At 40.0% G+C, this 144,179-nt stretch overlaps 1 protein-coding gene across 6 annotated transcripts; it reads right to left on the reverse strand.

Moving 5' to 3' along the window:
- Positions 1–14,965: 14,965 nt before the first annotated feature.
- NR5A2 (nuclear receptor subfamily 5 group A member 2) lies at positions 14,966–104,441 on the reverse strand. Of its 6 annotated transcripts, none has more exons than XM_082765936.1 (8): positions 104,162–104,441; positions 95,229–95,366; positions 93,675–93,793; positions 92,262–92,403; positions 88,939–89,585; positions 53,688–53,807; positions 41,194–41,341; positions 14,966–18,249 (listed from the first exon to the last, which is right to left on the reverse strand). In XM_082765936.1, the coding sequence occupies exons 1-8, from the start codon at positions 104,223–104,225 to the stop codon at positions 18,002–18,004; spliced, it is 1,626 nt and encodes a 541-aa protein (XP_082622062.1). In that variant the 5' UTR covers positions 104,226–104,441; the 3' UTR covers positions 14,966–18,001. The 6 variants fall into 6 exon arrangements, with proteins under 6 accessions (XP_082622062.1, XP_082622065.1, XP_082622064.1 ...); XM_082765939.1 differs by lacking the exon at positions 104,162–104,441 and adding an exon at positions 98,876–98,893; XM_082765938.1 differs by lacking the exon at positions 104,162–104,441 and adding an exon at positions 98,524–98,541.
- Between the last annotated feature and the right edge of the window lie 39,738 nt (positions 104,442–144,179).

Genomic DNA, 144,179 nt, shown 5'->3' on the forward strand with positions numbered 1-144,179 from the left:
GCTGGCTGGGGAGAGGGAGAAAGAGGGATTTGCTTGTTCCTCAAAACAGAGGCAAGCAAGTTGCAGGATATCTGAGGGCTTTTGGGCCTTATCTGACAGAGGGAGCTTCAAATGCAACATTGACTGCTGCTGGTACCTCTGAGAGCTCCCCCTCCATGTTCATGGCCCTGCTTTTGCTCTTGCTGGAGGAGTGGAGGAGAATCCTGGCTCTGAAATTTTGCATTGTTGATGTTGCTTAGATTTAGTTTTTCTGGAAGATTTTTGAGGAAGGCACTTTTTTTCTCAGTTTCTTTCAACTTATTTTTATGTGAAGACTTCTTTTCTTTCTGTTTTTCCCCAGCCCCCCTGTTTCCAGGTGATAATTTTGTTTTCTCCTTATGCTTTAACTTCTTACTTTCTCTTCTGTTATTTTCCAGCGTGTATTCTTTTTTTTTTTTTTTTTTTTTTTTTTTTGTCTTTGAACTTTTGCAAAATATCCCTTCCCAAATTATATATGCATACATAATCTGATTTACTTTGTAGACATACAGACTCATTGGTCAAACTGTTCTTGGTATGTTTTGGCACTAATTCAATAAAACATCCAGGGGACACCTTACGTATTCTGTGTGATCAGTGGAATGCAATCCTTTGCTATCACAGAAGCCAAAGAGTGATTTATTCATACAGACGTTGCCTGTACTGCCAGCTGATCAGTGAGGTGATCAGTGTTATTGCCTGCACTGGCGAAAGTCCCATGATTTCTTGGAAAGATGTGGTGCAGATGAAAGTTTTTTTTTTTTTTTGAAGAAACTGAAACAGGGTGAAAGAGCTCTCTTTTTGAGACATTTTTTTCTGTCTTTCTACAAATAATCTCTATTAGTAATTTAACATATAGACCATACTAGTGAGCTATGTGTTTTATGTCACTGTCATGAAATAAATAAGTAAAATATTATTTTTTTCATTTCATTAAAGTTCTCCATAGATTGCCAGCAGAGGAGAGACTGATGGGTGGCATGATGCATGTAAGTAATATGATGAGAACACATCTCACTGTTTTGGTGGTTTTCTTTGATACATCACTGCAAATGCAAGCAGAGTGTTTAAAAGCAGAGGATTTTAAAAAAAATTAAGTTCCATCTCTTATCTAGAAATCCTTTTTTGAGGAAAATTGTCTTTAAGGAAGCCCTCCTTTTACCGAGCTCGCTGTTTTAAGATGGAGCTGGTTGTGGTGTCGCATTTCCATATGAGTGGATGGTTGATGTTCCTGCCCCAGCACCATGCACGGGGCTCAGGGTGGAAAGCAGGCACACACCAGCCTTTGCTGTGCCAGCTGTGCATACACCAACACAATAATCTAAGATGTGATCTGACTATTTTTTCCTGCAGCTGTGAAGGAATTTTTTTTTTCCCAAGAAAAACTATGCGTTACATATGTGTGAACTTTGTGAGTGAGGTGGGGGGCTGTAAAGCTAACAGAGGGTCACAGTAAAAATCACAACATTTGGGTGAAGTACTGGAAAAGTTATTTTACTAGGTGAAACTGGCTTTGCTAATTTACTCATTGAAGCCCCTTTTTGGTGTGCATGTGTAAGGGTGTGTTAGGTGGTGGACTGTGAAACAGCTTCTTGGGAATATTGACATAAGTAGGTAACTACAGTCTTCTGTCCCTATTGAACACTTATTTCTGAGATAGTAAAAAAATAAAAAAAAGACAAAAACAACAAACAAAACCACAAAAAAACAACCCAAACTCATATGATGTAAATAAGTTGAAAAAACACCAAACTTATCTTGAGAGCTTTCTGGCTATTGCTATGTTTTGGAGTAATACATTGTTCAAGATACGGCACTGCTATGATGAATTAAACTAATATATCATAAGAGTGCCATAGCTTTGATGATGTATTAAGGTAATATATCGTTAAGGTGCCATTGCTCTTATGATGCATTACTCAAAACATTACCAACTGGTTGGGTTAGTGCACAAGCATCTGTGTATATGAAGCAGAAGACAGCAAGTACTTCTGTATCTGAAAGTGAAAGGTGAAACTTTAAAAAAAAAAAAAAAAAAGAAAGAAAAAGAAAAGGAAAAGGAAAAAAAATATCTTGCATGTGCAAGAACAAGCTAAGAAGATCTGAAAACTGGGGCTGGGTGGCACCACAACTGAGGTGGGAGCTATATGCTTGCAAAATCTCTGTTTGACAGATGTACAGAAAATTTGGTGAGGGGAGGAGAAACTGCCTTTAATAGAACAAATAGCAAGTTTTCATCCCCTTTCAAGGAGTAATGTGATACATTCTCTAATACATAAACTTAGCACTTTCCTGAAATATGTTGGCATGATTCTTCGCGTGGTACTTTTTGCAACTTGCCTTACACCTTGTATTTTCTTGTATTTTCTGGAAAAATGAGGCTGGACAAGATTTATGCAGATATAAAAGCTCTTTTACCTTGGATTATAATTAATATTATTTTGTTGTTGTTGCATATGTCAGCCATTTCTTCAACATCTTAATTCTACAACACATTAAATACCAATCATGGTGATGAATAGTGATCTCGCTCGTTCCTTTCTAACTAAAAGGTTTCTTTAGGTGTTAAGTGTGCATTTATCCTTCTGATCTTTCTACTTGTTGCCTCCTGCAAATGCAGTGCAATTCAGTGGATGTTACGAATGTTATTGACTTGGATGTATGCCCTTGAATAGGCAGTACTCATTGCTTGTGTTTTATTGAAAATCCATCTCGCAAATGCTCTGGTCTTGCAATGATAAATTTAAATATTTAATTAAATATTGTGTTTAATTAATTAATGGTGTTTATTTTTGTTTATCTAATTTTTTAATTTAATTAATCTAATCTTTGCCACTCTTAGGTCTGGGTGCAAGATTTTCCCAAGTATTGATTCTATTATTATTATTATTTACCACATGTATAAACAGAATGTTACAGAGACAGCCTTAAAATACTGTTCTTAGCTGAATCTATTAAGAGGGGCTTTCAGGAACATTTCTTGGTACTGAAAAAAGATGTCTCAGGTATAAGTTGCTCTTCTGTTCTCTATGACAAGAGTTATTAAGTATCCAGTATAAAAAGTTGCATTTCTCAGGTTGCACACCAAGAGAAATTTGCCAAGACTGTGTGCAACTGGACCCATTTTTTTACATCCCGCTATCCTGACCACTAGATGGCATTGACATTGCTAAGGTAAGTGGGGAGGAGATGGACGGCGCTAAAACCTCCTCCCTTCAATGGCGCACCATCTTCCTTCCTGCCATTCAAAAAGCACAACCAGACAAGTAAATCCTCCAGTACCATGAGCTAAGGCTGTACCAAGTGCTGAATTTTGAGGAGTTCCTCACTGACAGCAGAGTTGCTGCAGAAAGGTGACCCAGTCGTGTACTCCTATGTGGCAGATTGCACTTTGCAGATCATTTTCAATTGACTGTGCACAGGCAGAAAGCTGAGACTGCAGCCACAGGAACCCCAGATATAAATCGGGGAAGGCACTGGGTTTGGACTTGCTAGTTACTGCACTCTATTGCAGTCACAGTGCTTAGTGGTTTACTTTTTTCTCTTTGGGTATTTTGCTAACAATCTCTATGATAGTCATTGCTGTGGTTAACTTATGGTGATGTTACCTCTTTTGCTTACAACTACCAGAAATGATGAAGTTAGGCGGTATTCCAAGAGCATCTCACTATAAAAGGTATTACAGTTGGTGTTACCAAGCAGGGATGTTAAAAGGAGATCTGTGCATGCAGATTTACATCTTTTTCAGGCCAACAGAAAAGTGTTTTACAGCATGAAAGCTGGGGCTGGAAAGTCATGTTGCTGTCTTTTAATAATGCTGGTATAACCTTGGCTTTTTGTAAAATGTTACTCTTGTTCATTAAAAGCCTTACCAGAGAGCTTGAAGAAAATAATAGGAAGATAGGTACAATCTCAGGAAAAAAAAATGAGGAAAGGTGCATTTAAGGTAGACTTTATTTGTTTTCCTTCCCTCACTATTTTGAATGATTTGAAATTGGGGAGCCAGTGGTGCTCTCCAGTTTCAGGACTGGGATGATGCTCTGGCTGGTACATGGGCCTCGTGACGCCCTCACTTAGACAGAATTTATTTTTAGTTTTCTTAGTAGCAGAAAAGCAGGGCTGTTTGTATTTAGTTTGGGAAGCAATAGGTGTTCTAGCTGTGTAATACTGGGGGAGCATTTCATTTGGTGGAGGCCCCAGGAAAGGTTTTTACTGCTAGGTTTGGCACACTGTTACTGACACAGAAGCGTAAAGCGAGGGAGAAAAAAAATCAAGAATGACACCCAAACCCTTTTCTTCTAATGGTTTCTTCAGTCACTGTGGCTTCTGTCTTGGTTTTGATGGCAACTCAAGTAGTATGGCAAGTGGTAGCTGTGATAGGTCACAGGCAATTTGACAGTTTGGCATGTTGTGTGACAAGAAGCAGTTCCTAGACCTAGCAGATGTTGCCTTGCTGGTCTCTGATTGCTGCACACATGTTTGGGAGGGTCTGCTGCTGTGTGTGTGTCACTTCTGTTTCAGAGCTTGATGTTGACTGGTATCGAGTGACGCCCCTGGGACCCAGCCCACAGCCTGCATGACGTGGGAACTCGCCACCTCGGTGCGTGCCCTAGGCTGAGGAAAGGTTTGCTTCCACCGACTGATCCTGCTTTTTTTCTGGGATGGCTGTGTAAAAAAGGGCTGTGAAAGCCATTTGTGATATGGCAGGAGGAGATAAGAATTTACATGTAATAAATAGTGAATTGTTTAGGAAGCAGCGCTTGTGTTCCTCCAATATAGCAGTGTGTTTCATAGAAGTAGCTGTAGTCTTTGATTAGGGAATCATTTATAGGCTGCTATTAGAGATAATTATTTTAATGATGGTTTAATGACATGACACCAGACTTGGAGCAGATGGGTAAATGGATTCTCAGAAAACTGTATTTTGTGTTCTGTTGTTTTATTGTTATTATCTGGTGGTTGTGTTTTTTTTTTTTTTTTTTCCTTTCTTTTTTTTCTTTTCTTTTTCCTTCTAATTAAAATTAAGTAGGTGGCATAAGAATGAAAGCAGAAGATCCCGAAAAAAACAAGAGGCCAGGTAGCTACTGAACCTTTTCATTCAGGTAGTAGAAGAAAGAGATGAGAGCAGTGCTCTCTCTTATTTGATAATCTTTTATTAAGCAACAAATTTTGTGATATTTAGCCAGGTCACAACTTTGTCATACTGGTATTAAAAATCCAGCTTCCTGCACAATGGACAACATTTGATGCATTTTTTTTAAGCTATCATACAGATATATATTATCAGTGTATTATCAGTGATATTATTAGAAGGCAGTACCTTCCTGTTGCAGACATGTATGCCACATCTCAATCTCTGTGTCCTGAACACAAAAACACTTGCTGCTAAGGAAAGGTGATAGAAAAATTTGAAGAAATGGCTTGCAATTGCATGTTTCTTTTTCACTCTTAATTTCACAGAATTCACAGAATTTTCTAGGTTGGAAGAGACCTCAAGGTCATCGAGTCCAACCTCCAACCTAACGCTAACAGCCCTCCACTAAACCATATCCCTAAGCTCTACATCTAAACGTCTTTTGAAGACTTCCAGGGATGGTGACTCCACCACTTCCCTGGGCAGCCTGTTCCAGTGCCTCACAACCCTTTCAGTGAAGAAGTTCTTCCTAACATCTAACCTAAAACTCCCCTGGCTCAACTTAAGCCCATTCCCCCTCGTCCTGTCACCAGGCACGTGGGAGAACAGACCAACCCCCACCTCGCTACAGCCTCCCTTGAGGTACCTAAAAAGAGCGATAAGGTCGCCCCTGAGCCTCCTCTTCTCCAGGCTGAACAAGCCCAGCTCCCTCAGCCGCTCCTCGTAGGACTTGTTCTCCAGGCCCCTCACCAGCTTCGTCGCCCTTCTCTGCACCCGCTCAAGCACCTCGATGTCCTTCTTGTAGCGAGGGGCCCAAAACTGAACACAGTACTCGAGGTGCGGCCTCACCAGAGCTGAGTACAGGGGGACGATCACCTCCCTAGCCCTGCTGGTCACGCTGTTCCTAATACAAGCCAGGATGCTGTTGGCCTTCTTGGCCACCTGAGCACACTGCTGGCTCATATTCAGCCGACTATCCACCATCACTCCCAGGTCCTTCTCTGCCTGGCAGCTTTCCAACCATTCCTCTCCCAGCCTGTAGCTCTGCTTGGGGTTATTGCGCCCCAGGTGCAGGACCCTGCACTTGGCCTTGTTGAACTTCATGGAGTTGACCTCAGCCCATCGGTGCAGCCTATCCAGATCCTCCTGCAGAGCTTTCCTACCCTCAAGCAGATGGACACACGCACCTAACTTGGTGTCATCTGCGAACTTACTGAGGGTGCACTCGATGCCCTCGTCCAGATCATCGATGAAGATATTAAAGAGGACCGGCCCCAGCACCGAGCCCTGGGGGACGCCACTAGTGACTGGCCTCCAACTGGACTTGGCTCCATTCACCACGACTCTTTGGGCCCGGCTATCCAGCCAGTTTCTAACCCAACGAAGCGTGCGCCAGTCCAAGCCAAGAGCAGCCAGTTTCTTGAGGAGAATGCACATAATGATCTATGTGCTGCATCAACCAGAGCTGGAGTGTGAGCTCACTGTGCTGCATGTTTGAAATCCACTGGTTTTTAAATAAATAGTTTGGAGCTGTAAGAGCCATGCTTTGCTGCTGCATGCTCAGCTAAATTGCACACCACCAGTCACAGGTCAGTGCACTCCATGCTGGTACGTTTGAATTGTCAGGTGTCACCTCTGAAACTCAGCTTCCTCTCTGAGGAAGCCATGAAAGCAAAGCACATGCAATCCCCTCTGTGGGGATCATGTAGTTTGCCCGTCACCCACAGCTCAGTTCCTCAGGCAACCTTCAGCAGAGTCAGAGAAGAAAGAGGACTCTTCCTTTACCTCTAGCTGAACTGAGCTAGGAGGTCTGGAGCAGAGTATTGAGTCTCCTTTTATTTATCAGTCTCCTTTCTCCAAGGAAAGTTGGAAGTTATGTTCCAGGGCTCTGTCTCTTTTCCTACAGCTGGCTTTACTTACCACATTGTGAACACATCTGCTTTCACAGTGTAAGACAGTAAGTGGCCTTTCACCCTGGTTTCACAGGCTTGCTGTTCCCAAAGACCCAGCTGAGATGTTTGTGTGGTGACTTCCTTCCTACCCGTGGCTCCGGGCAGCAGCTCCGGGGCTGTGCCAACCAGCTGGAAGGGACAGCCCGGTGGTGTCCCTGAGGGGATGCCTCAGGGCAGGGGAGATGGCGAAGCGGGAAGAGGCTGGTGGCCTCTGGGCCTGCTTGCTTTTACCTTTTTGTAACTCTGACAGTGGCAGCATGTAGTCTCCTTGAAAATGTCTGAAGTTATGTGCATTACTGGAACCTGCCCTGTGTCCCTCTTTAAAAAGAGAGGCTGGTCTTGGAAATCAGAAGGGCTCATTTTTTTCTCTATTAGCTTCACAAGGAGATCCTTATAACTATAACCACTGACCCAATGAGCCAAGTACCTCCATCAAATGTTTCCCTTAATGATGTCTTTTATTACAGTTCAGCGACCCAATAGACTGAGTATCCGCATGGTGGGCTAAGTGCCTCCCAGAGCTCAGCAGTAAAACTTCCTGCGCATCATGTGCTGCGAAAATGTTCTCCCCTGACTCAAGTAGGCTTTTTTTTTTTTTTTTTTTTTTTTTTTTTTTAGCATAGCATAGAAGAAATTAAGCAGTAGCAAAACAAATTAGCTCTGTTGCTAGTATTCTCCTATCTTTAATAATCAAAGATCATTGTGCTCGAGAGATGTTTTACAGTGTGAATGAAATAAGAATTTCGTGTCTTTCAGTCAGAACTTTGATTCACTGGTGAGAACACCTTTCTCTGGGACCCCTGTTGTTCCCTCTGCATATCCTGTGGTTTGCCTTGTTTTACTGAGCATTTTCCTTGCTGGGCTCTTGTCCCTCTGCTCTCTCCCCGTGGTCTGTGTGTCACACATACCTCTCAAACAGTCTTAGTTTAGAAACTACCATGCTCGGAAAAATCTGACTTACAGGCTTTTTTTTTTTTTTTTTTTTTTTACAGCAATAACGACATCTAAATAAACGAAGTGAAAAGTAAACCTTTTTTTTCTCTTTACTTTTCACATTATATTACTCAGCTGTTATCCATTTATAATGGTTAATGAAGTTTGTAACAAAAGTAGAGCAGACACACTACAACGAGTAACTGAGTATTTCAGAGTCAGTATCTCCCTGAACACATCTCTGTGCTCACAAGTTCAACAGGCAAATGCAGAATGAGACCTCTTTCTAAAAGTAGCTGTGGAGTTTTAGGTTTGGAGAAGAATGAATGTTTTCTTAAACGCAGTTCTACCTGGGCTTTTTTCTTTCCATTTTTAATGACTCCATGCAGTCTTTCTCACTCCTAGCTCTTGCAGAAAAATACACTTGGACTGATGATTTCATGGAGTTTGCATTCTGTGGTGTGTTAGAGTGACTGGAAACCAGATTAACTATGTTATGTGAATAGCTATGGAAATAAGCTCATAGAATAAAGTGACCAATAAATAGAATAAACCAACCTTAGCCATTTTTGGCTTCTCTTACTGTGCTAATTGGCAAAAATTACTTTGATTGCATTTGTATTGTGGCTTTGCATAGCTTCTCATTAATCTTCTAATTTTTCCATTCTCACTTGCCTGTGCACTGGGTGTGTAACCACCTCGTAGTTAGGTGGGGAAGGCTTCCAGCAGCAATGTCTCGGTTGTATCCATTGCACACGTGCCACGTAAATTCTGCTCACGAACCAGCCAGACCGGGACACAGAAGTTGTTTGGTGGTTTCTGAGTTACTCAGTGCCTACGGGAATGAGGTGTGACCAAGATCTAAAACTGCAGACTTTATTTCTGGGGAAGTTCAGATCCTTACGGTCAGTTTTTCAATACAAGCTCAGATTCTTGGAAAAGGCTCCACTTAGCTTTGTGTTAATAAAAGATACGTATTTGGAAATAGGAATTCGCAGAATATATACAAAAAAAAAAATCTTTGAAGACTGTTCTGGCTGCAATTGGTGCATTTTGTCTTGGGTGGAGAATTTGAAAAGTTTATTTCGAGAATATACGCTCTGAAGGGCAGGAACTGTTACTCATCTGTGTTTGGAAAGCAGCACCAACACAATCTGGATAACAATAATACTACAGAAGGCTGAAAGAACAATTAAAGAGTGGAAATAATGACCTAAAGGAGGAACACTTAACTTAGCATGCCGACAAATGCACATCATGCACATCGTGCATTTGGGGAAGCCAGAGTGGAGAGAGGCTGAAAGAGTTGTTGGAGAGGCTCATACTGTCAGAAGGAACGTGTTGCAGCCCCTGCTTATGTTTGATTGAAATGTAGTGCTCCTGAGGTGGCCAGTGACCTCCAGTAACATTTCACATCCTGACAGTATTTATCAACTAGTTCTTGTGTTTGTTACCAGTTTAAAATGTTGTTGTGACAAATAATCACATTTTTGGAACTGCGTAGGTTGTGGGTCAGCCTAGGCTGTGTGTTACAGATGGGAAAATCAAGGCAGCGCATCCTGGGAATTTGCCAGGATTACAGGAGGAGTCCGTGACCGAAGACTGTTAGGGAGCCCAGGGCTGGCTGCTCTAAATCTCTGGGTGGCATCATTCTCACCAGCTCTGCTACAAACCCGGGTCTCATACCTCAGGGCTAGCAGACCTATAGAAATAGTACATTTTTTTTGTAATATATGTTTTTTATTTCTTGAAAAAGATAAAGAGTTGGGTTGATAAATTTTGCTCTCTCATCTCTGTTCTGGAATACATGCGTACATACATTTATTTTCTAAATTAATTCTTTAAACTACAAATTATTGTTTTCTTCTTGGCTACCTTAGTTTGTATTGTATTACTTATGGCTTTCATGACAAGACATTAGAACAAAGCAGAGCAACTACAAAGTAACTACCAGGAAGAAAGCAGAGTTTTTCTAGTGTCCTTGGCCTCAATTTTATCACCCTAAAGTGATCACTTCCCTTCTGGAACTTTTTACATGTTTTGTGTATATTATTTCTTTGTGTTGTTGTTCACATGAAATCAACTTCCAAACAGTGCCAAAATGTAAATATGACAAGTTAGGTGAGAGGTAAGTCAGGGTGAAGCTATGACATCACTAGGGTGATCCTTTAACAAATCAATCACAATCTAAATATTAGAAAAATATTTTGGTAAAATACTCCCATTTTCTTCACAACTCCCAAGCTCAATAAATGAACAACGATTCTGTGTTATTAATTACTTCCAAGTATATACAAATGGGGGAATATAGTTCTAGAGCAGCTGATGGTCTCACAAAATCTTCCTTCTGCTTCTGTTCCCAGGCTGGCACCCATGACACCAGCGTGCTGCATCACCACTTGGGCAGCGGTCAGGCTGTGCTGCCTTCGCCCACAGCATCTCGGCCAGCACCTCTGTTGCCTGCTTGTGGTTGTTGCTCCTTCTTGAACAAAACATTGCCAAGATGCTGTTGATGCTGCTCAGCCAGATTTCCTCAGGGCTCTGGCACACCAGGTGAGGAACCAGCCAGCTTTTCTGACGAGAAAAGGTCTGTCACCCTGGAAAGTACAGCGCTTTTTTGTTTAGTTTTATTTTTTTTCCCTGCAGGATGCTCAAGGGGTAAGGTTATGCCAAAGTTGGATATATAAACAAAGAAAAAAAGGAAAAACGTTGTTCCCTTTACTCTTCTTGGCAAAGGCGGTTTCTTGGTTATGTTGAATATTGCTACATGTGTTGTTGGAGGAAAAAAAAAAGAAAAAAGACTGTCTTAAAATAATTTAATTCTAGCCCCGATAGTGCTCCTCTGTTTTGATTCCACTGCTAATATTTTAGTGCCGTTCTTGAACTAAAATTCTTGTATGTTTCCTATTTTCTTTCTGAAAACAATGTTTGGTAAGAACTGTTGATTTTTTAGGTCTGTAAAGCTGGTCATTGTAAGCCAAGACATAGCAGGCTGACTGGTGACCTTGTCTTGCTTTTGGCTGGGCTTTCTTTAGCCTGGTGTGACCAGGTTCAGCAGTTGTTTTCCTGTTTTGACATTTTTGGTCACTGTGCTGCTTCTAAATATGCAGACACTTACTGCTGAGTCCTTGACACTCCCCTTTTTACTCCTCCCTCCCACCCCCTGAAAAAATATAGATGACTTCTGATAGATGACTTCTGAAAATATGAATGCATTGGGTAAAGTTGGCTTGTGAGTTCTGTTTGTGGTACAAAGAGAAGGAAAATTAAATGAGTGAATCTGAGCAGTACAGAAAAAGTGGAATGGTAGTAAGAGCTTATGTGAAGAATAAGGGCATCATCACTGGGAGGGTAAGTTGGGTTTTGAGTAAGGTAAATGAGCAGAGGAGGGAGACTAGCACAGCAAAACAAAAATCCTGAAACATGTCCATCTCTACCTTGTCGGGGTCAGTGCCTGTCTCAGTTTCAGTGGCTGAAGTTCTGTTTCCAAAGACATGCAAGGCCTGGTGGAGGTTTGCAGCTGCAAATCCAAGTGCTGTGGAACTCACGGGCAGGTCTTCTATAGGAGTATGACTTTGCTGTGGAATATTTTAACTGAATTTGTGAAGTAAAAAAACCATTTTTTAAATAAAAATGTACTCCAATAATAAGCTCCAGTTTTCACAGCAGGAGTTGAATGAATTAATTATACATTTAATTAATTATTCCATGCCTTTTTAAATCTGAAATGTATATAAATTGTAAAATAAAACCACATTTATTAAATGAAAATTAGAAACAATATCACTTACCGTGGCAGGTCTGTAAAATACATATAAAATACATAAATGATAATTTATTCAGACCCTGTTAATACTTCAAAGCAATTATAAAAATCCAGAATATTTTATTTATTTTTTTCCCTTTAGATTAAAAGTGAATCTAGATTAAATATGTATGAAACATAAATATCATGTCTGTTCCACATTTGTGCTTCCTTTTTACTACATTTTCTTTTGGAGGTATGCTTCCCCCCAAGTCTCTTTTATACTTAAGGACTGATCATAATAGGCATCCACAGTACTCGGTATTTCTTAACACAATCCTCTAGACCTTGTAACATAAAGCTGGAACGTGCCTCTGTGCTGTAGGAAGCAGTGCGCTTTGGAGAACGTCCCTTCTTTGATCCATGTAGGTCTAGATCAGATTGGGAAGAGCATCACAGCTGTGATGATGCAGGGCAGGATATGAATCCATGCCATCACACTGCTCGGAAAGGCCGACCTCTCTCTTGTATGATTCTGTGCCACTGTGCTTCTGTGTACACAAGTGGAAAGACAGCACTGCGAAGCTGGACTCGACCTGCATGGATGGCTGAAGCCTGCTGTCCCCCTGGGGAGCAGTGCCTCACAAAAAGTCCTGTGTAGGAATCAGAGAACTGGATTTTTGAGTGTGCTTGAGGAATTCCCGTAGGTGGCACATGTGCATGTCTGTAGGCGTGCCAGCAGCTACTGAATGGCCTTCAGCAGTTTCTGTTGTACATACAGTGACTTGTTCAGGGTTCTTACTGCAAACACACTTTATTCCCTCTGCTGCAGAGTCCCTGTTTTACTATATAATTGCAAGTGACAGGCTGCAGTTGTAGTCTCCAGCAAACATTCAGCAGCAGCAGTGACTGACACAAACGCTGCGCAAGGGGGCTCCTGCTCGGTGAAGGTTTTGGTTGAGGGCACTTGGTGCTACAACGGGGCACGCTCCCAGCTTCATGTAGCTGCAGCTGCACGTGGTAAACAGCTGGTGGTAGGGGAAGTGTCCCTGCATCCTGCACCTCAAACTGAGAAATATTTCCCCATTTTACAGTGAGTTTACTGATCCTGAAGCACAGCAAAAGCAAGATGTGAGAGGAAGAAATTGTGACTCTGCTCTTTGTTTCAGCCTGTGTTTTCAAACCTGGTCTGTACTGATGTAGGGCTCCAGCGACCTGAGCAGGGTGCTACAGCTTGAGCCACCGTTAACTAACGCAGGCACCATCAGGAGTCTGTATTCCACCAACATTTTGCTTTACTTTGAATCTGAATTATCCTCCTGGGTGTGCACTGAACATAGATAGCAGGAGCTGCCATAAGCCTGGTAGTTAATCTAGGACTAAAGGAAGTTACAGTGGTTTCAGGAAATAGGGGTGACGACCTTCTTGGAGCAATGGCAAAAACTCACCTACTGGTGCAAGTCCAAGCTTGCATGCCAGACTCCAATAATTGGAGAGGGTTTTGCCCTGCAGAGGAGAAAAAGTAAGAGGTTTGGAAAATATTTAATGGAGGGAAGCCTTGTCTTGTCCCATTGATGTGGGCTGGACCAGGCTATAACTAATACATGAAGTAGCTTCCAGCAATGCCCTCTTCAGCTTAGGTCTGCTGACATCGGGGTAGGAATGTCTGTCTGCTCCAGCTGAGGGTCAGGCCCTCTCCTGCCTTTATCATTTAGAAAGTTTTTTCATATTGTTGGCAAACTGCCCTTAGAAGATGAATCTTTCCTCAAAAGGCTTATATGCAACTGAGACTGCTGGACCTGCACAGAAATATTTGGGCTCATGCCAGCATCACAGGGTTATGTAGCTGTGAGATCTGCTGCCCCTAAAAATGTATCTCTACCTTTCTTGGCTTGCTGTTAGTTTAATGCTCTGTCTGCCACTTCTAGCTCCAGGGTACAGCAGATCCACCTCCACACAGCTTCCCTGGAAAGTAACAGCAACTGTACCAGAGGAGGCAGCAATGTCATTAGAAACTTCATTACGTATCTAGACTACAGGTTTCGTATTAGGGGTTAATAAGAAGTGTTATTCAGTATTCCAGGAAATTGTCAGGATCGCTAAGTATTGTACTGATGACCTGTGTTACATTGAACTCACTCTTTCCATGTTTCCAATAAAAACATAGAGGAGATTGTTCCAGAACCAGTGTCAAATGCAGTTAAAAATAAATCCCTTCATAATTTAAGTCTGTAATGTATATAGTAAATATATCACCCCAAATTACATGTATTGTAGTTATCCTTAGAGAAAATTTTAACCCTGAAATTTCCCCTGGATATTATATGATATCATGATTTTCAGGTAAGATTCCTAAAAGTTAAAATTATCTGTTTTATGCTGTTTTTATTGCGATACCAACACAGCTCTGTTTCATTCAAGCACAGTATTTGTAAATAACTAATTATAGACTTGTTTCTTCCCCTTGAACCGGTAACATTTGGCACCATGCAGAGCAGCCCCTTTTCAGCTACCAGACAGTTTAGGGGAAGTGGTGGACTTGATCTCAGAACAGTAGGGTGCTGCTGACAAGCTCTTGGACCACTTCACCTCCTGCTCTCGAAATGGCAATCAGAGGAGCCAGAGGGCAACTTCAGGAGAATATTTTTCTCTAGTAGCTGTAACATCTGCCTCCTTGGCAGCCTCCTCTGGCAGTTGTGTTGGAAGCTCTGGAGTAGCCCCTGGCCCTGTGGTGTATTTACATTGCTAAGAGGTTATCCTGAGCTCTGCAGGATCCTGTTACCTGATTTTCTTTTGTTCTGTCATTTTCCCCCTCCAATTCTTTGGCCGCTTAACCCTTTACGAACAATGTTTAAAGTGAAAGTTAAGTGTGCAGAATGAGATGAAATGCATTATTATTATTTTTTTCAACTGATAAATTCCTTTTTGACTAGACACTCAGCTTTTCTGATCTGTTTAGCAGGGTTTATTTTACTTCAGACTATGCAATTTCACCATCACTGAGCTTTTGAAGGTGCAGCTCTCCACATTTGTATCATCCTCTCTGCATCAGATTTCTTAGGAGCTCTCACGTCTCTTATATTTCTTGTATTTTACTCTGTTCTTCTGAGAAACGGATTTTTGACCAGTGCTTTGTTTCAGTGGAATGTTGTTAGCATAAAGACAACCTAAAAGTAGTCAGCATGGGCATATCAATATTTATTGGAATACTGGAGAAAAAAAATCCATTGGTGATGAGAAACTCCTGGCAAGAACTGACGTGACAATATGTATTTCACCGATACAGTAAGAGAACTTCAACTTCAACAAGTAAATCACTGCACATTCTAAAAGTTGCATGGATTTAAATCCAAGGCAGCTGCAGAACATCTGTAATACAAACAGTCAGACTTTACAGATTGTCTGTTTACAAACACAGAACAACTATAATAAACCAGCCAAAGCCAAAACCTTTGAATTTTAGTCTGCTTTTACTGATATGTCCTGTAATCGATAAGGCAGTCAGAAGTAAATGTCTGGTTACAAAGTAGTTAACAATTAACATGAGGGTGTTTTTCTTTTTTTTTTTCTTTTTTTTTTTTTTTGTGCGCAAACTTTGGGCAATCTAGTGGGATTCTTGGAACCATAGATATGGGCAAACACATGTTAATTCATTAGCAATTGTTTCTATTAAACTGTATGAAAAATTCTACTTTTCTCTTACATCCCTATTTTAATTATTTCATCCTGTATGTAGATAATGGTGCTGTGAATATGGTTAGCAACATTTTTTGAGCTTTTTTCTTTAATATGCAGTGAGATTCACTGTAGCATTTCCATAAGAAAAAAAAAATAAAAATACAGAATGAGAACACTTGAAATATGTTTTGTTTTTCTTTTAAAAAGGGAAGGAGTGACTGCACTCATCATTATACCTACTATACATGTGGGTATAAGTATGTCCCAGCCACTGTCAATTGCCACCTGCATCTTACTTTCGGTTAATTTAGTTTGTCTGAGGGAGAATGCTGTTATTTAAATAGTGCTGCCATGCCTGCTGTGTAGGATGACTATGGGAGGTGTATTTGGTTTGCTTTTGGTCAGTATGACAGTGCATGTGTTCTGTGGTACAGGGCAGGCATCTAGGAGTTGCAGACATTAGGCTTTGCTGTGTTTGTACCCTATGCGTGGACAGAATATTATAGCTGATTAATACAGGCGATTAAAATAACATGTTTTGTACTAATGCAGATGTAATAACTAAAGTCTTTGGTATACAATGTATGAATGTTTGGAAAAAATTAAGAGAATGCACCTTTTCAAGTTCACATGAAACAGAAAAAGCTACAACTCACATAATTTACAATAGATTTAAATAAACTACAGTTAGGATTATGAAGATTTACAGACATTTAATCAAGTAAATGATTTTAATTTGTGAAGACCCTTGTGTGTCCCTGAACTATGTTCCACTAACTTGAAGACATGCTACAGTAAACACATATATTTGGCTTCTTCATTCTGGCTATATCTTATATAAAGATGAAACCAAAGAACAATAAATTAGCATCATAATTGTCTACAGTGGAAACTATCATATACAATATAAATAAACTATTCAAAAGCCAGCAATCTTCATGAAAAAAAAAAATCAAAGGATTAGGATTTTATACAGTTTCTACAAGTGATTGTACAGCCGATAATCTCAAAAATTAAAGTCAAACTGAAATCCCCCCCCTATTGATTTTAGTGTCTCACGACATACAGTAATTAAGTACTGGTAAAATAATTACCAATTTGAAAGCAATATTAAGGAAATCACTGCTTTGCAATTTTGTCACAGTTTTTTCCCACAGGACCTAAAGAATGTAAACACTATGTTTTTGTTAATGTTAGAGATTAATACTTTATTTTAAATGTATGTTGATCCACACCTGCACAGTTACCTTTAAGGATAATGAAATAAGGCAAGACTTATAACTGTGGCACTACATGTTAATACTGATATCTTCATTTGGACAGAGAGAGAATTGTTTGTTCTTCTCTAATATTTGTTCTGCAGCAGACTTTGGCCTACATAGACATAGCAGTATCACTCTTCTTTCTTTGCGTAAAAGATGTGTATTACCTAACTTCAAAAAAAAAAAGTTTCATTAGGTACTGGATGTTTGAGTTGATATCTTAATTACTGGCAATTTTTAAAGACCATTTTTAACGAGCTCTGTGGTATCATCAGCTCAGACAATTTACTTGTCTATTCTTGCATTGCTAAATGCATTTTACTTCTTGTCTTTTTTTTTTTTTTTTAACATCAATATTCAGTGTCTTAGAAAGGACTTTTTGTCAAAAAAGCTGTAATTGGTGGTGCTTAAAATATCTTTGTTTCCTTTATTTGAAAATGGCCATGAATATATAGCAGATTCATATTTTAGCCACTGCACTAGTAAAGTGTATAGCTGATTTGGCTAGTATTTTTGGCATGTTTATCTTTGATATTTAGTTGCTAGCCAATGACAGTAGTAGAAGAGGGATACTGCCTGATTTAACAACATGAACACGTGACAAAACAAACTTCAGAACATAGTAAGAATGCCAAGCTCACGTGATAACACTCTTCATATTAGCTATTTGCATGCCTGAGAGACAGTCAAAACTGGCCTCTTAGCATGTGGTGGCCATACTACATTGCATGTGGCCTGTGCCAGCTCTCTCTTACAGGTTGTTGAATGGTTGCCACATCGTTTATCACAGAAGAAGTAAGTGTTGGGTCCTTGGAAGGATGGTAGAAGATGCTATGGATGCAGCTTTGCATCTATTATAACTGTTTTAGAAGTCCTGCTATACAATGAAGGAATTTAGTGCACTCAAATTCCCCACTACCTTAGCTTGATAATACAGATCAGTTTTTTTTTTTTTTTCCTAAATTTCTTCATATTGGCAATCAGCAGAGTTAAATATACAAGAATCATTCTGTCCTTTTTCATGTTGACATTGGTGACAGTATCCACTTGTTAAGTTCGCTTCACTCCAGTCTAAAGTCCCGTAGAGATTCCTTTGGGGATGTGTAGCATATGATTCACAGTTTGCAATACAAATACCCTGATACATCACTTATTTACTATTAGTATTTGATTATTATACCATTTTTCAAAGTCTTAAAACCACGTTTTAATTAGTGTTGCTCGGAGCAGTTCAGAGTATATCTTTTTCCTTGAAAGCAGAAGCTCTAATGGGTATAATTTATGCTCTTTTTGCATGCAGCATCTCAATGAGAAGGTTATTACAAGGAACATCCCCGTTCAGGTGTTTGTAGTAGAGGTATTCTTCAGCCTGCATACTGATGGCCCGGATTTCTGGTAGTCGCAGGAGAAGCTGCCCAAATTTGTCAGTTTGCTGTGGGTAATTACACATTGTGTAGTCCAGCAGAGCAGCATTCACTTGTTCCTGAACACCTTCCACAAGCTGGAAGTTCTCTAGGTTTTTGACATCTGAATGATAATTAGAAAAAACAAAAACAAAAAACAATTGAGTTGCATTTTAATTCTTGTTTACTAAGGCAGTGTTTCACTAAATGGATGTATTTTTTTTTTTTCCTCCTGACAAAAGCATACTTTAGAAGCTGCTGAATATTCAGTGAACCCTTTTGCCAACTTTCCTGGGAAAATGATCACAAAAGAGCTTTAGCGGAATGTCTTGTTGAAATTCTGCATATACCTCAAATCAATTAGACACCAATGGAGTCTGAGCAAGGTCAGCTCTTTTCATATCTTACAAAAAGAAAGGTTGAGGATTCCTAAAGTAGAAGACCATAATATATTGCTAGCAAATGAGTCCCAAGAGGAAGCCCTATCTTTAACCTAGTATGTTACACAATTCATATAATTCTGTATTAATTTTTCTGACCCAAGGTGAAATCTGTGTCCAGGGTATGATGTAGTTAATTCTAATAAAAAGTGACAGGGTTCTTGTTTCTGTTTGACATTTTCTAAATGATTCTGAAAGCCTTTGACTTGTCTAGCCTATGTTAATGAACCATCTGGTACACTCCAGTGACTGCCAAAATAATCTTCCCTACTAGAAACTCTCTAAAATATATATTTCACTGACTAATGATCTTTATGAAATGAAATCATTGTCCTTTGGGTGGAATACCAGATAAGAATGGTGCCCTTTAACCTGACTATGCTTTCTGAAATCCAACATGCTAATTTTCTTTGATATTGGACAACAGGGGCACTTAGATCAGTAGGCAGGCAGGGTTTGCTCATTCTGCCTCTGTTTGATTACCTTCTTCCTATACAGGAAGTTCAAGTGCTGGGAATGGCACTCAGAGATAAATGCCAATATATTAACTCCTTACTACTTGATTCCCTTCATAAAACTAATTCTGATGGCATCTTTTGACATGTCTGAAGAATACAGGAGTTATTCCAAAGCTTGCAAATTAGACTGTTGCTATAATGAAGAAAGGGTGAAGTGATCAAAGTGCTCTTGCTGGGAGAATTTGTTCTTGCTGATGTTTGATCATCTATACCATCAGTAGAGTACTCTAATACAGTTTCTCGTAAGGCTAAAGAGCAGCAATACTGAGCACAAGTACTCAGCTAATTCACTTTGAATAAAGACAAACCTGCTGCTTTATGGGTGTTTGAGCAAGGGAGATGGGGAATTGGGCAGAATTTGGTTCGTTGTAAATCCCAGCCTTTAACTGGAGGGGAAATGAGTGTTTTCCTTTGTAAAACAGGAACATGCACTGGTCCCCAATCCAACAGCGGCCTGGGAGGCTATGTAAATTGGGTCTAACTGCACCTTTTCCTAGAAGTGCTTTAAATAGACCAGTGTTGGTTCCTGCAAGTACTGTGTGCTGGAATATGAGGGACATAGTTGAAGGAGGCAAACATTTTCCTCAGGACACGAGAACAGGAGGGATGCCAAGGATCCCAGTGGCAGGGCAGGGTAGCATGCACAGCCTCCAGGCTTTGAGCAGGAGCCTCTGCAGCGTGCTGTGCTGGCTGCGGGCTGCCCTTCAGGGTTGCTCTCGTATGGGCTGGGGTGAGCGTTTCCTGCCGTGATCATTAATGTCTGCCTCTTTCCTGTCCCACTTTCATTGTGGAAATGAAGCAAGTGCCTCTCCGGATTTGTGCTGCTTGCTTGGGAACCAGGACATGACCTCTGCCTGAATTTTGCTAGCTGGCCTTAAGGAACTTACTAGCAGTACTTAAATGATGATGACTGTCCAACAAGAATCATCTGAAATTTTCAGTATCCAGAGTGAGGAGAACTGGAAATTTCAAAGCTGCCGTGACAGGTTCCTGAGCTACTCATTTATCCAAAGGGCTCTCATCTCACGTATGGTAACAATAAATGCTCTAGTAAAGTGAATACAGGCAGGTTGAATACAAAGAGAGAAGTCTAAGGGTCTGTGCAGACCAGAGAGCACCATGCAAAGCTCCATAGACATGTCTCAAGGTCTTGGGATATTTTTTAACTTTTTAAAGGAGAGGTTTGCCAAGCACACAATTGCAATATAAATTATATAGTTATTTTTGAGAGAGAATCAAAAATGATGGCCGAACTCTAATACAGATGAATTGCAACAAAGGAAAAATCTAAGAGCACTGTGAATATTACGTTACTCGTTACTTCTGGTAGCTCTGAGCTCGGCAGGTACAGCAAGGAATGCTGCACAGTTTTCTCTTCTGGCGCTTTGTCCCTATCAGCTAGTGTTGGATAACGTTAGTTATGTGTTTTTTTTTTTTTTTTTTTTTTTTTTTTTTTCCCTCTAGATGTTTTGTTGTGCTTTGGGTTTGTTTTTTCCCTGACATTTATTAAATGAATTTGGCTATGGGTGCGTGGTTTAGTTTTCCAAGTGTTTCCTGTTCCGTAAGGATCCTTTGAATGCTAACGCGGTAGGCTGGTGAAACACGAGGTAATGCTGGGGTAACTCTGCTGAAGTCAGTGGCGTACAACGAGCGTGAAATCTGCTACTGATGTACAACACAACAGTCTCCTGTGCTTTCATACAAATTTTCATTCCTGTCTGCTTTTTGGAATTGCCATGTCTCTTATCCATCTGTACGTCGGTTAGTAACAATTTGAAGTACACGTTTAAGCTTAATGTAAGAAATAATTTTCCAGGGTTTAGACACTTGTAAGTTAAATGAGTAGGAATAGGTCCCCCCCCTCCCACCCACACACCCTTTAAATCCTAGCAGCTAGAAAAAGTGTTTTGTGTTGCTTACAGTAAGTATAGGTCTCTTATCTCTTCTACTTTATTCACTCAGGGACTAATTACCAACTTTTTACATGAAACAGCCTTACTGCGAGCTCACAGTGGGGCGCACATCTTTTTCTATCCTTATTGGAAAGTAAACCCTTAGGTCTTCTGGAATATATTATATGTTTTACAAGAAATAGCAATTGCTTTTCTGTCAAACAAAGAATTTTTTGTCCTCTATAGCTTACTTTTGACGATTAAGACAAAAACAGTATTATAGTGTGTCAGGATCTGCTCTGCACTCACAGTAAAGATCTGCAAGTATTCCCACAAATCCCAAAATTTTGATTGTTTTATACATCTGCTATAAAGCTGTGCTTTAAGCTGAAACTGCATATAACATTCAGCCTGAGGAGAACACTTTTGCATATTTTTTTCCCAAAAATGGGTCTGGTCTTTAGAGGGGGAAAATATTTAGGTTTCAGAGAGATTTTCTCCCTCTCATATTCCAAACATGAAATACTGAAAATTTGGTGGTGCATTAATCTGTAGAGAGATTCCCTTGGTCTGGGAATTTTGAAAAGCAAAATGAAAGAGAATGAGAGATTTAAATCTGAAAAATAGTAACTGCTTAGAAAAATAGTAACTGCAGCGTAAATATTTCCCAAAGAAAGCTGGTTATATTTTACTGCACGCATCTTTTATCAGACACCCTTTCCATGTAAAGCGATGAACAGGTGCACACAGTTCTGCTTCCTCTGTGGATTTTGCACCTTTGCAAGTCCTGGTACTGCAAGGATGAAATTAGGTTATATTTTGGCTTCTCTGTGTGTAGAAGTTCCTCACTTCTGTAAGGCAGGAAAAATGGGTGTTCCAGGCAATAAGACTCGATATGAGCCCAAGGTCAAGTTTTATCTCCCTGAATGGGTGTGCAAGGCCCGTCTGCAAGGAATATGTGGGATTTTATTAATAGCCAACATCCCCCAATGCCTGGCAGCTCTTAGGAGAATGGCAGTCAAAGGGGCATGGGTAAAATAGGATGGCTTCTAAACTCAAGTGGTGGGGCGAGTGGTTTCAGGTTCATTCAGATTTTGTAGGTAGATTTTGCCATGCGATAAAGGAATCTTGGAAGGCAAGAATAGTTCTGGTTGCTAAACTGCCAGTCTCTGAAAATTGCCAACAGTTCTCTTCCATGGGAACTAATGGGAACAAAAGCAGCCCGGTGTAGCACATCTGCCAGGGCTGTAAGCCCTGCTGTATCTAAGCTTCCTTCACAGGCAGAATGCTACGGAGATGGGAGATTTATGGGAAAGATGAGGTCGTTAGTGCAAAATTCCCCTCAATGTTCTTAGAGTGTGGTTGTACTGAATATTATGTACTTAAAAGGCACAGGAAACAAATTTTAATAGATGCACTTGTTAATCACGTGTAAGGCGCTATCGTCAGCACGTCCCAAAACTTGAGAAACCTTTACATTATAACAGCAGCAGTCACTTTTGTTTTAGTAAGTTGCACAAGTCCATAATGAATATATACATGTAGAAAACTTTTCTCGTCTTCTGAAGGATTCTTTCTCTGGCACTGGTTAAGCTATAACAGTGTAACGACTGATCTCTGACTTTATTAGGGTCATAAAGTAATTTTCACCTTCAGTTGAACGTAACGTCAGATAATGGGCGCGTTGTTTTGAAAATATTGATTAAATTATTCTCTAGCAATGTATTTCATTCATGCACAAGTGTTGGGCAAAATGGTATGCATTTCCACAGCAAGAATAAGATGCTCCCGAGAGAAGCAGCTGTAATTCTCAGTCCGAATCCCATCCCATCCCCTCAGCATTCGGTCTTGGAGGACCTTTGTTTAAGAGCAACTCAGAACTCAACTACAACATATTTTTGTGGTGTTTTATAGTGGCAGGCTTCTTTCTAATGTCTTTAAAATATTGAAGCATATTTTTCTATGCCAAAAAGATTGTAAAATGACAGATTCTTACTGAGAATATCAGTTCCTGACTTCTATTAAGAACTGTGTTATTTACTTATGTTAACAGTTTTATAATTGCTTTTGCCACTGTTAGCCCTACAATGGAAAGGGAGCTAGGGGTTACAAAGCTGAATTCCTCTTCTTGTGCAACTGAGAAATTATTTTACTAAACTTCAGTTTTTTTTTCTGTTCTTGCAGTCCCAGTGAAGATAAAGAGCGAAGCCTAATTTGACCTCTCAAATCTTTGTTACTGGTGTAATTACTGAGTCATCACTTGGGAAAATAAAACAGCTCGACTTTCAACAGCTCAGCCTGAGAGTTTACTGACTTGAAAGTTAAACAAACAAACAAAATCTCCACCCGCTTCTTATCCTGGCACTACAGGAGCCAACATCCTTATACCTTTCAAATGAGGCAGTGACAGGGTGGTCACTGAAACACAATAAAGCAGGATCCTGCCAGGCCTCTTTTGGAAGGAAAGCTGCTCACAAGTCCTGAGCCAAAGTCCACAGCCCTGGCTGCACCTGTAAATGCAAAGTCCGGTGCTTCTCACTGAGGCTTGTGAGGGAAAAGCAGGGCTGGGTACAGGAACAGCTCGGGCTGTGGAGAGCCAGTTGGGAGAGCTGGTTAACGAGACCTGTACATTGCCAGCGGGTGGTGAGGGAACCTGCCTGGGCTGACGTGGGTTTCAGGTTCCTGCTTCCAAGATTCTTTGTGCATTTGATCTGGTGACCACGTAAGGTAACCAGATCAGTCCCAGAAAAAAGGACTCGACCCAAATCTCTCTTTTCCAGGGACAAGTTCTGAAACAACTGTCCTGTGCAGCCATGATTGTATTTGTATGCAGGTACCTGTCAATAAGCTGTGGCAGAAGTGATTTATGGAAGATCTCACAGATAAACTGATAAAGAACGTGAGTTAAAACTCATTTTTCCTAACTCCTCACCAAGTCCCAGGTCCATAGTGTATGCCTGGGCTAGAAATGTTTGTCTTCTAAATATTCAGTTGGAATAAGCACAGATAAGAAAACTAGTATGGTAATTATCGCGGTATCAGCTGGCCTCAATATATACATGTTTAAATGCAGGCAGATCCACAGCCCTAGCATTAGTTTTTATCACACTGTTACCAGAAAAGAAGTATCGCATTTGATAAAAATAGAAAATTAAACTTATGATAAAAGAGTTAACAAAATAAGAATAAACAGGAAATTTAACGAACCACGTGGTTTGCCTAGTTAATTTCTGAAACATCATTTTAATTTTCAATAACACATGAACAATACAGGATTGTTGGTGTTTTAAAGGAATTGGCTGCCAGTGTCTACAATTTGTAGGGTGTGAATAGTTTAAAATACCATAAATATTTATGAAGTTCCTGGGAATGGTGATACGGACATCATGCAAAATCCTTGAAGTTATGAACTGAGGCAGAAAGGGTGTTTGCAGCTTGCAATAATAGGCAGTGCTGTATAATGGTGAGGAGCAGCAAACAGTCTATTATTTGGATGAGAAGCAGCTAAATGTTCAGAAAAAAGGGAATGAAAAATTTAGAAATTCACTTCCTTCTAGAAAATATTTGCTTTGCTTTTGCTTAGACCTTTGCAACTTTTCTGAATTATTGGATTTATATTTATCTTTGCTCTCATGGGGGGTTTGGATGCTAGCTATCCTTTCCCTCTCCTTCTACTCAAGTACTGTTTAAAAGAGGAATAATGGACCAGGTTTATCTCAGAGGTATTTCTACTGCTGTCACTGGAACTGCACCAAGGAGTGACATAGTCCTAAACCAAGAAATATAAATATTTTCTGGAAAAATATCCTATATAAATTTCTACTGAGGTTAAAACACAGAAGTGCAGCTGCCACTGAAACCCTTTTGAGTAGCAGGCTGTATCCTTTTATAAAGCCCATCTGTCTCTGTAGAGTATAAAAAATGCATGATCATAAAAAGCAGTGCTCCTTAGGGGAAAAATCTCTCTGTACTAATCTTGTAGTCACTTTACAAAACAGTTTTTAATCCCAAATTTGCATTTGATTTTCAGTCAGGAACTTTTGTGGTTTTTGCAAAGTTTTCTTATTCCATTAGAATAAGATATGAGGTACAGTTTGTTCAGGTGGCAAGTCCAGACTATGAATAAACCAACGTTATCATATGAAAGAGAATTAAACAGGCAGATCCAAGTGGGGATATATTAAGCCAAATTTAAGCTCCAGTAGTTGAATTTAGCCTGTACTAGATGTCTGGTTTGCCTCAGGATATATTCAGCTTTCCAGCTAATCGACTGAGGAAAACTGCCTCAGGTATGATAAAATTTACAAGACAGCTCAGTCGAATAGTTCTTGTTATAAATACTAGCTTAAAGGCATTCTTCTGGTCTTTGGGATCAGGATTGTATTTGCATTTAATTATTATATTTCAAACTTTTTTGAACTTGGTTAAAAATATTAGACCAGCCAATTATATTGTTGTAGTGGTTTATGGATAAGAGCAGAACTTCATACCACTTTTTTATTACTTGGTGAATTTTCTTTGCGCTTTTCTTTCTGTTTACATCCAATGTCCCACAGGAGCAAAGATTATTACAATGTACTGTCTTTAAAAGAAGGAAATACAGCTAAGCAAAGGTGTTTTAGTGATGTGCTGCTCAAAGGGGTTCGATACTGTACCATGACTGTCAGTGTAATCATCAAATAATTTAGAATTTTAAGTCCTCTGCCTTATTTTGAGACAAGGCTCAGTATGATACAGTCAGCCAATCGTCATTTATGGATGTGTTGATTTTAAAAAATATGTTTTTTCTCTGTTTAGATATTTTTTTAAGACATGATTTCACTAGCTTTATTGCCAATATTTGCACTAGCCTGGAACTGAACAGGTTTTTTTTCACTGAACTATGTTGCATTAGTGGAAGCAGATTCTAGTTTAGAAAGAACATGAAAAAGATGATCACTTATGCCCGTGTAAGATGTGGGAAGTGGAAATTGCTGAAAGAACTGTTTTTAATATACTTTTGTTGAAACAATATAAAGCAAAGGGTTATTCAGTTAATTGCTCAGTGCTGAAAGCACTACAGCAGAGATGCAGTAGAAATGACTCCAATTAGCCAAACGTTTGAATTTTACTATTCAGAAGAGCTAGACTTCACTGTTGACATTTACAGCTATTTACCTTGTAAACACAACTGCAAAAAGCTCACAAGACCATTGAGGGTATGTTGAAGCTGTTTTGTCAGAGATGCTGTTTCAATTCCGTATCAAGCTAGTATGGACAAAAAACTTCCAGGCTTAGATGAAAAGCACGGATGAGCTCAGTCCCATTCTATATTTGCAGGTGGCAGTCATCATCACCAGGCCTGACCACACAGCCTGTGTGCTTGCCTAGATGTGCTCTTTGAAGCAGGGTGTTTCCCCATCTGTAGGTATTTTTGTGGCGGACAGGACTGAATTGCCATTTGGAATGAAGTCTGTTTTATTTTTCATTTTATACTAAAAGTTATATGAGCTGCTTCTGCATTTTTTGTAGTACTAATCTGGATTTCTTACTTTAAAGGTTAATCTTCATGGATGTTATGTCCAGGCAAAGAAACCCGGCTTTCCTATAACCTTGTGTCCGTGACAGACAATGGCTATACATTGGGCGGGACACAATTCATGTAAGTACACATGTGCATCCTCGACTTCTAGTTTCACGGCATTGCAAAGGCTTTCAAATTCTAAGGTATTCAGCAACAAACAGTGCATTCATAGCTGTAAATTACCACAGTCACCAAGTGCCAAGGTAATCACGGACTCCTGCAGCAGAGCCTGCCCGCCTGCCCTGCAGGATCTCCGTGCTGGAGGATGCCAAACAGCCTGAACGTGTTGGGAGCAATGCGCTCACACGTTTACTTTTGTTCTTGGCATTCTTGGTTTACATTTGCTAATTGGAAGTTAATGTCTTCCCACAGGCAAACAAACATATTTAAACCAAAAATTATACCATTTTTTTCCAAACTCTATTGAAAAACTTTTCCTAGTGCACAGTCCGAGGAGCACCTCTGAGTCTGCCATCTTACTGAAGTACCTTTTTCACCTTTACTTTATCTGTGTGATTAACGCAGGGATTATTGGTCTGTTCACCTTAATCTAAGTCAGTTTACTTGATGTAGTCTAGTTCAATGAAGATTAACACAATTCTTACCATTTCTGTCTAACCAAATCTAATGATCTTGCAGTGAAGCGCAGCCCAGCAATACTTTGATATTCATTTCCTAGGTTGGCTTCAGGTTTAAAAAAAAAAAAATAGAGATCCCAGCACAGAAAAGACAAATCAAGCTTGACACCTGGATAAAAAATCACATACTGGAAAAACTTGACATAGAATTCAGCAGTGTCAAAAATACTAGATATTTGATGTTTCAAATTCAGACATTCTTCATTTAGACCAAAATAACAGACATTTATAGTGCACCGTACTGCTGGTGACTATTTAACAGCTAGGTGCTCTCACAGCATGGTACTCTTTATGTGCTCAGTAATGAAAGTTTGCTATTGATTTTTCTGTAGCTGCTTGTAACTATTATAGTTGATACATCAATAGAAAAGGAAAGCACAATGTTTCATAGGAGGCAGAAAATCAGAGAATACATGATGCTGTGACAGTAAATCATGGCATAATCTCAAGAATTGATAGATGGTTACTGCTAACTTGAAACCCATGGCTTTCTCTGAAAAGACTAGCCTATAATCGCCCAATATGTTCTAACAGACTGACTGCCCGTAATAGTGGTAAAGGACACAACACAATGTTTCATCTGCAGAATAATGGTTTCCACAGGCCAGGTTGTTTTGCTGCGGTGGATTTCGTTTTGTGTGCTACTGCAAAAGAAGGGCGAAAGAGTGGTTGGAATGCAATTTAGATTAATAGGTAAAAGTTGTACGAAAAAGTATTTTTTTTTCTTTCTTCCCCCTTCAGGAAAGAGCACAGAAGGTTTATGTTTAAAAAAAAAAAAAAAAAAAAAAAAAAAAAGGAAGAGAAGTTGTCATTAATTTTTAACTGCAAAAGTCTGCAGTTAGTTGAAAAGGAAACGCAAAAGAGCTGATTATTCTTGAGATCAAAATATTGGAGCTGTTTTGTCAAGAAAGGCAAATGCAGAGAAAATAAATTTACCACAGCCATTTCCAGCTCCACAGCATCCTGAAAAGGTGCCAACGGCACGTAAGTAATTGAAAGCTCTTTTAAGTGTCCGCTTCTCTCTGCCATGTTTTTGAGGGGGGAACAGTAATCTCAAAATTTTACAGTATGCCTAGTGAGGTTTTAGCAGGAATGTTCTTAATTGCTCTGTTCCCTCTTTATTCTCTGGCTCATCTCTGGTATTTATCTATGGTTTTAATTAATTGTGAGGGTCTTATTTCCCTCTCTCAAAACAGAAAGGGAAGAAGAACCACAGGTAGGAGTTAGCTGGCCAGCTGGAGCACAGTGGGAAGTTTAAAGGACACTGCTTCCCCAGTAGCCTCTTGGCAATGTTCCTCTCTGAAAGAATATTTTCGGTGAGCAGTGTTGTTTTCCAGCACTACTTTAGGGGATGAAAGTCTGATACCCACCCTTTTCAACCTTGCTGGTGTCCGTTCTCTAAAGCCAAATGTCTCCCAGAAAAGATGGACTTAGACAAGAGGAAACAACTTTCTCAAGCACCACACACTCAGCCTGTCTCAGTCTGGGCTTGAAGATCAGTCTGTGTCATTTATTCTGCCTCGGCTATGGGCTTTCCCCAGTGAAAGACCAGATAGCATCGTGTCTCATCATGAGCAGTTCACGGATCTCTCTTACAGTTTTTGGTGCTGGGAGAGAGGAAAGATGCTGTTGTAGTGTAATTTCCTGTTCTGATGCTGAAATCTATCTCCCTCTTGAGACGACACTTTCCTTCACCTGGCAAGCAGAGGTGTTGTGCAAAATGTTTATAATATGCATCAGCTGGGGAGAACTCTAAATGTAGGATTTTCCTTATTAATCCTGGACTAATCTTATAAAGTGAACTCTTAAAATATCTTTAGGAGGATGGTCATGTGTGGGCTAAACCTTTGCAAGTCATGTGGGCTGTTTTGGGGCTTAAGTATCTATTTCAGTTTGCCCCATGCTCAGTAGCTCTGCAAAGACCCAGAGCAGTACAGGGAACCTCTGCTCTATAGAGTTCATCCAGCCTTAGTAGCAGCCTTGCCAGGGCCTGAGGAGCTGCAATTTTTGCTCCCCACCCCTTTCCTGCCAGCAGAAGTCAGTGGGACGTGCTCCAAGCCGTGAGCTTGGGAACGAGTGTTTCTGCACAGTCCCGTTCTGTCTCCCAATTCATGATCCCAGCTGTGTTCAAGGCTGAGCCGTCAAGTTTGTTTCTGAATTTTCTTTCATTGTTTCTTTCCTGTTTGCCTCTATTTCCTCCCTCTCCATCTCTCACTTGGCTTTGATCACAGTTCCGTGGTTTCTCTTTCCTTCCTGTCCTTTTCCCCCTGTTTTCTTGACCCCTTTCCTATCTCCAACCCCCCGTTCTGTTTCTCTGGTCCAGTTGCTGCTGTCCCTCGTTTTCACCTCCTACTCTTGGTTCCTGCTCTGCACAGGTATCCTCTTCTCTGCCACTCCTCTCCCATCACTCCTGCAATTCCTTCTTTCCCCTGGCCTTTCCCTATTTATTTCTCCTGCTACTTCTTGTCAGCATTTCTTTGCAGTATTTCACCCCTCTATTTTTGCTGCCTGAGAGACAGTCATTATTTTTTCTCTTTCAGTGTCCAAGCTGGCACAAGCATCAGGGGGATAAGAGAGAGAGGGGAACGTGGCCTGTGTCTGCAGTGTGTCTCCAGTGCATGGCTGACAGTCACACGCAGACTTTCAGGTAGGAGCCTCTGCAGTGTGTTTTCAACTAGAAATAAGTGAGGAGCAGGTCCTAGGTTGTAGCCTGTACATTCTGGTATTAAAAATGTAATAAGTAATCTGTTACAGCAGTGGTGAAGTGAATTTAGCCATTGCCTTCCTTTAGCATGTTCCTCTCTCAGTGAAGCATATAAGTGTATGTCCAAATTAAAAATACAGGGTGGCTTGACTGGCTTCAAGATTAAGTATATTCACTGATTTATTTATATGTTTATATGTAACCACGTATTCCCAAATTATGCTAGGAAACTTGCCTAACAAAAGCAGCCACCGATGTTAAACACTGCTACCAATAGCAGCAAAAACAAAACAAAACAAAAAACCACCTCTATAATCCTTTGTTACATATGAAATACATTCAAACTTGCACCTTGACCGTCTACTATGTATATTAAAAATGGGACAGAAATGCTAAAAGTATTTCCAAAGCAGAGACAAATGTAAATGTGAGTAATTTGAAGGTGATTCCCCCCCCCAAACTATTTAAAATCCATCCTTACTAATATTCTATATACATATTAGAGAGTGAAAAAGTGCAGAGTGCACCAGGTTATTCTGAAATCCCCGCTGTCTGCATACAAAGGCAGCAGTACAGAATACAAATACTGCTTGATACCCATATTTCTAATTACTTATGAGATTTGTATCTAACAAATATATGACCTAATTTTCTCTCAAGCATCTAATCCTATTGTTATTTCAAAACCTTCCAAAATATTCATTTAGAAAAAAAGAAAAGAAAATGTACTTGTTGAAGATGCTTAATGTCTTTTTTTTTTTTTTTTTTTTTTTCTCCATGGCTTGCAGCTATCAGACAAGCAGACAACATAAATCAGCGACGATTAGATTGGATCAAATTCATGCCTCAAATAATACCATTGTATTCAACAGTTACTGGAGAGATGAGTTCGCAACATTCATTGCATTTTGTGAAACAAAATCAGGACAAATCAACAGTGTTTATTAATTTTTCTCTATAATTTAGTGAAGTTTATCTAAAAAACTTCATCAGCCATGAAACAGAAGGCTACCTCTGGAATTCTACAAGAATTTAATCATTTATGGCTCTGACATCCAGGGCGGAGATGAATGTGTATTTATGCATTAAAAATAGTGGTTTAATTCTTAACTATATCATATAACCCCAGTATATATATGTATATTTAGTTATACTTTTTTTTTATAACCTCTGTATGTAATAGTATATAATATATATATGTAATCTGTATTTTATTCACAAAAATAAATGATCGGAAGTTTCATCAGGAAAGGTATCTGTAATATAGACACTCCCGATTTCTTTCAGACTGTCTGCACAATGTATGGAACCTGCATGGGAGGCTGGACTAAAACCTGTCAGCTCAGTGAAAAAGTGTTCTCAGGAGCAAAGGAATGTTTATCAAAGTCTTTGCTCCATACATCATCATTTAGCATCTCTAAGAACTTTCAAGGACTGCTTTTTAATTGTTTGGCTTTGCTACAGGTTTTGATAGATAAAGTGAAGGTAAGATGTCTTTGCTTTTGTTTCTCTATAAAGAGTTCAAAACAACCCACAGATATAAAAGAACAGGGTAAAAGCAAATCCACTTTGTCCTGCATGTTGCACACAGTGCTACAATTTGCTTCTAAAAATCTCTTAAAAGATGAATTTTCACAGTTTTTGCAAAGTTTTAGACACCAACATGAAAATACAGCAAGGATCTCCTGTCATGTTGAATTATTAACAAAGAAAGAGATCAAATTTACTCAAATGCATTATAGGTTATTTTAAATCAGATTCTTTTAACAATGGTCTTTGTTTTGGTATCTGTAGATATTTAAATGGTATCTATAGATATTTAAACAATGATGTTTCAATTTGTTTGTACCTTACACAGTATCTTTAATACTCTGGATTTCACCTCTTTTTACAAAAATAACAATTCTTTTCATTTACCAGATAGAGAAACAGACGTATAAAGACTTCAAAGCTCCATAGTCTGCAATGGAGTCAGAAACAGAGACAAGAGGGTTTTATTTCTGTATTGAGCAATGCTGGCTCCCTGACAGGAAAAGTCCCTTATGAGACAATCCTAAAATTATATTCTTGTCCATATTCATACATTTTCTTTCCCAGAGGATTGAAGTAGAAAAGTGGAACAGCTCTTTTAGCAGCAGAGTGGAGAACCTTGACTGCTTTGCCTGAGAGCCAGAAAAGAGTTAAATGTTTCACGATCAGACTGGCTATTTAACTCTTCTCTTGACCCACATCATCTCAAATGAGAAAATTATCCCTAGTTTCCATAGGCAATGCAGAACATGCAGCAGTGAGGGGCTATATAAATAATCAAGTTCAAATGCAACATATTGATGCACAAATGCAACAAAACTGTGAAATTGGGAGACTCGTGATGAATTTAATCATCTTGCCTATGAAATTTACTGATGTAGGGATAAGAAAGAACCCATACGATCATCATCATTACCTCCTTCATCCTTCTGCCCAATGCCAGCCATAGATCTCCACCTAGCAATTTGTACATCAAGTTTGTAACTTTTGACTGACTTGTATCATAATACTTTAAAGAAGTGGTCATCTTGATTTCAAAAAATGGAGCCTCCATATTATATCTAGAGATGGGCTCTTCCAAAAAACAGTGACCTTCGCCTTGAGATTGGACTACTTCTAATATAATTAATCCCAAATTAATACAGTGATCCTGCAGATGTGTTCTCACATTGACTTCCATGGGATGTACACAGCAGCCATTATCTGCTGAATTAAACTTTTAACAAATACCATGTGGCCCTCATCATAATCACATCTCAGTTACCACAGCATTTCTTCCTTTGCCCTTGGTGTACACCACGGCCAAGACACCCTTACAAGCTCATTAATATGCTGGTTTTTTTTGCATCCTTCCTTTTCTCTGCTATATCAGACATGAATTGCGTTCACTTTCAAGGTCCTATAGCTGTTCCTTCACCACCTATCATCAACTATTCAGTGTCAGAAGGTCACCTCCTGCCTCTGACTTGCCCACAATGCCATCTCCATCATCTGCTCACCAGTTTTCCAGACCATGTGCTTTCTGTATTCTCCACTCTGACTCATGCTCAATAGGAGCTCTCCCCAGCTCTCTTTAACTACTTTCTTCATATCCCCTCACAAAACTTTTTGTTGTGACATTTAAGACAGGTGACCCTGGGCTGTAGGGATTGTGCCTCGCATCCTTTAGCCATCCTCTGCCAGTCAACACCTACCGATCATCATCTATTTAGATTGCTAATTTTAAAGGAGTATAGATGTATTAAAATTCTACCTGCCGTTAAGGATTCTGAATCAGAAAATTAGGAAATGTTACTATTAATAGTCTGAACAACAAGTTTGTCATAGTGAAAGGATCCTCCTAGTTAGAGGTCTCATTTTTGATCTCTGGTGTCATTCCCAGCCTATCTGTGGCTGGGAATTCATTCCAAACAGTCTTCTATTTGAAATCTGTTAGTACAGCAAAAAGTAGTCAAGAATCAAAGGGGGGCAAATATTTTGTCAGACACTAGTACATGGAATAAATGTTCTTAAATAAATCTTATCTTTATCTATTATTCAGCTTTCAGCTAATAAATTATATTCAGTCCCTCCCTTGTTATAAATACATATTGATTAGTTCTAAACTCTGAACTTCAGAATGAGTTATATCTGGTCACTGCTAAACTGCTTTCTTTGCTAAAGGGAAAAAAACCTCAACACCCATTATACTGCATTTAATTAAGACAAGCATCAGCTTTATGTACCATTATTTGCTTCTGCCACCTCTCAATGGCATAAATATTGAACAGCCACATCTTCTGAATACTAATCGATCCTTTCTGAATTCCAAATGATTACATAAAATTTAGGAAATGTTTCTTTGCCAGCATTATCCTCAGATGCTTACTGTAGTTAGAGTTGAGATATGAGCCCGGACTTGACAAGTGTGCAGTACGTATTTGTTTAAATTCAGAAGTAATGTGGAGAAGCCTGAAAGCCCTGACTGAATGTTAATTGTACAGAACCCCTCAGCTGTTCTCCTACTGGTCATCATGTGCAGTCTTAAAAGTGCACTTGGGTAACAGTGTGGATGAACTTAACAAAACTGCCAATGGATTTAATAAAACCACCCTAAAGCAGACCAAGTATACGTATGTGATATCAATAATATATGTATAAATTTGAGGATAAAAATATTTGTATATTTAGAAATTATCAAAAGTAAAAACTGCTAGAGCACCTATTTTGAATAGAACTTCAGTGCTCTCTGAAGACTTAAGACAGTCTTCAAGACTTGAGTGCCGTCTGTCACAGCAAGTAAGAAAACATCTCTGTGGTGACCAGTCTGTCCCTAAGTAAGTGCTTCCTTGTGGACTTACATTGGCTTGTCAAGGGAGGCCTTGCTATGCATTACTGCTCACTTCACATTCATAGCACCTGCCTCACATCCTGCACTGAGGGTGCTACGTGAAGGCAAATTATTGTTTTCTGTGAGTTTTTTGGATACTAAAATATTGGAATTATTTCGGGGTGGGTGGGCAGGTTGATTTTTGGCTAATTCCTTTTCTTAGTGAGTTCACGTGTTTACTGGACTGTCCTTTGATGACCTGGTGCAGACTTTTTAACCAGGAAGTGTAAAAGGCAGATCCATAGTTGTTGAAAGTATTGTGTAATCACTAGGCAGGCTGCAAAAAAGATCCAAATATGCCAAAACTTGTTAGGTTATGCCTTTATATCTGTATCAAATCTAAAGGTCTATAATCCTGTCTTAATTCTAGACCCTTGTTTCCTGTTTCCTACTTCAGGCCGTTTTGGCCTGATAAGACCTCCTGCTGCACTGACTACTTCATTTCTTTCTGTTGCTCTTTTTGTTTGTGTGCCCTTAAGCATCATAAATACTGCCAACACTTAATCAATATCCCTTGTTATTTAATGCCCAATTGATACTTATTATACACTTATTTTTTGATCTGCAGAGATCATACCCCGAATTAAAACCTTAGCAAAAGCTGTAGAAGTGAAAATATGTACAGCCCAGGGTTTCACCATTTTTGCTACTGTTTTTTTTTTTTTTTTCTTTTTTTTCTTTTAAACTTATCTCTTCTGTAGATTTAGATTGCAAGCTCACTGAGGTACAGACTGGCTAGTCTGTAAATCTGATAGACATATATACATAAAATATATTAAAAATACAATAGCAAATTTAATTTAATTTATTTTTTTTATTTTTTTTCCCGCTTCAGAGTTTTTCATAACTGCATTGATGTGAGTTAATGGAATCAGATGAAACAAAGCACAGGCAGACTTTCTGCTGCTTCTTTTGGATGTTCACAGGAAGCTGCTCATAGTCATGTGAATAGAAAGGGTAGAGTCTGTCTCAAAAATGCTTCATTTCAGCCTGTTTCGTTGCTATGAAAAGCTTAATAGGAATGTTTATCTTCCAGAAGCGCCTATAGTGGAGTCCAATACGGGGGCCTACTCCTCTAATCTCAGCTCTGGAGCTTTAGGAAGACTAAAAGCAAGGAAAGATTTGCTAGTATTTCTCCTACCCAACAGAAATGGGTAAAATGGGTATGGATTATTGCCTAGTCAGGGTGGGTCTCTGCTGAACCTGTAAGTAACACTGTGGTTTATTTGAAAACAGTTCATTTTTATTTTTTTTCCCCTTTAATCAAGAGCCCATTGTTTGCCATCCATAGCAATTAAATGTTTACCATTTCTACAGGTCCCTCTTGTCTTATGTTAAGTGAGATGTGAGATCAATAGTGGCTCTGCAATTATTTGCCCATTGATAAAGTCTTCATTTCTTAAATGAAGTACATTTATCTGTGTCCTGACAATGATAAGAGAGCAGTACCAGTCAGCTGCTGCCTACTCTAGCATTTAGCTCCAGGCAGACACGTGCCTGGACATGAGTCAAATGATGTCTAACTTTCTTCCTATTGGCATTTCACTTTATAAACTGCCTTGATGGGAGGTTTGACAAATCATCCTTGCTGAATTTGAATAATAAAAAGTAGCAGGATAAATAGGAAGTTGGGTGAAGAGCAATGGCTGATTTCAGTGACCAGTCTGTAGTGTGACTGACTGGCGACAGTTATATGTTTCGTTAAAAAAAAATAAAAATAATTTAAATGTACTAATTTAGCAAGTGGAATTACTGAAAAATTATCTGAACTTTATTCTGTGATAGGAAGAAGATCAAAGAAACAGTGAGACAAATTTTGACTCCAGTAAAATCAGAGAAATTGTGTTCGATTTTAGTGAGGCCAAGATTTCACTACAATGGAACGTGGCTATCTATTTCTTTCCCAGAATTAGAGAATTCAACATTAAATTTAAAAATTTTTAATTTCTAACTCTTCTAACTCTGACAAAGTAAGAAAGGAGCTCACAAAGTACTGTCAAATTCATGAATGAAAGATGAAAGAAGCTGATAAACTGGCACAATTGCTTTTTCTATCTGTAGTGTATCTTGATTCAAACTAGCAATTATTAATGACAAAGGAAATTTTATTTAGTTTTAGACCTACTTTTTGATAATGTGTACTGTGGACTATACTGTTTGTGTTTTATAGAAAAATTAGTTGTATTTCTTTGGGATTATGGTAAAGAAATTGCATTGTCAGTTGGCTATCTTTCAGAAAGCCAGGTATGTTTGTTATTTAGTAGGAAATTCAGCGAAGACTTACTTATCTGAACATCAGCTTTCTCAGATGTGCTCTTTTTACGTTTTGGATGTGGATTCATACATGTAAAGCCTGCAAAACTAGTGCTAAAAGGTTTAATACTCATGTTTCCCAAAGGTTTCTTCCTCCTCTCCCATTCTGCAACGTATGCCCCCACAAAGCAGTCATGTTTGCAAATAGGTAAACCTCAATGAAAGAAAGTGCAAAGATAACTGCTCTAAGAACTGAAGTTCTGATTTAGTTCCAAGAAAGCTAACAGCTCAGGATAAATGAAATGGAGAATGATTAAGAAAATACATTGCTATTTCTAGACCATCTAAACAGAAGACTTATTTCAAGTAAATCGTGCTGGTAGACAGATTGCTCCTTTGCAATAAAATACTTTGGCTTCTGAAGCCCATCTTGTCTTCAGATAAAACATTCAATCAGCACCCAGCGTATCATTTACAGCAAAGGAGGACGCTGGTACAGAATTCAAACGTGTCCATCAGAAGTCAACTTGGGGAAGAAGTGACTAGAAGGTGGTTTATACCAGACTACACAACAAAAACTTCTGAGGGCAATTTTGATCCCAAGACCTGTGTCTATTTGCTTTAATGTGATCTCAGGTGTCAGTCAGACTGACTGATTTGCATAATGCTGTTCTGGTGCACAGGGAGAGAGGAAAGCAACGTAGGTTTGTGAGGAGGTATGCAGCTGGGGAAGCACCACAGAGGACTGACTCATGGAAAGATTGTTTGTGATTCTTTAAGGGAACCCTGCTGGACTGGTGTAATAGACCTGTCAATCATGTAAGTGGATCAGAGTAATGTGATTGAATTTAAATTTAGTCTAAACTTCTGGTGTCCTGACAGAGTAATCAACTGACTGTTGATGGTGCAGTGAAGCTGTGAAGGAAAGTGTTTCTACATTTCGTGTTGTTATGAGTCAAGGCTCTTGTTACTCTAAAAGACAGTTGAGTCCCTGCCACGCACAGGGCAGTCATCCCCACTGTGGTTGTGATGATTGTGCTGGTTGTAAGAACTGCTTTGTTCCCTGTTGACTTTTAAACTATGGGCAAACAAAAGCAGAAGGATTGATTCGGATGAACTGGTTATCTGCTGAGAACAAGTGTGATGGACTTGTTCCTCTCCAGGGACTGGCAGTGACTGGGCTAATAGCATGAAGAACCACTGATGGACAGATGGACAGTCACTGAAGTATGAGGATCCATTGGCTTGAAAGGAATTTTTTTTAATGCACAGAGAAGTAAGAACTGCCTGGCTATAAAGTGTTTTATTTTATAACTGATGGAAGAAATGTAAGCTACCTAATTCTAGATATATTAATTCTTGATAGGGCTACACCAAGGAGATGCTACACTATCTAAAAAAATAGTTACCAAAATAGTCTGGCTTCTTGAATGATAACTGAGTCAACTTTGGCAAGGTTGTTCAGTAGGGACAGATAGCTGGAGAAAGGAACAGAGCCCCAGTGCCTGCATGTACCACTCACTGGAGTGGCTGCAGAGAGTTGTGTGCTGCTGGCTACAAAGGTTACAATAAACATGCACCTGTCTAAGCTTCAATAGCATCTTCTTTCATGCTACTAGCAATCCAAAGAAGTTTTTCTTCTTTAAACCCTTTGGAAACTCTGACAAGTAAACAATGAACAATTTAAAAACTAGCATGCAAGACTGATATGATTTAATTATGTTTTCAAAACTTATTGTGTGCGATGGGGTTAGAACATTATTTTACTGATATTTTACTAAGCTAATCACTGCTGAAATGTTAGAAAAAAAGACAGAGACAATGTTATTTGCCCTCAAGGAGATTGCTATCCTGTGAAAATACAGACAATACGGTACAGCCAGGAATAACAAACAGCTTTAGGAGGCAGCTTCATAACTGTTTGGTTAAAAAACAAACAAACACAACCAACTACAAACAACAACAACAACAAAAAAAACAACAGCTTCTTCTCAGTAAATTAATTCTGTGGATTATTGACTTTGTGTTGCCACACAAACAATAGTATAAGCCTTTACTGGATTGTTTAACACTGTGGGAGGGCATCCTTAGAAATGAAAAAAGCTGGTATGTCTTGAAGTGCTTCTTATTACATTAAATATTGCAGAGACAGATTTTCAACAAGAGTCTGCTCAGATTTTTGAAATATTTTTTGATTAATAATATGTTTTCAATGCTAAGACCAGTTTTCTGTTGAGATGCCTAAGAGACAAAGGTACGTGTCAAATGCACCTTGATACTTAGGTACAATAATCGCTCCCAATTATTTCAGCAGAATTTGATGCTTAACTAGTTTTGACAGTCCTGCTGAATGCCTACCAGCATTGTTAGGCACTTCAATGTCTTAAAAAAACTGACTCAATCAACTTCAGTCAGACCATTCATTATTTTGGGCACAAACTTAAGTACTACTTAGCTGGAAAAGGTATCTATGTTTTTCATTTGAGTTCTGTCTTCATTCTCATTAAATATTTGCCTTAGTTCTTTGGGTCAGGTGACAGTATCTTTATATTTTACTCTTTGCAGAAAACATCTAGCTTGGACTTTTAGCAAATCAAGTTATGCAGTATGTTAAATAGTGAATTAACAGTTTCAAAGGTACAGACACTTTCTTTGCTACATCATTTCTATATGTAAGTAATACGACTATAAGGCTCCCATTAGGAGCAGAATTAGCTCTGTAGCTAATATAGTAGCGTAAATGAGAGAAAAACTGGATAACTCGACTTTATACACCTGCAAGGTATGCTAGGTATTTATACTCATCTGCTTTTGCAGTTGAGTATGCTGCCTTGCAGAATTAGGAAAGCTGAAGGTGTAAGAATGATTCCTATATCAATGCAAAGTACTTGAGGAGCTGACAAAAGTGATCACACAAAAAGACCACCTAAATGTGAGCATTTTCCAAATGTACTTCTTTTATTCAGCTAATTTAAAGTACCACTGAACTGAGATGAATTCTCTAAATATTTTATTAGAGAAAAGCTACAGGCTCTTCAGAAATTTCTGTACCACTGTCTAATGACTGTAAAATGTACTTATTAGGAATTAGGAAATCTGAATTCTTGTTGTTCATCAGATTAAATAATAAACCATAATTTTCATTAATAGAAAGCTTGCTTTTCCATCTCTGAATCTGACATGGAAAGAGACAAAGTCTTGAATATAAAATATTAATAGCTTCCAAGCAAATCCATCATCTCTTTTCCTAGGAATCAGAATGTACATAATTCATAACAATTGTTAACTAATTCTTTTTTTTTTTTCTATATGTTCTACATCCTATACCTCTGAAGTATTGATTTTTTTATCGTCATGTTTAAAGAGAACTTCATCTAAAATCTTCCAAAACAGGTACGAACTCTATAAACACCACATGGAAGGGCATATTTCAGAGAGTAATTGAGACTTTACAGTGTATCCAAAACATCTTGCTCCTTTTCATTTAAATGCAATTGTGTTATAATAATTTATCTGTAAAATTCTATTTCCTTTACATAAGATTTTTAAACAAATTATAATTAAAGAAAAATATTACTAAATGTCACCACTTTTGATATTTCTTTCTTTGTTATACTTGGCTCAACTTTTCACTCTCTTCATAGACAAAATAACTTTTGAGTAAAACTAGAATTTTGCCTGTGGAGGGATCTATATATGTCTGGATCTGACCTTATTTTTTAAGATCTCTCCTTTCTACTTCCTTAAAGTAAAGAAGAAAATCACTTGGTCAATGTTTATTTAGACCAGTTCTATTAAGTCAACAAAATGCAAACTTGAAACGGAAGACAGGAAGAAAAGTATTTTCCTATGAAGTCAACAGAAATCCATCTCCCTAAGTCCTCTTTTATTTATTTATTTATTTATTTATTTATTTATTTATTTATTGTTATTATTATTATTATAATTTTTTATTCCTGGTATTGGTGATATTTTGTGGCTGATTCATTGCAGGGCACTGGTTTAACTAATTTGTCTTGCATAGGTATCTTTACCTTTCTGTGTCCTCTCTGCTAATACAAAACAGTCTTCACTTTAAAGGTTATTTCCTTGCTAGATTTGCCATAAAGCTATTATCATTAATCTACACTTTAAGAGATCCTTTCACTTTTTACAAACTATGAGTTGCATTCCTGATTTATGTGTTAGGACGTGACAGCCATATGCAAACAAGACTGTTTATACTTACCATAAATGCCCTTAAAAAAGAGGGTTATTTCAACCATATCTCCACACCATCTGCTTTACATAACCACATTCAATATCATAAAAAATATACCAATCTGTATTTTCCTCTGTCCTTTAGAATTTATAATAGAATTTTATTCTTGTTCTGGAATATTCATAAAGTACATACAGTAAGCTTGTAATACTCTAGTAAATTCCTTATATTTTAGGAATCAGTTGCATAGAAATCCACTTTTAATTCTCCTACATAATTTTTCTTTGTGAAGTGATAATTAAAAGAAAAGAATCTTCAGTTTACTCTGAACCTCATAAAATATATTTAAAGTCTCATTCACTTTTTGGGAAAAAAATAATAAAACAAAACTATTTTTAGTATTTTAAGTGGGAAAAACAACAGTGTTAATTAAGGAATACGAAGAGTAAAATTTACCTACCTAAACTAAACAGCACCAGAAATTTGAGACATACAAATTCTCGTAGATCAAACTGTAGGGAACGAAGCTTTGCTACTAGTTCTTGTGCATGGCTCATAAGGTTGTTGAGGGTGGCTCCAGCTTGCGACGCTATTACGGAATAATCCACCTGTAAAAGAGAATTATATTTCTGTCTGTACCCACAGAACCACTTTAGAATGTTTCAAGCAATCACATGTAACCAGGATGCTCCTGGATAAAAGAATCACTCTCAATTTAATGATGTTATCGAGTCAGGATGATTTTATATACAAACCTATTTTAGCACAACAGTATATATTGGAAGTATTATTAAACCATATATCTTAATGGTATGTCACATCACTGTGAATGCCGGTTTGTCTGTATTAGCTTTTTTTAGAGGCTTTATATATGACTACTGCTTATGACACTGGTAGCTGTGCCCCTTATCAGTTTGTTTTATACACTCGGTGTCTCTTGTTCTCATTGCAGTTGTACAATCCTGTGGAGAGAGACTGATTGAAGGGAGCTTTGCGCCTACGCTGGGCATATTAGTCCAGAGGGACATAAAGGTATTCATGGGATACAGTCTGGTGTCCATAACTTGGCCAGAAACATGTATTCAAGCCCAGAAATGTCGGTATATTCCCACAGGAAGCAGAGGCATTGTGAAGGTGGTTTCTTTTCTCCTTAGCCACGCACAGTCCTGGCACTTGCTGGAGCTGGTTCCAAGGGACTTGTTCTGGCAGTTCCTCCTCGGTGAAGGGAGGAGGAGTGGGCAGGTGTGTGGCACAAGCCAACTGCACTGAGATTGTCCCGAGCAGTTACTGCAGCACACAAAGCACCTTCCTCTGGAGCACAGTAAGAAATGTGACTGCTCTGGGAGTCTGCTGCCCTTGTCATGCTGCTCATCCCTTCTCAGGAGAGGCTGACTGGACCACAAGCTGTCCTAAGTGACCCTTGTATGTAGAGGCCCAAGAGAACGCTGGAATATGCCATATTACAAATGGCAACGTTCACAAGCAAGGTATATTTTAAGCCCTTCCTACCTGACATACCCAATGATTACTGTTGTTGAATTCAGGCAACCTCCCTACTGCCTGCACACTAAAATACCTATCTAGAAATGCCAGTGACATTAAGAGGATGTGTTCTTGCAAAAGGACACACCAGCCTCTGCCACTCTGAAGATGGCCACCACCAGCTTCTGCAGGCCTTGTCATGGGATGGTGAGCCCTGAGAGGTGCCCAGGCTCTGCGGCCAGTGGGAAGACCATGATCTGGTGGTGAAGCAGAGCAGGGGATGGGGCATGCAGGGGATGGGGACAGTCACTCTGACACTAGGCCTGAGGTGAGGCTGGAGGCTGTGAGACCACGCAGCCCTGGCAGCGTGGAGTGGATGTTATCTGGCACGTTGTGCTGTCCGAGCAACTGCTTCTGCTGAAGTGCCTTCAGCTCAGCCCTGCTCTCATCCCTCTGCTTTGCAAATGCCACTGTCCTGTGAAAATGGCCCTGGGCATGTTGCTTGCCCTTAAGGTAAGCTGTTCCTGATCAACTGGCTGAGACCTAAACAAGTTATTGATGCATTTTCAAAACATGTAGGTAACTTGCCTGGCTGCTGTAGTATTAGCAGAGCTTCTCTCTTTTAGGGGCCTCCATAGCAACAGGAGAATTGGCAGCCATACTTCACGTAATCACATGCTGAAGCCCGGCTAATGGTAAGTGCACACTTTGGGTTAATGATGTGTTTAAAGGTATTGGTGCACTTATCCAGCCTTTAAGGTCTCCCATAATAAAGTAATTAATATAGAAACAGGTACCACCAGAGGCAACAGAGCAATACTGACAATTTTGTTTTTCCAGGCACTGATCCCTTAAAATTATTTTTTTTTAATAACTGTTAAGGAACATGTATTTTCAAACATGTTTTTCAGTGTTAAAACTATTGAATCGATTTAATTCAAGTATAAATAGTTGGAAAGCAAGAAAAAAAAAAAAAAAAGGAGGACTTTAAACCTGTCAAAATTTCAGCCAGGAAAGATAAGATAGATGATTGAAAGGGACTAAAAATAGCTTCTCCTAGGGATGACCTTAATATAATCAATAGGTTACTGACTTTTAATAAGACATTTTATTTATGTGTACACTTAGCACTCTCAAGACATTGATTGAAGGCAACTGTACAAGAAAAATGAAGTTCCACTTTTTGCATGGATGTTAAGAATAACACTGCTCTAACTCTGCAAAGCATTTAAAGTTATGCTTATGTTTCAATGAAACCAGTGGATTATGGTTAAGTATCTTGCGAGATAGGTTTTATTGCTGTCTGTCACACCTGGGAAAACTGAAGTAGTGAAATTAAATTGCTTATTCAGGGCCAAAGAAATCTGTAACAAAAGATTAGGATCTCGCCTTTGGAAATCCCAGCCAAACTGTCTTTCATAAACTGCTTTCTAGTTCATCTGTTGGTTCCACCCCCCCTATTTCTTTATATATAAGGATATGTACTTATATAAATAAGAAAAAAAAAGGTAGTAACATGCCCTTAAATGCTCTTTATTTGCAGAGCAGTTTAATATGGTGACATGATTCACCTACTTCCTATTGAGAAACTGGTCACATACAAATATCAACTCATTCTCAGCTTAATTTCCCTTTTGTAATTTTAATGCTTTGTTATGTGTGTGTGGGGAAAGCTCAAAATCCCTCACTGAGGTTCCAGTTTGCAGGGGAAATATGCCTTCCTCTTCATAATAAGAAGTTAAGATGTCTGGATGTCAAGAATATCAGTGGCCTTAGTGCAGCGATTATGCCTTAATGGAAAAACCCAGTAGATGTCTGGATCTCCCACCATCCCTCTACTGGAAAGCTCTCAGGCAACCTGCTACTCTTTCAGGTGCATTTAATATTTGCAGCACCAGCAAATTTGTCTGGGAGGCAAGTCCTCATCTGCCACTCACCAAGAGCAGGCTGTATTAAATTTTTATATTTATTGACATTTCATTACCATAATTGACTGCAGTTGGTTCTCTAGTAGAAGGCACAGGGCTGCCTCCTAAGCAGGAGAATTGGTCCCTTGAGTAGGATTTGCAATTAAAAACAATGCAGAATGGATTTTTTTTTATTGTGTAAATATGATGAGTTGAATTTTCAGCTTTAACTAGAGAATACTGGGTGTGCAGAAGGCTTTTTTCAAGAGTGAGCAAAATTATGAGTCAGTGGAAAGACGACCCCCAAAGGTGTCAATCAGTTTATACAAAATCAACTGTGCATGAAAAAGCCCCCGTTAATGTCTATTCTGAAAAAGTGGTCACATTAAAGAGTATGCTGTCCTGCTTGCTTGGTCCTGTATGCAGAAACTGATACTAAAAGGTGTACTAATTCCTTCACCATCCAACTCATGATTAAAAATGCTTTTAGCAGTAAAAGATTAAAAGAGCCTAGGTCTCGAGCAAAATGCTGACTTACAAACTAAAATCGTAGCATTTCACATTGCATCACAAATTTAATTCGGTAAACTCAAATCCATACATGAAAATAAAAAAAGCTTCCCAATTAATAGCATTGTACAGTAAGGTTGGTTTTGGTATTAAGGATGGTGGCATGTTGACTGATATTTTTGAAAATAGATGCTTTAGTACACTTTTCCCGTTACCTATTTCAGAAGTAAAATAATGGGCATGAAGTTACGGCTGCACAGTTGAAGGTGTCAATTCCTTGCAAACCAGTATTCGGTGCTATCTTGCATGATGACTGTAGTAATGATGAAGAAGTAATGGTAGGGGCTTAATTGGGTTAGCTTGGTACGAAAGCGATGCCGACAGAACAGCACTGCATAATTTATGCTGCCACTTGTTCTTGCCATTCTGGTGCTTAAACGTGCTTGTTTAAGCTTAGCGTGGGTATCACTATATATGCAGTACTGCAGGCTGTGCTGTAGTACCATTTGCTAACTGAAGTGCCTAAATTTAAAACTAGATACTAGAAACTTTCACTCTGCTGCCACCTAACATTGTGCTTCAAGTCCTCATGGCTCCATTTTCCACTAGTTCTTGGGGTGCTGAACTGACTCTAGGCATGGCCGGGACTATTCAGGTCATGACACCGTTTCCAGCTCACGCTACAACTCTTTTTAGATTTATGGACTAAATTGCTTTCATCTACCTAAGGCATCAAAAATACCAGAGTGGGAATTTTTCAGCGGGCCACTGACTGGAGCAGTCAACTGAGATGAGGGAAGTCTGAGTTCAAATCTCCAGTCCAAAGAGTGTGTGAAATAAATCAGACTATAGCCTGGCAGTTAATAAATTACTTATAGCCTAGTCATCTCTTTGAAAGTTAGAAATAGCAGGTGTCCTCAGGTAAATCTCACGCATCCTGTGGATGTGTTCTGATCATGAGTATTGGGCAGAAAGGCAGGGACCTTGGAGAGGAAGGATTTGCTTAGTATTTAACTCTAGGAGAGAACTTTCAGCTGTGAATTGCAAGTAGAAAAATTGCAAATAGAAAAACTTAGCTCCTTTGGACAGACAGCATTCATGTACTTCTCAGCATTTCTGATGGCTACCTCTTACAGTTACCCCCTAGTTTGCTGGCCTTCCCTGCTCCCTTTGTTGCAAAGGTAAGGGATGAGTGGATGAGGCTGCAGGCTCTGAAAGAAGGCAGGGGAATACAGAGGCACTAGCAGCAAAGGAAAAAAAAAAAAAAGAAAAGCTGATAGTATTAGTAAGAAGGTCATAACTTAAATGTGACTTCAGGGAGACATGGCAACGATGACTATTTTTTTCTAAATCCATTTCTTGATACAGTTGAAAGTGACTTAAAAGTCCAAATCCCTTTAATGATGGTGAAAGCTAGTTAGGCCAGTGCAAAGCATTTATGAGAATTCTGTTTTAAAACAATATATTGTAGTAAAGTACCTGGAGTTCAGTAGCATTTGGAAAGTCAGCTATAAAAAAAATAATTCTCAGCTGATAAGCAGAGCAGTAAGAGATGGAAGTGACTAATTCTGTAGATTTTGTTCTCACATCAAGGTCCAATTTAACATAGTGAGGTATTGTTTGAGGCAGAACAAAAGACAAGGCTTTTTTACAACATGAAACTACACCCTGGGCTAAATAAATGGTGAGGTTGAAGGCCAGAAATGCAGGGAGCACTTGTACTTTTTGGTTTTGCAAATGATTTGTCATAGTAATGAATGGGTCTTGAAGCCAAATCCCTGGTTTCACTGGGCTCAGATGGCTCTGGTGGAGTCAGGTGGTGGCTTCTGGCATAAAGTCCTTGTCTCTCTGCCCACAAAACCAAGCCTAAAGTATAATGGTGGAATCAGGTTCCTTTCTTCCTTCTAAAATTAAATTGTATTTGATTTCTAGGATACGACAGTGGAGTCATATGTCCTATGGAAAAGTTGTGTTGAACTGAATCCCTTGTCAGTGTTTCAGCAAGCTTGCAACAGTGTACAGACTGTAGTATTAGCATGCTTTTACTTGCTAATAGCTGTTATCAGGTACTTGATCTACCGGAATGACACTACTGTGAGCCAGAACCATTTGTAAGTTAGATCACTGCATGGTTGGGGCACGGAGACGAGAGGCAGAGGACGTCTGGGTGCAGCAAAGCAACCGTCCTTTTTCTGCTCTGCTCCATGCAACTCTGGCCAGCACAGGCTGCTGCAGGCTGTGGGGGGCTCTGCCAATGCTCCCATCCTCGGATGAAAAACTGTGATAGCCTGGGGACTCACCCTCAACAGTCTGTCCTGTGCTTGAAGTCCTGACCCAGATGGAAGCCTGAGAGTTGGCTCTAGTGGCTACATGTCTGGGTCAGCATTTGTCCCAGAAGAAAACGTTGCGCACAATAAATAGCGAGCAAGTTAATTTACTATCACAACCATAATTACTCTTCTACTGTTTCATGAGGTAGGAGAGAATATATATTTTACTCGCAAGGATGGTGGTTATTAAATTCATTTTGATCTTTCCATATGATTAATAATTTCATTTAAAACATTTAAAACAATGTTCATATTATATTTCAAAGCAAATGAATGTGGAAAAAACACTTTGGAGAAATGCCTACGTACAAAAATTGAGGAGGACTGAGCACAGACAAAATCAGCAGATGCTTATATCGGTTTTGGATATATTAATTAAAATTGTGATGACTTATACAGTGTAAGGTGCTTGTCATTTTAACATGATACACAATAATAGAAGATAATGAATTAAGCTGCCAGTGGACCTTTCCCCTAGGATGATGATATTGTGCTTGCTAATTAGCTATAATATGCAAATAGTAGCACTCTAAAGTACTGCATTTATTTTATCTAACTTAGTTTCAAAAACACTTGTATGTCAAGACTGGATTATGTGCCCTGTAGTTGATCATATACAGATTAATTTATAGTAGATATATTTATGTTATAAAATGCATGATGATAAAATAGTTAAGTTTCATTTAGAGTGCTGTTTTAACCAGTAGCGTTAATTTTCTACGCTATTAATGATGACAGCCAGGTTCTTCAAATTATTAGTATGCTGATGTTAAAATAACATACAGAATGTAACTAAGCTAGAGCACAATAGAATACATTTCTTTCCTTATGCATTGCAATGCACTTTGTTTCTTAGAGAAGATACATGTATGATATGCAATCATTGCTGAATATGAATATCCATAAGCCTCATCAGAAGACAGACCGTCACTGAATTTTTTTGCAAATATTTAGGCCTAATATTTTGCAAATATTAGCACTTAGGACTGTGCTAATTCAGTTTGTTTCTTCAGGGGCTTTTTAGCTCAGTTAAGTTCATTTTCCCTTTTCATATATGTATTCCTATATAAGCCTCTGCTCTACTACATTAAATTATTCCCCATCAGTAAGACTGGATACGTTTACTTTGGATCCCATCAGTGTAAGTACTCCAATAGGCTACAGTTGTTTGGGATGGACTGATGTATTGCTTTTTTCATTGAACTGAGACTCTGAACAATTTTTCTCCTGATGGACAATCTTGAAATCAAATGTGGAATTTCATATTAATTTATATGGAGAAATAGGTTCAGTAGTATGGGACTTGTATGAAGGACCAGCAGCCTTGCAGACTCCAGCCAAATAGATTTTGTTCTCTTTATGAGAGCAGTATGTACAGAATACAAAAGATTTTTTTTTTCTTATGAATGTGACAAAGTTAGCATGTGGGAAATTGAATGGTTTTGGCATGCAGGGAATCATGTTGGGTGCTCTCTTCATGATGGTGTTACTGGAATTGGAATTTTAGACTTAAAAACACAATGTGATGATGGGTTCATGACAATATAGCAAAGCAAATGTGAATTGGGACCAGGTTATTCACAGGTGTGGCCATAGTTAGTCAAAAGAAAGGTTCAAAGTTTAGTGTATCTTTGGATACACCTGAATTGGACACTTTTTAAAGATTGGATTCTGATCCACTTTACTTAGTTTAATTGAGAACATCTAGTTCAGCCCCCCAAAACAGCTAGCATAACATCTTCATAAGATGTTGAGACACTTCTAACATCCACCATAACCTTGTTTTCTTTTCCATTAGGCGGAAAGCACTAGAGTGAGAAACCGTACAAGCCTGGATATGAGAGAACAAGTACTACACTGAACAGCAGAATGATGATTGCTTGACCACGTGCAATCAAATTGTGGCTTGACCACCTTCAATCGAATTCCATGTATGCAAGAACTTGTAGATTTGGCTCCCAAATACCAATATCATTTTTATTTTTTTGCCAACTACAACTATGATTGCAATCACAAACCTAATGGAAAAAATTATACGTATGTACACACATACATATGCATGTGTGCGTATATATATCTAATAAAAATGAGTAGTTCCCGAGAATATATGAAGTAATTGCTTTGTATTACCTATCCATTAGCTTCTTATACCCATGACTAGTATATGTATTTTTATTCATTTCATAGGATGACCAAAATACTGTGTTTCCTTATCTACTTTTTCGCCAGTTCCTTTCTCCTGTCCTTCTGAGACACTCCTTCCTCTAACACTCTTGTAACTTTGTACAACATTGATACTTCTGCAGGGGTGATCCTTCTTTGTGATACAGTCATCTGCAGACTGCAGTTTGAAAGTAAAGCTGCTTCCTGAAAACCTTTTCAGCAGCAAAGCCGTAAGTCACTGAACTTGCAAGTTGGTCCCTAAGACAAGCAGATTCTCTGAAGGCCTCAGCAAATACAACTACACCAGGATACTAGAAACCTTCTCTGCAAGTGGGTAAGTCTAACAAAGATGACATTACCACAGAAAATTCCTCAGGGAAAGCCCCTACATGATGCATCAACACCTTTCAATAAGGTACAGTTGAAAGAGCTACAAAAGGTTCAAGTCACAAATTTCTTAATTGAAATTAAGTTATGATTTGCTTTAAAACACAACACTGTTGAGATCTTGGTTATCCCTCGTGTTCTTCTCTGCTGCTACTCTTAGAATACAAATCTAGGTGGAAAGATATATTTGTGTGATTGCCCGTCAATCAGTAGTTTGAACAATCTCAAAAAATCTCAGATGGTGGCACATTTTTAGACTGCCTTTTTAATCAGAAAGATTTTGACCAAACTCAACAGACAGAAAATTTGGCAATGAGTGCTGTAGGTGTGAACAAAATAAGCAGCTTGTCTGGGCAACTGAACCTACAATTCAGGTGTTGTTTGTTGACTACTGCTTGAAAATGCATGAACAGTGAGTGATAATCTGTACAGAGCTTTAGTATGTACCCTGTGTGTGCTGGATCTTGAAAGTTGGCTGTGTATTGTTGGTGCAGAAGATACAAAAGGAAAGTGCTCAAGCTGGAGGAATTAAATTTCTATAATTAGAAATTGTCTGTTAAAATTACATGCCACGTGGCAAGCCTATGGAACTTGGCATGTGGAGAGCATATTGGCAATGATTTACAATTAACTTCCATGTTGCAAATCACTCCTTAGCTGTTTTCTGTTATGAAATTTGGAGAGTTGTAAAATGCATTTGTGCTACTTTATTTCCTTTTGAAATGGTAATTACTACTGCTGAGGGGCAGTACTTAGTGCAGAAAATGAAGTGCGCAGCATAGGGAGGAACTTGTTTCTGAGGAATTGCTGAGAAATTGTAATGATATGAAAAAAGAGCTTTCCTGAAACACATACACACAAAAGAGCTTCATTTATGAAACTCCAACCAAATAAATAACAAAATAAAGTAAAACACAGTCTTTTTGTGCAAGGGACAGTATTCACTTCTTTGTTGCTGACTGCACTTTTTTCCCATCAAAGTGGGAACAGTGGATTGACACAGGGAAAAACTCATAAGCCAATGGCTTGAGGGAAATGCAGATGTATGGTAATGTGATAAGAATGCCCTCGAGTAACAGGTTTGAGCCAATGTGTTCGAAAATTATGAGTGTGCTTCTAACTACTAGCCCATTTTAGATACCTATGATAGAACAGAAAATGGTATGGCCCTGGAGAGCTACATGAAGTTTGACTTTTATATCAGAGGAGCAGAGGCTGTGCACTCTGAGTGGAGAGAACAGGTATGTTCTAATTAAGTGGCAGTAAGCTCCCCCTTACAGCTTCCCCTTTGATTGTGATTGTAAAAAGGACTGTGTTTATGAGTAGCTTTTATGGAAGGATGTATTAAGGAAAGCAAGGAATAAGGCTTCTGAGGTCTTAAATTTGGTAACTTGTGACAATAATCATGATCTCTCAGGTAATAAAGTAGGCTATCTAGCTCTAGTCCTCAGTTTAAAGTTAATATCTTTGAAAGCAAGGTGATTGACTGTAATTTTGCTCAGTGCTTTGCTGGTAGCAGTAAATAAAAACATATACAGCATTTTTCATCAGAAGTGTTGGAGTGCTTTCCACACCTTAATCAATTAATTTTTATGAGATGGTGGCATGATTATTTCCCTTTCCCTACTGGGGGAACTGAAAAGATCAGGGCATCCACCAGCAAGTATGCAGCATTTAGTACAGTGGCAAATATTGATAATGCCTTAGTCTAGAACTGTGGCTTTCCAGAATTATTTTATAGCTACATAGCTGAGACAAACAGTCATAATTCCCCTTTCATAAATATATTTGAGCCAGACTTTAGTCTCAGAAAGACAACAGACTAAGTTGATGCTGCTAGGGTGGTCCATCCTGATAGGAAAAGGAGCAGCTGTACTGGATCAGATAGGCGAAACAAGTAACTCATGATTGAGCTGCAGTGCAAAAAAGTAAAAGCAGGAAATGGCTCAGAACAAGAAACTGTCCAGGTACTCAGGGATGATGTTAAAATAGCGAGTGTTCAGCTAGAGTTGAGACTTGCAAGGATGTCAAGTAACTAGTTATAGGATGAGCCAGAAAAATGTGGGACTGCTGCTGGACGTGGCTGGTGACTTAGTACCAGCAAACGCAGCCCAGTTTGAGGTACTCAGCACCTTCTTTGCTAACAAGGTCTCCTAGACCTCTGTGCTTTGCAGCAGAGCTCTGGGAGGAGGAGAGGAGCCAGCAGCAGGCATAAGCTGAAAAAACTTGCAGTCAATACGGAAGGGAACTGGCTGTAGTGTTCTGGTAATACTCTCCCTGTTCTCCAAGCAGCCTAAGTGTGAAGCAGCAGGTGATGGGTACTCTGTGGGTGCTTGCACCAGCTTCAAATGACAAATGTTGACATAGAAAAGCCAAACTGGGTTGAAAGAGGGATGTATTAAACCTACTTGATAAAGCTGGGGCAAAAATGGACGCAACCAGTTCAGTTTAGCCAGGTTTTAATTTAGTTGGAAATATACAAGATCCAAAACCAGCTGATGATCTGTAAGCAGTGCATTTAATTAGCATCCTGTTGTCCAACAGTGATGAAATGCTCTGCTTTGCCATGAGAACATGTACAGCTGTTTTTTTCTACAAGTAAAGATAAAAGTGGCTAATCCAGCTGAGAACTATTACTGTGGAAAAATGGGGACAGTGGCTAAAACTTGAAGGTATTTATATATCTCTAACAATTTCAGTGGCACCTAGACACTTGCTATCTTAAAAACCTAGCTAATTACATAACAAATGAGACATTAATTTGACAGTTTTCTCAGGGAGAGAAAGCTGTCTATCTACTCATGCCTTTAAAAACAAGCACCTTTTGTGGTAAATAAAATTGTTGCCAGTACAATCGTCATCGTTTTGCAGATGATGAAATGGAAATGGAATCAATAGTTTTCTCAGTAGCACTGATATACATCAGGAGTGATACAACTAATTTTTTTCTCATATAATGAGAGAGTACAACTTCATCTCACATAGGTTAGGGACTTCACACAAAAGTGCAGGAGTCGTTCTGTAGATAGAATTTGAATTTTCCTATTTTTCTTGGACAAGTGGATAATTTTTCCCTTCTATTGTACACCTTTTAATCACAAATGCAAACAATTGTTTCTCCTCATTTTCTGATTCTTATAAACTCTTCTTAGCATTAAAAACTGGCTAGACTTTTAGAATTGTGACTAAAGCTGTAAACAGATTCTGGAGCATGCTGACACAAATGATGCATCTGTAGTTAGGAAAAGGAACTCTTTCCCATGTGTATAAATCAAGACAGTTCAATTTGTAGCTGCTTAAATACCAGTGGACCATCATTTGTTTTCACTTTGAATCAGGAACATAATGTACAGATGCACTTTGTTTTTCTTTGATACTGATTTTTTTTTTTTCCTGTTGAGGCCAGAATAAGAATTCTGGGAATAAGGTTCTTTATGTCCTTTGTGCTTTGGGAAGTATGGGTGAGTCAAAACTTCTACTTTCTTTGGGTTTTCTCTGAGTTTTCCTAATATTTGCCACATTACTGCTCTTGCATTTTGGATAATCTCAACATCTGATGCCTGAGGAAAATTAGCCACTGAAAAGCTGTGCAGAAACTGCAGGGTACATAGCCTGAGACAGCTCCTGAGACAATACCTGCATTTATATCTTACGGACTGAATAATATTCCTGGGATTAATGTCTCAACTCCCCAGTACTTCACATGTGCATATTTGTCTAAAAGCAAGATATTTTTGAGGCAGTAGCTGCAGGTTATCTAGGATTCTCACCCAGCTAGTGATTCTTTTGAGTAAACCATAATTATGATGGGAAAATAAAATAAATTACTTAGACCTACAGTGTAGGGTTTTGGATGTCTGTTGTTGTTGCTGTCAGAAACAAGCCATTTTAGCTCCAAAGAAATACAACTTCTTGAGAGACATTTCTCATCTGCTGTTTTTCAATCACTGAAGTATACAAGTATATTTGAAAAGCAAAGTTCTTATGATTATATCTGCTTTTACAAGTTTAGCTGTAATCAACAGACTAGGAACAGAGTGCACAAGTCATTTTATCTACATTATTTGTGGAGAATCTCTGAGAACACAGAAGTGCTTCTGACCTAGTTAAACTCCTGCTATTTTGAAAATGATTATTAAAAAGCCATCAATACTTCTCTGAGCCCACATACTCACTTGTTGCCCGGTAACCAGAAGGATGGAGCCTTCTTTCCCATGTACCACTTGCCGGTAAATGTGATCTAGAATTAAGAGTTCACTCCAGCAGTTCTGTAGCAACTTCATTTGGTCATCAACCTGTAAAGCAAACATGAACATTAATGGCGTTACGCTGGGAGTTATGTTTTACATCACACTGTGGAGTCACTAATGGACACTGGCTAACATGCCACTTCCTTCAGGCATCACGTGAACAGAAATGCTGTCAAAAGTTATTTGTCCACAAAACTGCTATTCTCAGCTGAACAAATAGGGCATTGCTGAAAACAGTATCTGTAAGATATATAGAAGATTTGCAGTTGATTACAGGAAGTTGATTCTAGGAAATCAGAACTATGGCAACGTTAAGCAAAGTAATACTAGTATTATAAGGTAATTACGAAACACTCATAGCAACAGGACATTATTTTTAGCCAAAAGCAAAAATAGCAGAAACAATGCTAACGTGAACTTTCCCGTACTCCCCATCCTTGAATCTCAGCTTTTGGAAAACAGAAGAATCTGCAGGTTCAAGAGCACTATTGCTGCAACAGGCCCAAGTCAGAAGTAGGCTCCTTGCAAAGGAAAAAGTGAAGAGGTGGTAAACATTGTCTCTAAGAATGATTGTGTTACTATGGAGAAAGAAGAAAACAGACACAAGGTGGGTATCTTCAGGTGTCACCAGCAGGGCAAGAAAGGCATGTACATAAGGCAGTAAGAGACTTATCACTGACTGCATTTGGCAATAGCAGGAATGTTCTGGGCACTCAGCACAAGCAGCCTACATTAAGGTTTTGGTGTGTTGGTATTTGAGATGTGCACATTACAGGATAACAAGGTGTCTCACTAAACTGATGGCAATTGCAACTGGACTGCATTCAGTTTTATTCACTTTATCCATGGAAAAATTATGAAAATTTGCAGTGACATGGGGAAAAAATGCACAAATTAGTGGAAGGACTTTGAATTTAAGTCATGGTAAACATCAATATCCTCTGCATCTGTTCTTACTGAACTTACTGATTTCTTTCCTAAAAAAAATGAAGTCTTTGACTTCAGACAGTCCTGGGAGAGTTAAGGGGTGCGTACATTAGCCTCGCTACAATTAATTGCGTGGTGTGGATGTGGTAATAGTATGTATACAGTTCAAAGAACTCTAAAAGCCTTCGTATATAGCAAATGCTGAACGGATTCAAAATTATATAAAATAGGAGAAATAAAAAATAAATTAACAAGGAGAATATTTTTAGAGGGCAGCTGCATAAAATTTCCCAGACAGAACTATTAAAATATTATTTGAGGAGTTCTAATTTGGATTGGTTTAGAACTTCATTTGATGATGGATGGGAAGCTGCATTTTTAGGAGCAATCTTGCATGAGCTTAAATAAATAATGCAATAGGTATTTTCAAGTGTTATCATCATTCATCCAATGATTTTTTTGAGCTTTATCCTTTCCAGCTTGTTTTCTTGTTGTGTGGTAGAAAAAGAAGTAACTTTTGTTACTGATGGATTTTCCAAGTGTCATCTATGAAAGCTGCCTGGTATTTTCTCCCTGTTTCCAGTCACCTGCCGTATGGCTCAGACTTCATCTTAGACGTCCAATTCTTTCTTTGACTCCCTTATTTTCCTTAACTTCTCTGCATCACAATCTTCTCCCAACTCTTCTTGTCCCAGTTTCTCCCCTTAGGTATCTGTATTAAATTATTCCTTCTCACTGGACTGTGCAAAGAAATTAAATCAGGATAGAAAGGGAGCGGGCCACTGTAAAGCCAGTGCAGGAGTACCTGTGTACAGCCCTTTCTCCCCCATAGCCTTCACTAGGCCCTACTCCACAGCTGTAACAGGTATCTATGCTGGGAAACATCTCATTCCTTCCACTGCTGGTCTGCCTAGAGGATGGCATTGTTTTGTGGTTTGGATTTTTGTTTGTTTGTTTGCTTGTTGTTGTTTTTGTTGGTTCTTCCAGAAATTAAAAAAAAATAAAATTAAAAAAATATATCCATCATTTCTATATCTAAATGTCTAGATACAGAAATTATATCTAGAAATCATATATCTATGCCAAAATGACATCTTAAGGTTGCAAAATCCACCACTGCAGAATTGTTTAATGCTTGTATTAAGATTGTCTGTTCCATTCCTAATTTGTTTTCCATTTGTCTTTGTTTATTACAGACACAAAAAGGCTGAACTGGTGATGGGTGAAACACTCTCGGTTCTGATAGTTCAAGAGTTTCACATGCTTTGGCTTTGAGGTACTAAGCATAATCTTTTAAAATATCGCCTACAGTTGTAGTTAATACTTGTAAGCTCAGATAACACCTGTAAGCCACATATCCACGGGCAATAGAGGTGGAGGATAGAAAGAGGTGTGGACTCTGTAGATGGATATATTACTAAGTCAGTGCAAAGCTAGTGCTATCACAAACTCAGCCTTGCTCCATCCCTATGCTGTCTGTACCCATGATAATTCATTTCTGTTCAGATCACAGAGCAAGGCTGATTCTGTATTAAAAGATCTCTCTTCCTCTGCCCACAATGTGTATTTGTCTACAAAAACATTTCAGCCAAGTGACTTGTTAGCTCAAGAGAGGGCTATAAATTACAGCAATGAAACACTCCCCCCCAAAATATGGTCCATGTTTAAAATAAGGCATTATTTGAAGGCATTATTTGAAATTTACAGGTTCTAGTACTCTTGCTTTTCCTTTTTTTTTTTTTTTCTCCCTGTGCAACAGTGTTACAAAAATCAAATAAATCATGCCAACATGATAATTTCATCCAAAATTAGCATTTCACACAAAGCTACCACAGCTTACATCTGAACAAAACAAGCTGTGAGACAGTTTAAACGTTCAACATCCATGTTGTAACAACTAATACCTGAATAAGAGGTCAAGCATTTGATTATATTATAAATGACATATTTCTGGCTAACCCATCTGTCTCAGCCACAGGCAGCAACTTTTGAAAACAAACTGCACTTTACAGGTCTGGCTTTCTGAAGGCCCCAACAGCAGCTAGTCTGCAATCAAAGCCTACCTCCCAAGCTTTATCATATCATTACTGAGACAGTGCTGTGAGAACAGTATGAGATGGCAAAATCACACAAAAAAATATGTTTTGCACATAGCCTGTTCCTGCTGTTCTACAAGACTCATAAAACTAGCAACAGCGAACATCTGCCAGTGGTTCACAAAATCTGCTCCCCTGTATTCACTGTAACTTAGCCAGTGAAAGCCTCTAAAATGGGTATCATAAAAAGCAAAATACATATCCAAAACATTGGATTCAGAAAACTATTAGATCCAGCTGCTTTTGCCATTTCAGGAAAGCTGGCAGGGCAGCAGAATGCTTCCCAGTTTTCACTGGGAAGAAACAGAGATGACCTTAAGGAGGGTCATGAATTACTGAAATGGAGGATCAATTACAGCCTACTTCTGAAAGGCATGTAGATGAGGAAAATCACATACCTTAACTCTGCTAACGCCTAGGAAACGGAAAATAGAAAACAATGTAGATCACTGAACAAACACGGTAACATAGCACATCTTACGTTAGAATCAGCTGGCAAACTTTACGAGGTGTGTGACTTCAGCCATAACACAAACACCCTTGTGTTTCCATGGCACATGAGTAACTGTGCATTATCTGGCAAAACAAAAAATCAGCCTTTGGCCATAGCAAGTATGTGCCTTAAACTGATCCTGGGGGCAAAGATGCTGAAATGGTGAGTGAATTCTTAAAAGGAAGGTACTATGCGGAAAATGCACCTTGTGGACTCCAGTCTCGTGTGACACCAGAGCACTCTAGTCCTCCACTAACAAGGTGAGCAGGAGAAAAGGTAAGATTGTGTCGTCATGATAGCTTAGTTTCAGTCTGGGATTTTCCTTTATAATCAACATCATTTTCAATCATGGTAAATATTGAATTAGAAACAAGCCCCAGAGCTTGTACTGGTGGCTAAACTTTGAGGCTTTTCAGCTTGTGGAGATCTTTGAGAGTACCCTTTGTCCCTACTACTGGGAATGATTATAAATAAAAATTGATCATCATATAGCCAACAACTGTCCACTACAAGAATACTCCCCAGATTTGCAGCTGCTCCCTGCCATAACAGACCATTGACACAAGGATAATGTAACCAATGTCTTACCTAAGCAAGCTGTCAGATGAGATACCCATTTGACAACTATCTAGCCTCAAGCAAAAGTGAGAGTGAATACTGTGCCCAGATGGTTAAATTTAGGTCCTGTCTGGTCTGTGGCAATTAAAAGAAGACTCTTATCAGTGGAGACAATATAACTGGAAATTGTTGCTGATGAAATGGTGTATAAGGAAAGATTTGAAGGAAGCTAAAGGGAGAGTGTGTGACTTGAAATAAGGGATCAATTCCAGCACACAGGGTGGCATGAAAGAGTAATAATGTTAGGAGTATGAAAGGAGTAAAGCATTACACTTGTAAAACAGTGGCTGAATAACAAGGGAAGTAAAGAGAGTGCTTAAGAGGAGGTTTTAAAGGAGGGGACAAGGAGGTTGTGTGGTGAGAGAAGACATAAGGGAAGTTGGATGTCAGGTAAAACACTGAAGGTGAAGGTGATGAGATGGGATATTATGCAGGCTTAATGGGATTGTGTGAGAGTAGATGATGCTGCTGGGGTAGAGAAAGAGTAGGTACTTTGTCAGACAAGCGGAGGATGGCAGTTGTCACCAGCAGAGATGAAAATGGACATGTGCATTGACCAGTCTTTTAAGTAGTAGGAATACATGGGTGAAGCAAGGGGTAGCTTTCTCACAGCGTTGTACATGGCAGTAGGTAAATCCTACTTCCTATATGAAAATCCTATTCACTTGTGCTTACAGCAAGGACAAAGAAGCATGTCAGAATTTGGAGTCATTCATAACCTTGTATCTCATGCTGCTTGGCCTACTCGTAGCATATGAGTCATAAGCTCATAAGGAAAGTGTTTCACAAATGGTCGTTGTCGCAACCACCTCTGTGCTGCCTGCCAGCTCCCTTGCTAGCCAGGATCAACTCACGTAACAGCATGGTCTGTTCTGCAAAAAAGGTCTCCCAGATTCTTGAGTACTGGAAATATAACTAATAGGTTTCTGAAAAGAGAAAGAAATGTTTCCTGAAGTCCACTGACCCTTTTTCCCTGAGGTTTAATAGGACCATGGGGCCTCGTGGCACTATAATACTCTTCCATGTCCACTATGAAAGACTTGTATAGCATTGCTCAAATGCACGCTGTTACATGTCCAGACACAGGTCTGAACACAGATTCCCTCCGCGTGCCCAAGTTCTCCCTGCAAGCTGGAGTTACAAGGTGACTTTAAATCACTGTTCTGAGTTCTCTGCTGGCAAGGATTAGAAAACAGGCACGTATTAGACCACATTTAGATACAACTATTGGTTTGCATCATTTATCTTCCACAATACAATGCAATACAAGCCACGTAGGATATTTCCGGGGGTGGAGGAAATAGGTTCTCAGCTTGAAGTGCGAAGTTGTAATCCTGAGCGCTGCGGTGACACGCGATCTCGTGGTGGGACAGAAAGGTGGGCTGGTGGCCGGGGGGTCGCGTTTGCCTGCTAACGCTGGCCTCCCACTCAGCTGGGCCCCAAGCTTTCTCTAGGGGAATGACTGCAAGGCTGGCAGGCTCACGGGGCCTCTGTGGAAACAGCAGCACCCAAGCCCACATTATCAATTGCAGTTAAAAGCAGGACTTATCTCAGAAATGCTGGTTACTCATCTGAAAAACTATTTGTGCTGATGTTATAGATGAGGAAGGCCAGTGCAACACAAGAGTAGTATTGTTGTAGAGTGTATGCTTCCCACAGCAGGGGATGTTAATCATTATAGACTTTTGTTTTCTCTGAAGAACAACATTGAAAATGCCAAATGGTAAAATGAAGAATAATGTGTATGCTTTGCTGAAATGCTTCTTAATCTTATCAGAACCACACTGTATCTTTCTTTTAGGAAAGTGTTTCACAATATTTAGCATACAGGAACCAACAACCACAGATTTATTGAAATTTTTGTTTTGAAGAGGTATTTTCAGCCTGGCACTTGATGAATTACCTGTTAAAAGTTTCAGGGTCATGCTTTTTTTTTTTGTTGTTGTTGTTGCTGCTTTAAGTTAAATATTTTCCCTATAGTTATTGCTGCAGGTTCTGCTAAACAATGCTCTCACCTTTTACCTAGTCTATACCCCTGTCTCTGAGAAGTTGGAGAATCCTTTTTCATCTTCATTTGCATCAGCTAGCACTATAGCTCTGGGCTTTTCTGCTACTAAAAATTTAAAAGGGTATCTAATGATTAAAACAAAAAATACGATGATTGAAATTTGTGTGATAAAAATGTGTTGGATTCAGCTGAATTGTTTTTACTTATGCTTCTAAAAGGGAGTGCCAATGCCACTTTCAAATTCTACGGCCATTGAATAGCCATTTCCTAGTGAATATGAAGCGATTAAACATCTGTCTGAATTGTTCAGCCTACAGCATACAAGTTCAAGGGATGGTTGAACTTCCTTTCAAATGTATTTTGGAGATCACTGACAAGCCATTGCAGACATACAGCTTGAGTCGATACTTCATTTTCTTATGCTATAGTGAAGCAAATCGCCCCAAATCAAAGTTTTATATGACAAGTTCATTCCAGAGGCTAATTTTTACTACTGAACGCGTACGTGGTTTCCAAATCATTACATGGGTAAAAAAGGATTTGGACTCTGCAGATGGGTTGCTGCTAACAGTGGGAAACCTGTGCAAGGTTGCTGTCAAAAGCAGCACATGGTAGCCAATGCGGTTTTAAAAGAAAATGCACAAAATTTCAGAATCAGTGAATGCCCTAATTAAACATGATTACTGTCTATAACCTCAGTAATAAATGCTGCAAAGTTCAAGAAAAAATGATTCAACATTAACTACGATCGTTCCAGCTCTTTACTAGAAACCTGTGTTATACAAAATTGCCTATTCTACATGAAAGCAGGGAGTGAGCTTTCCAAGCCCTGGTTGCATTAGATGGCTGTCCTGTTGCTCTGGTTAGACGACTGTCTAGCTCTAGTTTGAAGTGAATATAAAACATGCTAGAGTTTGGTAGCAATCTACATTTTTTTCATGATTTAAAAATGAAAGGAATATAGAAATATTCCAGTGTGTGCCTCTTCCTGCTCCTTTATGGCATATAAAGAGGATCTTATAAAGATGCAATTATACTCAGTATGTGCCTGCGCCTGTGTGTGCGTGTGTGTGTACACTTCTGCCTTCAGTAACTTCTGAATCCATCAAACCAGTGTCAGCTAATTTCAACAGAGAGTTCATGTATCCAAGACATTAAATTTCTATGTGCCTTCCAGGAACCAGTATCCAGACAGAGGAAAGTAAGTGCTAAGTACCGCCCTGAAGGAAAGACTAATAAGCTCGGCCTTTTTGCAACATCAGAGAACCCAGAGAGGACTAAAATGTTTCATTAATTCCCTATTCATAGCACTATTAATATTTGGAATATCAAGCAACTTTTTACTTTGTTAAAGGGCATAAATAAGGAATTTGTAGCATAAAGCAGCGTTATATCTTTGAACATCCCCATGCTTCTACCCTTCCACAACTTGAAGTGACTAGGTAGTGCCCACGCTCCGGGCGGCATGGGGTGTTTCCTGCTTAGCGAACGCCCACGGGCAGAGTGATGGCTCTGCAATATCTTTTCTCCTCGTGTGCCCCTGGCCGGCTGTCTAAGATCACTGTGAAAGGGGATCACACCCGCCATGACCAGTCACTTCCCAGTTTCAATGTTCACCTTCTGACTAGTCAAAATACTTCCATAAAAGAAACAGCCTCAAGCACCAGTCCACAGCACTCTTGCAGGAATATAACACAACACACATGGGTCTAGGGGCTCACACTGCTGAAGAGAGTATGGGCAAGCAGCAAAAGGTGATCCTACTAAAGAATAAGACCTCTCTTCTTGTATAGGTCTTCAGAATCTGTTTGGAGTCTATCCCACTCTATGAAGGGGAAAGTAAACAGCAAATCTCAGTTCTTCAAACAGCAGATGAAAGGGCTGTTACTATAAACTTTGTGTGTATATATTATACAGAGCACAGCAAATGAAATGTAATTTTTTTTTTCCTTTTCCTGAAAACTATGTGTATCTCTGTGCAAACTGCATGATACTTAGTGTTTTGCAGTCAGCATTATTTCTGATGAATTATAAATGTGTTTTTCTCAGGTTCTTTTTTGGATCATTTTTTTAAAACTGAAAATAAGGAAAGGATTTCTTTTTAGTCCAAGTGAAAATTTTGCTTACAATGCAATGTTTCTTCCCTGTCAAAGTGAATGCAAAGCTAAGTAAAGGGGAAAATTATTCTTCTCAGCACCTGTTTCACAGGGTGAAGAAGGAGATGTCTTCTTCATGACTGGATCCATAGAACTGATCTTCAAAATCCTACTCCTGTGAGTATCTGTACCAGTGTTATTACAATATAAGTTTGTGCATAGTTGGGTCTAGAACTTAAAAAAAATAAAAATAAATCATTTAATGCTATGTAGTTTGTGTAGCAATTTTGACAGTAAAACTTTTCCCTTGAATTACTCCAGAAATACTTCTGTGTTTTCTGGTATCAACAAACTAAATTCCAAAATGTGCTGGGCCAGATTCTTAAGTCTGAACTTGCATGGACACCAGTCCTTTGACTTCTGTGTAAACAGAATCAGGATTAGGCCCATTCAATTCATCATTATCGTTATGGGTCTGATCTGCATTTTAGGATGCACAATGATGTTCTCTGGGGAATGAGAAGACAAGACTGAGTCTAGTAAATTTTAAAGAATGGATGGTGAATTTATTTTCAATATATTCAGTGAGCAGTTTCACTCTATTGTACAGCAGACTTCAATTAAAGTCTCTATGATCTTCTCCGAGTCACAAATATTATAGTATTATCTGAAAGGATTTCTAATATGTAGTATTCCTTTCCTGTTTGATGATTTATTGGATAAATTATCATGTCGTTTTTCTTAGAGCTACCCCATTTTTCTACCTGACATTTATTCCAATAGTTTATATGTAAACTTTACCTCCTACATTAACTCTCATTTGTAAAATTTATTAGAAAACAGCAACATCAAATCTCGACAGAGATCAATACAACACACAGAGGTGCATTAATAGTGTAAATTATTAAAATCATAGTAATAAATAAATTTATTTTCTCCAGAATAAATATTCTATTTAAACTCAATCAGCTAAGTATAATATGGAAAAATATTTTTAGCTTGTGACACGAGAGACATGCTAATTTCAGAAAGAACCTTTAATATGGTAACAGGCAGGCAGAGCAGTCTCCCAACACACAGGGTCATGTTCTTTCAAGTGCTGTATGCCCCATAACGCTGTTTTTTGCATGCATTAACACGAGAGTTACTTAAATTGGCTCTCATTTAAATTACACTATGTGGTTCCCCCCTTGTTTAATAGCGTTTGCATTTCTTTATTTCCAGTACAGCTCTTCAAGGGGGTATGGGCTATAGGGAGAGGGCAAGCCAAGAGAAGTATAATCTTACTCTTTTAAAAGGTGACACCTACAGATGTTGGTTTGTGTGCACAGCACTGGACTATGTGCCCAGTTACACTAATGGGAGTATGCAAATCATCTTCTGACTTCATACCTAAAAAGCAATTACTGTAAAGTTATAGCAGTGTAAATGAGAGAAGGAAAAATTTCCATTTATGTGTTAGTGATACCCAGGGCTGAACACTGAATAAACCATGCCAAATCTAATACATTGGATCTTACGTACCATTTCTAAAAAATGCTGCATCTGAAGGCACAACTAATTTTTGTTCTGAAATTAACGTCTTTTTAATGTGTATAGTAACATTTTATTTTTATTTTATTTTGCTTTTATTATATTGGTAATATTTTCTAGATTAAAATATGTCACCATGTTAGCTCCTATGGAGATCCCTTCGCAATTAAGGTTACACTGATACTATTTGTTTGCTTGCTTATAATCTATTTTATATATATATAACACTATATTGGGTATAGAAGAATTGGTTTTATATTTTAAATGTTCATTATCATTTGATTACACAGCATTTCAATCTTTTTCAGGAACTAAAATACGTTGTTCCATTTTACTTTTCATAGTCCTTCCTTCTGCCCGTATTTGAATCACCGAAACATATGGATCCGAAGTCTCAAGACAGGGAGCTATAGTGTATTACAGGACAGAAAGTCACCTATATTACACCTTTGGCAACAGAAGCTGGTAAAGCACTGCATTTGCCACACAAATGTATTTCACAGTGTTTTCCTGTTTTGTAATCAAACTGCCGAGAAAATAACAGCGAAAGCAGTAAGAAATCACAAGAAACAGTGTCTTCAGACAAGATGTGAAAGGAGATGGTATACTGATGAAGAAAAAATACAGAAAGGTTGTCTTACATCCCAGGAGCTGCAGCAGTAACAGTAAGTCACTGGGGCAGAGATGAAATGAGAAAGAAGATGCAACGATAAGGGAGAAAGTGACAGAATGTTCAGCATTAGGAATGGGGGTTGTCATGTACTGAACTAGTACCTTTCCGATTTGAGAGAAAAAGTCACTTAAAAACACTGCCAAAGGAAGCTGAAGTTATACAAGCACGCTGTGGAGAAGTAAGAACCAGTGAGTTAGTGTATATAGGAGTGATCCAAAAGACTTAGTGCTTCTCTCTTCTCTTTACATCTTAAAAGCATTGCAGGAGGCTCTCGGCATGCAGCTACTACCATCTAGCTAAATTCTTTCAACTCTGAACAGCATCTACGTGAAAATTAGCTCCTTTTCCTGAAAAATTCAAGTGTAAAAGAGCAGAAAGAACCATGCTATTAAAATCACAGGAAGTGTTGATTGAATGAATGTTCAAGGAATAGTGTATTAAAATGTTTTTTCCATTTATCCCTTTATTTGGCATTGTTTCATTTATTCCCACTTCCTGTTTCCTGTATTCTAATTTGGAAATCTCTGAAGTGTCATTAAAATAAGGTTGTCACATCTCTGCCCAGGTCCCATACAGACATTAGCACTGCAGTTAGGATTAATATTAATGTTTTTTTAAAGATATGGGGGTTGGGGGTTGGACCCTATGGATGATCTTTCGAGGTCCCTTCCAACCCTCTACAGTTCTGTGTGATATCCTCGAAGAAGCTGTTTTTATTTGGGCTTCTTCTTATGTTGGTAAGAGGAGTTTTTGCAGTACAGAACGTGGAATGAAGAGAAACTTTACAGGTAAAAATGATTGTGGACTGGTGAAGGAGGCAAGCACAGCTAAGCAAGCTGTTTTCACAGCTGGACACTTATCAGGTATCCAAATGCTGAGTCTCTAAACTGGGTTCCTAAATATCTGCATGCAAAAGATTAACAGTGCGTTTAAGAAAAAGGGAGAAAGTCTGAGCATCTAATTTCTTAGCTTTTTCTTAGCTCATTTCTGGATGTCAGCTGGGAGGATGAACAACAAAATCAGGTTGCTCTGATTACTTCCCATTCACCCATGAGTGCACCATATACCACAACTATGAAAGTGAGGTTTCAGTCAGACTGGAAGACTCTGGTCAATGGGCAAGGGTTTGTAATAAAATGGCATAATTTTCTTTTAAAAAATAATTTTTTACACCATTTGTGTTCAAACGTCTAGCAATCTGCTATTAATCTATGTCTGTGTACCCGTTATTTTGTTTTGTAATTAAGTTTGAGTTTAATTTCTGAAGATTTACCATGACTAAAATATTACTTTGATACCCAAATAAAACAGGAATCATTCATCAATCACATATTTATCCCAGATTTATTAAAGGAAATTGGATCGTAACACTGTCTATAACATCTCATTTCTAGGTACATTAGAACTTATTTTTTAACATGGCTCCATAAGTCTGTATCAGGGCAATTTTCATGGTATATAAAATATCTTGAATGATTTAGAAATCTAAGTTAATGAAAGATTATACAAATATTCAGCATCATGTCACTGACAGTTAATGGACTGAATTCCCTCTTTGACTCTTTTCTTTATTTTTTTTAAAAACTAATCTGCCTGAGGATATGTTTCTTTTAGACTACAGGGTCTTTAGGGAAGGTACTGACTATTCCTATGTTTTTATGCAGTACCTGTTTGTTACCATAAATCTAATAGTAGAAAAGGATTGCCTGACTGTGTGAAGCATGCATGGATGTTTCTCTGTAAATATGATTTTGTATGACTTCAAACAGACAGTCTACAAAATAAATCCAGAATTTCCATTTAAACAATGCAACAAGATATTATCGGTCAAGTTCACTATTTTCTTTCATAAATATAAGCATCAGCATAACAACACAATGAGAACTTTTTCCTCAGTATTTTTTTATATTGTGGCATAACTAAAACCTGACACCCTATGCAACACCATCCTAGGTATGGTATCATATACCACCCTGAGATTGGATGGTATATAAAAAAATATTTTATTATAAACATCTTTAAGACTAATTCAACAATTCATATGCAGATAGAAGTACAAAAATGCCTGTGCTTCAATAGAAGACTCGAGGAGCAGGTCCTTAGTTTGTATTGCTTTATATCTATGAAGACTGATAATGTATTTTTTTAAGTAGAGCCTAACACGAGCCAAATTCAGCTTCTGGTGACAGCTCCTTTTATATTCCCTCTTGCATGAGCAAACACACCACCAAAGTCCAATCTACTGTGTCAAATATATGCATTTTGTAAATATATGACTATTTGATAAATGGAGTTGACTCCTTTTTTTTTTTTTTTTTTTTTTTTTCTTTTAGGTTACTTCTAAAATGTTCGTAGTTTATTTTTAGCTCACATGTTGCATGCACATTGCCCCTTTCTCCAGTGCAATGCGCATATGAAGTTCCCTGAGGTGTCCGAACTAGATTCACTGTGAGTACTTCTCCAGTATATGCAATTAAAATGTAATTCATTTCTAGATATCATCAATATTCTGTCATAGTATAAGGGGAATGGACTAGATGACCCATGAAGTCTATTCCTACCCTCATATCTATTACGATTACCTCATATTAGTTAAATTGTATTTTAAGGTCACTTATATGCGCTAGTTCCCTTTACGCAAATATTTGGCACTTAACTCGTCGTTCATGTCTCTTTCTTCATGCTCTGTTTATAAAGGATTCAGTACAGGTAGAGCATCAAATGAAATGAAAACCTGATATTTTGTTGTAAATAATTCATAAAACAATGTTATGACCCTTATTCCCTGTGAGTCATCCACATAATGAGCCACCCAAATGAAGCAGTGAAAACATCCACTTCCCCTGCCATGGGTGTGCCCTGACGGGCTCCTCAGGGTCAGAAACCCATCAATCTCTTTTCACACATGAGCTAATCAATTCAAAGAGGGAAGTGCCAATGAGCTATTAGATCAATATGGTGAAGTATGGAGATTGATCTTATCCCACAGTGACTGCATTAACAGACTCGTCAGTGTGACCTCTGCCCTGCAGCACGCATTATACAGGATTGCAAGTCTGATATCTGAATGAAGACCTCAGGTCACTGCTTTTAATAATCTGCTTTGCTGAAAGAATTAAAAGTAAATCTGAAAAGGGATGACTAATGAAAATACGAAGGGCTTTCTTCTCTAGTCTTGGAATGCTTGCAGAAATCATGCCAGCTTTTCACAGCTACCATCAGCATCAACTGTCTGGCACAGAAACTGCTCAACTGTGCCGTGCTAAAATCAGTTGGTTTAAAATCATGTGAAATACAGCCACTGACACCTTGCTCTCCTGCCATGAAAAAAAATAATAAATTGAACACAAAGCCATAAGAAGCATTAGCTGTGTCTAAATTGATTCAAGTCTTTGGTGTGTTACTCTAGCTGTTGTCCGTAGGTTTGTGCCTGGTGCGCCGTGCCAATAAGCACACGGAGTCTCTCTGTTTCCTTATTTTCTCAGCTAAAAGACTACACAAGCTATAGAGAGACTACACAAGCTACAAGCCTCCCTATTTTCTTCAACTTCTCCTTTTATTTATTTTTTTTTCCCTCAGCTTTGGGACTACCTAGCTGGTTTACCTGAACTGCTGAACTGCCAGATCCAGAGCTACATTGGAGCCCTAATGCCCTGAGGCATCTCTCAGGTGAGGGTGGAATTCTACCTGTCTTCACAAGGCCTGTGTACACCCTACAACACCATCCTGTCCCTTAATTGACCCATGCTGGTAAGTGCCACTAACTTTACAGGACGTCTCTGCATGAAATGACTGCACGTAATACTCTAAGCAACTATGCCAGGCCGTCCTGTTATATAGACTAATCTTTCTGATATACAGTTTCAGAGATGCTGAACAAAACTACACTTTGTTGTCTCAGAACATGACATTCATATTGTTAATAATTTTAAAGCCCTGAATAATCTCATTGCAATGAAATATTTATGTATAAAGCACATTTTAATACTGTATTTTTATTATACCGAACATTTTTATTGTACAATGTATAATTGAATCAATGAATTAGAAGAAGGTTACTAAAAAAGGATTAATGTATTTTTAATGAAACTGAATGATATAACTTCTGTTATTCACTAAGAATAATGGCAGATCTATCAGGTTTGTATAGATAAGAGCTTTGTGAGTTTATCTGAAAGCCCACATAATGCTTCTCATTTAACTGTAACCTAGAAAAACAGATTTAGCAATCCTATTCAGGTTTCTAATTCATTGTTTATTTATATGAACTCTTTTCCGCCTTGTGATCAGATCACCTGTCTAATCATGGAAATATGAATCTCTTTAGCAGATACATCTATTTCCAATTGTAAAACATTTCTTGAAACAATGCTCTTTCAATGTCTAAATGGAAGAACCGAGATAGCCATACAATACCAATGGGAAATGTTTCTGAACTCTTAGGTTAATAGACAGGGGAACTGGTGAGAACTTTCTACACTAATAGTGAGAATGCGGACATTAAACTGTTCACATGGCTCGATTCCCTAATTAGCCCACTAGCCTAAATTATAAATACTTTCCAGGTAGCAACCACTGTGCTTAAAAATATCCCGGTAGAAAATCCTTCTATTAATATAATGCTGTGATTGAAATTCTAACAGTACACAAAATGTTGTACTGAAAATTAAAACAGTAGTTGCAAACTTAGCTTGGAATCCTATACGTTTATTGTGTTCTTTACAGTATAGTGTTTCATTTTCGATTACTTTGTAACAGATGTAAAAATAGATAATAAAAATGTATATTAGAACAAGATATATGTATTGCAGAGGAGGAACTTTATAATGCCACCCTTAGAAATATATTTGCATTCTTCCATGTGAGGCATGTAACTGAATTCCTTTGAAGAGATTCTGCTATTTCTTCCATCTTTAAGTAGACACTGAGAAAGGGTATATGCATACTATATTAATGCATATATTATACAAGATGCTGTAGTATTGCTCAAGAACTTTGTTGTGTGAATTTTGTAAGACCACATAATTCAGTGGTGAACCACAATTAAATAAATCACACCACCAAAATAAGCATACCATTTTTTCTACTGCTGTGGTGGGATTTTTGCATCATTTTTTTCCCCAATTAAACTAAGGGATATTCTAGACATGCTTTGGATTTAAAAGTTTTTTTAGAATTCAGGTACTATATTTGCATCTTTCCACTTGTAAAGCAAGGAACTTAATACACATCCAATAGAACAAGCCTCAGGAGGCATTTGATTGAGGAAAGCACTTTCCATGTTTCTTGAAGCATTTGTTGTGATCTTACTGATAAGAAGTAGAAGTTTACGTATTTTCACTAAAGTGAAGGTGATTCTTCTGAATAGGAGCAAAGGAAAGTAAACTTATAGCATACGCAGAACTAAAATACTTTTTCCATAAATAATAATATATTTATAACACTCAGTCTTACACTCAGAAGTGCTAGAAGTAAATGCTGCATCCCAGTGGAAAGGTGGTTTGTTTCCCAGTAAAATAACACAATTTCTAGTCCTGTTATTTTATCAGACAGATAGGTTTTTAACTACTAGTAACAAATGAATGAGTTTTTTCTGGACTTCACAATCAAAGATTTTGTTTTATGATTTTTTTATCATGGGCACAAAATATAACATTTCTGGAGTAAGATGGGTGCTTTTACCCTTTAATGGCAACTACATGAAACTGGTCAGGAATATAAAGAATAAAAATATATATTGGTGGTAGAGTTCAAATAAGGTCATGAAGTTGATGATAAATACAGTTTATCTTAGAGTTTTGCCATTTACCTCATAGCTCCCCAACTCATAACTGCAATATCCCTGCACATGTGTTATCAACAGATGCATGTGTCTGGTGAAGGAATATATGGCTGCACTAGGGATGCTTGTTAGTGTCATGTATTTTGGTGGCTGTTATTTCATCTGTGTACAAATAAGTGATACACATTATTTTATAATCAATGAAACTTCTCACTCATATGTCTATGTAACACAGGAATGGATTTTTTTAAAACCCCACTTTCTGATTTCCACTGTAAGCAAGTGCCTACAAGCAGAGAACATTCATGAAACTTTAAGAAAAAAAAAGATGATCTTCTGGGTAAGTACAATAGATTGAAAATACATGCCTAGAATGGAAATGCTTCTTTTGCCCCCACAGAATAAATAATAAATGCTTTCCAGGTAACGACTGCAGCTCTGTTGATAACATATATATTAATAAATTAAAAATGTCTGTAGATTGACAAGTGTTTTGTGGGCTTGTACTGAAAAGCCAACAACTAATTATGAAAGCCTGACTTGACTAATCAATTATTCAGATGAACATTAGGTGCCTATTATATGTGTAAACATGGGAATTATATTTCCCCTAAGTAACTTTCTAAAATAATGAACCCAAAACATGCAAATTTGAAATAGAAGGAATTGGCACTGTTATGCCCTTATTGCACATGCAGACCTCCCACTGAATTATTCAGGGAACACTGAACCGAGAGCCTCGGTCTTCTCACTCTGCACAGCACGGCAGTAGCAGCACATGCCACGTTGTATTTGTTATGCATGTAATATTGATTTAGCTCGTTCTTGCTGGTCATGTTTCAAATTCATTTCATGTTTAGGAGGTAGGGGAAAGGAGAAGTATCCCTGGATTGCTATTTGCGATATATTTTTACGCCTGTTGAACACAAGATTATCTGATAAATTAATAATACCATGGCCTCTGTGTGCTGGAAGAATAAGCCTTTGAAAAGGAGCACAAGTGAAGTAATAAACTCTATTTAGAAAAGGTTTATATTTGCTTGATTCCCCATCTCCTGCCTGTAAAGAATGGGTGCTAGTATTACAGAACAGATTCACTAGTGTTTCATTTAATTTGCGAGGCACTGAACACAATAAGGTAATGCATAATTGTTCTTTGCAAGTAGAAAAGACCACACTCTTAAACAGAATACAGCAACAGGGAAACCAGAAATAGATGTGACCAGACACCTGCTGACAAACAGTGACAAATCCCACTGACACTGCAGTGACCCCCAGTTAGTCAAAATTTAATTAAGGGGTATAATTAAGTCAGTGGAACAGAACACTAATGAGTGTTGTGGTTTTTTTTTTTTTTTTTTCCTTTTTTTTTTTTTTTTGATACGGGTAATTACACATAAGAATACAAAGTAAGCTAGGGCCCTCAATGTATCATTGAAGCGAACAGTATAGAATGACAATCAGAGCTTTAAGCACTCTTTCTGTTTATTTTTCCCCCTTTGCTAGAATAATGCAAGCTGAAACAACACAGCTCTAGTCAAGCATCTGTATACATACTAGCAAATGCTACTAGCCCAATCCTGCGTGTGCAGCGTGTCAGTAACATGACCTTGGTGGCCCAGTGCACACCAGTAAAGTGAGGCGTGCGTGGCTTTGCTGGGTTCTGCCCGTCGCTGTGTTTGCATGTTCGTACCGCGCAGAGGGCATGCTGCCTCACTTCCTAGCAAGTGACATTCTGTTCCTATTCAAGTAACATCCTCTAGATTGCATTTATCAAGTGTGGTTATTACAGAAAGCAACTGATTACAGGGAAGACACGCTACAGATCATCCCCATGATTGTCTGCCTGTTGGGTGCAATACACCTTTATAGTCAAACAGCAGAGTTTCTTACGGCAGTGCTATTTTATGCCTGATCTAGTTCTCTGGAATTTATCTCTAGGCAGTTGAGTGAAATAGCTGAAATATCTTTGACTATGTGATATTTGCTTATATTTCAATCATGAGAATATTGTAAAGTAGATTTACTTGACCAAAGTGTTAAACTGGGATGGAAAACATCATCATGAATAATGACGATGTTGGTAGGGACAAAAAAACAACTTTCCTACGGTCTCTAAGATTTAAAGGAATGCCTGTGTAGTTCGGGGCCAGCCCTCTGCCGGGATTACTCTATCTGCTCCCAGCTGGTAGCCTGCAGTTCATGACAGCCTTTTATCCGTTATCAAAGCAACAAGTGGAAAAGCAGATCCTCCTGACTGAACACTCTGTTCAGTTCTCTCAGTAGAATTTCTGCTTCTAAATCTTTCCTTTTAACAAGTCCTCAGATTTCCTTCCTACTGCTGCAGTAGACACTAAATATGTCTCTCAAGTCTTTAGCTCACTTGTCTAACTTAAACTCCACAGGACACTAAGGGAAGAGAGAATAATTGCATTACAACAGGACATTTTCTACAGGGACTGACTGAAATGCAGCATGCTCCTGATTCTGCTCGCACTGAGGTACTGTGGGTTTAGCAGTTGGGTTCAATGACAGCAAAACCTAATTACTCAAATAACATGCTAGTGAAACAACACTTCAATTACAATTTCAGACTGAGACATGAGGTAGGCTTAAATTTAAATCTACTAACACAATTTATTTATGTAAGTGCAAATTCTACAATGAGAAAAGCAAAGCACACTATATTGAATCTTGTTATACTGTGCTTTCTTTGTTTTTTTTTTAGTGGTATGCCTATAGGAAAAATAAAAAAGGTAAAACCAGGAGATATTTAAATATAATTCATCTTGAATTCTTTCAAGCAAAATATATCCACTGAAACTGAACAGTTACTTGTTATTAAAACAAATCTAAATGAATATGTAGTAAAAATATACACCCCACTTTCCTTAAATCATGCTGTCATCAAGTAATGGGTCTTAGAAATGCAATCCTATAACAGTTATTACAAGTATATTTATAAAATCAAAGGAACAACTTGGTTAACAAACTGTTAAGTAGGGTACATTAAACCATAAAGTACGTTAAGTGTTTCTAATTCTTTTTTAAACTCTGTTTTTTTTTTTTTTTTTTTTTTTTTTTTTTTTTTTTTTTTAACCAGATTTTCTGTGACACCTTGCGGTTATGCTGGGACTGAGGATGCTGTGGGAATGCCAGCTGGGTGGTGCATGCAGAACTCGCTCCCTCTCTGAACCGGGCCTTTGCCACCAGGCTGCTCCACTCACGCTTGGCTGCCTGCTCGAACCATGCATGGCACATCGTGCTGGTGCCGCATCCCTGCCAGTTACACCCTGCGCTGAGCACAGCCCTACTGCAGCCAGCAGCATCAGACCTATGCACCTAACCTTCCTCATCTCAGCCCATTACAGATTTTCAGCGTGTGAGAAGGCATTATCTGGCCCTGGATCCTCAGCAGCTTGGCTATGAAGCAGCCAGTAGCATTTAATTTTTTGGAGGTGCCTAATGTAACCACTGTGTTGAGGACCTTGATAAAAGTGCATGGAATCACTACTCTTGTTCTTTCCTATGAGCTCAAGCATGTGAAAACCCTTGTGAAAACAAGATATACTAAGAGAGGTTGTAAAAATCACATACATGATTTTCCTGCTTTTATCTTTACATGGGCATGTGTCAGTGTAAAAGAGCAGATTAGACAGGCCGGCTTCCGTCTGGGCTGTAGACACACGTATGCATAATTGATTCCTGACATCTTCTTCTCCCCCACGCTCTCCCCGCGAGGCCACCCCTGTCCAGCTATGTATGAATGAACAGAAGTGTCTTTCATCCCCCACTTGCCTCGTGGTTCAAAAGGAACTACGAAAATAGCAGCAACAAAAATCCAGCAGCCTGCCAAAAGGCCTGCACACGTCCCATTCTTAAAGGCATGTGAAAGGTTGGAGAGCTCAGCAAAATTTTTATGTACGGGAGCAGGCCCAAGGAAAACTCACACGCCATAACCAATTGTGGACAGAGGATCATCTATCAGCAGACAAATGCAGGAACTCCAGAATGTCTCTCCTCAAATGAAATAATATATCTTTGAAAGCCAATGCCCGTTTTAGGCCTGAGGCCCATATATCAAGCCTGAGAGGCTTGTGGATACGCTCCAGGGCCATTAACCTTCCACCTGTTTCCCCTTGTCCTTCAGGATGAGACCCTGCCCTTGATTTTACTCCCTTCCCCTGTTCATCTTCCGACAGAGTGTAAATGTAAAGCAGAGGGCCTGTGAAATAATTCAAAGGCAATGGACCAGGGACATGGTTACAAATCTCTGCCACTGGCACTGTGACTTATGCAGGCAGTTTGTCACACATGAGCCAGGTGACCTCTGTGACATAACAGAGAAAAATATCGCCCGAGATCAAAAGATGAGATTCAGAGCGCTCTAACTAACTCTGGTGCAGGCAGCGGCGGCCCAGGCACGCCTGCCTTCCCAGCGCTGCCTGCTCTGCCTGCGAGAGGGTGGGCCGTGCTCCTGCTAATTGAACCCATCGCGTTTGCTCTCCTCTCTACTCAAATCTTCCCTACAACACAAACGTCAAAATCTGTTTCCTCACGAAGCTGCTCTTTTCCAAAACGATAGCTAGATGTAAATTGACAGCAGACAGCAAAATTCATTCAGCAGATCGAAATGAACATGTAGCAATCAGTAACATCAAAAATGGTGAGTCCCCTTCGCAAAAGGGACTGTTTTAAGCTAGTAAGTTTTTAAATGCTAAGTAGTAATAAAACCTTGTATGAGCACATTCTCTCCCTGGTATTGCAATAAGAAGCCTTCGAAGTCTAAACCATTTACTGGGATTCAACTGTCATGCCAGATACAATGTAAGTCGAGTTAGTATTTAAAATGATGTAATGCACCTAGATAACACAACATCTGTATTGATTCATATTTTACCAAGAGACATACTACAGAACCAGAATAGCAGTCATTTGAAATAAAGCCTAATCAGATTGTTTTTTTTTTTTTTTTTTTTTTTTTCAACCTTGAAGTCATTTTTCAAGCTGTGTACTGTATAGGAAGTTTCCCAGCTGTTTTCTACATTCAGGACTTCTCTGCTGGGTGCAGACAAAAGAAGAAGACCTAATGCAGTATTTCTCTTTCAACTCCCCAAAACCTAATGGTATGTCTGGTATGGACATTTAATTTTGTCTATTTCATAAATTAAAAGAAAACCACACAACTGTCACAGTGTCCCAGGCATGATGATGAAATGAGAAATACAACTGTAGCTAGATCAGCCTAAATCCCATCTTAATCCTAAATCACTTTGTCACTTGCCAACACCTAGTTGATGAAAAACTCAGTTTAATCCATGAATATATATAAAAATACACATATGCAAGCGCAAACAAACATTCAGCACAGTACTTACACATGCTACACACTACCCGATCAGCTAATTTCATTGTCTTATCACACGCTGACTTTGAAAAATTTCATAGAATTCAAGTAAAATCATCTGAAGGGATAGGGTTCCACTGTTAAAGCATTTCACAATTCACTAAATCTAAAGGCATGAAAAACTTGAACTATGGCTGGGACTTGAGGCTAAATCACTACAGTAGTTAAAAAGAAACGTACTGCTGAAAATGACATAAGCCTGATATAGAGCATTAAACTTCTCTGTTGCAGAACACTGCAACAGTAAACATAGTAAATGTAAAATTATTATTATAAAAAGATTACTGTGAAGTGTTACCACATGTTTTTTGTAAAAATAAGGCAGTTGTTTGATTTTGCAGTGGTAAAATCATTTGAGTCCTGTAATTACGCACAACTTTTCATTTTTTTGTGTCTCTAAAGGAAGCCTGCCAGTAATACAAGAGTCAGCAACTATATGCAAGTTCTGCCACTCCTTTCAGTGAACTCCAATTCAGATCCCAGATGTCTTCATTTTTGAAAATACCTGGAGCGTTACTTTTTGATGTAAAATATAGGTGATGTATCCAAGGGTTCTGGCAGTCAGATCTTTAGCTCTCATTGAGACTCCTACTGAATATATTCATTTGTATTGAGGCCTGATTTCACTTATGAAATTTTCACTTACAAATTTTCACTTCTACATCCTTTTTTTTATAACATATATTTGATGTATCCCTGAAAAATTAATATTTAATTTAAAGAGCACCTAGCCTAATCCATTGCCTTTAACAGTGAGTATGATCTAGTGCATCTACTTTTGTAATATTCATGAATTTGGAAATCAAGACTAGGCATTATATTTTACTCTGAGAGGTTTTTTCTCATTTGAGTGTTTGATCAGTTCTGAATGCCCAAATGGCCTACTAGAATTTCCAGGGTATAAAGAAGCTACTTAAAGATGTTATTATATTTAGAAAAATATTATATTAATGTAATAAATTATAACCTTTATAAATAAACATTCTCAGATACACATAAAATGTATTGTCCCATTTACCTGCTGCCATGTGCTTTTTATGTAATTAAGTACTGAGCATCAAATACTTTAGAAGGTTACAGCACCTTCAATCTAAAGGAGAAAAGCTGGTTCTTGTTGATAATATAATAGTTCCGTGCTGATGAAAAAGACTTAAATTAATTGGTTGAAATACTACGCAGATTCTACAAATCCAACTAATTATATTTTTGAGTCCTTATGCCTCCCTCATTTAGTCATTTAAAACAAAAGAAAACAAGAGCTATTTAACATTTAAAAATAATCATAGTAATTTGGGGCATGAATCATTCCTTACATTCTTTTCCAGCTACAAACAATTTCTGTTGGGAAAAGTGCCATATAGTATCGACAGTGACAACAAATTGTATTGTCCAGTGAACATCTGTTTCCGACTCCCACACTGATATTGCAGGTTGGGTATTTCTGAGTTAGTCTTCACAGGCTGCCCGACCACAGAGGAACTGGAAATTACTGGTACGTTCAACTTTTATTATTGGAACACAGGAAAACTTTATCATCATGCTGGGAAGTTCTATATCTTTTGAAATATTGGAAGGAGGGTTATGTTAGCACAGAAACCCACATGGGATAGTTCTTACGAAGAAGGAGAAAAGTGGCTCCTGTTCATTGCATCCCTCAGTATATGCAGATATGCAAGTCTGAGATCAAAATGTCAAATGTTTGTTTATAATAAAACAAGCAGCAGGGCAAACAAAGTACCAGATTCTGCCAGTCTTGCACAATAGGTAGTCTGTGTCCCTATACAAAGTACCCTGAAATCCAAAGCATGGTTACTTCAGGCAGAGCAGGCTGAGGTTTAGTATGGGTCACACAATGCAGCTCTAGGGACTGTTGGTCTTGAAGAAAGAACTGATCTTTTCTAATTCACATTTATTCCACCAAGGTACTATGATAGCAACTTATAGAGAAAGACTGTGTTAGCTAGCTAAAGCTATTACTGTTAAAATAAAGCAAAATACAAAGACCTAAGCATTTTTTTTTTTTTTCCAAAATTGAGGTGGCTTTGTTAGAATGATCAATGCCATGTTTTTCATGGTTATGTCAACAATTGTTATTCGGTTTGGAGGAAAGTTCAGCTTTGGCAGGGACAGAGAAGAAATGAAGATATACTCCTGATAGGTGGTAAGTGCCAGTTTGATAATGCTCTCACATCTGATCTGTAAGTACATCAGCCAGTGCAGAAAAAAGGTGCTGAAAAGGATTCTCTTTTCCAGAAAAAGAGGAAGAGAGAAACTCCACCAAAATTTATATTAATTAGAGTGGCTAGCATGCAGGGGAATCAAAGGCAAAACATGTGGAACTCCCGCTGGTGAAGAGAAGACTGTGCCTTAAAGGAGAGGGATGCAAATGAAAAATAAATGCTTTTCAATGTCCTCATATGAGCTAGCCATATAAACACTCATTTTGAGTTCTAACACTTCCTGATGCAAATGCTCTCACTGAAAATTCATTCTTAGTCTGAAGGGAGTTTTGTCCTTGACCATACCTGCAGAGTGAGAACCTATGTGTCTTAAGAACGGCAGGTCTCAACAAAGTAAAATAATTGCCACATCCATATATCTACTTAAAGTTATTGTTGTTGTTATTGTTGCAGTTGTTACTTACCATTTGTTATAAACAGTCCAAGTCCTGCATCAGAAAAATAGTTTTTTTGATGCTATTCCTTATAGCAATTTTGGATTTTTCAAAGACTAGGAAGTCTGTGTAGAATCTTAACAATGTGGCCAATATGCAAAACACTGTTGGGAAATTCTAGGTCTCAGGCAGAAAACTGCCTGATCTTGCTTTTCATAAGTGTAATATCAGTACATATGTACCAATCAAAACAATACTGCAATAGTATTTGTTTGAGAGTCTTTCTGTCTCCTCCTTTTCTGTCCATGCATAGGCAGAAAGAACATCAGGGATTGTGGAGTGGTAACAAAAGAAACTGAAACTATTTTAGACCAGGGTGACATGGGCATCAGCTACGACATTAGTCTTGGCTTCCACTTGCACACTAGGCAATTTGTACCACCACCTAATTTAGTTTCATGCCTCCCAGCAGCCTTTCTACTGCATCCCTACCATCTCCTGCAATTCTCTTAAATGTCATGGTTGTTATGCCCTAAATCTACAAAGACAAGTGGGAGCAGAACTGGAGACTTTGGGCAATTGTCTCTTGTTACTTTCCCTGGATTATTTCACTGCTACCTGAAGGACAGTTTGGATTAGCTACTGTTGTGGCCTTTTTTGGGGTGATTTTTATTGAGCTATAAAGCAAGATGGATCAGAGACTGCAGGCCTTTCTGAACTATCTACTCTGAACTCTCATCTCAAAAAAGATCAGTTTCCTAAAAGTATGCACAAGGAGTTCTAGGGAGTGTCACTGAAGCACACCAAGTGTTGGTGAAGATCTCACCATGGGTCAGTGCAGCCCATGGCCACAAATAACTGCAGTTACTGCTGCCAGCATAGTGACTGTGATACTAATATAATTCCCAAGAAAGAGAAAGGAAAAGAAGAGACAATAAATAAGAAAAAGAGGATTTAGAAATAGCACGTAGCAAATGAAACTTAAACACTTGACCCAGGCAGCTCTACAGAAGAAAACAGGAAACTTGCAGTTGCTGTAAGTGAAACTGGAAATACGCTATTCAGTATCTTAACTTGCACTCCTTCTTTGGAAAAATTTCTCATCATCTGCAGTAAAGTTTTCTTCCGATAAGCAATACAGGACCCATACACACAACTTGACTTATGCTGAAAATCACTATATGCAGGACTGACTTCTTAGCTCTGTTTAGGAGAGAGAGTGATTGTAGGTGCACAGGGAATTCTGGGCACCGTGCGGAGAGGAATGTGGTTCCCAGCACTCTGTTACTCACCTCTCCCCACACTTTTAAGATGTATGAAATGGATTCGGGGCTGACTGGACAGCCCAGGCACTACCTCCTGTAAGGCACTGCAACAACTTACTTCTAGAGTGGCAAGGGATTATGACTCAGCACCACCAGTCACTGACGTTGCTCATTGCTCAGGACAAACTGCAAGACTGCAGTAAGTATTCCCCAATAAATACTGAAAGGTATCCAGATGAGACAAACAGAGGGTGCTGACTATTACACCAGAATAAAGACACAATTCTTCGTCACATCCAGTGTCACTTAGTCAGGATGATGTTTCCTGTATTCAGCAAACATGCCAGTAAAAGAATTTCCTTGGCATACAGACAACATGGAAATGTCCTTTTAAAAATCAGTTAATACGAACAGAACTCATGAGCTAGCTGGAACCATTTCCTATGCTGTGGAAAGAACACTTGAATAAGGTTAACCAAGACATTTCACCCTCCCAACCTCCCCCCTCCCCATCTATTTCTGGATGTCTTCTTTTGTTCACCCTTTGCTAATTATAGTGGCCTTGCTTAGGTTATATTTATAGTCTTAAAAGAGTTGCCTGACTTTTAGAACACTTTATTCATGTATATTTCCTGTGTTTATTGTTGCCTTAACTAATTTTTTAAATTAAAATTACTTGATCCAAGATTTTATTTAGCAACAAATATCAAAGTAACTTTTCTTTCAACAAATGAAGAGCTGTATTTAGATATAAAAAAGCATTTTTCTATTTCTGAATTTCTGAAAACAGATTTTAGTTTCTTTCCATCTCTAAGTGATGTGTATGACAGACAATTCCAGAATTAGATTAAATGAAATTTCTTTCTTTTTTCATGGCAATATGATTATTTTGTATCTGAGTTTATTTATTTATTTATTTTTGTGTCTGTAATGGTTGCTTTAATGACTGTGGTGTTTCCAAAGGACAATACTGAATATTTATCTACCTGGACTGCCCTGGTGTTTACCTAACCACCTGGAACTGAACATCTACCATCTACAGAAATGGAAAAAAGACATCGAGGGTGTTCATATGAAATTATAGCTTCATCTTCCTACTGGAACCATGCTTTATCTCTCCAAGTTTTCCTCAACCCCCTCTTAAATCTGCCCTTTTATTTGCTGTAGTTGCTCCACAAACATGTTTATAGTAATGGCAGTAGCTACAACTTTCAGTCCTTAATTCAAAACAGCAAATAAAAACCATTTCAGAGAAAAAAAAAAAAAAGGAACATGGCACAGAGTCTCAGAGCAGAGAAAACAGCTGTATGGAAGAGGCTGAGTTTTGACCCTTAATCTCACAGTATTTTTAGGTTTATGCACCTGGCGTTAGGTGCTGATGCCCAGCAGGTGGGGCAGGCTCCCCGGCCTGGTGCAAGAGGGCCCTCAGGCCCTAACGGCCCCACCTGGCCCCAATCTGTGGCACCATTTAAGCTCCAGCCGAGGCCATGTTCTCCTTTAGGCTGTCTTATGGGGTTTTTTCCTTAATTGCTCCTTCAGTTGCTTCCTTGTTTTGGCTCATCCCTTGACCTTGCAGCCCTCTGAGGCCTGTGCTGGTTGGCACGTGGGGCAGCAGGCTCATGCTCAGCGGCTGTGAGGGGCAGTGCCTGCTGCCTTCAATGTGTGGAGAATGGTGCCTTCCCCCTGCCCTCATCCAAGCTGAAGACCTGGAGGAGAGAGCCAGCAGTTTGAAGTATGTGGTAGGTACCAGGCTTAGTGTATTAAAATGGCACTGGCACCGCTGGGCAAAAATGCAAATGCTTCATGTCAATTTTTTGATGGGGTAAGATAGAGTGTAAATGCCGTGTGTTGTGAATTAGTCTGAATAAAGCTGCTTTCTGTTAGTGTGCTGAAATGGTTGGAAATGTGGTAATTTGTAAGATTCTTATTAGAAGAAAAAACAAACAGAAGACTGCTAAAAGCTGTTCTAAAGATAACGATATTATGTTTCAGTTTTCTTTTAACTGATCTTTCCATCCAAGTGTGGGGAAAAGTGGGAGCGCAGAAATAGATAGGTGCTTTGTATCTCACTTAAATAAAATTTTTGTACTGTACACGTTTAATAGAGTACCAGATTTTGGGCATAGTCATTACCTTTGGATTGTCTGTAATGATGTTCAAGCCAAAGGTTTATTATTCAGTTGGCTATCTCCTGAATTGCTCTCAGATTTAAATTAATTGTTGAAATATGCTTTCCTCCTGTACCAAAACCCACCCTTTTTGAGGCTGATTTTTTTCTATCTTTGCTTGTAGTGAAGAAAATAAGCAACTACATTTTATTTGCAGAGCATGAAATTAATCTTTACTTCCTTTTAAAAGCAGTCTGGTATGGATTCAAATACTTGTAACTTGAGGCTGTGAAATTGAGCAAACTGCAATAGCTTGATACATGACCAAAACCAACCAAACAAAAACTCTATGGCCATGTTTTTGGGTACCATAAAATGACATACTTCCTTGGAAGGAAGCAGTCTATTCTGTTTTAGGTAGCTGAAAATCTACATGTTAATGCACACTGGATGAAGTCTGGAGCTGAGAAATACCAGACTAAGAAGTCTTAGTGCAGTCTATGGCTTGACTTTTACTGCTTCAATATGTAGCTGTAAAGCAATAATTTCATAATAATTTTAACATCAGAAATTGAAAAGAGTTAAGTGGTTTATTATGCTTCTGTGACTATAAGGTTGTAGAGTGCATTCAGCCTGAAAGTACAACCTGATAGCTCTCAGCTTTAGGCCTTTTCTCCAGTAATGAGTCTGACTGGATATGGCGGAAGCCATCTTGTTAGTGCTACAACCAGTAAAGCGCAGCTCCTCACTGGCTGAAGTCCGTTTTGTTCAGGTGTTGTGCTTCTACATGGTTGTTATATGGCTGTATTTGTTGTTTCATCAAGTTGTGGAAACTTGAATCTCTTAATCTTTCTTCATAAATCACCCTTCTTTCAACTCTTGTTATCACTTTGTCAGTATTTTTCAGGCCTAGAGCTGAGTGGATTATGTAAAGCTATTGACTCCACAGTACTGTATATATAAAGGTGATCATCCCTTGATGTGGAGCAGCTTATCTTTACACATGAAATTATAAAATAACATGATTTTATATTATAGGCTTTTAGAAGGATTGATAGGAAGTCTGTAAGTGACAACATTATGGCTGGGATTTCATCCTTTCTGCAGGTGATCCTGAAGTCTACAGGTTAGCAGACGAATGTTCTTAAATCTAAACAGCCTTGGTATAGAGGCAAACCTTCAGAAATATTATAAGAGTAATATACACATGCGCTGTATCAGAGCGATACATGTATCATACAAAATCATTGGATGTGAATGAACAACTTCCACAGAGTAGAGTCATGTTCTTCCCACAGTAAGACTTATTGCCTGGTTCTAAGAAATGCCTTAATTTTCAAGGGGGGTTGTGGTGATGCAAATAGCATTATTTTTGTGGCAGAAACATGGTAAAGAGTTCGTTGCAAATGAAAGTCTGTCATTTTACCAATAAAACTGACAGTATGGAGCAAAATTTGAAATACATCATTATTTTCCAAGAGGAGTTATTTTTTCTTTGCTTTTAATGTGTAACATTCTCTCTAGCATTTAGCAAAAATATCAAATCATCATAGCAGAAAATAACAGTTTAAAGTAGTGTTCTGAGAATACAATAGGCTATAGTAACATCAGTACAACTTTCATTATTAGAATTTAGTATTATCTTGAACTAACCACAGTGTGTGAGCTCTGAACAGCATTGTCTTCATACTGCCCTACAAAAATGTGATATGCATTTGGTAGTGTACCCAGTTAATCTTTCTACTGGCGCAGCTCACCGCTGTCTTGTGCTTCTAATTGGGAACTTACACTTTTGAAGGAAAAAAGTAACTTGTAATGGCAAATCCACTCAATTGTAGGTCTTAAAACAAACAAACAAAACGCCTGCGTGAAGCATGACTGCATAGTCTCAGCCCAATGCTGAACATCAGATGGAAAAGTGACTAAATCCAGGGTGGCTGAATTCAATCTAACTCCACCATGTTGTCACCTCTGGTAGCAGGAAAGTACATAGCTTTGACATGAATGGACATAGGAGAATGTTGTCTTTCTTCTTGCCCCTAGAAAAAGTGCCAGAGGCTTAGCAGTGAACAAGCTGTTTAGAAAGGCTACAAAATGGCATGCCTGTATGCTGAAATACTGCATTTAGTCACATCCTTTGTTCAGAAGAGATCAAGAAGATGATCATGAAGTTAACTTCTAACAGAGTGTTCCCCTACAAGGTTCAGTAGGGTGGCAGGTATAATCCCGTGCTTCATTAAACACTGTTCTTTTGTGCTGAGGCATCTTTCCATAGCGATTGTTTTACAACTACTTTCCACATTTCAGACAAAACGTACTTGTTATGAATGCTTGTCTTTCACAATCCAAGAATATTTAGTTAAATTAATTATTCTAATGCAAAGAACATTAACTGTGTGAGAGGAATACTTTTCCATTTACCCCGACATTTTTTTAATGTTTGAAGAAAATGGTGATATTTTTTTTCAGATCCAAACGCATTCAAACCAGACCAAAAATCAGTAACTACTTATGACAGTATATTCACTAGTCTGACTACTGACACAAAGGGCAATCTTGAACCTCAGTTTCTGGCTGCTTCCCTGACTAAAAGAACACTACAGTTTTATTTCATCAGCTACGTTAGTTACACTTCCTGTCCTGATAAATGTGTGTTACAAAGTCCAAAAGCACTTGAAGTTATCAAATTGCCTTTGATTACTTAAGTCTAAATAATGTATCAACCTTTCATCACCCTGAAGAAGAACTTTTAAGGTATTCCACTACTGATACTTGTTCTCAAAAAAAAAAAAAAAAAAAAAAACACACCTATTTTTTCCCCTAATCTGTATTCATTTGATTTAATAATTCAATTTCTCTCCTGTAAATTTTTATTTTTTTTCTGTGCATTTCTTGCCATTTCATTCCAAGAAGACTGAAGTTTGAAATTAACCGTGATGTATTGACTATAATTACTGTAGCTATCTAAAGGCATATTATGAGAGAGACACCAGTAGTTCTGCTGACCCTATTCACATTAAGTTTGTACTGCTTTAAGTAACAATTTGAAACTCTGCTAATGTAGTTGTACGTACAAGGGATATGTAATACAAAACTAGGCATGTGTTTGCTTTTTAGCTGCCAAAACATCTGCTTCCATAGTACACTAGAAGTCCTGCAAGATGGGATTCTTTTGAGATATGTGGTTAAACCATTGTTTCTTTGAAGGCCATGTTTACAGCTAATGCAAGCACAGACAAATTTGTACTTATTGCAAGGAGTCTATCCCAGAACTGATAGTCTGACATCAGTGAATGGCCTAAATCAATTTGCAAACTCAGTGAACAGTTTTAGGATGAACTTCTTTAATGTGAAGTATGCTGGCTCTTCCTGCAATCATTCACTAATTGGGCTTGTGCTCACCTAGTACTTTGACCTATGACATCCTCACTAAAATAGCCAAATAAGTCAAGGTAGATTTTTTCTTTTTGGTGAGTTGCAGATTCTTTAAGCCCCTTTTTTTTGTAATTATCAATGTTTAGTGAATTTTCTGATCCTCTGCCACAAGAAAATGTTCTGAGGACTGTTCTCCAGTGCAGGTTCTGTTTTCTTCTGCACCAAGCAAAGACAGCTTTCTTTTATGGGTTGAGGAATACTTTGGAAGTAGTTGTTGAATTTTCCCTGATGTGAGCTGATGAGGAAAGACCAGTTCACTGGAACTGTCTGCATCCTTTCTTGGGGCCAGGTAACCTTTGGACTCTAGAAACTCTTGCAATATTTTCTTTTTAGCTTTGTACAAAGACCTTTCACCTGACTAAGACAGCTGGCCACAAATCTAGCATCCCCAGGGCATTCCTGAGTTTTCATAGCTAAGGATAAGATGGATATATCTTTCTTTTATATTTACTGAGCTTTCAGCAACTCCAGAAAATAGCCAACAAAGGCCTTCTTCGCTATCTTACTGGCATGTTGCTTCTATATTCTTATTTCATCTGTGTCTAAAGATCTATACAGAAACATTTCTCTTGATGAGTAAGTAAGCATTATGTGATGTCAAAAGAGAATTTCTCATGTGATTTCTAATGACAGAGCACCCTGATTTCACAAGATAGATGTATGTTTGAGATTTTAGCAGGTGTTCAAGTCAAAGTTACTAGATTGCAGCTGTCTGCTTCGGATCTTGTTCTGGCATTGGTACTCATTCTCACTAGTTTACTTCACTAATGCTTCTGGTGATTTCTGATATCCAATATGAATATAGAAGGATCTGCTCTTTAGCAAGTATAAGCATTACATTATGTACTTTTTTAAAAGTACTTTGCAGCTAGTTCTGGCTGATAAATATTTTGACTTTGTACATGCTATATGCCTAACACATTCCAAAAGACATGTTGACAATTTGTAGAGCAACAGGTGTGAAAACCGTGATAAACAGAGGCTGATAAAAGCTTCATGAAACAAAGTTGTTTTAAAACATCTAGTATCACTTGAGATTAAAAAATAATAAAATCATTTTTCAGAAAAATGGAAAGAAAAGCTTTAAAACTGTAATTCACTGTTTTTGTTTGTTTTTAGGTTATATCTAGGCTAAATATGGCTTAAACCACTGATAGTCTGGGACGGCATTTTTTCATCATGTACTCCTCCCTTTCTATACCTCCTGAACTCTGCTAGCTACAAATGCCTAAGTGTCTAGGAGAAAGGAAAGTGTTTGCGCTTTTATATGAATTAAAGCTAGTCTTACACATTTCTTTCTTCAGAATGAAGTGAAAGGATACAGAAGAGAATTGTGTACGTACTGTTCGGTAACTCGCAGCCAGTTGTGCAAGGAAATAATTTGCCACTACAAAATCATTCTAAATTTCATATGACCTACCTTTGTATACCTTTTTATTCTTTCATTATTTGTGTCATTTAAAAATGTAGTGTCAGATCTGCTAATGCACCTATCTTATCTGGAAGACATCTGAAGATGTAGTCTTTGTATAGACAAGTAAGAACAGGAAAGTGTCTTCTCAAGCGAATACATACTTCTTAGCCATGTGTAGGTAGGGAACAAAGTTAGCTGATTTGAAAATCTAGCTGTTTCTTCCTCACAACTGCCTCTTCCCTTCCTTCTTCATTTAAAATCTGTCATTTACTTAGTTTATTTATTTTTTTTTTTAATTTCCACAGGTATTCATGTCCTCCAGAGCAATCTGAAATAGCTGCTTTTTCTACATTGATCAGAAGGAGCTGACAGCATGGATGAACAGAAGAGGGCCATATTCAAGAAAGGTTTGGAAATTCTTTGTTTAATTCTGATTCTCTGCTGCTAAGAGATGGTGTTACCTGGTACTGTTAACAATGTAGAGTCTAATCTAAATGTGTTTTGAGAACCTCATGTTTTTGAAGTTGAGAAGTTTAAGGTTCCTAGTGTTGTGTTATCTGGTCCCTAAATGATGGATTTCCAAATATGTTGACATTGTTCTGGAATGTTGTGCAGTTTAGTAGAGCTCGTCCAATTAAAAATCGTGTGTGTATATATATATATATATATATATATATATATATATATATAAGGGTATGGATATATGATGAAACTGATGCTTCCCATAAATATGTGGAAAAAGTTCACTGGCCATTTTTGTGTGTAGTGAATTTCTAGAACCTACGTATTTCTAGAAGTCTGTATTTATGTGGTAGTATACATGTTCTACCGGAGTTAGGAGCAGTTGATCAAAACTTTCATGAAAAACATTTCTGTGTCTTTTATGTCTGTAGTAGTAAGCACGCATTGGTTGAAGAATATCAACCAGCCTGAGCTTGGAGGTAAAGACCATCTCTAGAACTGTTACCAGCATAGCATGTTGAATGCATATGAAATCTGCCTACAGATTAAGCAATAGAATCATAAAAAGTAAATGTTGCTTAAGTATCTTTTCATATTATCACTTGTATCATACCTATGATTTTTAAGGCAGATCTTAACTTAAAAATTCTTACACTGAATAGTATCTTCTGCAAATCTCGGTAATATTTAAAATGGTTACTCCAGACTAAAGTACTGTATGGGTTGAAAGATCTGGTCCCTGATTTTTAGGACATAGTCTCTTGGAAATGTGTTGTAATTCTAATCGTTAAATTACTTAAAATGAGCAGCTTAGCTTACTAAAAAATTACGAAAAGCAAATAGCAAACTAAGATGTGACAACTTTCTCCCCTTTTTAATCCAACTTCTCTTTCCCTTCTGAGGAAGCTTTGTCCCTTGTTTCTCTTTATTTATGCTGAGCTTATAATGGTTCCTGCAACTATTTGTATGGAAAAGTCTGAGAGAAGCTGGCATTGTATATACAACATACACAGCTTGCTTTTCTTGCAATCATGGGCTTTAGTTCATCTCTGCGTCATTATGGTTATGATGGAAATTCTGTTGTGGCAAGCATCCTGACTGCAGATTTTTAATGAGATCCCCTCTGTGCTCGATAAGTATAGATTCACTTCTCAGTGAACTTCTACAGTAACTCTTGTATTTGGATATTGTATTATTTTACCTTTGTTACACAAGAGTAACTAAAAAGTTATGGGTGGTCACAAATTTTAAGAGTTTGGCAGCAAATAGTTGCGTCAAAAAACATCTCCCTGTTGCAGGAGGATATTCAGTGACTGGCAATGTAATAGGGAAATTCAGATGTAATTTACATTTGTGATGATTTTTTTTTTAGGTGGATCTTTTATTCATTCTAGAGCTAACTTCTTCATTGAGAGAGTGGTTAAAAACTAGTTTATCTCTATTGTCTGATTCCAAATTTTTGGCTTAATATTTCTGTGTCAGAGCTGACCACAACAAATCACAAAATTGCCTTAATGAATAATCTTGAATGTATATGGGGGAATTTCTGGCCACCAGAGAGCTGTGCATAAGCATTTATTGGGTAGTCCCACTTCCTAGTGCACCAATAAAAATAAGAGCCTAAAGGTCATTGCAGCTAGTGTAGATTACAGGAATCCCCGATGTACCAGTAGTGACGAGAACCAAAAGAAGTCCTTAAGGTAATTTTCTTCCTCCTTGCTTTCTGTTCTGTGTGTACCCTGCTTAGGACTTAGCCTTCATGGCTAACTACGCGCGCGCACACTAATATCCCAGTGAGAAAGTTAATATTCCAATATGGACATACACATAGAGTCCACGTAGATGGCAGAAATAGGGTTCCATTCTGTGTTAAATGAGATGGTAAGTTTGTAAATGAGTGTAGAATGGTGTAACAGGTATGATTACAGCTCGGAATACAAGTCAGAGAGAAAGGATGACAAGGAGTAAAATTCGTGCTAGTCCCTATGGAGGTTAATAACAGTTGTGATAAGTAGTAAAATACAGAAGAGAGGAACTAAAATGTGAATTTCTTTGATACAGCTTATTACAGGCTCAGGTGGAAGACAGGTACAAATTTCTCCTCTTAATAATCTAATTAAAGCCAAATAAATTAGAGATGCTTGGGGGGGGAAAAGAAGACAAACCATACTCTCTTGCTCAAAGTACAACATTGTAAAAATTATCTTTTGTTCTTAATTGAATATAATGTAAGATTGTTACCTACCTTAAGTTCTCTAAAAAAGATGCTACTCCTCGCCCACTCGACAATGGAGAAGAGGGTTTGGTCAGCCATTTTACACATAAGCCCAAATGTGTTGAGCTTCTCATGTTTGCTTCTGTTGGCTTGCTCCTGCTGCAGATATGCCATGATCTTAGCTTGGACTTGTGGCTCATCTGGCTCACATTTGAGGAGTTCCAATATCAGATGTGGAATACTTGCTGGTGAGCTTGTTTGGTAACTATCCATGTATGAGTATCCCATTATTGACTCTGGTGAGCTAGTGTAAGGGTCAGGGTACTCAGACTTGATAGCACGGCTTGGAAAATGGCCATATGTTTGGTAACCTTGCAAGCTGCCGTGGGGTGGCATTGTCATACTAATTGGAGAGGTTACAAAGGGACTTCTGTCATAGTCTGTAGGAGGCAAGGCAGTGTGGTTCAGAGGTAGGCCTTTGGAGGCAGAATGGATGTTCTGGATCGCAGAGGATATTGTCAGGTCAGTTGGCATTGCTTGGATCACCTGAGTCATGGCTTCCAGTTTAAGTCCATTTGCTCGGATAAGAGCTTTCTTCTGCTGCTTCAGTGCCCTGTCTCTCTTGTACATTGGTCCAAACTTGTTTCTACCGCCACGCATTCGGTCAGCTCGCACAGCTGTCAGGGGAGAGAAGTACATCGTAACGGAAACTTGAAATCAACATTCTTTAAAGAAACATAGTAAGACAGAGCAGAAATGTAAAAATGTAACTGCATGATTTTTTTTTTTTCAATTTCAAAGTAGCACTTTTATTCGTGAAGAAAAAAAATTATTAAATGTCTTTTTTTTTCAGGTAATTTAAATATACCATGCTTGTTGCTAACATGAAAGAACTGCTCTTTACATTGATTAGGAGACAGGGACAAACACAATGGTTGGCTGCAGGAATTTCACACCTGCTATAGGATCATGTGGAGATCTCAATGTATATTTGATTTTGTCAAGCTACTATGTCATTAAGAAACAAGGGCTGATGTCCAAAATTTGAGATGTATCCAGTGGCCCCCGTTGTCTCATTATAATCATTCTATTACTGCCTTCCACTGCAGCAAAACATCTGAAACATAAATTGTGAAATGTTCAGTAGTCACAAAGGGGAATGTTTTTCTTGGCAAAAAAGGAAATATTTTCTTTTGAGGATTCTGTTCATATTGGTGTAGAACTTGGAAAAAAAAATTTAGATATCTGAACAGCTTTACAGAAATGTTTAGCTGCCGTTGGAATGTGCAGAGAGAAAGCTGTCAGCTCACTGCCTTCCATGTGGAAGGTGGAAGTGACACAGAAACTATTGGCACTGTTCTGGCTTGTAATATCTCCGGAATTAGGAATAATTAAAACAAATCCACTTCAACAGCTGCCTTGGGAATCATACTGGTGGTCTCTGTCACAGCAGTGTCTGTCACCATGGTATATATGTAATGGTCTAGCGAGGAGCTCCCACCAAGCCCACCTTGCCCAACGGCAATTAGATTGAAAGAGGAACCTTTGACAACCTGGTGACATGTTGAGACTGCTGAGATTGCTGGAGGTTAAGTTCTTGAGCTTTTTATCTTAGGGATTAGTAGAACATTAAAAATTTATTATGAATGCTAGATACGCATAATACTGTACATTATCATAAGGACTTTAACGTTTAATGATTTTTTTTTTTGGTCCATGGTAATTTATGAACTAGACTTTAAGGCTATATATATCACTATCAGGGAAATACACATAAATGTCACAAACATTTACAATTATGGAAGTACACATTCTTCTGATCTTCTAAATAGAGGAAAAGTTGTGTGTGTACAGCTAAGGAAGTTAAAGTACATTTTAAAAGTATCTTTAAAAATACATGTACTTTACTTACATTTGTAGTAAAAATGCTTCTACTATTGCTGCTGAATGTTGATATTGAGTGGAATGCAGGAATTTAAAATAATTAAATCACCATGCTGCTAGATGTAATTAACTTTAAACATGTAAATACAGTATCCTTCCAAGTATTCTAGAATTAACAACTGTAAGCCAAATTCTATTAGCACATACTCTCATGTAACTACTTAGGGTGTATTGCTCGCAATTGCGGAAGCACAAAATTTGGTCCCATATCATTGCCAGCAATTGAGAGGTGTTAGAAGTAGCAGTAGTTACAGGTATTTTGTCCTCATTCTTTGTCAACAATGAGAAAAGGATTACAAATGTCCTATTATTTTACTGTTTGAATTTGGAAGACTGTGGGATTCAGAACGTTTAGTGCAGTGTCAGTGCTAGCTGAGTCTCGTGGGCAATTAGAGCAGTGCTGAATTCATCAGACTGCAGGAGGCTGAGTATTCTGTTGATCTTCAGTTATATCAACAGATTTCTGTTGCCAAACTCAGGTGACAGGGGCTTATGCTATATGGTTCTTTTAAAGGTTTATTGTAACCCTTACTGGTCTGATTCTTCCTTTAAGTGTCAGGTGAATGTGATTTCAGTATGATTTTAAAAATAAGGATTTTATAAGCTTGTCCTTGGTCAAGCAGAAATTCCATTCATTTGCTGTGAAATCTGAATTTTAGTATTCTATATATCAAAGTTAAAGTTGTGTATATGAGTCTCACATTTTAATCAGAATGATAATTGTGCATTGCATTATCTCAAAGGGTATTGTACTAATTCTTCTCTGTACCTGAGAGAGCCAAATGAAGTCAAAAAATATACTTCAAAATTCTTACTCTTTCTTAAGTACTAACATCTCAGGTGTAGCAACACAAAAAATATAGGATGTAATTTAAGAGATTTTGTTGTTTAATCCCAAAGCAGGTCAGTGTGAGAAGTACTCATTTTCTCTCTCACTTATGCCACATTATTAGAAGATATTATTTAAAAAAACAAACAAACAAAAAAAACAGACAAAATAGAAATAAAATTGGATCACTGTCTGTAACAATGACTTTTTAAAATCTGGACTCTTATAAAAAAAAAAACTTAATTTAGGTTAAACATTAAATAAAGCTGCAAAACTAATTTCCATACTATCTAGATCCCTTCATTCAAAAGCTCAAAAGTACTGAAATATCAAAACATATATGTATATGAAATTTGAGTTTATGGTTTTGACTAGGCTTTAGTGACTTTCCATTTACTCATTAGATTTCCTTTAGAGAGCAACAATTTCATTGAACTCACAAAGTTACCTTTTACTGTAACTTCAAAAACATGATAAATACATAGCATATTTTTTATAAACCAGTATGTATCATATGTAGTCCTTATTTTTCAGGAATTAATCTATAGCTGACAATATGAGCAAAACTTATAGGGCTTACCTTCTAATTTCATTCCAACACTTAGGCATTTTTGAAATCGACAGTAAGGACATCGTTTTCTCTGTGTTTTGTCAATCTGGCAATTCTGATTTTCTATACATGTGTACCTTTTGTTATTCTGGACTGTTCGCTTAAAGAATCCCTGTATGATAGACACAAAAGTTAGCCTCTGTTGCTTGAACAGTGTTTCAGCATTTTATTTTACAGAAATCACTGTAGTGTATTTTTCATACACCACTTGAGAACTTCTGAAGTTCTATGGTTTACTTTAAATTACAGAGAGCCGTACCCAGGAGAAAACCACCAGAGTCTAGAGGTTTTCCTGTATTAGGGCTATGTTTTATACACTTACGTCAAAGCTTAACAAGACTGGCTATAGTCTCCTGTGCCCCTAGCAGTGGTAGCAGCAGTAGAGAGGTTGACCAGCTCTTTTTGTATTTCTTAATAATTGTAAAATGACTGAAGTGTTCCCTGGAAAGTAATTCTATATGAAATAAGTAGGAACACTATGGCAAAGATAACAGAAATACAGAATACCTCCTGCTAATGTACATCCCAATGGTGCATGCTAAAGGCATAAGTGCTTGTTATTCACTTCTCATTGATTTTTTTTTTTAATGAAAATATAATGTGCTAAGTTAATTTTCCCATGCCACTAAATATCTTAAATTGCATTGTTCTGGCAAAGGAGGTTCCTTTACAGGGCATTACTTAAAAAATTGCAAAGAACTTAAAACATTTTTACATGACAAATTTGTCATGCTATAAATTTGTAACTGTTTAAACTCTTTTGTATAATAGAATAATTCAGATAAATGCAACTCATGTTTGAAGATAAATTAACAAATATTTTATTCTCAGAATTAGTAATTTAATTATACAATAGCTACTCGACTCTGTGTCAAGTGAGCTCTGAGAGTATATAGTTTGTATAAAAAAAAGTGCAAGGTCATCGCAATCCCAGAAATTTACATGATAATGTTGAAGGATGGAAAATCTTAAGAAAGCTGCATTAGACTTTGCAAAACTGCTCTGTATTGAGGATACTTTTTCACTTTATCCTCCGGGAACAGCAATGCTCTAAATGTATATAAATCAACTAAAATCAATGTTTAGGACAGTTAGGAAGGAAAGGTGTTCTTTAGCTACATCACTTTACAACAGCAAAACACTTAAAAGCACTGATAAAGCTCCAATCCAAACCAGTCCAAGTTGTTTCTTTCCATCTGTACAAATATGATTGGTGAGATCTCAAATGCTTTGGTGGTTAATTTTTCATGTGACTAACAAGAAACACATCAGAAGTAAGCCAAATTATTACACATCTATATTTTTAAATTATCTGTTTTTTCCTGATTGTTTGGAACTTTTTTGGGCTGTACTTCTGTTTGTATGAAGAAATTGGTACAGAACCTTGCAGCTTTCACAGGTGAGAAGTCCGTAATGGTACCCAGACACTTTGTCTCCACAGACTGGACACAGTTCCTCAAGGTCTTCATCATAAGAGTAATTCACCATTTTAAACTGAGACACTGGGAAAAGGAGAGATAGCACATTCAATTAGAGTTACGTGAATAGCTCACTTTTCCTGCAACTGTTTTCGTCTAGAGGGAAAGTTCTTTAAGCACGCCGCTGCGAACTGCAAAAAGTTTTATTTTTAAAAGCGGAGCTTGCACGGGAACGCGTAACTTTTCCCCAACTGCAAACCCGCGTGATACTTGGCAGGTGGGACACAACCCCGCCGGCTCCTCGCCTTCCTGCTCTAAATATTCACACTTCCCGAGCGCCCGCGACCCAGCGCCGTGCTTGCGGCATCCCCAACTGACTGAATTCATCCAAATCCGAAAGTAGCCGAGGACGGGCTTTAAAAAGGCGGGACGCGAAGCTGGAAGTGCCGCCGGCGGGCAGTAACCGCGGTCGTTTCCTTTCGACTTTTCTCGCAGCGCCAGCCCGCAAATATTTGCTGAGCCCCAGCGCGTCCCGCAGCCCCGCCGGGTACCCACTCGCCGAAGCGGCGAGCTCGGGGCGAGCTGGGCTGGGGGCAGCTCGCCCCTGGGGCTCCGGGGGCGGCCGGCGGGGTCCTGCTGGGCAAGGACGGCGGCGGCGGGGGGCTCCCGAGCGAGGCGAGCGGCACCCCCGGGCTGCTGCCTCCGCCACGCTGCGGCTCGGGGCAGGGGAGCGGCCGCAGTCCGGCCCGACCCGCCGCCTGCCAGAGCCTGGGGAGGACTCGGAGGAGGAGTGCCCGGCACGGTTCCCCCCCTCTGCTCCCGAGCGCTGGGAGCGAGTTCCCCTCCTCGCAGGAAAACCCGAGTGGGAAAGCAGGGGGTTTCCGAGCGCCGCGCCCTGGCACCGAGCCTCCTCCGAGGGCGAGGGGAGGGGAGGGGAGGAGAGGGCTGGGCTGGGCTGGCCGCCCCCAGCACCTCCGCGGCCCCCAGCCCACCCCGCCCCGGCTTCCCAGCAGGTCCCGGGAGGAGAGGGCAGAATTTCGAAAGAGCGGCCGGGACCGGAGTTTCCACCGCGGGGGAGGGCGGAGCGGGCAGGGTCCGGGCACCGAGCAGCCGCCCCCTCCCGGGGCAGCCCTCGGACGGGGGCTCCGCTGCCCCCCGGTGGCATTCCCAGCCCGGGCATCCCGCTGCCACCCCCGAAGTTTGGCACCGCCGCCACCTGCGCTGCGCCCGGGGGACAGCCTAGTGTCGCTCGGGGCCCCGGGGGCGGCTCACGGGGTGTCCTCTGCAGGACCCCCCCGCAGCTCCGCCGCCGCCAACTTGGCGAGAGTTTTTGGGGCGGCCCGGGGCTGAGCCCCCGCTGGCTGGGCGGACCCGAGCACGGCGGCCCGGAGAAGGCTCCCCCCGGCCAGCGCCGGGAGCCGGCGGCCCCAAACTTTTTGGCAGGACGAAGGGGCGCCTCGCCAGAGGGGTGGGAGCCGAGCGTGAGCGGAGGGGGAGCGCCGTGCCTGTCCCCCCTTACCTTGCATGTTTTCCGGCATCTGCCCCTGTTCCCCATTCGACCGGGCGAGTCCCAGGGCCTCCGTCTCCACTTTGGGCAGCATGACAAGGCGGCTGCGGGCCGGGCTGGGGACTCCGTGACCGTCCGCGACACCAGCACCTGGACACGGCAGCACAGATTTAGCTGGACCAAGGGGCGCTCGGCGGCCGCTGCCTCTTCCTCCTCCTCTTCCTCCTCCTCCTCTTTCCTCCCTCTGCTCCACGCCAGCCCTTGCCCTGCTGCCGCGGGAGCACCGAGCGGCCCCGGCCGCCGGGAAGCGCCGCCGGGTGCCCGCGGCTGCGGTGGTCGGGCTGCAGGCGGCGGGGGCGGAGAGGAGAGGAGGAGGAGGAGGAAGGTCGGGGGACGCAGGAGAGGAAGGGGCGACCCCGGGAGCCCGCAGCGGCTCCGCCCGGGGCTCAGCGCGGCGGCAGCCCGGCGCCCCGATCCATGCGGAGCGGCACAGTGCACGGGAGCGCTCTGCCGCCGCTGGTGCTGCTGGACAGGGTTCCCACCCCCGTCCCCCTCCTCCCTTCCTCCCTCCTCCTCCTCCTCCTTCTTCCCCCCCCCCCTTTTCCCCCGCCACAAGTGCGGAGGTGCCGAGTCAGGACCTCCAGCCCCTGGCCCGCGGGGAGGCGCTCCCGGAGCCCGGGGGCTGCGGGGCGCGGGGGGCTCCGGCGGAGGGGGGCACTGACACCGCCCTCGCTGCCAGGAAGGCAGGGCCGCGATGAGCAACACCCTCACACGCACACACACACACACACACGAGCAGAACCCACTCGCCCCCCGCCCGCTGGTTGGGTCGGGGCTGCGGTCACCCCCCCCAGCCCCAGCGGAGCCCCCCCGGGCACCAGCCCGGCTGCGCCTCCCTGCCCCGGGCAGCCCCTCGGCGGCTCCCCGGGGCCGGCGGCGGCTGCGGGACCCCCGGCGCTCGCCTTCCCTGCGGGCGGGGGGCAGCGGGAACCTGGAATAAGCGGGCAGGAGCCGCGCTTGAGCTCACCCTACCTAGTCTGGCTTTTCGGGGCTCCCTTCCCTAAAACTTCTTGCGAAACGTGCCGCTGCACCGTTTGCGCAAAACCCAGTGCCCTGGCGGAGCCGTGCCTCCCTTCCCCGGCCGGCACTGCCTGCAGAGCTGTCCCGAACCGCTCGTTTCGTGCCTGGGCGGTGAGATCCGGGGGGGCCCCGCGGCACGGCGGGGGCCGGGGGTCCGGGCTGCCCGGTGACCCCGGCCGGACCCCCCGCCCGCCCCCGCCGGGGCCCAGCGGGGCGGGCTGAGCGGCTCCTGCCCCTTCTGCCGCCCGCGCTGCTTCCGTGCGCTCAGCGCCGTTGTGCGCGCTCCGAGGTGAAAACCTTTGGCGGTGAGAGGTGCTTCCGACCCAAGGCGAGGCGCGGCACTGCCCGCAGCGCGGGTGCCTCGTTTCCTATCGATTGGGGCGGATTGGGTAAAAGCTGCCCCCGGTGCGGACTTGCTGAGCGCCGGGGGCGATCGAAAGATGGGGCGCGGGGGGGGACCGGCCACCTGCGGCCACGGGCCCGGGCGCGCCGCGGTCCTCACGCTTTGAACCTCCCGCAGCCACCGAGCGGGAGAAGAGCTCTTCGTCTAAAGCAGCGCACATCCCGAGCCAGCCCTGCCCCGACAGCGCTGAAATCGATTTTCTCTCATTCCTTTCCCTCTCCGCGCAGGGTTTAGCAATTCGGGGACGGACCCAACGCGCAGAGAGGCTGGGACCTCTCGGGCTCCTTCCCTTCTCCCGTTCCCCTCGGTGCCGGGCAGCCTCGCTCTGTACCGAGGCTGTTTCTCCGCTTACATTTTCACATCCTAGCGGTTCGCCTCCAACGACTTTTAGCGGGGGGACGTGGCGAGCTGCGGGCCCGGCCGGCTGAGGGCTGAGGCCGCAAGCCGCCCGCAGGGAGAGCGGGGATGTCCGCGCCTCCGGGCCGAAGCAGGTGGGGCTGAGCCCCCGCCTGGGCCCTGGCTGTGCGGGCTGCGACCCCCGCTCTCGCCGCACCGCCCGCGGCCGCTCCCGGCAGCCCGGGGGGCTGAGGGTCCCCAAGGGAGAGCAGCCGTCGGAGCACGGCCCCGCGGGCTCGCCGGCAGGCCTCGGCTCGCCTGGGTGCCGCGCAGCGGTGGGGAGCCGTCGGGGAACCAGGTGCTGCTTTCCCTGCCGGCCCCGCTGCGGGGAGGCGCCCCGGGACTTCTGCTCCGGGAACGGCACCCGCGTTTCGGGAGAAAGCCGGGGGAGAAGAAAATCCCGAGACCGGACAGGGCAGGTGGGAGCCGCCGGAGTGGGACGGGACGGGACAGGACGAGACTGCCGCCTGTGCCCCGGCGGAGGGGCTCTCCCCGGCCACCCCCTCGGGTCCGGCCCTAGCCCCCGTCCCCGAGCGCTTCGCTCCCCCCCGTGGGCTCAGTGTCATTCCTCCGGGAAGGCTTTGGAGCCCGTTCAAAGTGTACATTGCAAAGCTGCTCCGCGAGCTATCGCCATAGATGAAAATACTTTGGAGTGGTTATTACACATCCACGTTTCTCCGAAGTAACAGTTTAGGGCAGTACACATTATAAATGATACCTGGTCCCTTGTGGCTACATTTAATTTAACATGGAGTTCCAGCTCTCACGATTGCCTTGAGCAACCTTAATTACCCTTTCTTCTAATCTCTTCTCCATTCCTTACTAAGTTCTCCAAACTTTTTTTTTTTTTTAAATGTGATTTCTCTCCTGAGTTTGCCTGCCTTGTTCTGACTTTGCCTGAAGGTCTTGATTGACGCGTGTAATTATAATTATAAAAGATGATGGCTCGGGGAGCCTCCAGCAGCCTTGATTAGTACAAGGATCAAGACCTGGAATATTTTATACTTCCCTATTTAAATGTATGTACATTTACATTAAAAAAACGCCGTCTAATTTTAAATAATCTGAAGCTTCTTCCACCTCTCTGTTTTCAAGGCGGAGGGCTCTGTGTGATGCTATTTGAAGGCAGGCTCCTATTTCTTACAGCTTCAAAGAGGCCACAGAACCCGGGCAATTTTTCCCCTAAGCGGGGACATTTCCATCTCTGAGGATCTGCTCGATGAGCACCAAACAGCACGCTCCCTTCTACCTCCGCGCAGGGAAGTGCCCCGAAGGTTTCATTTACCTCCCCAGCAAGCAAACTCCAGCGAGAGCTTTTTGGCGGGAGTGTTCAAGACAAACTTCGCAGAAACAAATGAGAGAAATTAATGAAAGACTGGAAAGTTTCTGCTGGGAAGTCTAAATGCGACGCCAATCAAAAAGACTCACGGGGAAGTCTTTAAGGAGAGAAATCCGCATCCTCTCCCCCGTCCTCTCCCACTGAGCGCTCACACGTGCAGCCCCAGAGTCAAGCTGCGCAATCGCTCCCTGAAACCAGTGGCTTCAGCCAACCTGTCCCGGCACACCGCCCGCCCCACACACGGCCCCACACACCGCCCCAAACACCACGGCCCCACACACAGCCCCAAACACCGGCCCAGCCCCGGGGAAATGCCCCGGAGCAGGCAGCGGGGGACAGCGGGCGGCGTGCGCAGGAGCCCTCTGCAGCTGCGGCGTTTGTAATGCGTGTGCGGCAGCATCTCACACACCCCTCCGCCCAACTTTACGAGACTGTTTGTACCAGGGAATATGCATTTATCACAAGCTTTTCTTTTCTTTTCTTTTCTTTTCTTTTCTTTTCTTTTCTTTTCTTTTCTTTTCTTTTCTTTTCTTTTCTTTTCTTTTCTTTTCTTTTCTTTTCTTTTCTTTTCTTTTCTTTTCTTTTCTTTTCTTTTCTTTTCTTTTCTTTTCCCCTTTTTCCCTCTTCTCTTCTCTTCTCTTCTCTTCTCTTCTCTTCTCTTCTCTTCTCTTCTCTTCTCTTCTCTTCTCTTCTCTTCTCTTCTCTTCTCTTCTCTTCTCTTCTCTTCTCTTCTCTTCTCTTCTCTTCTCTTCTCTTCTCTTCTCTTCTCTTCTCTTCTCTTCTCTTTCTCTTCTCTTTCTCTTCTCTCTTCCTCTTTCTCTCTCTCCCCGTGTCTTCACCCCTCCCTTGCTTCCTTGTCACAAACAGATCACCCCTGCGCTACAAAGGGGAGGGTTCCTTGAACCCTTCCAAATCGCATAGCCAACGGGCACTTCTCCTGACTTTGCCGAGGAAATGTTGTGTTTAATTCCTAGGGATTCATTTGGGTGGAGGTTGTTAGTGCCTCCGACTCAGGCTTCAGAAAATAATCTGTCCCTTCTAGAGAACTGGAAAAAACAACCCACAAAAACATACTTTATTTTTCTGCAATGTTTTTGATCCGCTGTCAGCGAAACGGAGTGGGTGCTTCGGGCTGAAATACTTTCTGTAGTAAAACGCACACCACAGAGGATCACTTTCCAAAGCCTGTTGCAATTTTTTTCTGCTGCGAATCATTCTCTGCTGCCTTACGGAGAAGTCGATCCTCCCTGGTCCGGAGCAGAGAACATTTCCAAACAGTCAATTATTGACTGAGCAGCTATTTTTAAAGCCCGGCCGAGCTTACCGCCGCACGCTGGAATGCGCCGCTGCCTTATAAACACCTGGCACCGAGGGGTGATGCAAAGCTCGGGGATACTCCAGAGCGAGGAGCGTGTCGGGCCAAGTGGGTGGTAAAGCATCTCCGTGATTGCCCTGCTTTTATTGCTCAGTGACTCACCGCCGAGGTGGTGGAAGGTGGCGTGAGCCCTCCCCGCGTCCTGCCGCCGCTGCCCCGCTGCTTGCTCCTGCCCGGAGCCTGCCCCGGGGCCGGGGGGCAGCGGAGGGAGGCCGGAGGCTTCCCCGGGCCGGCAGCCCCGGCAGCCTTCGCCACGCGGCGGCCTTTAGGCAGGAAGGCACCCCGGGATTCACAGCCTGCCAGATTTTGGCTTTTTTTTAACGACCACCGCACGCCTGCCACCGTAGGCAACGCGCGTCCTAGCGCAGCGCTGCCTGGACCTGTTGCCGCTGGCGGTGCGGGGGGGAAAACCTCGCAGGGGACCCACGCCGGGTCCCACCCGCCCGGAGCCGAGCCGCAGCCCCGGTGCGGGGCGGTGCGGGGCGGTGGAGGAGCAGCGCTGCCCTCCCGAGCGGCCCCTGCGCTGCGCTGCGTCCCCACCAGCCGCCGCCTGGAGAGATAATTGATTTCTGTCCTGCGCAGGCAGGCTTAAAAATGAAATTTCTTTTTTTTTTTTTTTTTTTTTTTGCTCAGGCAACTGACCTTGATCTGCCGGCGGAAAAAAAAAAAAAATAAAAATGTTTAGGGCTGCTTCTTCCCCCGCTCTCACAAATATTAATTGTGGTTTGAAACTTGGAAAACTTTATTTAAAAAAAAAAAGTAATTTAGTAGCTGATCTTCATCATGAACATATCTCAGCTCGTATATATATGTATCACACAACGTATCTCAGCTCATATATATATATCACACGATTTCTCCACTCATGAGTGTATAACCATGAAACAAACCATGGAAAGATAAAATAGCATAGTTTATACTGAGAATCTTGATAAGGATTGTGCACGTAAGCACGTCTGTTCAGTATGTATAAGAATCTATTAATATATATTAATATCTAATGCTGCATGCATTAACTATGCAATATCTATCATGTACTCAGATAGTATATGAGTAAACTCTGTGCATTAATAATCACGTGGCATGGGAAGCCGTAATGTTTTTCTCCACACTGCAGCCGAGCACAACTCTTGCTGCAGATAATTCTTCCCTTTCACCCTATATAAAGGCAGCCTGAGAGCTGACCTTTAAATTACCCGCACGGACGAGTGGCTGGAGGCGTTTTGGCAGCATTGGAGGTTTTCCTCTGGAGACCACAGGCATCATCCTTGATATTATGCCTCATGCATTTGGGTATTTAGACTAACTGGAAAAAAATGGGTGTAAATACTGCAAATTCTGTAAATCGCTCGTTTGCAGTATAACAACGGGAGAAGTGTTTAAGGAGAAGAAAATTGCCTAAAAGTCAAAACTAGCATCAAAATGTCCCTGTCATAAACTGCCTGTGACCTGGGTCTTGCAGCCCTCACATGGGCAGCCCCAAACCGATCACTCCTGGGGAAGCTTTGCCCACACCATTGCTGGCCAAAATCCTCATCCAAACTTTTAAAGGAAATCTTTGCTGTCTTTGTTAGTCATAAGAAACTGCATTATATATGCACTCTAGTAATAATAATACAGAAAAATAAACCTTGCCAAACTCAAGAGCATTAATTATATCATAATACTGTAAACTGCCTGAGGACATACATTAAAATTAAGATGGCAGTAAGTATTATACAAGATGAAAAGCCTCACAGTAAGAAACTGCAAGTAGATTATTTTTCCTGCTCTATAACTATTTTTTTTTTCAAGTTAACGAAACAGTTATTTCTGTTAAATAATCATAGCTAGTGCTTATAAAAGTTGCATAGGATCCCTAAAGCCACTGAAAGAGCAGGCTGATTAGAGGAGAAACAAAACTAGCCGAGTAGCTTTGTATTGCCTAGGAAACTGGTAGAGGAAAAAACCATGGCACTTCCATCAGCATTTTCAGAAGTCCCTATGATGATCAACATCTGGCAGATAGGACGTACTGCTAAGATAGTGTGGATTCCAGATGCCTTTTTGACTATTTGACCCTAAATCTACAAGCAAGTGTGGGCAAAGCTTAGTGCCCACTCACACTCCATCTCCGGACTGGCTGTGTTTGCTCTCTGAGGGGCAGCTCCAGCCCCGTTTTACTCAGTGGAGGAGCCCTGTTTGCATTCACAGGGGCTGGATTCATTCATTCACTCATTCATACCGCACATCAAGTCATGCCAGCTGGGTGCACCCACCGGCCCCACGCTGGTGTTGCGGGTGCCCCCACCAAGGCACCTTCCAGCCTGGCCACGAGGGGCTGGGGCCATGGAGGTCTTGCCAGGGCCCCTCCTGAGCTGCCTCGGCTTGGAGGGGAAAAAACAAGGGAGGAGTTGGGAAGGACTCGACAAAAGTGAAAGTCTGAGGTGGGATTTACCCTTAAGAACACCTGGCCCTGGTGCAGATTGTGCTTACACCCTGGGAGGACAGCTTCTTCTTACTCTCCAAGAGCAAATAAGAGTAGGATCCATCTCCTTCCTACCTGTTCCCCCTACCCTCAAGCAGAAGCCCACAGAGTGGTGCCGGTCACATTTAACCCTGAGCAGTACGTGGTGGCCAGGTTACACACGCCGAGTTGGGTGATATCAGGGATGCCACCATGACCTCTGGCTGTGCGGTGACACACACGAGCAGAACCCTCCCCAGGCCCAGGACACACAATTCCAGAGTTTCACAGGCTTTAGACCTGCTTTTCCTGAGCCACGCTTAATGAACCTGATCTGGTATTTCTGCAATACAGCACACGTGTGAGCGTGTTTTGGAGGTATGATGACAACAGTGCTCTGATAATTTATGTCTTCTACCAATCTGCCCCTCACATCCACATGGTTTAGAGAACCCAGGCCTGCTGGTCTTTTGAAGACTATGAAGATGACATTTAGCTGGTCAAATATGATGGAGAGGAGTGTCCTATTTTCCCCTCTCCAGGTGCTGTGGATGGGATACCTGAGGGCACTGCCAGTGGGACCACGTGGCTCCCTACGAGGAGAGGCACCGGGATCCCACCCCAGCACACTGCCAGCCAGAGGGCGGGTGGCTGTGGGCCTGGTGGTGCAGTCCATGGGGTGTTATTCTCCTGCCATTCAGTTGCAGCCCAGCAAAGCTCGCTGTGGCGTTGGGCATGATCCTTGTGCAGGAGGTGTGGGGCAGGAGGAGGGAATGAGAAGGGAGGTCCTGGGGTCTGGCTGTCTGGGGCACAGCCAGGTCCCAGGTGGGAGCCCTTCCACAGACACCCTCCCCTTCCTTGGGATAAGCAGCAGCTCCATCCAGGAGATCAAGACCAGGTTCCAGCTAGCTTTGAGGCTATTTCCTGCAGCTGTTGCTGCGCCCTCCATCCCCACAGCCCCAGAGCCTCCCTTGATGGCGAGGTGCCCATATCACACCCAGCATCAGGGTGAGTGCCTCGCCTGCACGCAATGACGCACTACGGGGGTAAGAGGAGGAGAGCAAGCCCAGGTGCCCACACGCGGGCCAAAGCTCCCTTCTTTCATCCTTGCCATAAACCACTGTGCCAGGCACAGCCTTGCAAAACCACGGGCGATGGGACCTGCAGCATGGCTGGGCGGGCTTGTACAGGCTGAGGAGCCCCCTGCTCTGTGCAGGAGCCGTCTCCTTTGGCACGCCACCTCCGGTGCCGCTGGGGCTCAGCTGCAGCCGCTGCAGCCCTGGCAGCCGGGGGTGCAACGCTCCTCGTGCCGGCAACCGGAGCAACCCGCACCCGCCTGCTTTCCCAACGGAGAGCGGGTGCCCTTCCATGTGCTGCTGAAAGCATTGGCTTCTTCTCTGCACTAAAGCATTAACCAGCTTTCACTATCCGGCCCACCCCCACTGCATGAATATATACCTGCGGGTTTAGATATTAAAAGGCATCTGCATTTAACATCTGTATTGCTTACAGAAAAAAGCATGAAAGCATTCCTGAGGTTTTATTCAACAAGAACAGTCAGGACAGGAGCAGTTTAAATCTGTTGATAAATTTGTGCTTTTCACAAATGTTTACACACACGCACGATTTCATAGTTATTGGCAATTGTAATATATTAAAAATGCTACCTATTATCCAATGATGTATTTGATAATCACATCTCTGGAGAAAAAAATCATTCACCCAGTCATCAGCTGCTTTCTTACATTTTTACATTGCATCATAAAGTTCTCATTAGCTTAAAACCACGTGTAAATTAGTCGGTTTTGTTTCCTTGCCCAATCACAATGATTTTTTTTTTCAGTTTGGGCAGCCTCAAGTTTAATATATGTACGCAGAGTCATCAAAACAGAAAACTGTTACTTACCGACTGATGTAAGTCCATGTTTTATAGATTCCTGTATGATGGCCGTGTGAGAACTAGAAGACATTATTAAGTGTAAATATACGGTACCCTTGGGTGCAAGGTGTACAGCATTGAGTACGGAAGAGGTGCAGCCTGTAAACTTTTCTGGCCTTGAGACCCAGGCTATAATAACCTTCAGTGAAAGTCGGCGTGATGAACAACAACAAAAAAATTATCCAAGAATTCAGAAAGTAACAAGCGTGTCTTTCGGTGGACTCTGTACTTTTTCCAGCATTAGTGACCTGCTGTAAACCATGTATCCCATTTCATGATAGTCTCTAATCAGAAGAATTGGAACTTGTGATAGGTTTGGCCCCGTCACGTGATTTTGTACAGCTTGATAAGAGGACCCTGTTATAAAGTGACAGCAAAAGAGATAAGAACTCTTGGCAGATAATGGCAGAGAAATGATTAACCTGGAATGGAGAGGTGCTATGAAGCCCAGAGAGTGGAAGGTTGTAAAGTTGTAGGGTCATAAGATCATACTGAGTGGATGAAAAGCCATACCAATGTAAGTGTAATGACTATAAACTCAGACTTGTGACCCGTCTTCCTGATGTCATCACCTCTTTGCACAGTGGACAGCAAGCACGGTCGGTTTGGCTTCTGTAAACACTCTTTGGATGGCAAAGCAAGCAAGCATTAATTCCTTAAAGGAGGCTTGAGAATGTGCCTGGGATTCAGCGCCCTGACTGACAGCAGGCGCGAGCCTCTGCTGGCGGCTTTGTCAGACACAATCACTTTATTGCCCCCGTCCTCGGGCTGGGGACAAGCCCCAGGTTGTGGCCGTTCAGCTGAAGGTGTGCGCTGTTCTCTCAGCGAAGCGGGAGCTTTACGGCGTGGCTAAACACCGAGACCCCAGGATTAAGATACACAGACAGCACTGTGCTCACCTCTGAGGCTGCTGAGGTACGAAGCGCACTGCCAGCACGTCAGAGGGCTGCCAAGGGCTGCTCTGCGAGCGGCGGGCGGCTGCGCTGGGCTCTCGGCTCGGCTGCGGGCATGCGGGCCGCAGGGGAAGGGGATCTGTGGGGGCACCCCAACCCTCCCGGGCTCCCTGCGGCCATGGGGCCCCTCCTGGGTCCATCGTGGTGCCCGCAGCGGTCGCTGCAGCCTGGAGTCTGGAGTCTGTGGGCACTTCCCGAGAGCAGGCGTGTGCCTGAGTGCTCAGATGATATTGGATATTTCAGGTCTGTTGAAAAAGAGAGAAGTTATCCCACCGTGGGCTGGATCTGAAGCCTCTTGAAGTCTGCAGGTTTTTTTTTCTTGAAACTTGTGGAGGGCTGCGAAGCAGCATATGCTCTTTCATATGCTTTCTCGCAATGGTTACACTTTGATGATAAAGTGGCAGGCAGGTTACTGAGGGCTCACACTGAGCACCCTCTCAGGCTTCTCCCAGTTAGGCCTGAGCAGGCCTCATAACGGGGTTGAAGTGGCAAACCCCAGAGCTTGGGCATTATGGCCTGGAGCCCTGAAGTACCAGTGGTCTGTCCGTGCAGTGCTGGCCCTCTCTATAGCCCCCGGGTGAGGGTGGCAGGCTGTGGAGGGAAGGCCTCATTTTCCAAATTCTTACTGAACAACTGCACCTGAGTTTCGTATGCTTTATTTACCATGCCAGAGTGTACTACTCACACACTTGTTCACTCAAATGAGTGCCAGTCATAAATATTCACTGTTTATGGTACATGCAGCAAGCGAAATCATACAGACCTATGCACCAAAAACTTCCAGAAGTCAGGTTTCTCTTCCTCCTTTTTACAGTTGTAAAGTGAGCAAACTGTACCCAACTGCCTCTCAACAATGCTGTGAATTATTGACTTGTAATGTTTATGAAATGCTTTAAAAGCAGAAGCATGCAATGCTTGTGTATCTTCCTATTTATTACAGGAAAAAATAAATTGCAAATCAGGTGAAACAGATACTATGAGTGTTTTTTCAGGGTCACTGATAATTTTATCTAATTAGATTGACTGAAAGCTGGAAGCCAGCTTTTACAACAGCTTTGATACAAACCTAAGGAATCTGTCTCTCTGTCTATTCTATTTCATTTGATCATCAAATAGGTTTAAAATCCTATTCATAAAAAACACGAACAATGATTTATTCCATCAGAAACAAACAACCAAAACCACGTGTCTTCCAGGATGGGAGATAAAATAGGAAGGCAGAGCTGCAAGTGATACTGAGGCTAGAAACTTTCTACTGTGGCATCGGAGACATTGCTGGAGCACTGCTGGCCCATGTACAAGGGCTTCTATAAAGGAATCTGCCGTGTGTGGGGGAGAGAGATACTAAATCATAGGAAATATAAAGAAACTTCATGCTTTTGGCTTCAAATTCTGTCATTCCTTTCCTTTCTTGCATCAGTATCAAATGTCAGGGTCACTTAAAAACGTTCGTTTTTTCCTTTCTGATACTTTGTCTCCATGGACAGAAGAATGCGTATGCCAGGTGCACAACCAGGCAGACTTTCTTTGCCTCTCTGTGTACCTAGTCCAGTGGTGGAAAATAAACTCACAGGAAAACTCCAGGACAATCTGTATCAGCCCCTGATCCAGCACCTCTGTACATGTATATTTAGCAGTGATATGTTTGGGCTCCAGCTGAAAAAGGATGCATGTAATGAGGCATATTTGTTGCACTGAAATAAAGTACTCGTGCTTATGGCTGAATACTTTGCTTGCTCAGTAATTGAGAACTGTAGCCTTTTCATGTGGAAGTCTCTGGTAAAAGCCACTGGTCTTACTGGGATCAGCTTTTCCTAACTGGGGCTGCAACATCATGAACTCATTTTATATCTGTGTTTTTCAGGTATTTCATTTTAATTATTTCATTTTAATTATTCTATTCTATTTTTATTTTCATCTGGAAAGGATGAAACAAGACTTTTGGAAGGTAGTGTTATTATTTCACATGTGCTTTTCTGTCTCTGTTTTTTTTTTTTTCATGAACATAGGTAATTGAAAACCATTTACTGTCTTTTTTTTTTTTTTTTTTTTTTTTTTTTTTCCAGTTCTTGTATGACGAAATTGTCCCTTGTTTGTCCCTCAGACAAATGTCCCTCAAAGAAAATGTACCTGATTTCAAAAGCTTGGCAACAATCCCTCCTTTGACTCTTGCACATCAAATTGTTTTGCAACCATTTACAACAAAAATGGAATTAGAAGGAATTTCTCCTCTCATGGACATTTTCATAAATAGCATTTAATCTGGGCATGTGAGGATGGTGAGAAACAAGCTCTGGAAGTGGCTTGACAAATGAACAGAGACCTTTTCAAAGAGCGTTAATCCCTGGCTTGTCCATGTTGGTGTCAGTTTGGTGAGGTCTGTCAGCTTTCCTTGACATTTTGGATGTAGTTTTTCTGAATCCAGTATATTCCTCTTTGCCTTTCTATGGCACCTCAAAGTATTGTCAACTTTATTATCAGTACTTTTCAGCAAAGCTAAACTTTCAGCACAGCACACATCAAACGAGGGACAGAATCCTTGTGAAAGTCCAGGGAAAACGTGGCATTGACCCTGGCATGGCACCTACAGGCCCCAGCCATTATCTCCTCCTGAGAGTAGGCCAGTTGGTTTCAGCTGGAGCTTTGGTTAGGTGGAAAGGGATTTACAAACTCTATTCTATTGCTCTTCAAAAACTTTTCTTCATTTCAGTCATTCTGATAGTCTTCCTGATCTATCACATTCCAAGTTATTTTGGATGCTTCAGTGTATTTTCTCCACCTTCATGAATTTTATTTTATTTTACATGTGCAAAACTGTGGGACTGAAAATAGTCTTATGTCTTTTCCCCAGTAGTTCTGTAAAAGAAATTAAGAGAATCTGATCTATCTGTTGTTCTTCACCTTCTGGGGTTTTCAGTGAAGTAATTATAGTACTGAAATGTAAAAGTTCTCATTTATTAAATCATTTCCACCAACTGATTCTCAGTTACTCTTTGGTCGTATGGTATGACTACACTATTCATTGTCTTGCTTCTTTTCCTATACTATACTATAAATATACATTTCTTATATGTAGTATATAAATATAGTATATTTCTTATACTATTCTCTCTATACAAATGCTGTTATGCTTATCACCTCAATAACAGAATGGAATGGCATTAAAATACATTTTGGTATGTGCTACACCTTATGCGTGATTTTCAGCATATTCACATTCAACTCTGGTGAACAGCAGCATGGTAAGTTCTTTGTGGGTTTCCCTTGAAAAAAAGAGAAAAATGTTTTTTTCCCTTGAAAAAAAACATTCAAAGAGATCCATCGATCTCTTTGAATGTTTTAGTCTCTTATATGCTTTTGTTCTCTGCTTGGATGAACACAAAGCAGTAGAAACCGTATTTAGAGAGGAATAATAAACTGTAGAAATTATAAAATTACTTCCTCTGATTTTTCCTTGCTAATTACTTACAGCAAGTTATTTCAGTGAATATTTCTGCTAATAAAATAATATCCAGAAGAGGAGGTAAATGCAGACATTTTAAAGTACTTTCTTAGTGCAAATGAGCAATCCAGAAGCCTTCAGGAGTGCTTGGGAAGAAAACTCTGTTCTGTGCAGAAGGAGCCATACAGTTGTGGGTCACAGCAGTCCTCCTTTGGCCTTAACTGAAGGATTAGTGTTTCGGTGGGGCACAGATTTAGTGCTGGCTCTCTGCATCAGAGAAAATCAAACTTTTACTTAGTGTGAGAGAGCTATCCAGACAAGTTTTATCTGTCTGTCTGCCTGTCTATCTATGTAGGCAGCTTCAATTTTAATTTCTTGCCCAACTCCTTTTCTTCAATAATCTAACTTATTGGCATACAAAGAAAAAAGATATTAATTAGTTACAGAACCTTTTCAAAGCTTATCTAGGAGATATTTACTAGAAATAGGAGCAGAGTATTTGACTTTGTGAGAAAAGAACAGATTTCTGTGAAACAGGCAGGGGGAAATGACTTCCATGTACTGACCAGTAACAGGTGTTGTGAACACATCCGTCACAGCAATCAGGAGCAGAAAGCAGTTTGTCTTTAGAGCATTATTAATAATATATCAGGAGTATGTTATTTTGGAAGGAGGAGAGGAGGAAAAGTCTTAAACTGGATGTCAAGTGGTACTTAAAACCTTTTGAATTTGGTAGCTAAATTCTCTGCTTTTTCAAGATAATGTACATATGCGTGGGGATGACACAGTTCCCTTCCCCCAAACAAACAAACAAACAAACAAAACCCACCTCCCCACCCCCCCCAGAAAAAAACAACCCCCAACATCTTCACTTGAGGCAGGATGGGAGTTTTAAGTCTTGCTTCAGGTGACTACATCCCAGGAGGCCCTGAATGCTCTGATGCATCTCACCGGTTTCTACCTCTGAAAGGAGCTGCACGTGTGCTACACCTCACACCGACTGGATTGCTTGGGGCCGTGGAGTACGCCTGAGCTGAATGCAAATGGAAAGTGAAAGATAACAAAAGCAAGCCGGTCAGTGGCATTTTGTGCCTAAGCAGAGGGTGGTCTCCTGCTGAAACCACGAGCTGGAGGATGTCTGGGGGCTGATGGCAACGCACGCTGGATGGGCCAGCCTCGCTCTGGAGGGAGGAGGAATCAGGGCTTGGTGCTGGTATGATGGTGTGGATCGGGTGCAGATGAGAGCTCTCACTTCTTTCTATCTTCCCAACAAGCAAGTGCAGAAGTTGTTCCATTTTCAAAGCTGACTTTCATTGTGAAGTATGCTGGACAGGAGAAACAAACTGGGGCAAAGGCCATTGAGAAGTAACGATTTCTGATCATTTTATTAATAACTATGAGAAATGTAGCACCTGGCAAGAGAGATAAGTGGATTTTCCTAAGCCCTGTTATAGCCAGGTAAATATTGCTCTGGTTTATGGCACTAATAATTAAACAGCACACTAGTCTCTCTCTTGACAATTGAAAATTTAAGGTAGTTGTTTTCTGGAGGCATATGCTGAAATGTGAGCACCAGTAACTACTTTAGATGTAAGCTTCATAGTAAAATACCGTATCTATTCCGTCCAGCAGATATATTTCACAAGCATATATAGCACTGCAGAAACACAGCTTTTTCATTGTCTTCCAAGTCATCTAGGTACCACTTTGATAAATACAGCAGTTCCTGAAAAATATAACAAATAGACTTAGGATCTGAGAAATACTTCATTCCTTCAAGGACATAGTCGGCCTAGTGCAATTACTTGAAGAATAGATTAGTATAATGTATTAATTAATACTTTTATATCTTTTTATAGAAGGTGCCCAGAGTTTGTTAGACATTATACTTATTTTATTTTAGAAGCTTAGATGACAATACAAAATGCAAATGACTCTGGAATGTAGGTGTCTACGTTTCTGGGGAGAACAGGAGCAGGTGGGATTTCTGAGGAGCCCTGCCTTTCAGGGAGCAGCTCTAACTCAGGCCATTAGTGCATCTGCCACAATACATGTAAATCTCTTCAGTCACTCTGATTGCACAATGCTCAGACCAAATTCTTCATCTTAAACCGGGGTTTCTTGGTACTTCTACCACACCCTTAATAACTGTAAATTCACATTAATCTCATGCTGCCACTGTTGTTCATGCTTTCCTTTAGTTACCATTGCATATCCTCCCTCTAGACTGAAGTATTTTCCTGTGGTGCAGACAACAGCATGCACAATAAGTTGAAGACCTGATCATGACCTCTGAAAAATACTGTATTACAAACAAATATATATACATATATACACAGTAGGAAAAAACTAGTAGCATAATAGTGGAAGGATGATTAAAAATAAGATTTTGTCAGAGCCTGGAGTGCACTAGTAGGCCATAATGACCCTCACCTAGATTGTGATGAGCCTCACCTGGGTCCCCACTCGTGGGCCATAGGTCCATTAAGCCCTTGCCTGGTGCCTCAGAATCTTTCCTGAGCTGTGCTGGATGTGGACCTGTTCCTGAGTTATTTGCATTTTTCTGTTTTGACTGCAGACCTAGCCTTATTCTACTCTGCTTTGATCTGATGACTGCTGGAGACTCTGTAGGACTTGCCACTGCTCTGCTCAACCAGCTCCTGTGCTGTGGGACTGCGCTCTGTTGGTGAGTTCTCTACCCAGTCTATATTGTGGCTGCCTTTGGCTCTTAGTTTGCTGTTGCTTAGGGTGCAGCTGTCCTTTGTTGCTCCCTGATAGCTTTTGTACCATGAAATTACTGTCTCAAGTTCATCTAAGATTCACCAGTTGAAAAACATAGCGGTTTATGCAAGAAATGTCTACCCTACTGTTCTTTCCCTGTAATGCCCAATAGGAGTTCTGGTTTGGAAAGGAAGGAGAAAACAACCAACCAAACAAAAAAAAAAAAAACACAAACCCTAAGGGAAAGTTTCAGTGTTTAGGGCTGAACTTAAGTCAGTGAAGCAAGTGCTGTATATTAGATAAATGTATCTTCTTGAATTTCTAGATTATCTATCAACTTTATCATATCAGTGCAGCCATTCTTCATCCTGAGGATTGATCTTACTTTTATGCAGCAGATGGAGTTCTCTCACATATTGGAGAGGCCTTTACTATATATATATATATATATATATATGTATATATATACATATATTTTTTTTTTTACGTCAGTCAGATAAGTCTTGTGAATAAAGTCAGCAGTGATTGCATTCATTATTCCGCATTCTGTTCTTCCTGCCACAGATCTTTTGTAGGAGCTCTCCTCATCCCTTTGTGGAGTGGACATATAACATATACACATATAACTGCCTATAATGAAACACATGGAATTGTGCTTTTTTAGAGCTTGGTGGGACTTGTGTGTGCTTTTCACTTGAAATGTGAAGGCTTTTCAAATAGCAGTCAGATGGTCTCTCTTGGGATTCTGCCTTTTGATGTATAGTTTTGCTTCCCTCGTAGTAAAATTAAAAAGCTACTTTTGCTCTCATAGCTCATGGTGAATGGTAGCTTTTCCTTCTGTGGCATCTGGACAGAATCCCACTGACCTTCTCAAGATCCTTCTTGTGAAAAGCTTGCACCAGCTGGTTGCAATGTGAGCCTTTTTAGCTGCTTGCCTGGAAGCAAGCACTTCCAGGCTTCACCTGGAAGGTGGGGAGAGAACCTCTCTGGGTAAGAGGTTAGAGAAGGTCTGGATATGTAAAATGGGCGGTTGAAGCCTGTTCCTGAAAAATAACTGCTGTAACTTGGGTTACCATTAACTTACTGCCATGTTTGGCACCTGTACATCAGTTCATGGGAGGTAATGACTGAACAATAATTATTGATTTTTCATTTCATATTAACGGTGTGGAAACTTCTGAATCTGTTAGTGAGGCTAGCATGCCACTGTTGGCATTCCTGTTTTGCTGTAAATGAAGTGTCATCTTTTTCTACCTGCAACCTTATATTTCTTATGTTCAGAAATTGTATGGAATTCTCTTATTAAGGCATCATAGTTTCACAATCTATAAAATGCACAAAAATTTGCCATGAATTTCAGTTCTGAAACAAACATCCATTAAGCTTAAAATAAATAAATGCATTAGATCAATTATTTACCCAAAGCATACTGAGACAAACGACAAACACTGAATGACAGAAGAGAGATGGAATGGGGTGGAAGTTTTCTGACTCAATATCAGTGTTCAGGCAAATGAAGAGAGGTATTGGCTTCAGCTGGTGGAAATCAAACAAGCTTTATCACTTTATTAAAAAACAAACAAAAAAAACCCCACACACAATAAACTAGAATCCTTTCCCAACTTACCCTGGTGAGAGCTGCTTTAGGGAGCTCACTGACATTTTAGTTGTATAAAATATTGGGAATGGAAAAGAGCTGAGACATTGTTTTGAACTTTCAAAAGTTTGGGGAATACACTAATTTTGCAGCAGACTAGGATTCTGGAAGGAAGTCAAACATTTCTGTATCACGTCTCCTATAGTATCATTAGACTTAAACTAGAAAAATTCAACTGGAATTGTAGCTCAAAATGTTTCCACAACAAGAATAAAAGTATGTTTTGTTACTTCAAACACAGATGTATTTATCTCTCGCTTCTTTGTTCTGTTACTGTCTGATCTTATTCCCTTCCTCCCTTTTGGCTTCAGATACCATTTTTCTCTTTTTGCCTGGTCCTCTGCAGTCTTCTGTTGTGGACATATTTCCTCTGGCTGCAGCTTCCCGTATATCTTTGAAATCTTATTTTGGCACCCACACTGAGCACCTTGTGAAATACAGTTGTTGAGGTTGTTTAGCATTTTCCCATGTTAGGCCTTTGTATTGCTTGCAGTAATAGCAGTGCTGCTGTGGCTAGAAATGCTTCCTTTGTATAAAAAATGGGGTACAGTGAATATTCTTCATATACAGTACTAAAACAACAGCCTAAAGCTGTACTCCTTTGCATCATCTTCTTTGGAAGAATAAGGATTGATTCTAACTTTTGAGCTTGCACGGTATTTCTTCACTGCCTTTGATAGTGTTCTTTGCCTCAATTGCAGCCTGGTGGTTGGATTCCCATGGTTTTGTTCTGCTGGAAGGTTGCAACCCATAGTATTGCTTCAGTCACCAAGTCCCTCTAACATGAGATGCTGGGGGCTGCCTGGACCCCATTCCTGCTCTGTTCCATGCTGAAAACAGCCACGTGAGGAAAGGTCATCTTGCATGGAGAACGGTTCTGTGAGCAGAACAGTTCACGAAGCTCTAAACTCAGTGCTTCTCGCACATATAGAGGCCCTGTTCTAGTTTGAAAAACAAAACAAACTAACGAAAAAGCTCAAGCTTTGCTTTATCATAGATTCTTATGGGATTTTAAACTAATCCTGATCCTGTTGCAAAAGATTGTTTGAGGAAAAGCTTTAGTTCAAGCAGCCATGTCAAAATGTCTGACTGCCTTGTACATGTGAGGTAACTTGGTAACATCAGAAGTGAATACAAATTTTTGGTACTTGGAAGGGATTTGTTGTGTTGAATTCCATAAGAAAGATCTTTGAGAGGGTATTATTTCTTATGTGAAGCATCTTCTACACCTTGATTGCTATAAAAATAACTGATACCACTTCAGTATGACCATCCTACTCAAAATGTAAGCATCCTAGAACTTCCACGTCTGATTCTGCCAAACCATCTTTGAGTTTAGATGACTAGAACATGCAAGTTAAAATGTTGAGATGAAACCTGAGTCTTTGATGCAGGACCTCTGTGTGCACGGGGGAACTCAAAGAGCTGTCAGTTCCCCAGGTTGTACCTGTAAGCCTGCAGCTTTCTCCTTATAGAAAGTGGAAAGAACTAACTTTAAAGCAGACAGGCCCAGGTGGCTGGATAGTAAATGAGATGATCCTCACTTAGCAGAATCACAGAATGGCTGAGGTTGGAAGGGACTTCTGCAGATCATCTAGTCCAACCCCTCTGCCAAGCAGGGTCACCTAGAGCTCATTGCACAGGATTGCATCCAGGTGGATTTATCTTATTTGATTTTGTTACCCACAGTGTTGAAAGCTGTCTGCAACGTGTGGTACTTTGTACTTCTCCTTAAGCCTCAATTGCTTTTATACCATTGTTCTGAGAAGCCATTTAGAGAATTTTGAATCACTGTGATGATAGGACTCAGTCCTAGAGTCACTCCAAAGCACAAAGGCCCTATTGTCCTACCAGCTTCCTGAAGAGTAGTAAAGGAGAGTTTGCTACTTGCTGTTTTGTGAGTGGTTCATCACATGTTTAAAGCATGCCATGCAAGAAGAGAATCCTTAACAACCACCTAACTTAGCGATGAAGCCTGCTTGGTACTCCTGTACAGTGTGAGCCTATCTTTAGATCAGGCACCACTAATAGTATACATTTCTTCACAGCAAGTGTAATTTCCAGGGTCATCCACCTGCTTCGTAACTGGGAACACAGATGTGCTAGGAAGGAGCTAGGTTTTACTAGATACATTATTGGTTTTATTATGGCCTAATAGTCTTCACAAAAATTTGCACGAAGGCATGATGTTAATTCATGGTAGCATTATTGGCAGATGTATTTCTATTGACATTTTAGTAGAAACAAGGTGAATTGTTATCATTCTGGCTGACACAATGGAAGTACGTTTGAATGCTGAGTTGTACTGACTTATCGACGTTTACCTAAGTGCTTTATCATCATCACAGCTTTAGTTTTATCCATCCTGTAACTGTTTAAACAGGACAACCATAACAACAGAAGGGGAAATTCACTGAACTATAACACACATCTTTGGGATCAGAACAACATTTTTAAAAGAGACTAATAGAACTAGTTTGGCTGATTACGTTTCTGCTGGGCTGAAGTGCTCGGCTTTTCCCTCCATTTTAAATGGGACGAAGTGTCATTAGCTGAAATTCAGCAGACAACATGTTAGAGCAAAACGGTGGTGAGGAGAAAGCCTTTTGCTTCTTACCTTAGCAATCTGAACATCAGTAGAGCACCACTACCTCGTGCTTCTTGAATGACTGGGCAGAGATATCCCTTGAGTACCTAAGGAAGCAGCCTTCCTCCCACTGTCTGTACAAGCCATTAATTATCCATTTTAGGAAGAAGACAGGAGGCACATGTGTTCTTACATGCAATTGCATCGTGTTCTGTGGACTCTTAAGTTTCTTATTCTTCATATTCTGTAGTCAGTTTGTTTTTGTTACTTTAGTTCACCTTCTATTATTTGTAGTATCAAATGAAATCAGATCTTCACTGATGTTCAGAAAAAAACAGTGTGAGGCAATGCTGCGGGCATTAATATCAGCAGTCTGTAGAAAAGGCATTTAGCTCTGTTAATAGGGAGGAACTATACTGTAGTAGAGTTTCCTGTACATCTGTGCTACAGTGGAGCACATCTCATCCTAGTGAGGAAAGTGCAACATATGAAGCTATTAGACAGGACCTGTAATATGGAGTAGAAAAAATGTCTAGATAAATGCACAAAAATCCCTTTATCATGCTGGTATTTGTGTTGACGCAAGCTATCTTATCCGAGCTGTCTTGATGGGCCGCCCTACCAATATAAATACAATGAGAAGACCGAGTAGTCTATTTGAGTTGTTATGTAGCATAAATAACATGCACTGAAACTCATTTGAAGTGTCAAAAATGTGTTTGATTATGTGATGTGATTTGTTTTACTCGGAAAAAACACCTCGGATGAGATATGTATAACATGCACAAAGCAACGCAATCCTTTGTCTATCTTAAGGTGGTTAGAATGCTGTTGGTGAGCTTTAACCAATGTTTCAAATTCTTATTACACAGAATGCTACTCATATTTTGAGACAAAAACATCACACCTGAGATCAGTGTTCCGCTGTCAGATGAGGCTGTTCCATGTCCAATCTGTCCATAAGGTGGTTGTGCAATACCAGTTAATTGCTTCAGGTAGTGCAATTCAAGAGTTTTGTCAAGTCAGTATTGAGTTGATTCGTGCTTGCTGAAGATCTAGTCCAAGGTTCATAAAACATCAAAATACGAGATAACAGGTACCACAGAAATGCAAAATATCAATGAGATAAACAGATGAAAACTGTCTTTGATTTTTACTGATGGAAAAAACCACAGAAGTCTGAAACAAAGTCTTATGCACGCTGGATTTTGCAGTGATTTCTAGGTTTTGGTGTCAGTTCTGTGTTTGCAATACAAATGCTTAATTCAACTCTATCCAGTATCTAGTAATTCACTTGAATTTGGAAACTTTGGTCATGGAGCTTGGGAGCCAGAATGGGAATGGCATGCATTTGAACTGGCAAGTAGTGAATGACTGGCACTGGGTAGAAGTGATCCATGTTGTGAAGCTTTAGGGTGCTATTACCTTTGGAAAAAGTACCTACTGACAGTATTCCTGAAATACTAACTTTCTGAAGCATAGGGGTCTGTCCTTTTGAATATTCTTGAATAAAGCATAAGGTAATTCCTGTTTCAGGCATTATGTATGTGCATCCCACAGTGAAAAATGTGTGTCCTTGGGCCTGCTGGGACAAATTCTTCCCTTGGTTACATGAGAGAAAGTGCAGAGTAAAGTTACTCTCTTGCTGAGTTTCTTCAGTGCTCAGTGATGCAAAGGAGAGCTGAATTCATCCCACTGCCTGTATCTGGTGTTTTGCATAGAAATGCTCACTGTGCTGAAACACTCGAATTTGCAAGAATGTGTCTGTGTAAACTACACTTCCAATTTTAATTTTTGAGCCATGCGCAAGAGACTCCAGGGAACAGTGTGTACTGTCAGCAGAAGTTATCTTTCTGATGAATCAGGCACATTGTTTGTACCCCTGCATTTGATAGACATGTTGTAATAAGGTCCTGAACTGCTTACTGTGTCTTTATGTACCTTCCCTCTCAGCAGTTGTAACTATTGTGCTGCTTGACCTATATTAATGGTACTACAAACAACAAGTTTAACCATTAACTTGAGAGCCCTGTTTAAATGGATTTTGCCAAGAGATGAGAACTGAAGATTTAAGGAGGTAAAAATTAAAAAGAGGGCTACCCAATGCAAAGCTTTTTCAGTGCTTACTGAGCTGATGTGGAGGGTGGGAAGGAGTTCAAAGACCTAATAAAACCTAAAGCCATTATTGCAGTCTGAACAAGTAATGTCATTCAATGTATGGAAAAGCAGTATCTTAGATGTTTTGTTTGTTAATAACCTGTGGATTTTATCTGTTTGGTTATTCCAATGAGGCGTGCTTGCTGTTATCTATATCCACACATGCTCTGTAGCAAGAGAGGAATACACAGAAGGGGGGGCTATATTGCCTGCTGCTGCTAACTGGGGAAAGGGAGGTTGGTTCTCAGCTGCCTGGGGGGAGAAGGTGAAAGCTAGAGAGTCCAAGTGAAAGGAGCCAGTGTCAGAAGATGAGTGCTTTATACCGAAGGAGCAGTCTGATTTAGCTTGATTTAGGTGAGCTGCATTTCAGGACTCTGAGTTCTGCATGCAATGTGAATTCTGGGCTGCTTAATAAAAGCCAGAATGCATCTCTGATGCCCATGATTGTTGTCTCAGGAATACGCAACTGTGCTGATCTGGGCTAACTGGCACCATGTGTACATAAAGCCAGTGGTGAATGTCTGATGGCTCAGTATCTGGTGTGATCCGTGCCTTCGTGGAAAAGTGATTCCCTGTGCCTCTGAGGTCACTGACACCAGTGGTTTTTGACTGAGGTCCTTAAAGGCTGAGCTCATGAAAGTTTAAGTGTTATGCTCTGGGATGTCTTTCTGAAAGCTTTGTCTTTCCTGATAAAGCTGCTTGATCTAATGCACGCAGGCATTTAAATCTGCTACTGTTCTCATTGGGCTATCTTGTTTGGCTGGGATTTCACCACTCTGTCTATACAGGACGTATGTAGGTGTCTTGTGCAATCAAACCGTGTGTGTCCTGCTGGGGCCTGGTAACTGACAGTGCCAGAAAGATGTGCTTTAGCTAAAAGTAGCAGTTGATGCTCGTACGTAAAAAATGGTTACGGTTCATTCTTTGCAGCTCAGCTGTTCTGATGCATTGTTGCAGCTCTGAAGTAAGAATTGGGTAGCCCTGTGTACAGAACAAAGGAGCCTGAATGAAAATCCCACCTGAGAGACTCCCGCAAGAACTGTCACTGAGAAACAGATTTTTTTTATTATTTTTATTTTTTTTACTTTTAATGTGAAGTGCAGCAAAACATGCAGTTAGTCCTTATTCCTCTGAAGCTGAACTGGGGTGTGTAGAACTCTCTCACCGCTAATACAGATATTTGGCTGAAATGGGTAAACTGAGACAAATCTGTCATCCAGTCTTAGGAGATGTTAACTGAGTAATGCTCTTTTGGGCCTTGATTTGAAGGTTGTAAACAGCTTGGTAAACACTTAAACCGCAGAAAGCTTTGTCATAGGAAGGGAAGCACTGAGCAGGTTTGTCACCACGTAGCAATGTGTAAGCCAAGGCAGTGAGAGGAGCCCAAGACTTCCTCATCTGTCCTGGATTCCTAAAGGAAGGCACGAAGCCACCCTGACTAGGAAGTGCGCTCGATTAGAGTCAACAGGAAAAAACAGAAACATTGGGAGCAAACAAAAGCACAGCTCTGCCAACAGAGTTGTTCTTGCCTCTAGGTTTCTGTTGTACGTTTTTCTTCAGATGCCGGTAATTCCCGTGGTGTTTGCGTTTAAGCAAATTAAACTGGTAAAAGCCCATGCACAGGTGATTTCTAAAGGTTACTTTTGCTTACATTAGTTTAGCTTATTCCTGAAATTCTGAAGAAGCAAGTTTAGCTGAGGGAAAACTGCTTTACAGTGTGTCCATATACAAAGCTACATTAATTTCTTAGTGTGGATTAGCAGCCGTGGTTTGACCCAGAGCAGCTATGGGAGGTGGCCAGGCCCCTGTGGCTGCTGCTCCTCTCTTCTTGCCTCAGTCTGTTCCTTCAGCTCGTGAAACAGCCATGCTCAGAACGAGGGCACAGCACGGTGATTTAATTCTGTACATTAACTTTTGTTCTAGCAGCTGTGCTGGCTGGCACTCATGCAAGGAAATGTAGCATTTACCACTGTATTGGTACAACTGTATGATTTTTATTTTGCTTTGAGCCTAATGGCACGTTCCGGCTTGTAATCATGAGAGGGCCTGGCAGATGAGCTTTTGAACTGCCTGCTTGTCTGCAGCCCTGGTGAACAGCTCCCTACAGCTTTGTGTGCTCAAGGGAGCGTGCAAGTCACTGGAGTCTTCTCCTGGTGATTTTAGGTGGGAGGCTTGCTTGCTGGTTTCAAGTCTCTCATTCAGGTGTTTGTGTGTTAGAGAAGGAAGGGAAAACTCTGAAGTTAAATAAACTTAATATTTCTGCCCCTTATTTGCCACTTTTCACATGTGACAAATGAACAAAATGTAGCTGCAAAGTGACCTGTATGTATACGGACAGGAGTTTAAATTGAAGCGTTGTACTTCGTGCCCTGTTAGAGCTTGCAAAGCAATTGTCTGCCAAGAGGAGTATTTGGGGACCCGGTGATGACAAACTGACACAACAGAGCTTAACTTGTTACTTTTTCTATTTTTGTCTGTCCTGCATTAAGTCATTCTCTTCGTCATGCAGCAGTCATGATGGGATAGCATCTTTTAGTATCTTGATACTTTCTGTGCTAAAAGGTTAGTGTGAGCTGTCCTGAGAGAATTTTCTCTCATATCAGAGCTATAAACCTTATCTCAGTAAATAGAATAAAGCTGGCTAATGATCACCAACTTTATTTTCTTTTCTTTCAGGGGATAGGTTTGAAAAGATAGTAATTTCTTTCAGCAATACAAAAAACATCTTAGAGAAAATAGTCTTCATTACATATCAGTAAAGATAAGTAGTCTTTTTTAGGCTACTTATCACTACTGTTCTCATGTAAAGAGTGCAAGTATGGTGTGTGTAGCTACTAGGTGGACAGTTTGAGCATTTGTGTCTTGAGCCCATGCTCTTGTTACACATGCAGCCCTCCTATGGAAGACAGTGGAAGTCCTGCATGTCTTAGGGCTGTGACTTTTTTTTAACTGAAGACATCTCAGAAGATTAACTCATTAGAACCATCAGGGAGAAATGGGAACAACTTGGGTTCATTTTGTGGCACTTCTGAAATGGAGGGTTGCCAGCTGGAGGCAGCCTTATGTATGTACAGAATTGCAGCTGGGAGGATAATCTAAATTCCTTAAAAGCATCTAGATGGTGCTTGTATTTATTGCAAACTATGTACAAGGTGAAGCTCAAGAACACTTAAATCTGTTGTGGAATGGCAAGAAAAGTTTGGAAACAGCTATATTTCAAATAAGTAGCTCAGTGATTGAACATGAAATCCTGTTCTTCATACGTTGGGATCCCCATATGCACATGTCAAACACAGGTTAAAAAAATGTGAAGAACCAGATATTCCTGATTGGTGTTGAAAAGACTGAGGCATAACAGTGATTCATTGAAAATCAGGACTTTCTGCAGCTTAGCATATTTGGACTTTTAATGGCATTCAAATTGACTCTCAGAAGCAGGTCTCTTACCTGAAGAAGCTTTTTTTTCAGCCTCACTCAGTTGCTTTATTTATGAACTTCTCAACACTTACCTTCTCATCACCAGCTCCTGGAGAGTTTCCCTTTACGCAAGTTTGAGTGTTTCTGTTCACTCCAGTGTTCTTATTTGGCAGCTACTCCAAAGGATGCACTGGTTTCTGAATGAAATCATTCTGCATCATTTGTTTCCTTGTGTTCGTATCTTCTGCCTTATGAACTCTGCAGTAGTGCACACAGGTTATCAAAAACTCTTCTGCTAAATTATGCATTAACCAGAAGTATATGTTTACGGTGTGTGCTTAATGGCATATTGCAAGCACTGCCTAGTATAAGGATAGTGGCTCAGAAAAATAAAAAGTATGTTAGAGATGATAAACTGAACTAATTGGTTATTGGAACTGTGCAGACTGAAGTTTGGGAAGACTGGCCTCAGGAGCTGAGGCTGCTGTTCTCCGTGCAGGCTGTCCTGCAGCACATCTATCTGAAAAACCACCTCGGGTTCGGTAGTTTTGCCTGTGTGAGGGTTACAGGGCTAGAATGCGTTTCCAGCACTATAGTACTCAGCTGTGTCAAATTATGTGTTTTGGAGTGATTTGAACATTTTAATGATTGCTGATATTTGAAGAATGTCTTAGTGCTTTTCACAAAGCAATTGCTGTTATCAGCAGACTGTTAAAGGGGTGCTGAAAGCAGACAGTAAATCTTACACGAGCAAATGTTGAAAACCTCTGACAAATAGGTACTGTTGTTGGGAGCCAATTCATGAGGAGGCTCAGAAGAGAAGAACCCATGTATTTGCAATCTACACCAGGAAATGCAGAGATTTACACCTACCTCTGTCCCGTTGGTTGGTTTTGGTCTTATAAAAGTAGCATCCAGACAATGAAACCAATCTGGGACTCTGGTGGTGTCTGCTAGCTACTAGTTCAATGCATTGTCAATATTGGTATTTGCTGAGAGGTATTTATGATCTGAGGAAATGAAGGCAAAAAGTAAGTGCTTGAGTACTTCTCTTGGCCTATTCTAGTCATGATGAGTGTCCTATTTGGGGAACTGCATCTGGACCAAGATTTTGGGGACTCTGAATTGGGGTTTCACTCAAGTTCAAAAGAAAACTGAGTTTGTGACATTGCTTGATGGTCTCAACATCCTGAGACCATTGTATTGCCCAGAGCCATCAGAGAAAAGTCTTCCTGGAGACGTGCAGTAACTAAAATAGCTTTAACTTGAGAAAGATAATGAAGTTCTTCAGGTATGGGGATGTGGTAGAAATATGCCCATAAAGCTACTTTTTTTTTTTTTTTTTTTTTTCCTGTCAAATATTTTACTGCTTTCACCCAAAACTCCAATCCTGACCACAGACCAGTCTGAAGTTGGATTTTTGTGACTGTCACATAAAGAGCAACACCACCTATTAGAAACAATTTATTGGTGCTTTTATCGAAGTTTTAAATATTTTATTTTTTGGAGAGGCTTGGACATGTGTATGATGTAATGGGCCAAATAGGTCTTCATGACAACTGTGCTAAATGTACAAGTGATTTTGTTGCCTCAAAAACAGGAAAAAAAAACTTTTGTTGCATCATTCTGGCTGGGAAGTGTTCAAAGTTATTGTGACAGGACTGTGTTTTGAGCAATTGTTGGTGATTTGTTTTTTAGCACACAAAGAAAGTAATAAATCTGTCACCCTGAAAAATCAGGTTGTGACCTAAAGGAAGGAGCAAATTGTGGCTTTAGGTAAAAAAGAGTGACCTGTCTATGAGGGTCATTTATCATTATAACAAAATTGCTGGTGCTCTCCTAGCTGACCAGGAAGAAAGGCTGTGGTAAGCAGAATCAAGGGATGCAAGCATCCGAATATTTTTAACTGATCAATATTTTCAGGATTTACAAGCAGCCAAAAACCTGTCAGCATGCAGAGTAAGTGCACTGTGCATCTGTTCTAAGACAGAAAATTTGGCAATTAGGAATAAAATATTTTAGATTTAGAATAAATAGTATAATTGAAAAGTGCATCTTACTATGGAAGCCCTTAGCAGCCTGGTACAGTGGTACAGAAAATGGGAATCAAATAAAGCTCCCAAGAAAGATGAAAACAATAAGCAAGAACATAAATCTCTTCAAGGTGGTGTTAGCATTACTTTTGAGTACTGCATGTGGAACACGCAGAAAGTCTCAGGAAACTCTCAGAACTCACTTGGGGTACGCTGTTTTTGTTTGAAAGCAGCAGTCCCAAACTGCTTCTAATTAAAAAAAGAAACAAACCCCCTAAACCTCCTTTTTCCCCCCCACCCCTCCTCACCATCATTTATTCTACATTATCCCAAATGTAAATAGTTGTACATGTTCTGCTATATTTTGTAAGCCAAGTTCAATGCCCCAGCTGAGGCTCACACATTGCATTCATTGCAAAGGATATATTCAATGAGCTAGTCTGACTTGCATGAAATATCAGTTGAACATGCTTTGAAATACAAGATGGAAAAGAGGAATTCTGTTTGTCAGTATTCTTAAGTATCAAGTCTGTCAGAATTAAAAATAATTGTAGTTAATTTTTGGAAGCATTTTGCTGCTGCTCAGTCTCTCCTAGCTGAGAACTTTCACTTTAATGCATTTTTATAGAGTTCACAAAGGCATAATGAAAGGAAAGTGAAGGGGGGAACACAATCTCTTGTACAGTAATTTCCATGCCAATTGCTAATTTCAGTTGATTGCCTTAGTGCAGGACTCTCTTATCAGACCAGAACATCCAATGCTAAACCAATTCTAACACGTTTAGAAAAGCATTTATGACTCAGGCTATCACCTATTGTCAGGTATTACCAATATTGCACTATATTAAGAATGCTTAACAAAGCTATTTTAATACAATTTACAGGGGCATTTCAATATATAAAGGCTGCTGAAGTACTGTACGCTTGCAATGCATCATAGAAGATACGAAGATAAAAATAATGTAGAAGGTAAAATACTATACAGTTTGTAGTATGAGCTGTCTTTTTAATGCCCATTAATACTGTATTCATTGTGCCTTTATTAAGCAAAATTGCTTTAGCATAATTTTGTGCATAAATATTGAGACTTGGCTGCATGACAATGTATAACTTCCTTGCCTGGGACCCACACACCAAGCTCTCTGGTTTAGCTCTGCACCAGGGTGTCCCTGTCAGGTTTTAGCACTTACCTGGAGGACTAGGCTGGACTGAAGTTTCATGACACATGGTATAAACAGATTAGGCTTGTTTGGCAGTTCCTTTCTTCTGGGGAGTTAACAAAGTTGGCCTGGAAAGCTTGTCATTAGATAACAGCCCTTTCATTTCACTCATTCCTGAGAATTAATATTTTGAGGTTGATCTTTATTCTGATGGCATGATTTTTTCCCAATTCTAAATGGAGAAAAAAAAGGAAATAAGTTCTATAACATGCCTCAAATACAGTAATTTTGTTCAATTATGAGACTTAAGATTTAGTACTAGATTTAGCACACTAAGATTTAGCACACTTTGTGTGCTTCACCCTTGTGTTCAGGAATGTTTTCATTGTGTTTGAACCATTTTTCCCTAAATTGATGCATATCCATAAAACAGAGCACTCTCCATGTCAGACTTGCATTCATTGAAAAACTGAACTGACTTTTCTACCCAAGACCCATCTCCAGCAAGGAGAGTAGCCTCATTAATACATTATTAATGGAGATCCGATTTTCAGCAGAGCTTTCATCTATTCTTTTTAATTACCATATGTATTCTGGTTTTGCTTTCATTAAAACCATTATCAGATAAGTTTCCAAATGTCTTCCAGCATTTTAGTTGTAAACTCTGATTTTTGTGAGTAGAAAAAACCTTGAAAATCCTGGCCAAAATTGAGTAGGCAGGAGTTAGTTGCATGAAAGCCCTTTTCTGAACTGGGTTCTTAGACTTGTATCTGATTCAGCATATAGTAGCTACAGATCAGTAGAGAGGTAAATGTGTACGTTAGGTTTTTTTTTTGTGTGTGTGTAAATGTAGCATAAGTGTGGATTATTCTGGACTTTATGCCTAATCAATATCACCCTAAAAGTAGGAGCATAGCTCTTACGTTTGAACTAGGTCATTTCTTTCCTTCAAGATCTGGTCTAGGCTGCAGGGAGGGAAGGCTCAGGCCTGCTGCCCAGGGGAGGCTCTCCTCACACCACAGCTAGCACTGAGCTGAAACCAAAAAGACTTCACCTGTGGCATATAGCTAATTCTTTCAGAATTTTCTTTCATTCCTGTGCTGCAAAGATGTTTTCTCTTCCTGATGCCTCAATGTTTTTCTTTTTATCACTTCATTCACTCTGGAAGAAAATCCAGGTTACGACAGTGGAGTGAGGCACAAGAAGAAAACTGGAAAAAACCTCCAAGTTTGTAAAGTATTTCACCATAAATAGAGCTGTTTTCAGTATTTTTTTTGAATGGATTTGAGCAAGGCTTGTCTGGAAATACCACGTGAGACATATAAGCAATATTGATATTGTTCTGTCCACGAGGTGCATTTGTATTCATTTCAGTAAAGATCTATTGTACTTTTGTCTGATTCAAGTGTTCCCTCATGATTGAAGTTTACATTCTAGAAAGCGGTGAGATATTGAATTTGCTGTGCGGTTATAGCAAGTTGCAGACAGCAGCTGGAGGAGATATCTTCACATGCTGAAACTTAGAATACTTCTAATTTTTGAGTATTAAACTTGATGCTGAATACTCTGTTAACTGAATAGAGGCTAAAGAACGTTTTTGGCATGCTTGTCCCTGAGAATTATAGTTGAGATTGAGTAAGCATGAAATGATTTAGGAAATGAGAGCATGAATCAATTTGATATATAATCCAGGATTAAAACTATTTGGACTTAAAATTATTCTCAAATGTGAGGATAGTCATTCCTTCCCAATATAAACAAGTTAACAGTGGCAGATCCCAATAGAAATACTATTCCTAAAGACACTTTTTGGTGCATATCTAGGTAAAATATCAAGAGCTTGAACTTTTGAATGCCATGCAACTACAGAAACCACTTAAGGCCTGCAACACCACCACTGTTATTTTGCTCATATTCATTAACCAAATTCTAAATTGCAACGTATTTGCCTTTAATCTCCTTTATGCTCAGTAGGAGCCATGCATGCTGCTAACCAGTTCCTCTTTAGCATTTTTAAGAACTTCCTGATTAGGATGTGAAGTTTTATTATGACAAAAGTGGCAGGTTTTGTCTAGCCAAGTTATTTTCTTGCTATTTTTAGGAACAATGTGCTTGTGTTGTGCGCCATAGAGAGGCACTTAGATGAGGCTGGGATGAGCAGCTAATCAATCATATCTAGATAATAGACATCAGAGATATTGCTTTGCAAGGTTTACCCTCTCTGATTTATACTAGGGGGCTGTTTTTTTATGGGACTTTTAGAATATTTGTGACTGAATAATGCTTTTATGACCAAGCCACAAACACCTAGCCATTATTCCTTTTAAAGCCGTCGATCAACAGTTTGATTAAATTTGTACATATTTTTGAGTGCATTCAGGCTGGATGCCATCAAGTGCAATGAACAGAAGGTGCTTCTAAAATAGTGGTATGGGGCCTGACGTGCTATTGACCATTGCCTTGTAGAGTCATTTACAACAGGGGGACGTAAAATACAATCAAGTCAAAAAGGCAGTGTTTATCAGGCAGCAGGTGCTCCTTTTACTCTGATATGAAAATCTGCATCAACTTCAGCACAATGGGGATTTGAGCCAGTGTCCATTAAACATCAAGGAACTCTCAGCTAAGGCATTTTCATTAATTTTTTGCCTGCTTCACTAGTTCTGAAGTGTTTAAGATCTTTATGTAACTCAGTTGCAATACAATTACAAGGTTTAAAAACTTGTGCAAGTGAAAAAAGAAATGCACACCCACAGCTGGTGTATTAATACACGTCTGTCTTTCATATTTTGTTGGGAAGCAATTCCAGGGCGGGGCTGTATTTGCATCCATCTGCTGTTACTGTGCTGATCAGCAACTGGTTACTTCGTCCACTTTTGGGTCTCTCAGTACGGGAAGGAATGGATGGACCTGGAGTGAGCTGTGTGGGCACTGAGGGACGTGTCTTGTGGAAGAGGCCATGGGCCCAGTGTTCCTGCAGCAGGAGGGAAGAGGGCAGGGGGGGCCTAACAGCAGGAGGCAGAGCCAGGCCCTCCCTGAGGAGTGTGGCAGCAAAGCAAAGGACTGGCTGTAAATTGGAGCAGGGAAGTTGGAGTAGATATGAGGAAAGAAGACAGTGTAATGGAGCAATAGACCAGGACTGGGGGGATGCTGTAATGGCTGTCTTGGAGGCTTTCAAGGCTCAATTGGGACAGTCCTGAGCAACCTGCTTTGGGTTCAGTGCTGAGACTGCTTTAAGCAGGAGACTGGCCTAGAGAGCCCTGAGATCCCTTCCAGGTGGGATGGTTTTGTGACTGTTTTTCCTGACAGGATTAGATGTTAAGTATGTCCTGGTGAATATTACTGAGATTTTTTGGAAATGTCAGGGGGGATCTGGATCCTCCAGGAGACTTTGCAGGTGCATGGAGAGAGGGCTGAAGCATAACTGAGCTGTCTTGCAGAGGCAAATTATTACCAAAGAGCTATGTCCTCAGGGATCCATTCTCATTTCTAGTCTCATTTATCTGAAGGGCTTTCGTTACTTTAGTAAAGTCATTAAAATATAGCCAAAGCATGCCTTCTGCCATTTGATGGCAGTGTGGAACATAAAGCCACCAGCAGGGCAATTGCAGCAAAAGCTGTCAGGATCTGTAGAAGGCTACTTCTGGGTGAATGATTAGGGCAAAATGCATTTGAATGTGAGGAAGATGTGATCAAGTTTCCTTTAACTAGAGTCTGGGCTGATGAGACTTGACTACTCTGATAAGATAAAAACAAGACATTACAACAGAAGCACTGAAGCTTAGCCTGTAGCTTACAGACAAAATTAAATAAAATAAAATACCATCTTAACTGTATCCTTGAGGAAAACTACAATGTAAAGTGGAGAGAACTACATGTTCCTCAATGTTATGCAGAGGAGGCATCATAATGAAAAATCTTATCTAACTGTTTGTAAACTAGTGCTTTGTCTTGAACCCGCCAGTGGACAGGCTATTCTGATGCCCTTCTGTTTGCTTTGGTCATTCTGGTCCTCATGTACTATTGCTTGCTTCAGCTCCAAAGCACCCTTCCTGACTAGGACATTTTTATTTAAACCCAACATAAGTCTGATATCTTGGTAAGAACGACTGATAATGCTCAGTAGAAATAGACTGCAGCTTTACAGTGCCTAGCTTTATGACTGATTACAAAACGTTTACAGCAGGTATGGCCAGTCAGTCTGGAGGAGAGGAACAGCACCCTGATTCCCTGACGAAGTCTATCAGTAATGTCTCCTGCTTCCTGGTAAAGAGTAACTGATGCCTTGTAATGCATCTAGGACTCCTAAACAGGATCTGATTTTTTCAGTGGAGCAGCATATGGTGATCATGCATAGAGATAGCAGCATGAATGCTGCTAATTCACGGCATTTCCTCAGTGAAATTCTGTAGTTTCTTGATTACTTTGGCTGCTACATCTCATAGCATCTGTGGTTTGAGACAATACAACCAGCAGTGGCTTGGTGATCATCTGGTGTTTTCCAGCTTAACGTGATCCCAAATTAACGTAACAGAGTATACACTCACTGACTGCAATGGGCTGGGGCAAACCAAATGAACAGCAAGTATCTCAAAACATAAGCACGCACTGAGCTCAAGCAGAACTCAACTTTCAGATACGATTTTTTTTTTTTTGGCACTCTAAAATATACTCTTCATCTAATCATTGCTGTGAGCCTTTTGAGTTGTGTAGTTTTTGTTAACCAGCCTTTGTAGGTAGGTTAGTACAGTAGCGAACCATGTAATGTTACTGTACTTGGCAAAATTTTCGGTTACTTCTGCCCTTGATTTACTATAAAGTGTTTTGGCATAGATAATCTCCTCTATTGATATGTACGACAGGGTTTGCAAACAGTATTCCTGTAAACTTCTCTCCATTTTTGTTTCACAGGGTTTGAGCAGTTGTGTAAGGCACTAATTTACATAGTATAGTGTACAACATAGTTCAGAAGTTGTTGGTTTACCAGAGATGTGAGATATTGTATTCTCTGAATGCCATGATGTGACACAATGGTTATTGTCTAAAGCCATCCTAGAACCCAATGAACAAAAAACCCCTCAAGTTTCCACAGCAAACAGCTTTCTGTACTGCTTTACTTTGCAGAAAATGCTTTTCAGCAGATCTGTAGCAGCAGCCAACTTCAGAACCAACTTTTTCATGGCTTGCTCATCTTAATGAACTACATACTAATTTACCTATCTAGAATAATTTACAACTTAAAAACATTATGAATATCTAAGTACCAAGTATTTCTCAGGGGAGAAGACACTAAAAAAGACCACTACAGAACTTCTAATTCATTGTTGGTAGTGGAGTGACACCAGAGTTAATGTGATGGCATTCTCTGGGTTTGTCTCTTATATTCTCAAAAGAGAAGTGAAGTGGGATACAACCACTGCCAGATATTATTCTTTTCCAGTCTTGCAGGTGTTGAATATCTCATTATGGGAGTGATGAGGAGCTGAGTATCTTCAGATGCTATAGTTCTTTGCACAGACTCGATACATAGAACTACTACTCCTCACTATTAACTATACAGATTACAACCAAAATAAATGCACAAAACAAATGAAAAAAATGAGATCTGTATCAAGCGGGAAAGCATAAAATAAGCATGTAAAGGTGATCTAGACATTGTTTATTTCAATCACAGTCCGACAGCTTCCTTGCTTGCTAATGAAGGCAGTGATATGGACACTATTATGGCCAGTAATAAGCAATGATGTGAAAGGTTTAATTTAAAATATCTGACATATCAGTTTTAAAAGCAAGTATATTTTACAGTGCATAGGAAGACCATATTGCTCTTGAATGTTTGCTTAGTAATCTGGGTGTAGCTATAGCAGGTAAAATGTACTTCGTTAATTAAAAAAAAAAGTTTAGCCTTAAACATAATTTCTCATATCAAATCACATTAATGTATCAGTTAAGCTTTAAGGTAGGGTCAAGATCCATTAACAAGATTTTGGCTGGTAAACTAAACCTACACTGGTTTTTACCAATTGCAATTTATTCTAAGTCAGGAGTTATTTGAATTAAATTAGAAAAATAAGCTATCATACTGAGTCCCCACATTACTGTGATTTCTAGGTCATGTCACACCTTGGTGTAATAGGGTGTGAAGTGTTCCAGTGACTTACCTAAGATAGTACAGTGACCCTATGGCATGTACAAAAATAAAACTCTAGTATAGCTCCTGATCCAGTGATTCATGGAAGCATTGCTGCTGTAGTCTCTATGAGAAGCAAAAAGCCTTTATGAATCATGACAGATACAATTTTAAAAGATATTTAGAGGCAAAGGAGTATTGCTACTAGATAATATCTACCTTTTTTAGCCCCAAGTCCATTTTGGCACAATACTGTGTTTTTTTTTTTTTTTTTTTAATGACTGATAACACCCTGCTTTGGATATTTGCAGAAGAATATTTCAGACAGGGACACTGTTCTGTACCCACAGTAATTTACTACAGAGAATGCTGACTGAGGTGAAAGTCGTGGAATCTCCCGGCAGGCAGTCTGTGGTGTGTACCTGTGCGTCACAGTGGAAATAACAGTAAGGAATTGCATAACCCTGGTGTGGGGTTTCTGAGCTCTGGCATAGGTCTGGAGAACTTCTCGGGCCTTTGGCTAGAAAATAGTTTAGAGGCAATCAAGCCTATACTATTACTGTTGACTAACAAGAATTACTAAGGGTCACGGTAACTACTCAGGGAGAGGAAAAGTGGGAAATCCAATTCCTACATGTAAATGTATTTTCATATCTGTATGTACATCAACACAATAGTTGAAACAGCTTTTTAGCCACAGTAAAGGACATCAAAGGGAGAGAAAAATCTCTACAGTGCTACTGCTAGGAAAAGCAGCGAGGCAGAGCTTCCGAGATGCTCTGCTTGCTTTGGAGCAGTGCCCCATTCAGCTCTTTCACACTTACTATATCCATGTCAAATGTCAGCTTGAAAAAGACAGGTCTGAGAGTATGCACATGTGTGTGAGGTTAGATGCCAGCTGCATACCAGGCACTTAAGACAAAAAAGAAAACTCCTGACTCAGACAATGCTTCCAGAGCTACTGAGATAACAAACTGAAATTCTTAAAGTGCAGGATGTCCTGCTGCAAGAAGGGCTGTTAAGAAGAAGGTGGAAGGAAGCTGGACAATCCCAAAGAGAACCATTCACACAAACTTATTTTCAAGACCAAATCTGAAAACCAAATGTGCAAGCAAACTATATGAGAGAAATTATTGCAGCTGACAAACTTTGTCACCCCTTATTTTAAAGGAGATATGGCCAGTGTGGGCAGTTTCATTAAAGGCGCTGAATTTGTTCTTAGATATTTGATAGGTTTTCATAAAATGAAGGTATGCAATTTATACCCCTAAGCTAATAGAAAAAATAACAGTATATATCTAGGCTTGATATATATAAATATGCAACTCCAGATACACAAAACAGCATTGAAAGAAACATAGGGTCTGGTCCTACTTCCTTTCTCACAACAAAAATTTAAAATGTGCTTTAGGTAAAATTTTAGATTTTAGGAGTTTGTTTTTGCTTATTGTTAAGCTGTTCTTTTGTTTCTTTTGCCCAGTCCTCCTATAGTTACGCAAGTTGTTAAAGAAGAATTTAACTAACAAGTTACTGTGCTAAATACAAACTCTGAATCAAAACGCCTAACACTGTTTGCTATTTGTGTGTATGTGTATATTAAAATGCATTTATTAAAGTTCAGTGTTGATGCATACAAATATGTATACACATGTATAACTTATAAAAGTACAAACACTACAGCCACTTATTCTGGTTAGTGATCTGTAGGGAGGAAAGGGGGAAAATAGGTTTAGAAACACTTAAAGGATCTATCCAATAAAATCGAATTATTTCATTTAGTTGAGGGGGAATTTTTGCAAGTAATAGCACAGAGTTACGTACTTGACAACAGAAAACAATGTTAGAAGGCTGCAGTTTGTGGAACATAAGGAAACAGCTTGTCTTAGTTCATTAAATACACACAAAAAAAATGGGAGAATATTTTTGTTTTTATTCTAATCAATATTCATACATCTGAAATCTTTTACTGCCCCCCCTCTCCCTCCCCATTATGCTTTCAATTATGTTGGAGAAATGTCCCAAGTTGATTTTTCCTGTTAGATGGGTATAATGGGATGGAAAAATATTAAGCTGAAGAAAAAATCCTGGAACCTTCTCACTGGCATCCATGCAATGTAGTTCTCAAATATCAAATGGATGTACATGAAAATTAGCTCAGGCTTTGCCTTAGAAAAGCACGGGGGGTATGCCAAAGTTCCTATCCTATGATGCAATAACTTCTGTTTTATTAGCGGAGCTTCAGTTTTCAGTTAAAAACAACCCAAACCTGTAATACGTTCTTTATTCTGTTTGTGAGGTGACTCAATGCTTCTTCATGGAACAGCTGATGCAACTGGTCAGAAATTCCTTATGAGAGGACGGCTAAAAGGAAGAAAAAAAAAAGTGGAAATTCAAATACTTTGTGTAGTTAAGATTGATTTATACTAGTAAGAAAATATTTCAGACTATCCCATTGCTGGTTAAGCTTTTTTCCTATTTATTCTACACACACGGAAAAGTAATATAATCTGTGGAACATCAATCATCCAACAGGCCCTGTTTCCTCTGCAAACGCTACTTTGTTTTAGATTTTCCATGCAAGTGCCCTTTGAGCAGATAATAGTGTTTAAGGTATTTGCTCATTAAGCCAAGTGCACGAATGATTTTGCTGTTGTATTCTTCCAATGTACAGAATATTCTGCTACATCTTAAATGTGATGGGCATCTGCGGCATGCAGAAACACATATTTGTTTTGCATTTATATGTAGATAAATGTGTCAGTGCATTAGGAGACTTTACCTAATCAGGTTACATGTCAGTTTGTTACCCATTAGGAGCAAAATGAAGTGGATGCTTAAAAATTGACTTTTCTGTGTCAGTCTGAGATATTAAGGATTAATTATACCTCATATATTGAGACCAGAGCTGATGGCATAATTCAGGTTCTGCTAAAGTTCTGTTTTGCTTCTACTATCCAGGGGTTTGTTAATGGTCCCCAGATTTTTGAGTGATTGTCATTTCAGAAACATTGAGGGTTAGCACGTTAATACTACAAAAACAATTACGCATGCTGGTTTCCTTGACTTGCTTGGAGATCACTGGTTTTGAGGAAAAATGTGCAGATTTCACATTGTTTAAACTTGGACAGCTCTTCAAAATGTGTTTACATACTGCCTGTGTGAGCATCTCTGTCATTTGGATAGTCCTTTTCATGACAATTGGAAAGACTTCACATCTGTGCAGGTGGAATTTTTTGTTTGGCTTCACTAAAAACACTTTTTCATAGGTTAAATACCTCCTGTTATTTAGAAACGTATCCTGTCTGGATTCTCCTGGCACTACTTTGGAGTAATAAGTGGCAATTTTAGCTATTCTAGTGATCTTACAATATAGTTTCTAGTAAGAAAGGTTACATTTATTAACTTATTTTATTCTATCAGTTATTAAAAAGAACTAAGCCTCTGCTGAATCTCAAAGCCATAAAATATCTGAAGTACAAGGAGCCCATGCTTCAAGTTCAAAACCATTAAAACCAATCAAAACCTCACACTGTGGTAGTGGTTTGGCACTCCAGGTTTATTGTAACCTCAGTAAGTATTTTGCTTGCTTATTCAGGTAAAAGATTAGTTCTGTTCAACACCTTTAAAGCTGTGTGGAAGAGCTGAATGAGCAGCAGTACAGCCATCGCTACTGGGGCTACAGGGACTGCCTGATGGTGGTACATGGTGAAAAAAGCTCTTCTGAATGTGCTCTGCATCCTATGTGAGCTCCTAAGGAGAAAAACACTTTCCTTACGTACATTTATGTATATATATAAAAAAAAAAGATATATGTATTAGATATGCACCAAATTATTACACTAATCACTTTTATTCACTATTTCTCAAAAAGGGCAGGGTCGGGTACTAGAACTACACTGACCAAGCTTAGCTGTTTTTCCCTGTAGGATCAGTGCTTTACCACTAGACTGGTGATTTTCTTCCGTTTGGGATCAAATTCCTTGCTGCTGTAATCAGGCTGTTACAGGGGAGGCCATACACACATAGACAGATAAATCATTGATTGTCTGTTCTACGTCCTGTACCTTTTAAATGCTGACAGACCAGCTTTTCTTTGCTGTCGCTGTTTTTTGTTTCGATCCGGACTAGTATTCTTTTTCAGGCGGTAGCCAACAAGTGTTGCTCGTGAGCTGAATGCAGGAAACCCCCCTGGCCAGTGATGGGTTACTGCGGCTTCAGGTAAAGTTTTTTTCCTGAGGGCTGTTAAGAATTTGCATATGCTGCTAGACAAGAGGGTCACTCCTCCTGTCTGTCATGCTAGGATAATCTGCACTCTGAAGGTGTCCTAGAGAAGGAAAAATATGTTCTGGTATTGTATAATTAGTATAAGGCAGGAGAAGTATTTAGGAAGTGTTTTATTGCCCAAGGGCAGCTGAGCATTACAAAGAGTCATTACTGAGCTCCACCAAAGTCTTTCTTAACTGAATATGAACCCTAGGAGCATCATCAGGATTACAATGGTTTCCTCTTGTCATGCTGTGTGTGCCGGGGAGGAGCACACAAGATAACTGTGCTGAATGTAGGTGTTCTTGCTTGTAGCCCTGCCAGCTGGTCTCTGAGTGCTCTCATATACTGCTGCCCAAAAAAAACAACTCGTGTAGGTGGATAGAGTCCCAGATAGTTTGAACTGTGACCTATTGCTAGCTCTTTTCTGCACTTCCCTAGGCAAGTTTAATAAATTAATTTATTACTACTGTGTAATTGCAAGAGTTTGGGTACAACTTCTCTGTTCTCTCATTCAGCTTCACATCTGGGTGGTTGTTTGGAAGCCCAGCTCTGCAGCACATCAGTGGGACAAAGGTGTTTCCTAAACTGACCAACAGTGCGGAAGCAATAATAAAATGAGTGAAAGAATGAGCTCAGGGGAGAGCCTTCTTGTGAAAATAGGATCTCAAATGTGTAATAGTGTAGAAACATGTCACAATTTTTCTACCTTTCTCTGCTGGAAGCTTCATGCTTGGGGGAATGGCTTTACACAACTGGGCTGTATGTCTGCAGGATGCCTTACTGCTGGTTTGGTTTGGCTTGCTTGGGAGGCACATGCGTTTCAGAGTATGGTAGGAGATGTAAATTCCTCCTTTTTAAACATCAGGTTTCTATTATTTATTTTGTGGTGTAAAGCAGTTCATGTTATGGGTTTGAGAGGAATTTAATCATCTAATGGACCAGTTGAGTAGTTGTGGGACTTTTTCAGGATTTTATCCCTTGAAATAAACCAATTTTACAATATTTTGTGGTTCTAGGTGCATGCACAACAGAGGAAATTTTCAAGGTGAAATTGGTATGTTTTGGTGCTAAACTCCTTGTTTTAATTGTGATTTCTCATGATAGCTGTTTCTTGTGCCTTTTTTTTTTTTTTTTTTGATTGTATGTGCTGATGTGTGAGGTAGATGCTTATGCTGCCACCTGTGTAAAATAATAAGGTTGTGCAACTTCAGGAATGAACTCATGGTATGAGCAGCAGCATAAACTAGGGCATATACTGAAGCATAATCTCATATGCCTTGATATAAACTGATCTGATATGTAGCTATTAAGAAACATGGACTGCTAGACCAAACCTTAGTGAAAAACTATCCCTATTTGGGAGACCTCGTAGGTTAGAAAAGTCAGAATGAGCTTTCTGACTCCAGCCTAGTGTCACCTGGGGTATGCTGCCTCCTTCTCCCTGCTGCCTTAGGTGCTGGCCTACCACCCCTGTGCTCTACAGCCATCTGGGAGCAAGATGCGGTTGTCTTCCTTTATGACAGAAAAATCAGTCTAAGCTGGAGAACAAGAAGGATCTGGCAATTCAGGGAACATATGAAAGCTTTAGAATGATGTGAGAAACAGAAGAGAGCCCATGTTACATGGGACTGCTGCTAGTCCCATCCGAATGATCACCAGATAAGGAAAAATACAATCGAAGGAACGCCAGAATGTTGTCAGAAGCTATGCAGTGCAGCACAGTACATGGCCATAAATTTAATGGTTATAAGGGTTTTCCCTACAAAGTTACATACTGTATGGCTGCAAGTGACTCTGAGCCCATCTGATTTTTTTTATAATAAAGTATTAGAAAAAGAAAGGAAAACTGGAATGAGGAAAACAAGGAGAGTTCTTCGTGTTCACTTTTTCCTGAGCTATGAGGGAAGGTGTACCATGAACTCATGGGGGACAGCGATGGGGAACCATAAGTCTATGCCCCATAGCCACTGTCACACATGAAGGCAGAGACTAGCTCTTCTTCCTACAGTCTGTGCCAAGAGGAGCCGAATACACCAGCAGACAGCTGGAGACTGGGGCATTCCAGATGATCCAGCTATATGGATTTTCTTCCTAAACAGACACTTCACTAACTGCCATGTCCCTGCAACTGAGTCTCACTCTCTGTCCTGCTCTCTGTCCCCTTTCCTTTCGGTCACCATCAGTGTTCAACAGGGATGGGTACTGGGTGCTCCAGGACCAGAACTGTGACTCTTAGGTGATGCCAGTAGCTCCAAGGCTATCTGGCAGGGCTCAGCTTTCTTTTCTTTCTTAATTCTTTCTTAGTCTTGCCTATCAATGGAGCTCTCTTCTTCAGAATGCATTTCTTATTCTTAATAATTCCTTTGCTATGAAATTGTGCTATGAAATTGTCATAAAATCAATGCGTTGGAGGAAATCCTCATTCTAGTTTGACTTAGGCAACTACTGAAATCAGTTTACACTTCTTTTATTTTAGGACCAAAAATCACACTCATAAAAGATGTAGTGTGCCAAGAGCTGAAGTTAAACTGAAAAATAATCCCATGCAAGCTGATGACTGGGTGGCTCTCTGAGAAGAGGTGGTGTACTGCAGCAATGTGAAAAATGCGCACAAACTAAAAGTTGATGTAGTTTTACTTTAAATATTGTAGAGGAAATAAAAGAAGTCATAATCTGCTTTAGTGTAAATGAACCAACTCAGTATCTTCACTGGCAGTTTGCCTGTTTTACTTAAAGGCCTAATTTGGCTCTGTAAGAACATACTCAATGCAAAGACACCGTAGAAGGAAGCTGCACACAATGCCTTATACTTCAGTTCTTCTATCCCTTAAACTCTTACCAGGGGTGATTTGGCCAGGACACACACAGCGTAGCTAAACTTCCTTCTTCAGTATTGCACTTTTTTTCTTTTCCCTTTTAAACACGTGTTTTTTCTCTCCCTCTCGTACAAGCAGATGGTCTCCAGTTTTATGCAGGAGCTCCTATTCCCTGGGTTGCTACGCAACAAAATGCATCCTATCTGCATCCTTTCTGTGCTGTATCCCGTTTCCGTTCAACAACTCAAAATAACCAGCTTAGTGCTTCAACATGCTGCTTCCTCTTTTCTACAGAGTTGAATATCTATCAAGTATCTTCCTGGGCTTCCTATCTCTTCCTGTTACAGCCTTGAAAAAAATGTGTTTGCCCTGAATTGATTTTCCTCATCACTTCCTATTTACATCAGTCCGCTTAGTGCTAAGGCAGGCAAAACATACATAAATGAGTCACGCAGCTGCTAGCCCATAAAAAAAAAAAAAGTGTCAGCCAATTGTGTGATGTTTGAAAGCAAGATTCTTCATTGTTGTCAGGTGTGGGGTTCCTGTTTGTCCTTTTTATCGTGGCTTTGTTTCCCTACTGATACCAGAAAGTTGAAAACAAACTTTTTCCTTTTTTTTTTTTTTTTCTTTTTTCCCCTACTGGACTTATGAAAAGAATTTAATGCTGATCAGACTAAGTACAATTACTCTGTACCTTTGTTAATTTTTTTTAGGTGAACTTAATTCACAGTTTTACCTAATGTTGGCTTTCCTCATAGAAGGGAATGCCAGGTCTGGAGAACCTCTCTGCCTTATTGCTTATCTTACAGATAATTTAGTAGGTTAGAGGACAGTGATTTACTTGACCTAATTTGGGCACTCTGAAGTTGAGCGTGTGGTGGGTCCTCAGGAGCTCTGCTTCCTCTAGTCAATGGAGAAAGAGAGGCACCTTCTGAATTGAATTGTAGCAATTCATTCACTGAGATAGGTGGGATGAATCGTTGAGATGCAACTTCTGGTTTGCAGCTATAGAAAGAGTTTGGCTGATAGCTTGGCTGAAACGCCTTGTTCTTATATTGCTGACATAAACCTGGGTGTTAGCAGACTTTTTCTTTGTATCATTGTGAAATATTTCTCTGCATTTCTCCAAAATAATTTGTTGGTATCCCTTGCCACCATTTCCAGGGACAAATAATCCAACTAATGTTTTGGGGAGGAAATGAAAAATAGCCAACAAAACTACAGGTATGAGTGACCACCCTGCCATCCTGGCTTTTCATAATTGTTGTTCAGAGGTGATATATACAACTATATAGCTAAATATCACTTCTTTTTGTAGACAGCTTTTAGCCTATGTAACAAACTTCAGTCTTATGTTTCTGGAACAGCAGTGTGCTTTAAAAGCAAAAACACACTTTTTTTTTTTTTTTTTTTTTTTTTTTCCTAATGGGAATTCCTGTGTTCAGATAATGATGATAGTAAGGCTACGTCAGTTTCAGTGACTGAATGTTTTCTTCCAGTTTGTAGTTGAAATGAAGCTTTTGGTAGAGATTATTCAAGGCAGAGTTTCAGGATGATGCTTATCCAGAGTGCTCTTTTAAGCTATGTATGCCTCAGAAAGCTCAGACCAAGTGCTGCTACTCTTCTTTGGGTGGTGGTAGACTGTGCACAGACTCAGCTCTGCTGGAGCACAGTCCCAGGGCTACTGCTTCTCCTTCACCTCCCTGGTGTAACGCAGAGGTGAGGAGGAGGCATGTGTTTGCTGCTCCCTGTGCTGTACACCAAAGTTTTGGTTGCAAAGGTTTGGTAGTTCTGCTCATTCTGAGAGAATCTGCACAATTTAATGAACTTGATTGATTTTAGCTTACTACAGAAATAACAGTAAATAATACACGATAACTATATTCGTTTATAAAGTGCTACTTTCAAAATGCTGTGTGTAATACATTAAAATGAATGTGCAGAGGGTTTTTCCCCCAGTGCATCTTTGGAAAACTATTTCAGTAACACAGAGACAGCACGGTTCCTGCAGTTCAGTAAGGTGTGGGAATTGCTGGATGCTATCTGAAGGGCCATGGGTATGGGAAGACAGCCTGGATGTTCGTTGTGCTTTCTTCTAGCTTGAATGTTTTGGAAACTGTTCGTTAAAAATAAGAGGTGAAGAATAGGATGGTTTTAAGGAGGCTGGCAGAGATCATCCTTTTAAGTACTGTGAGTCATTTTCTAATATCATGAGAAAGGAGTGGAATTAAATTCAGGCGGTTTGAGGGAGTCCTACCTGATATGAACTTTCACTGTAAAGATAAAATTGGCCCTGCCCAACGATGATGGAAGGATGCCTATAGACAGATGTCAGTTGACAAGGTGGGATGCAAACTCAAAGTTCGATGGTGGCCCATGTGATTTAAGAAGAAACAACAACAACAACAAAAGCAGTGCCAACCCATAATTTATTCCTTCATTCCAATGAATCTGCTCACAGTCAAACATCTTTTCTCACATCTCAGGATCTATGCACACAAGTACTTTGGAAACATAGGGCCCCACAGTCAGCAGATTCCAAACAAAATGTAGTGGTAAATGCGATAGGACTGGTATTGCTTATTTGCTGTGTGCATTGTAATGTGTACAGCTTTTTAAAGTCCAGTTTAAGATTTCTGGACTGAAATCAAGATCTGTTTTTACTAACACAAGGTGAGCATAAGTTCTAGCACAACTCATTCTTTTTGTAGATCTTGCTCTATTGTCTGACCTGCTCCCTTTTAATAAAGCAAATGTGTGCCACCATTACCACAAAATGATAGGAAATGCTAGTTGTGGCCAAACTATTTCGCAGTAAAAATACTGTTGTGAAATATATGCTTTCTCTTACATGACGTCAATGCTTACTTCTTCCAAGTACAGAAACAGTGTATTTGCAATAATGCATATGAAAAAAATATTGTCTAGCCTTTATTTATAATTAGAAGGTATAAATAATATGTATATAATGGTTATGACTCTGTAAAACTTACTAAAGAGAAGGAGCTCTGTGCTGTGTTGATATCTATCTTAGAGACAAGCAACACAGACAAAAACCAGCACAAATTATCACACCTTCAGTTCTCCTCAAGCAGTGGAAGTCTAGGCTTCATGGAGTGAAGAAGTTTGCTTGAAATATGTTTGCCAAAAATCAATTTCTATTTCTACTTTCAAAAAATAGTAGATACCTTTCCTGAGCAATGGTGTGGTTGTTTTTTATTCTAATAAGAAAGATTTATACTCTCTTTAAATATAAATTGTCATACATGGAATGGGTAAGGCCTTTTCTAGGTCTGCCTAATAGCAATATGGAATATAGAATCCACGAATTCTCATAGTTTTTTTTTTTTTTTTTTTTTTTTTTTTTTTTTTTTTAACAAATAGAAATGCCACTAAGTTTATCAGAGTAAGTATGAAGTGGACATTTGCAGGCAAACGAACTCTTTTCTCCTGACATGCCTAGAGACTAGACAGTAGAAGATGATCTTTACAGATCTCTTCTGTGGTCAGGATCTACATGTCTGGTACGTGATCCTGGAGTCAGAGGAACAGATGAATTCATGTTTTGTCTTGCAAAAAGCTAAACAAGAAGGTTGGGAAAAATCTTTGTGCTGTCTTCATGTCAGCATCCAAGAAGTAAAAGGTATTCCTGAAAAAATTCTCCTCCCTATGTTTAAAAAAAATAATTGTCACTAGGACTGATCCCTGGGAACTGGAGAGGCCAGTCAGTGGGAGCAGAAAGCAGAAGTACAAAGCTGCAGCTTACCTAGCGGGAGATGAAATGATGTCTGTGCATTGCTCTAGTAAGCAATTTGCATTAATAATTTTTCTGGTAGGCTCAGTAGTGTGTGTCCATGGAGGGATTTTCTTTCCTGAACACTGATTGCCATGATTGCCACTATACACAGAATTACTCTCAATATGTTTCTGATAATTTTCAGTACCAACATAGAAAGGCTTGCAAAAGGAGTATTGTACAGCCAGATTTTAATGTGTCTATTATACTGAAGTGTTTCAACACCACATCTGTCTCTATTATTGACACATCAATAGAAAATGGTAAGCATGGTAATTAGCAAAGTAATTGATTGTAGTGTTGTGCAGATCTTCTGCAAAGAAAAAAGAAAATTCTAATCACAAGACATGGATCCTTTGCTTGAGAAATGAGCTTTTTTGTTTCCTTGTTTCATTGTGTAGCCTTATCATTAGGACTATTTAAGAAAGTCTGTCTGGGAATTCGTACTAACTTTACAATATGACCATATGAAAATAAATGATATATCAATATATGATACTAAAGTGTAAATAAACTATAAACAATATTGATAGAGAGACCAAGTTCTAACTTGCTGTGCTGGAATTCATTTGAAATTTATTTGAAGAGAATGAGTCCCATTTAAATAAATAAATAAATAAATAAAAATGTACCTTCTTATGCACACACACAAGCAGGGAACCATTATGCTGCCGGTTTAGCTGCTTCAGATGCAAGCTAGGAGTTCAGCAATTGTCCTTAAGAACAGTTGCTCCTGGCAATCTTCATCTCATGCAGGTTGCTTTCACTTCTTCAAGACTGGAAGACACTGGAAGCTGGGAGTTAAACAGGGAGAGAGACAGCTGTGTGGGGGTGAGTGTGGAGTCAGGCTAACCAGCTCAGTGTAAATGTCCAGGCAAGGCCGTGGTGGCCTTCTGAAAGCTTCAGAGCAGCTTCAGACTTCGTGGGGCATCATATACACAATGTGTCCTTTGGTACGGTGTCGTTACAGCATCGTGTATGTCCTTAAAGGAAATGAGTATGGTATTCTATCATAATGGTTTGATTATCTTAAAAGTGTTTTTTGTCCCACTGCTGGACAATATTAATTTTTTGGTTTGTTTTGCAGATTCACTAACTGAACAACTGAAGAAGCACTGTAGTTATATAAGGACGTTACCTCTGAGTCCAAAGCAGTACTTCTCAGTATATGTTTAAAAATATTTCTAATCCAAACTCTGTAGAAGGTGCTCACAAGGGACAAATAACTTAATATTGACATAGTCTTAAATATATTGAAAAGACATAAATCAGAATAATGAGATTCATAAATCTGTTAATATTAATGGAAAAACCTTTTGGGAAATGTAGTGTAAAATCAAAGAAAAAGATGAACTTGAGATGTAAGCAATGGCTCTAGTTAAATGAATAAAAAATCGGATATTTTGTTTCAATGCTTTCTCAAGTCAGAGAAAGTCATTACATCCTCTTGAAATTGTGCTTATGTCTTTAATAGTGTCATAAACAGAACACAAATATTAGGAAAAATGCAGTAAAGGTATTTCTAGAAGCCTGCTAATAAATGAAACCCCTGGAACTATTTGTTTTTCGCATCATGGAATGAGGAAAGCACCATGAAGCCTTTCTTTCAAAAATTCTCTCCAGAATCGATAGACTGATTCTATGCTGAATTTCAAGGCTATAAAGCTTTATTAGCAAGAAGAATATGTATATTGTTATTCATCTGTTCACACTGCAATGGTTAAGGGACTGTCAGCATTTCCTTTAAAAAACCCCTATAATTTAACAGGAAATTCTAACACACAAAAATGCATTCTAGGCTGCATTTGACAAAGGGGCTTCCTTAACCATGTTTTCATAATTAATTCTGTTTAGATGTTTTACAACTTGAAAAAAAAGTGGGCAGTCACATCCTTAGAGATGCATGCCATCTTATACCCACTGCAAAGTATTCCTAATGTCAGCAACTGCAAAAACAGTGCTCTTCATCTCTCCCCTGCCTGGCTGAACCCCTTCTTGCCCATCCACCACCACCACAAGAAAGTTCCTAACTTTGTCCTCCTTCCAGTTAACATGTCCCTTTGACTCCTCTGTGTTATTTACCTTTGTAGGGCTCCTGGAAATCTTTACTACACAACACAGATCAATGTCTTCTGTTAAAACACTCATTGTTGGCTCTTCCATGGTGTCGAGGGAGATCCTACATGCAAAGATCCTTGGTGGACTGGAAGCACTGCAGCTTCCAATTACCCCGAATAAGATGTTAGAACTGCTGCAATGAGTATGTTGGATGAAGATCCAGTTCTGGCTAAGGGTGAAGCACAGATCCACTGAGCCCAAGGTGGTGCTGGGCTGGCCCAGCCTCACCTCACCCTTGTACAGGCACTGGGGTTGACCCCGTCCTCCATCTTGCACTAAACTCAGTAACTGCTCTGATGTGGAGAGACCTCAGCATGTTTGCAGATGCCTCATGGTCTCCTCTTCAGGTAGTTTACTCAAATGATTAATGGTTCCCTCTGCGAAAAGCTGTTTTCTGTCTTAGCATTGACAAGTACTTCTTGATGTAGCAAGAAATGTTTTATCACTAGTGATTTAAATAGATGTTCATTGCACACGTGTCTAAAGGCAGAATATTTCTCAAGAGTGCTTGGGAAAGACTTCAGTAGCAAAGACAAGTTTGGCTGTTGGATCTAACATGCATTCATGCTTCAAGCACATTTGTTCGGTGTAGGGATACCATACCTCTGGGATATCAGATAAACCAAACTTCTGTACTCGTAACTGATAAATTGCACTTGTCAGTGTAAGAAACAAGATAGTTCAGAAGTTCTTCTGTTTCCTACCTATATCATAAATCTGTTTGATTAAATT

The sequence above is a fragment of the Aythya marila genome (assembly GCF_965140915.1).
Source record: "Aythya marila genome assembly, chromosome: 8".
NCBI classification, from domain to species: Eukaryota; Metazoa; Chordata; class Aves; order Anseriformes; family Anatidae; genus Aythya; species Aythya marila.

What these genes read in the sequence shown, in the direction of transcription:
- NR5A2 (XM_082765936.1), bottom strand. Translation starts at nt 104,225, where the DNA reads ATGTCTTCTAGTTCTCACACGGCCATCATACAGGAATCTATAAAACAT. An exon ending in GATGCCGGAAAACATGCAAG is followed by an intron (nt 93,794 to 95,228) that starts GTAAGGGGGGAC and finishes TCCTTTTCCCAG; the next exon opens with TGTCTCAGTTTAAAATGGTG. An exon ending in TCTTTTTTAGAGAACTTAAG is followed by an intron (nt 53,808 to 88,938) that starts GTAGGTAACAAT and finishes TTTGCTTTACAG; the next exon opens with GTTGATGACCAAATGAAGTT.